At 50.7% G+C, this 126742-nt stretch overlaps 5 protein-coding genes and 3 non-coding genes across 15 annotated transcripts; 2 read left to right on the forward strand and 6 right to left on the reverse strand.

Annotated features, from left to right (window-relative positions):
- Window positions 1-6643: 6643 nt before the first annotated feature.
- LOC134366292 (U6 spliceosomal RNA) lies at window positions 6644-6749 on the reverse strand. Its single transcript, XR_010022273.1, has one exon. It is a non-coding gene; the product is annotated as a U6 spliceosomal RNA (small nuclear RNA).
- Window positions 6750-18422: 11673 nt separating this feature from the next.
- CERCAM (cerebral endothelial cell adhesion molecule) lies at window positions 18423-28167 on the reverse strand. 3 transcript variants are annotated; one of them, XM_063082159.1, is made up of 13 exons: window positions 27947-28167; window positions 26421-26531; window positions 26139-26256; window positions 25449-25583; window positions 25135-25339; window positions 23513-23632; window positions 23120-23196; window positions 22922-23028; window positions 21945-22038; window positions 20187-20314; window positions 19804-20007; window positions 19184-19436; window positions 18423-18937 (listed from the first exon to the last, which is right to left on the reverse strand). In XM_063082159.1, the coding sequence occupies exons 1-12, from the start codon at window positions 28141-28143 to the stop codon at window positions 19184-19186; spliced, it is 1749 nt and encodes a 582-aa protein (XP_062938229.1). In that variant the 5' UTR covers window positions 28144-28167; the 3' UTR covers window positions 18423-18937. The 3 variants fall into 3 exon arrangements, with proteins under 3 accessions (XP_062938229.1, XP_062938228.1, XP_062938230.1); XM_063082158.1 differs by having other exon boundaries at window positions 21906-22038; window positions 27947-28166; XM_063082160.1 differs by lacking the exon at window positions 23513-23632 and having other exon boundaries at window positions 21906-22038.
- A 13203-nt stretch (window positions 28168-41370) lies between these two features.
- On the reverse strand, window positions 41371-41461 carry LOC134366274 (small nucleolar RNA SNORA12). Its single transcript, XR_010022265.1, has one exon. It is a non-coding gene; the product is annotated as a small nucleolar RNA SNORA12 (small nucleolar RNA).
- Window positions 41462-47714: 6253 nt separating this feature from the next.
- URM1 (ubiquitin related modifier 1) lies at window positions 47715-64462 on the reverse strand. Of its 2 annotated transcripts, XR_010022205.1 has the most exons (6): window positions 64392-64462; window positions 59490-59560; window positions 50705-50786; window positions 49104-49152; window positions 48646-48791; window positions 47715-47850 (listed from the first exon to the last, which is right to left on the reverse strand). XR_010022205.1 is itself a non-coding variant. In XM_063082308.1 (5 exons), exons 1-5 carry the CDS (start codon window positions 64424-64426, stop codon window positions 48723-48725), a joined length of 306 nt encoding a protein of 101 aa, XP_062938378.1. In that variant the 5' UTR covers window positions 64427-64462; the 3' UTR covers window positions 47715-48722. The 2 variants fall into 2 exon arrangements, 1 of the variants encoding a protein (XP_062938378.1); XM_063082308.1 differs by having other exon boundaries at window positions 47715-48791.
- Window positions 64463-71158: 6696 nt separating this feature from the next.
- Window positions 71159-85711, reverse strand: SLC27A4 (solute carrier family 27 member 4). Of its 4 annotated transcripts, XM_063082148.1 has the most exons (15): window positions 85640-85705; window positions 85417-85504; window positions 84143-84245; window positions 83876-84042; window positions 81894-82288; window positions 79918-80076; window positions 78231-78300; window positions 78036-78127; window positions 77051-77160; window positions 76567-76776; window positions 76262-76388; window positions 75519-75656; window positions 75142-75306; window positions 74909-75055; window positions 71159-72168 (listed from the first exon to the last, which is right to left on the reverse strand). In XM_063082148.1, exons 4-15 carry the CDS (start codon window positions 84034-84036, stop codon window positions 72011-72013), a joined length of 1932 nt encoding a protein of 643 aa, XP_062938218.1. In that variant the 5' UTR covers window positions 84037-84042; window positions 84143-84245; window positions 85417-85504; window positions 85640-85705; the 3' UTR covers window positions 71159-72010. The 4 variants fall into 4 exon arrangements, with proteins under 4 accessions (XP_062938218.1, XP_062938216.1, XP_062938217.1 ...); XM_063082146.1 differs by lacking the exon at window positions 84143-84245 and having other exon boundaries at window positions 85640-85711; XM_063082147.1 differs by lacking the exon at window positions 85640-85705 and having other exon boundaries at window positions 85399-85617.
- Window positions 85712-86035: 324 nt separating this feature from the next.
- On the forward strand, window positions 86036-86126 carry TRNAR-UCU (transfer RNA arginine (anticodon UCU)). Its single transcript is given in 2 exon segments — window positions 86036-86072; window positions 86091-86126. It is a non-coding gene; the product is annotated as a tRNA-Arg (tRNA).
- A 4316-nt stretch (window positions 86127-90442) lies between these two features.
- COQ4 (coenzyme Q4) lies at window positions 90443-98600 on the reverse strand. 2 transcript variants are annotated; one of them, XM_063082337.1, is made up of 7 exons: window positions 98285-98600; window positions 98067-98198; window positions 96675-96771; window positions 96049-96151; window positions 92131-92260; window positions 91519-91612; window positions 90443-91015 (listed from the first exon to the last, which is right to left on the reverse strand). In XM_063082337.1, exons 1-7 carry the CDS (start codon window positions 98352-98354, stop codon window positions 90844-90846), a joined length of 798 nt encoding a protein of 265 aa, XP_062938407.1. In that variant the 5' UTR covers window positions 98355-98600; the 3' UTR covers window positions 90443-90843. The 2 variants fall into 2 exon arrangements, with proteins under 2 accessions (XP_062938407.1, XP_062938408.1); XM_063082338.1 differs by lacking the exons at window positions 90443-91015; window positions 91519-91612; window positions 92131-92260; window positions 96675-96771 and having other exon boundaries at window positions 96051-96151.
- Window positions 98601-98768: 168 nt separating this feature from the next.
- TRUB2 (TruB pseudouridine synthase family member 2) lies at window positions 98769-112362 on the forward strand. The gene is made up of 8 exons (XM_063082102.1): window positions 98769-98908; window positions 99287-99418; window positions 101338-101412; window positions 104762-104823; window positions 106541-106622; window positions 108230-108302; window positions 109284-109420; window positions 110229-112362. Exons 1-8 carry the CDS (start codon window positions 98800-98802, stop codon window positions 110552-110554), a joined length of 996 nt encoding a protein of 331 aa, XP_062938172.1. The 5' UTR covers window positions 98769-98799; the 3' UTR covers window positions 110555-112362.
- The last annotated feature ends 14380 nt before the right edge of the window (window positions 112363-126742 follow it).

Raw genomic sequence — 126742 nt, forward strand, 5'->3', positions numbered from 1 at the left:
AGCAACACAAAATGGACTAATACACCTGGGTAGCCCCCGAAGGCCTTGCCCCCTCCCCTTGCTTCACTGGCAGGAAGGGACAAGTTACCCAAACAGCATCCCAGCTTCCAATCCTCCTGGGAACCATCAGTCTAAAAGGGCTTTAGCCCCTTGGAGATGATCATGGAGCAATCAGAGATGGTGGTCAGGGGAGCCCAGACTGGGCCCTGCTCCCCTAGTCATCTGGAGTAAATATCCCCTGTCAGTGGTTCTTAAACCAGAATCACAAGGATTGACTGTTAAAACATAGATTACTGGGCCTGATTCCCAAAGTTTCTGGTTTCATATGTCTGAGATGGGACTAGAGAATTTGCAGTTCTCACAAATTCCCAAGTGATGCTGGTGCTACTGCCCAGGGACCACACTTGGAGGACCACTGAAGTATTCACCAGATGATTACCAGCCTGCAGACCATCCCAAATTCTGACTCCTCTGATTTCTGCATCCCCTACCTCCCCAGTCCCCATGGAGAACTGAGGGAAATGTCTGTTCTGGCCAGAATGGAGCTCATGATTACACAGAAGCATCTAGGAATATGGCCATTTCAGAAACTAAAGGCAACCTGAGAAATTCCCTTCCTGAACACACGAACTCACCCCAAACCAGAAAAAGTATTCTTCCTCTGCCCTTGTCTCTGAAGAGCGTCCACTTCAGGAGGGTTTAGGACCTCCAACCCCTGCAACAGAGGGAACCTTCCAGGCCAAGTTCAAATACTACTTCCATGAGGCCTCTGTGGCTGCCCTTTCACAGGATGAATTTATGGGTCCCTTCTGAATATGGGCCCCAGTATCACTTCTGTGAGCACTCTGTGTGTGGAAATCCATCACTACTTCATACTGGGTGCTCTCTTGGGGCAAGGATCACAACTTCATATCCTGCAGAACCTAGCACAAAATAGATGCTTCGTGAGTTTCACTTTAAAAATGCAGTGAGGGAGTTGACTGGTTAGCTCAGTTGCTTAGAGCGTGGTGCGGATAACACCAAGGTCCAGGGTTTGATCCCTGTACTGGCCAGCTGCCAAAAAAAAAAAAAAAAGTGAGGGATAAAACAAACTTTAAAGACTTTTCTTTTTTTTTTTTTACACTGGCCAGTTCAGGGATCCAAACCCTTGAACTTGGTTGTTATAACACCATGCTCTAACCAACTGAGCTAACCAGCCAGCCCAAAGCCTTCTTTTATTTGATATAACGATATTAGAAGTTTGGGAGCAACCTAAATATCCAATTAGGGGAATATCCAGTAGGGGAATGACCAATTAACACAGTGCATTCATACCATCTATGCATCAGTTCAGAAAAATAGATACATCTCTAAGTAATAATATAAGATCTCCAAGATGTATATATATATTACGATCCCATGTATGTTAATATATATATATATTAGATATATATGTATAAAGGCATAGAGAAAAATCTAGAAAGTTTCACACCAAACTAATAACAATAGTTTATCTCCAAGAGGGAAGTGGAATTCACAACAAGCCAGGAGGACTTTATCTGTACGTTTTTCATTAAAAAAAAAAAAATTAAAAAATTTTAAAGCAAAGCAAGCAATACAAAAGTGTAAAGAGTCAAGCTGGATAGACCCAGGTGCATTCATCAAAGATTGGAACTGCTAGCAGGCTCTCAGTCTTACTCAGGACTGGTCACTCAAGGGGACCAGGAGACATAACTTGGGTGCCACTTTCTGTTGTGGCCCACAGACTGCAGAGAGAAGCTGAGGCCTGCTGGGATTCTATTGCCTTTCCTATTGCTGGTTCTCAACTCCTGGGAGACCCAAGCCTACTTCCCAACTATTACCCTGAGTTGCCCATGTTGGTTTCTTTTACTTGCAACGGATAGAAGAGTCAACTAAGAAAGGAGTTCTTTCCAAATGGCCCTTCAAAAAGGTTAGGCAGAGGGCCGGCCCGTGGCTCACTCGGTAGAGTGCGGTGCTGATAGCGCCAAGGCCCCGGGTTCGGATCCCATATACGGATGGCCGGTTCGCTCACTGGCTGAGCGTGGTGCTGACAACACCAAGTCAAGGGTTAAGATCCCCTTACCGGTCATCTTTAAAAAAAAAAAAAAAAAAAAAAAAAAAAGGTTAGGCAGGGGCCGAGCCCGTGGCGCACTCGGGAGAGTGCAGCGCTGGGAGCGCGGCGACGCTCCCGCTGCGGGTTCGGATCCTATATAGGAATGGCCGGTGAACTCCCTGGCTGAGTACCGGTCACAAAAAAGACAGAAAAAAAAAAAAAAAAGGTTAGGCAGTTTAGTCAACTAGCAGTTTCTGAGGATGCTGAAATCACTTGGTGTTTACACAAAAGCAGAGATTTTGCCAAACTTTCAAGCAACATATGTCTTATGCTAGACAAACTATCCCCTAACACAGAGAAACAGAAAGTCTCCCAATTCTCTGTAAGAGGTTAGTGTTATGCTAATACTGAAACCTGACATAAGGGAGCATGGAAAAATGAAAATCATAGACCAATTTCAACTGTGAGCTTTGCGTAAAAATCCTAAATGAAGACAAGTAAATTAAATATGATAGTATGTTGTCAACTTAACAGACAGAAAGAGGCTCTCTAAAAGAAAATTATATTTATTTGGGAATGGGCATTGCTATGGGAAAATGTGTGCCATAGTAAATTGTACATATTCAGGGAAGTAAAGGAAGACAAAGATTTTTAAAGAAAAAACGAGGAAGATTACATCACTGTTTTGAGATCATTATCCTTGGCTACAAGGATCAATAATAAGGGTTATGCCAGCCTGAGGTTGGACAGGCAGTTGCTGGGCGGATATCCTAGCAGAAGTATTTTGTGTAAGGTTGCAGTGGCCTTTGTGCAAGGTTGTGGTTTTTACAGAATCTTTTGTGATAGTTCTTGTTATCAGGCATACGTGCTTGAGAACTAGCCCCTTCATGACCTTCTCTGGCTTAATTTAGGGTTTTTGTTTATTTGTTTGTTTGTTTGGTGGCTGGCCAGTAAGGGGATCCAACCCTTGATCTTGGTGTTATTGTCAGGGTTTATTTATTTATTTACTTTTTTTTTTTTAACATAAGTGACTCCATTTTGATTCAGACACCTTTCAAGATATTAAAATTATTTTATATATTCTAACCAAATTAAAAGATTTTGTTTTTCTTTGTTGGTTAGGAAGGCAATAAATTGAGGGAGAACAAAACATATGATCATCTCGGGGCCAGCCCGTGGCTCACTCGGGAAAGTGCGGTGCTGATAACACCAAGGCCACAGGTTCGGATCCCTATATAGGGATGGCCGGTTAGCTCACTCGGGAGAGTGTGGTGCTGACAACACCAAGTCAAGGGTTAAGATCCCCTTATTGGTCATCTTTTAAACAAACAAACAAACAAACAAACAAACATATGATCATCTCTATAGATTTGATAAAACTCAGCATCTTTTTCTATAAAAACGTTTCATAAACTATGTTAGCACCACTAATTTTAGAGTGCTTGAGATATTTAGTCAATACAATAGGACAATACAAAGAAATAAAGCATTTAAATATAGGAAATGGGAGGGAAAATAATTATTTCTAGATGATATGATCTTCTTTCCAGAAATTACAAGAGAAATCAATTGAGAAACTATTGCATCAAATAACAGAGTTAAGAAAAATGGCAATATACATAATAAATGTAAAAAGGCAAAATCCTAGTAATGGCCAATCTATAAATGTAATTAAATGTATGTCGTACTTCACAGAATCCTCTGATCAGATCGTCACCATATTTGGTTTGTTTGTTTGGTTTTTTGGCAGCTGGCTGGCACAGGGATCCAAACCCTTGTCCTTGGTGTTATAACATCATCCTCTAACCAACTGAGCTAACTTGCCATTCCTGATTGTCACCATATTTGGAGGGTGTTTTTGGAATGGTGAGAATTAAAACTGACTATGTTGGGACTTAGGGGCTACCTCTCAGATAGTCAGTCAGGAGAGGCAGGCCTTGGCTAGAAGAGAGAACAATTGTTGGCTTAAAATACAAGCTCCAAATTGTAAATCACAAGGACTAGTGCTCCAACACAATTTCTAATTGATAAAACAAGAGTGAATGTTCTGATATGGAAGGAAAGAAAGACAGACAGAAAGGAAGGAAGGAAGGAAGGAAAGAAAGAGAAAGAAAGAAAAAGAAAGAAAGAGAGAAAGAAATGAATGGGAAAAGAATATCTTGGTTAATAAAGTGGGCTTGGGAACAAATTGTCTAATTACTTTAAATAAAAGCAGAATGAACTCCATGCTGACTAAATATTAAATTATGAAAATAAAACACACATACATAAATACTTAGGAGAAAATATAATTAGATAATTGGATAGGTGGGGGCAGAAATCTTTCTGTGCATAATGTTGAAAACAAACCACAAAGGAAAAGATTGAGAGATTCAATTACATTAATTTTAAACTTCTGCATATAAAAAAATATCATAAACAAAATAAAAGGTAAAAGTCAAATTATGAAAAATATTTTCAGGGCCGGCCCGTGGCTCACTTGGGAGAGCGTGGTGCTGACAACACCAAGCCAAGGGTTAAGATCCCCTTACTGGTCATCTTTTTAAAAAAAAAAAAAAAAAAAAAGAGGGGCCGACCCCGTGGCGCACTCGGGAGAGTGCGGCGCTGGGAGCCCAGCAGTGCTCCCGCCGCGGGTTCGGATCCTATATAAGGATGGCCGGTGTGCTGAGCGAGGTACGCCGGTCACAAAAAAAAAAAAAAAGACAAAAAAAAGAAAAGAAAAATATTTTCAATGTATGTAAAAAAGTGTCACTATCCTTCATATATACAAAGAATTCTTACAAATGAAAAAAGAAAAAAACAGCCCCAAATGAAAATGAGCCAAATACATCAACAGGTAAATCACAAAAAAAGAAATACAGACAATACACAATATCACTAGAAATCAAAGAAGTGCCAAGGAAATCCATGCTAATCAATCATTTTTGGCCTATGACATTGGCCATTTTTTTTTTAAAGGGCAGTCCTGTTCCCACCACCAAGGATATTGGGAAAAAAGCAGTTTCGGACATTGCTGGTGGATTTAAAAACTAATGAAACCCTTTGACAAGACATTATTTATCAAAAGCCTTAATTAAACATGAACATCCTCTTTAACCCACCCAGAAATTTCATATCTAGGGATATATTTTAAGGTAATTATCAAGGAGGGGTACAAAGATTTAGACCTTAAGGAGAAACTCCCTTTAAGTCCTTGTTTTTTTTTTTTTTTTAAAGATGACTGGTAAGGGGATCTTAACCCTTGACGTGGTGTTGGCAGCACCAGGCTCACCCACTGAGCCAACCGGCCATCCCTATACAGGATCCGAACCCAGGGCCTTGGTGTTATCAGCACCACACTCTCCCAAGTGAGCCACGGGCCGGCCCTAAGTCCTTGTTTTCCTCAATGTGATTTTCCTCGGACTAACCCAGGTGGGTGGGAGACTCAGGGAATGGGGGAAAGGCATCCTCTCAGGTTTGCCCAGGCGAAAAGATCGTTCTACGTGGTCCAGACCTGTGAACCAGGAAACTTTGTAGGGTTTGGAGCAACAGCTGATTAGTAACAGGCAATATGCATTTGCACAGTGCACATCCTGTGCATATTATTTCTCTTGGAATCACTGCAAGAAGGAGAGGTTTGATGCAATTAAGAATAGAGGGTAAAATAAAATAAAAACTTAAAAAACGGGAAAAAAGTAGAGGATAGCTGGAGTGGGGCAGAGGGAACCCATGGATCCTAAATCCCTATCTAATCCTGAGGCCTAATTAAAATGACTAATATGGGGCAGGCCCCTGGCTCACTCGGGAGAGTGTGATGCTGATAACACCAAGGCCATGGGTTCGGATCCCATATAGGGATGGCCGGTTGGCTCACTGGGTGAGCGTGGTGCTGACAACACCAAGTCAAGGGTTGAGATCCCCTTACCGGTCATCTTTTAACAAATAAAAAAAAATAAAACGACTAATATTTGTGAAAAGATGAAAAACCCTAGCTGCCTGATAAATTATGTTACATACATTCAAAGGAATACTCCACGATCATTAAATTAGACATGGAAAGATCTCCGAAACATATCACTGAGTTTAAAAATAAAAAAGGCAAGGTGCTAAACTGTAAGTAGACCGTATGCCATTACCATATGAAAATAACCTGTGTGTGTGTGTGTGTGTGTGTTTTAATTTAATTAAATTATTATTATTATTATTTTAACTTTTATTTTGTCGATATACATTGTGGCTGATTATTGTTGCCCATCACCAAAACCTCCCCCCCCTCCCCCCCACCAATGTCCCCTCTGTTTGCTTGTGGTATCAACTTCAAGTAATTGTGGTTGTTATATCTTCTTCCCCCCCCCCGTTTCTTTTTTTGTGTGTATGTGTGTGTGTGTGTGAATTTATATAGTGTGTGTGTGTGTGTGTGTGTGTGAATTTATATATTAATTTTTAGCTCCCACCAATAAGTGAGAACATGTGGTATTTCTCTTTCTGTGCCTGACTTGTTTCACTTAATATAATTCTCTCAAGGTCCATCCATGTTGTTGCAAATGGCAGTATTTCATTCGTTTTTATAGCTGAGTAGTATTCCATTGTGTAGATGTACCCCATTTTCCGAAAAATATGGAACGCGTCACGAATTTGCGTGTCATCCTTGCGCGGGGGCCATGCTGATCTTCTCTGTATCGTTCCGATTTTAGTATATGTGCTGCGAAGCGAGCACAACCTGTGTGTGTTAATACATGCACGTAAAAAATCTGGGGAATTTACATTGAACTGTTAGAACTATATCTGGAAAGTAGGATTAGGGGAGATTTTCACATGTGAAATGTAAATTTCTGGAATGTTTAAATATTGTTTTGAAAAGGTATATATTTCTAGTCAGAAAAAAAAAAAAAAAAATCCACAGATTAAAAACCTGTTGGAGGGGCCGGCCCGTGGCTCACTTGGGAGAGTGTGATGCTGATAACACCAAGGCCACGGGTTCGGATCCCATATACGGATGGCCGGTTCGCTCACTGGGTGAGCCTGGTGCTGACAACACCAAGTCAAGGGTTAAGATCCCCTTACCGGTCATCTTTAAAAACAAAACAAAACAAAACCCGTTGGAGAAGGGGCGGCGGCGGGCAGCCGGGGGACGCAGGCAGCCGGGGGACGCAGGCACCCGGGGACGCAGGCACCCGGCGCGCCCTCCCGGCCGCCGAGACGCGCGGGAAAGAGGAAGGTTGGCTCAGCCGAAGCGGCGGCGAAGGAAGGGCCCACGAGGAGATCGGAGAAGCTGTCGACTAAACCCGCTCCTGCAAAAGTGGAAACGGAGCCAAAACAGGATAAACTTTCAGACAGAAAAGTGCAAACGAACGGGAAAAGGGGGACAAAGGGAAAACAGGCCGATGTGACTAACCAAGAAACGAAAGATTTACCTGCAGAAAACGGAAAAACTGAAAACGAGGAGTCCAGCCTCGGATGAAATGAGAAAGAAGCCAGCTCTGATGAATGTCATATACCGTGTCTTATCATCGGTCCCTGCCGCCGTTCTTGGACAATCCAGAGGGATATTTTTATTAACTACTTTGTAAATGCAAGTTTTTTAGTAGTTCTAGAAAAAAAAAATTTTTTTTTAAAGATGACCAGTAAGGGGATCTTAACCCTTGGCTTGGTGTTGTCAGCACCACGCTCTCCCAAGTGAGCCACGGGCCGGCCCTCTGGAAATATTTTTAAGAAGGAGGGAATCTCACCTCATCCCATTTTTTAAGTGTAAATACTTTTTTTAAGAGGTGAAATCATTTGCTGTTTTTTTTTTGTTGTTGTTGTTGTTTTGTTTTGGTACAAGAAAATATTGGAATATTGAATTATGGGAAGCTTTGACTGTCTTGAGTGTCAGCTTGATATTCCAAAGGTGGAGGGGCGGTTTTATGTTCTATAATACAAAGCATACTAAATGGCAATTTGGAGTCACAGTCATGCATTTCATGTGTCTTGAACATCTAAAATTGCTTCTGGGGCTGGCTGGTTTGCTCAGCTGGTTACAGCACAGCCTTCTAACACCAAGCTCACAGGTTCGGATCCTTATTGTAGCTGGCCACCAGAAAGATAAAATAAAATTACTTCTACTGTGTTGTTAGTAGAGTTGTTTCCTAGAGAAAGCCACTACTTGATCATTGCTCTCCCAGAATTCTGTGCACTCTGTAAGATCTTTGGTCCTGGTAGTATAGTTTTCCTAATATTTTTAAGTGCTGTGAATGATTAAAATGTGAATATGTAGTGTATATGATATTAAATTGTAAATTGGTGGGACTTATGTAACAGCTTAACAACATTTGAAGATACTGGTACTTGATAGCCTCTTAAGAAAATTTGCCTCTAGGGGCTGGCCTGTGGCTCACTCGGGAGAGTGTGGTGCTGATAACACCAAGGCCATGGGTTCGGATCCTATATAGGGATGGCCGGTTAGCTCACTGGCTGAGCGTGGTGCTGACAGCACCAAGTCAAAGGTTGAGATCCCCTTACCGGTCATCTTTAAAAAAATAAAGTAAAAACTAAAATAAAATAAAAGAAAGAAAATTTGCCTCTGAATTTGAAGCTGCAAAGTCACCAGAATAACTGTTTAAAAAAGAATCACGATACATGGCTTTTCAAAGTTTCCATCCATACATAAAGAATCATGTGTAATCCCCATATCCACCAGCTGCCAAAAAAGAGTTGTACAAATCGAAATATCTGTGTACTGATCCTCAGTACAACTAATAAGATCTCAATTTTGAAAAAAAGCTTTTTGTTGAAAAAGATAATTCCTGATATGTTGGTTGAAAAATAGTTTAGTGCAGTGTAAAGTAACCCTGTTTATGTGTTTGGGCATGGGGGTTGGGGAGAGATGTAGGTATAAACACAGAGAGAAAAGACTGTAAATTTTGGTTGGAGAGTCTGTGGGTGTTATATCACCTTATGTATTCTTTTTGGTACTTTTGAAAAAGTTTGTGAACTGTATCTTCGAAAGAGGGGATGTAATATGTACTAGTTTGCTAGGGCTGACACAACAAAGTGCCACAAACTGAGTGATTTAAACAACGGAAATTTATTGTCTCACAGTCCTGGAGGCTGGAGGTCCACGATCAAGGTGCCAGCAGAGCCGTGCTCCCTTTGAGGTGCTAGGGAAGGATCTGTTCCAGGCCTCTGTCCTAGCTTCTGCTAGTTCCTGGGCAGCATAATTCCAATCTATATACGGCATTCTCCTCGTGTCCAAATTTCTCCTTTTTGGAAGGGCATCAGATATATTTGATTAGGAACCTACCCTAGTTCCGTATGACCTCATCTTAACTAATTACATCTACAACGACCCTATTTCCAAATAAATTCACATTCTGAGGTACTAGTGGTTAGTTAGGACATTGACATATGAATTTTGGGGGGACGCAATTCAACCTACAACAAATGCATATGTTCAGTTTAAAGATGTATAATAAAATAAATACTAGCAGAGCCACTGCGCCGCTTAAGAAAGAAGAGATTAAAAATTATTTCAGGGCTGGTCAGTTAGCTCACTTGGTTAGAGCATGATACTGATAACACCAAGGCTAAGGGTTCGAATCTCCATATTTGCCAGGTGCCAAAAATAAATAAATAAATGATTTCAGACCAGAAGATACTATCTGAAAATGTTAACACTGGTGATTTTATTTTCCTGGTTCTGTTTTTCTAAATTTCCACAATGAATGTGGGCTTCTCTTGTTAATTAGAAATAACCACAGGTGGAGGAGCAGCTCTCAACTCCAGCACTGGGCCCCAACCCTGCACAATTCCATGGAGGGGTGGGGGATGCCCCCGAGTCCTCCTGGTTCAGGCTCTAGCCTCTCCATTTGCCCAAGGGCCTGATTACCGGTTGTTTCCATCCAGGAACACTTCCTCCAGGGCCCTGACGCAACTGCAGCCGCTACAGCACTGCCCCGGGGAGGAGGAATCCGTGCTCCAAAGTGGGTCTGACTTTTTCTTTCAGGTGATTTGAGAGCTTTCAAGTCTTCAGTGGAGGAGCTCAGAGAGAAATTCTCCCTGGCTCCATCAACGCTTGGTCATCTTGGATTCTCTGAACTGCCCCTCCCATTGGTCCTGGGCCTCTGAGGTTGGACGGACATTGGGCTCAGCTAAGAGTCCTGCTTCTACAGCTGCCCCAACCAGTGGTTCTCAAAGTGTGGTCCCCAGACCAACAGCATCAGTATCACCAGAGAACTTGTTAGAAATACAAATTCTCTGACTCCACCCCAGACTTAGTGAGCCAAAAACTCTGGGGATGGGACCTGGCAATCTGTGTTTTAACAAGTTCTCCAAGGGATTCAAATGCATGATCAAGTTTGAGAACCACTTTCCAGACCATCAGGGAGCTATCTTGGAGGGAAAATCTAGTCATGCCCTTTCATTTTTACAGAGGGGAAAACAGGTTCGGGGAGGAGAAAGACATAATTAAGTGACAGATGTGAAAGTGGAAATTAGACCATCTGTCTCCAGAGCCCCCACTCATTCTTCTGACTCAGGCAGACCTCTCATGTCCATCCCAATTCACTCTGTCATTGTCTGAAATGTCACCGTGGTGCTGGTGACCACTGACAGAGATTCCCTCTGTGCCAGGCATCGTGCTCACCGGCACTAGCTCGATGAATCTTCACACCATCTTGTAAGGTTGGCATGAGCGCTCACCCATTTTACAGAACAGAAAACTGAGGCTAGAAAAAGGTCAGGTGACTTGCCCAAGGTCACAGAGCAAGGAAGGACAGAGACAGAACTCAAACCAGCTTCCTCTGACCCCAGGGTCCTTGCCATAGCTAGGAAGACCACACCAACATTTGCAGAGACTGCCCCTGTCCAGGGAGGGCTACTTTTCCAGCATCTACAATTCAGCTGAGGAACCAGAGGGAGATAAAACATTCCTGGAGCAGGCCAAAGCAGTTGGCAAACAGCCAATGCCCAGAAGCTGCTGCCATTATGTCAGAAAGCCCCTGCTCTCTTGATTTGCATAAAGTTGTACTGACCTTGGGGGTGTCAGAGCAGATAGAAGCAGTCAGCGAGGACGAGGACACAGGTACAGCAGGCTCCTGCTCACAGCCCCATTCTCACTTTCCCACTTTCTCCTTCTCATTCTCTGCCTCCCCCCAGCAGTGTGTGCACCTCAGGATAAGGCTTCTCAACTTTTTTCAGAGCAGGGCACACAGAGAAAACCAAAATATGTGTACAGCATCTGGGTAGTCTGGAGGAGATTGGGGGGCACTTGGGAGACTTGAAAATTTCACAGTACATTCTTCATAAGATGTATTAGAATTAGAAACTAGAATATAAAGTATTAGAGAAGACATTAACGTTCAATCTTGTATAAAACTCCAAAGAAAACATTTTCAAATTCTTAAATGTGAGACATGAGCTTGCTTCTGTGAAAACTTTTTATATCCGGTTTCATGTTTGAAATGGCTACACACAATTCCTAATGATAACTTTTTAGCAGGGAGAAAAAGTCTTCGTAATGGTAGTCCTTTCAAATTCTTGATGGTCACTAATAAATAGTGAGAAACTTTGTTCACATCAGCAGGTGATACAAAATTTAAACCATTTTTAACCATTCAAAATTTTCCAACAGTTGAAATTATATTTAAAGACTCAAACAACTCTTCCCTTTATTCACTGACAAATGGAATATTGAAATGCCCGTGAATTTGCAAATGGCTTTTGAATCCAATGGCAACTTTTCCTTGTCAAATATTTCAGAATAAGGCTAAAGCGCTAACTTGAGAAACATTCACCTATCATTAAAGCCTAAAGCCGTCGCAGGTGCCTGTAAGAGGACAGGTCAGCTGCAAGCTGACAGTCTGAACTTCATGAATATGGACCTGGGGAGCCACCTGCAACCATGCACACCAGCCTCCTCCTCTCTGGACCAGCTGCACCTGGGGCACATGGGACCAGAACTCCTCCAGCAAGAGGTCCATGGGTCTGCAGCTGGTGGCTTAATGTCCAGGGTGTAGAACACAACCTTGGCCATACCAGCCAGTCAGAACATGCTCGCTGTCCACAGGAACCATGGACATGACACCGGCCCTGCCCAGTTGCTCAGAGGAGGGTGGTGATCAACATTTATTGGCTAAATTGCCATGGAGTCCATGGAACACAGCCACAGAGGAAGCTGTCCCCAGCCTGGCTCTGAGGATGTCTCATTATCTGAGAATAATCACCCCTTGTCAATGATTGTCAACAATTGGTTCAGAAATGGGCATGTAGACTCAATTTGGGCTAACATGGGGAGGTTTGCTGGGGTTCTGGAAAGCTTCTAGAAGTGACTCCTCTTCTTTCCACTGGATGTGTTTCTGGGCTGAGACATAACATCAGTAATAGCAGCAGCCGTCTTTGTCATCAGCCTGAGGATGAAGCCAATAAATGCATGGGCCCAGAAAACTCCCAAGGAAGCAGAGATTAAGTCAGCCCTGAAGCCCACTTCGTCCTTGGACTCTTAGTTATGTCAGCCAATACATGTTCTTATTGTTTAAGCCAGTTTGAGTTTTGCTGTTGGTTCCCTGAAGCAGAAAGCATCCTCATTCATGTCTCTGGGGACAATCACAAGACCACATGATAAAATAATAATAACTGTGCATTACCAGTGTGCTGCAAAGCAGTATCATCCCCATTTACAGATAGGGTAATGAAGATCCATAGAGGCCAAGTAACATGCCCAAGGTCACAGAGCTCCCATGGGGTGTCAGGAATGCAACCCTCATGGGCTCCTCCAGAGTCCATGTTCTTTATCCTGCCACATGTCAGTGAGGGAGGATGCAAAAGAACTTTATTTTTTATTAAAAGATGACCGGTAAGGGGATCTTAACCCTTGACTTGGTGTTGTCAGCACCACACTCACCCTGTGAGCAAACCGGCCAACCTTATGTGGGATCTGAACCCGTGGCCTTGGTGTTAACAGCACTACACTCTCCCAACTTAGCCACAGGCTGGCCCTGCAAAGGAACTTTAAAAGCAGACAAAGGAACCCAGAAAACTCAGCAGCCTGGGGTCACTTAGCAAAGGGGCAGACAGCTCATACACCTCAGCAGATGGGGAGCCCAGAAGCACTTACAATACTGTAGTGGATTGAATTATGTCCCCCCAAAACTCCCTGAAGCTTGAATTATGTCCCCCAAGTTTTTATGTATTAGAAACTAAGCCCCTGCTGTGTTTGCTAAGAGGGTGGGAAATCCTATTATGGTAATTGAAAGGTGGAGCCTTGAAGAGGTGATTGGATTGTAGGACCGTGCAGTAGTGAATGGATTAAAATAGTGGTCAGGCACCGATTCTTTACAAACTATTCCAAAAGATTGAAACAGATGCAAATCTCCCAAACTCATTCTATGAAGCAAACATCATCCTGATACCAAAACCAGGTAAAGATATAACCAAAAAAGAAAACTACAGGCCGATATCCTTGATGAATATAGATGCAAAAATCCTCACTAAAATACTAGCAAACAGAATACAGCAACACATACGTAAAATTATTCAACACGATCAAGTGGGATTCATCCCAGGGATGCAAGGTTGGTTCAACATACGCAAATCAATAAATGTGATACACCATATTAATAAAATCAAACACAAGGACCATATGATCATCTCTATAGATGCTGAAAAAGCACTTGATAAAATTCAACACTCATTCATGACAAAGACCCTCTATAAGTTAGGTATAGATGGAAAGTATCTCAACATAATTAAAGCCATATATGATAAACCCACTGCCAATATCATCCTGAATGGGGAAAAGCTGAAAGCTTTTCCTTTAAGGACAGGAACTAGACAAGGATGCCCACTTTCACCACTCCTATTCAACATAGTGCTGGAAGTGCTAGCCAGAGCAATCAGAGAAGAGAAGGAAATAAAGGGCATCCAGATTGGAAAAGATAAAGTCGAACTGTCCCTGTTTGCAGATGACATGATCCTATATATCCAACAGCCTAAAGCCTCTACAAAAAAACTCTTGGAGGTGATAAATGATTTCAGCACAGTAGCAGGATACAAAATCAACACACAAAAATCAGTAGCATTTCTATTCTCCAATGCAGAAAGAGAAATCAAGAAAGCCTGCCCATTTACAACAGCCACCAAAAAAATAAAATACTTAGGAATTGAGTTAACCAAGAATGTTAAAAATCTCTATAATGAGAACTACAAACCACTGCTGAGAGAAATTAGAGAGGATATAAGAAGATGGAAAGATATCCCATGCTCTTGGATTGGAAGAATCAACATAGTGAAAATGTCCATACTACCCAAAGTGATATACAAATTCAATGCAATCCCCATCAAAATTCCAACGACATTTTTCTCAGAAATGGAAAGACCTATCCAGACATTTATATGGAATAACAAAAGACCATGCATAGCCAAAGCAATGCTGAGCAAAAAAAAATAAAGCTGGAGGCATAACACTACCTGACTTTAAACTATACTACAAAGCTATAATAACCAAAACAGTATGGTACTGGCACAAAAACAGACACACTGATCAATAGAATAGAATAGAGAATCCAGAAATCAACACACACACCTACAGCCATCTGATCTTAGACAAAGGCACCAAGCCTATACACTGGGGAAGAGACTGCCTCTTTAGCAAATGGTGCTGGGAGAACTGGATATCAATATGCAGGAGAATGAAACTAGACCCATACCTTTCACCATACACTAAAGTCAACTCAAAATGGATTAAAGAATTAAATATACACCCTGAAACAATAAAACTTCTTAAAGAAAACATAGGAGAAACACTTCAGGAAATAGGACTGGACACAGACTTCATGAATACGACCCCAAAAGCACGGGCAACCAATGGAAAAATAAACAAATGGGATTATATCAAACTAAAGAGCTTCTGCACAGCAAAAGAAACAATTAACAGAGTTAAAAGACAACCAACAGAGTGGGAGAAAATATTTGCAAAATATACATTTGACAAAGGATTAATATCCAGAATATACAAGGAACTCAAACAACTTTACAAGAAAAAAAACAAACAACCCAATTAAAAAATGGGCAAAAGAGCTAAGTAGGCATTTCTCTAAGGAAGATATACAAATGGCCAACAGACATATGAAAAAATGCTCAACATCACTCAGCATCCGGGAAATGCAAATCAAAAGTACACTGAGATGCCGTCTCACCCCAGTTAGGATGGCTAAAATCCAAAAGACTCTGAACGATAAATGCTGGTGAGGTTGCGGAGAAAAAGGAACTCTCATACATTGTTGGTGGGACTGCAAAATGGTGCAGCATCTATGCAAAATGGTATGGAGGTTCCTCAAACAATTGCAGATAGATCTACCATATGACCCAGCTATCCCACTGCTGGGAATATACCCAGAGGAATGGAAATCATCAAGTCGAAGGTATACCTGTTCCCCAATGGTCATTGCAGCACTCTCTACAATAGCCAAGAGCGGGAACCAGCCCAAATGTCCATCATCGGATGAGTGGATACGGAAAATGTGGTATATCTACACAATGGAATACTACTCAGCTATAAAAACAAATGAAATACTGCCATTTGCAACAACATGGATGGACCTTGAGAGAATTATATTAAGTGAAACAAGTCAGGCACAGAAAGAGAAATACCACATGTTCTCACTTATTGGTGGGAGCTAAAAATAAATAAATAAATTCACACACACACACACACACACACACACACACACACACACGCACACACACCAAAAAAAAACCCCGGGGGGGGGGGAAGAAGACATAACAACTACAGTTCCTTGAAGTTGATACGACAAGCAAACAGAAAGGACATTGTTGGGTGGGAGGGAGGAGATGGAGGAGGGAGGGAGGTTTCGGTAATGGGTCACAATAATCAACCACATTGTATATAGACAAAATAAAATTTAAAAAAAAAAATTAAAAAAAAAAAGTGTGAGCATCCCATAACATTGTGTACAGGAAAACATTATTTTCACTAAAAATTGTTAAATAATGTAATTTGTTTCTAAGTGTTTCATATGTCATGTTAGTATCTATAGTTGCCTAATCAATGCTATTTGATGAGTACATTTATTATTCTTTTTATTGATTGTAAGCAGCAATTCATATCATTTAGTCATTTTTGCAAAATGTGCTTCTAGGATAAGAATATGGACGATTACATAATTTTTTTCTTTTAATTTTTGTGTTGTGTAAATTTTTGATGCTGTAATTCCAAATGTATTTTAAAATCTTAGCCTTACATTTTTAAATAAACTATGCTGAGTATCAAACCATAAAAAAAAGTAAATAAATAAATTAATTAACCATTGTTTAAGTAAAATAAATAAATAAATAAAATAGTGGTCAGGGGCGTGGTTCTGAGGACTTTAAAAGAAAAGGAGAGTCTGTCTGTCTTGCTCTCTCTCTCTAAGGCCTCACCTATGACATACTGAATCAGAACCTGGAGGGGAAGAGGGCAGGAATCTGCATTTTAACAGGCTCCCCCCAGTAACCAGTGGTGAAAGGTGCCATCTGGGGCCAAAACTTCTAGACAGGGGATTCCAAGCTTCTGTCTCCAGCCCAGACTGGTCTCCTGAATTCCAGAATTGTGTATGCCACTACTATTTGACATCCCCACCTGTATCTCAAATATAAGCACCTGAGCTTTTGACCTGCCCCCCCCAAACCAGCCCCACCCACATTCTTCCCCGTTGCAGTTAATGACGGTTCCATTCTTCCAGTAATTCCAGCCAAAAACGTTAACATCAATTCCACTCCTTCTCTTGAAATTCCCTTGGCTCTACCTTCTCAGCACCCCCACTGCTACTACTGTGGTCTGAGGCCTGAATTATTACAATGGGTTCCTAACTGGTCTCTGTTTCCACCCTGGACCCACCTACAGCTTATTCTCAGTACAGTAGCCAAGGTGATCACATAAAACTAAGTTAGATCATGCCACTTCTCTGTCCCCAACTCTCTAGTGACTCTGCCTCAGAGTTAAGGCCAAAATGGCCTCCAAGGTCCTCTGCTCTGGCCCTGACTTTGGCTCTATCATCTCCAGACATGGCTCCTCCTTGTTCACTCTGCTCCAGCCACACTGGCCTCCTTGCTGCCTTTCGAACCTGCCAGTCCCACTCTTGCCTCAGGACCTCTGCATATGCTGCTGCCTCGGCCTGGAATGCTCTTCCTTTAGATATCCCCATGGCTTGCCCCTTACCTCCTTCAAGTCTTTGTTCAGATGTTAACTTCTCAGATCTCACATAACATCTCCCGACTCCTTCTTTTTCTTTATCACCATTAACACCCTCTAAAAGTTCCTTACTTGTTTTTGTCAGTTTTATTCACTGCTGTATCCCCAGAGCCCAATCCTGGCCCATAAGAGGTGCTCAATAAATGTTAACTGGATGAATAAAGGGGACACCTGAAGCCTGGAGAGAATTCGCTCAAGATCATAGCCATCCAGAATTAATTGCTTTGACTCTTAGAACAAATAAAGCACCAAGCCCACAGCTCCTGCCCAAAGTCCGTCTCACAGCCATACCAGGTCCTGGGCCTCACCCCCAGGACAGGGCTAAGGGAAAGCCCAACCTCAGGGGTGCCTGTCAGACTCTGCCAGGACTGGGGTGCTCATATAATCAAGTCAAGGGGCTGCAATGGAAGGGGAGAGGAAGGGGCTCCTCTGAAAACGGCAGTCGGGAGGTGCCACAGCCTAGGCACCCCTCCCACCCCTCCACTGCCTGAGGGCAGGCATCAGAGAAAGCTGCTGGGCCCCAAAGCCTGACCCCAGTGGGTAGGGGAGGGAAGGAGGGCCCACAGTTCTCAAGCAGAAGAGTGGAAGAACACAGAGCTTCTTCAGGTCGCACAGCTGCACAGCAGGGAGGTTCCAGATGCCCCATGCTCCTGGTTGTTGGCTCTAAACCAGCAGGGGGTGCCTGGCCCACAAGGTCCAGGCGCTGCCACCAGGTGCCCTCTGGTGGCCAGGCTGGTTAGAGCCAGAGGGCAACCGTGGATCTCCCCCAACCCCTTCCAGGGGAGGGGACACTGCTGGGCCTCCTCCCCTAAGCCAGGGTTCCAGCAGCATGAGTGAAAATCCAAAGGGATGGGGACATCAGCAGCCGTGGGTCTGGCTAGGGCACACCCTGACCAGCAAGGTGAACCAGTGGTGACATCAGTGAGCACAACACCCAGCCCATGAAATACCCCCCTACCCACCCCCAATCACCAAGGAGTAACCAGGCCTAGGGAGGGGGTGGCACCTGCCCAAGGTCACCCGAAAACAGGCGATGCCAGGTTGGCCTGACTCCTCCTCCTGCTGCCCTGCCCTCTGTCCCTCCAGCTGCTCATCCGTAGACTGGGAAGACTTCCCTCCCAGGCCAGCTGAGATGCAAAGAGGCCAGCCAGGAGTTAAAAAGTATAAAGTGCAAATATCAGCTGGCTTTTATTGAAGGCCTACTGTGTGCTGGGCATCACGTCTGCAAGGGTCCACTCCCAGTTCCCTGCACTTCCCACTGGCCAGGGAAAAGGGTGCTGGTGAGACACAAACATCGACCTGGGGAGGGGGCTGAGGTGGAGGTAGAAGGTGGCAGAGGGACCCAAGCGGCTGAGTCTTCAGGGAGGGCAGGGCTCCCTGGGTCTGTCTGCTGCGCTTGAAACTGAAGGCTGGGGAGCCACCTCCTTCCTTGCACCCCAGGCCCTGAGTCAGGCAGGGGCATGTGAGTCCTGCCCTTTTGTTATGTGACCTTCGAAGAATGAGACCCATCTCTGAGTGGTTTCTCCTGACATAAGACAGGTCCAGAGGACAGAGCGGCCATGCCTAAGGTGGTAGTCAGGTCTCCACTGGATCTATGGCTCTGGCCAGCAGTCTCCTCCTCTGCTCCCCAGGCAGTGGTGGCCTGTTTCTGGGTGCCCCTTTGGAGCCACCACCTGGACCTGGTAGGACAAGAGGGGAGGAAGAGAGAAACAGAAAGAACTAGAGTCAGAGAGAATCAGAGAGAGACAGACACTGACAGATATAAACAGACCAGAGATAGGCAGAGAGAGAAACAGCTAGAGAGAGACACAGAGATAGCCACAGACAGACAGAGGAGAGTCAAGATAGCTGAGAAGGAGAAAAGAGAGACCCAGACACAGTCATGCCATAGAAGGGGAGAGAAAGCCCAGGCGCATGGGCCTCACCTAGAGCTCGTCCCGGGGGTGGGGGCGGAGGCTGTGCCCACTGCTGCCAGCCAGGTCCACGCGGGGGCCGCGCAGGGTCTTTTGAGAGCCACTCCAGCTGATGAGGCGGCCGCTATCGTCGTCCCAGGGGGAGGATGTCTCCGTGTCACTGAGCCATTCAGCATCCCCTGCATAGTGGGTGGGGGCAGCGAGCAGGGGCCGGGCCGAGAAGGCCCGCAAGTCCCGTGGCCAGAAGTGTGCCTTGTACTGCTCGCTGTGAGGTGGGAGGACAGCTCAGGGGGGCTGAGGTGGGCCCCTCCTCCCAAACTGCATGCCAGCCCAAGCCGGCCACCTCACCTGCCAGAAGCACCCCCCTGCCCTCCCCATCTAGTCTTCACAAGTCCTGTAGCCCTGAGAGGTGGGATTTCTACTATCCACATTTTCCAGATGGGGGAAACTGAGGCTCAGAACAGGGAAGTTATTTGATTAAAAACCATACTGGCAGTCCAGAATTCACACCTAGGTTGGTCTGACTCCAGCGCTAGGCAGGGCTATTCCTTGGTGACCTGGAACTCAGCCTCCCCGGCTGCCCACTGACCCTGCCCTACCACGCCGCTGCCCTGCCCCCGACTGAGCCTCACTTGGGGTGCCGGTCAAACATGATGGGCAGGAACTCATCCACGGGCAGCATGCGGTGCAGGGGCTGGGAGGCCAGCAGCTTGCGGGCACCCGCCTGGCTCAGGGTGTATGCCAGCGTCCAGTAGGAGTACCCAGCCACCACCAGGCCTGGCAGCCCCTCCACAGCAACCTCCTCCTCGGGGTTCACCTGCTTCCGGCCGAGGTAGCTGCAGGTGACACCATGGGTCCCAGGTGTAGGTCCTAGAGTATCATGGGACCCTCTCCCAACCCCCTCCTTCAGGGCCAGGCTCTGGTGGGGAGGGCTGGCCATGACCCAAAGCAGAAAGAGACAGACTCCAAGGCCGCCTGCCCCCCTCCCTTGCCCATAGAGATGCAGGCTGCCTACATCAGGTCCCATGGAAGTTTCTCTGCCTCCACCTCCTCCATCAGCTGCTCTAGACGCCCCTTGAAGTTGCTCTCAAAGCGCACGTCGTCCTCAAACACCACGACCTTGGCCAGGCCCCTGGCAACCACCTGTGGTACATGGTGGGGTGGGAGGTGGCTCTTCAGATTTGAGCTATCCCCTTCCCACCTGGCTAAAGCAGAAAGACTCCTCCTGGCTTCAGTTATATTCCAAATGCTCAGCCCTGGCCATGTCATGCAGCTGCTCCAAAGCCTGCTGGGGCTCCCTCTGCCTGGGACTAAAATCCCAACCTCACTCTGGTATTCAAAGCCCCTAGGTCCCCAGTCTAGCTCTCCAAATAGAATCTTGATGGTAGTCATGACCCACGCTACATTCACTGAGTGCTACTATATCTCAGGGGCCCCAGGGAGACAGGAGACATGATGATCTCCCTGTTGTGGAAAGGAGATGGACACACAGCCAAGAAGTGGCAGGACCAGATTGCAACCTGCATCTGCTGGACTCCAGGGCCCAGTTCCTCACTTTGGCCTCCTGAGATTTCCTAGAGGAAACTGGGCTGGGTAGGGGTAGGGGAAGAACCCAGCCCCCAACATCCCAAAGAAAAAATACTTTTTGCAACTTTTGGAAATGTAAAAAAGGGCTGGCGTGGTAGCTCAGTTGGTTAGAGGGTGGTGCTGATAACACCAAGTTCCAGGGTTCGACCCTGTACCAGCCAACTGCAAAAAACAAACAAAACCTGTGAAATCAGCTCAGTAAATGGTGAACTATGTCATCCTTCAATTTGTTCAGAGGGCCGAACCCGTGGCTCACTCGGGAGAGTGCGGCGCTGGGAGCGCCGAGGCCGCAGGTTCGGATCCTATGCAGGGATGGCTGGTGCGCTCACTGGCTGAGCGCGGTGTGGGCGACACCAAGCCAAGGGTTACGATCCCCTTACGGGTCACAAAAAACAAAAACAAACAAACAAAAAAACCCAATTTGTTCAGAGATGGTAAAAATAAGTGCAAATATAAATACAAGTTCACACACACATGCACATATATTTTGGCTGCAGTAGAAAATAAAAATGAGGAGTGTCCTGGGGGGTGCCCCCAGAGAGCCCCCTTCCTCTCTCAGCTACTCTCCATGAGTATGCCCCCAGCCCTGGGGGCCGAGGCTTCCTGGCCAAGTGCTGAGCAAGCCCTGGCCTTCCTTCTCAGTGGTCCTAAACACACCTTCCTGCCTCAGGGCCTTTGCCCCACCGTCTTCCTCTGCCAAGAAGGCTCTTCTCTCCGCTCTTCAATGGCAAGGCCCACACTGACGTCCTGCACCAGGCCAGGAGGTGGGGCCAGTCCACCCTCTCAGAACAGCCTTGTAAGCTTGGTTCTTTCTAATTTCTGTGCCCCGCTCTGGTCCCTGAGCCCCAGGAGGATCCCCCTATTGCAGGAAGGAAACAGACATGCATTTTTCTTGTTCCCCTCTGTGTTCTCAGAGCAGAACATGTCCTAGCACATAGCAGGTGTTCAACAGAGGCTGTGCAATGGATAAAGGTACCCCTCAGTGGTGCCCAGTACAGTGTTGAACACAGAGGAGGTTCAAAGCTGCTGGCTGGATCTTCATGAATGTTCATTCATTCACTCACTTACTCATTCACTCCAGTGCTGGGCAGAGAGCCATGGAGAAGACAAACCAGCTCCTGCTCTCCCAGAGGGTGCACATCCTCACCTCCTCCCAGATGGAGTAGTGGCTGAGGAAGCAGCCCACCTCGCCCTTGGTCAGCGTGCGGCCCGAGTAGGGGTCCTGGTAGCCAGGGAGCAGGTCCACGCCAAGGCTCCTGATGACACTAGTGTTGAGCATTCTAAAGGACACAAGTGAAATGGGGTTAGGGGTGCCAGCCAGAGACCCCCTGCAGAGGGGCCTGGCTTGTGCATGTTGGGGACAGCCACCCTGGGGTCTGGTTTGAAGGTTTGTAATGCTTTTGTGTGGCTGAAGCTGTCAGTGACTGGACCTGGGGAACCATAGCCACCTCAGGAAGCCAGTTATGACAGCACAGGGGTGACCCTTGGGGGAAGGGGGGTGTGGCGACTGCCTGAGCGGGAAGCACTCTAGCATGAATGCGGGGAACATAGTAGATATTTCTTGGGCAGAGGCCCAAGCAAAGGGTGGACAGCCTGCAGTCAGAAAAGTTGGGGGCTTGAGGCAAACAGCAGCAGCATATAGGGCTGTGTGACCCCTGGTGGCCAGAAGAGCCTGGCCTCTGGACTCCCCTGGGGAACATGCTGACCTGCCCCACCCCCACCCATCAGGGACCTAAGTCCAGGATGGAGGATAATAAGACTGAAGATACCCAATCCTTTGGAATACTTACTATTGGGCCCTAGCTAAATCTTTACTGAACCCTTACAAAACCCTAAGAACAAGGCACAATTATTTGCCATTTATACAGTAGGGCTGAGAGATAGGGATAACTAGCCAGAGGTCACACAGCTGGTTAGTGGCAGTGCTGGAACCCAGGCCCTGGAGCTTAAACACTGCACACTCCTCCCTCTGGCAGATGAGGTGGTGAGGGAAGACGTCTTGTCCTGTGCTTGTCTGACCTGGAACTCCCTGAGACTCAGGCCCTATTTGGATACCTCCTGGAACAGGAAACTCATTCAACTGCTTTTCCCACTCCCAGGCAGCTCAGAGATGGACCACGTTGCCCCCCAAATTCCCAGGAACCCCTCCCCAGGAAGCCTCACCGGCCATCCACAGCATCCACCACACGTCCAGAGATCTCCATCTCCCAGAGCGAGCTGAGCATGCGCTCACGGCGGTCAGGCCTGCGGGCCAGGCTGATAACAAAGACCTGGAGGAGGCAGCAGCGTGGGTGCAGGGGGAGTGGGTGGGGAGAGCCCATGCACCTCCTGACCCCAATCCCGCAGGCTGGGGAGACTTACCTCATTAAATCCCATCTTGCTGGGCTTCTTCGGGGGCCGAGACACGTGAGCTGAGGCCTGCATGGGGGGCCCATCCACTGCAAAGGGAAATACCCCCCATCATGAGTCTCTACTGCCTCCTATTAGCAGGGACCCTGGAGTCCTAGCCCTCTGCCTCATTCCTGCCTGGCAGGGAGGGCCTTCTGAGATCACCGAATCTACCTGCCCCCAGTAGAGATGGGGAGACTAAGGCCCAATGGGGAAAGGAACTTGCTCAGAGTCATGGAACGAGGCAAAAGCAAGGCTAGAACCCCAAGCCCGACGTTCACTGAAGTCTGGGGCCTAGGAAAAGAGGCACCAAGGGGAGGCAGAGAGCCACAGCAGCAGGTGGCCAGAACAGGCTCCAGTCCTCACCCAGCGCTTCCAAAATCAGGTGGATGAAGTTGACCCTCTCGTTCTCCAGTCCCTGGTGAGATTTCACAGGCACGTTCATGTACCCATAACGGTGCTCATTGCACACGTGGACTGAGACCCCTACAGAGAGAGACTGAGTGAGTGCTGGAGTTGGGGGGTAGGGCTCTCAGAACCCAGCCCAGAAGTCCTAGGCCCAGTACTCCCAGTGACCCAATGTGTGAGTCTTCTCTGAGACTCAGTTACCCCACCTGTGGGACTGGAGACAGAAAGGGCCTGGCTCATGCAATATCTAAGGGGTCTTTCTACTGAGATGGCTTATTCATTCCACAAACCTGTCTAGGGTACCTGCTGGGCACTGAGGATACGGTGGTGAGCAAGACAGAGTCCATGCCCTTGAGGGATCAAAGTGAGAAAGGAGCAGGCAAACTCCCACCTGACTACAGTCACATAATTCCAGCAAGCCCTGCTTCTCCATCCTCTAAATCCTCCCACCTCTCCCCATACCTGCTCCCCTGCCCTGATCCAAGCACCATCACCTTTTGCCCAGATCCCTACACTGCACCCCACACCCTCTGGTGCTCCCCTCCATGTGTCTTCTATCTGGCAACAATAGTGATCTTTTTTCACCCCTTCACTATTTGTCACCTTTATTATAATTATCCTCAGGGCAGGTGCAAAGCCCATGCCCAGCTAACCCCATGCCCAGTATGGGACCAAGCCTCAGTCCACTTCTCGAATTACATTCTCCACTGCCTTCTCAAGAACGTTACTCCAACATTAGTGTCTCTGTCTCATGCTCATCTTCAACTCTTTCTCAGGACTGGATTTATCCCATCCACACCCAAAGGCTTTCTAGTGACTTTCATCTTAAAAATAACTACCAAAACCAGAGTGATCTTTTCATTGTGCAAATCTGATCCCATGACCCTCTATGGCTGACCAACACTCTCAGGTTAAAGACCAGATGCTCACCTGCCAGGTCCACATAGGCTGGCCCCTGCCTACCTTTCCTGCCTCAGCTTGGTCTGTGCCCCCTCGCTCATGGTGCTCCAGTTATCTACCTTCTTATGTTCCCTCCTACCACAGGGCCTTTGCATCTGCTGGTCCCTCAGCCTGAAAGAATCTGTTCTGCTCGGTTTGCCTTGTTAATGCCTGCCCATACTTTAGATCTCAGCGCCAAAGTTTGCTTGCTCCAGGAAGCCTTCCTTGACCAGGTCAACTCTAGTCTAAGCTCCCAGAGCACCTATAACCAAGAAGTTCTTCTTCCTGTCACAGTTGTGATTGGACATTGATTTGTGTGGTCCTTTGATCGACCGATCTGGGGGCTCCAGAAGGGCAGGAACTGTCTGAGTTTACTCACCACTGTCTCCCTAGTGCCTGGCACATAGCAGATGCTCCATAAATATTTGCCTAGTGAAGGAATACATGAAAATGCCATGATGGGGACAGCCAAAAGAAGGGCATCTAACCCACTGGGTTCAAGAAAGGCTATGATCCAAAGGACAAACAGGAGTTAACAGGATGAAATAAGGAGCAAGAAAGGGCATGCTAAACAGCATGGGAACAGCATGTGCAAAGGCCCAGAGGCCTCTAAGGAATGCTCAAAGAGGGCTGGTCCTCACCAGCAGCCTGACAGGCATAAGCGAAGACGATGATGTCGTCGAAGGGCCAAGTGTAGTTGGGATGAGGGGGGTAGAAGGCGAGCTGGGATGCCCCCTCAGCCCCCAGCGATACCAGGAAGGTAGAGTGGACCATGGGGACTCGGAAGCAGCCTCGGTGCTGGCGATTCTTGGTGGGGAAGTACTCGGCTGTGCGGCGGTAGTAGCCCTGGGGAAGGGAGATGCCCTGGGCTGTGAGAGGGCTCCCCCTGACACGCCCCACAGACTCTGAGGCCTTCAGGCTCTCTGGTCTGCAAGTCTCTCCTCCGTGGCCTTACCTGGGGGGTGATCCCACACCAGAAGTTGGAGTAGTAGGTCTGGGAGTCCAGCATTGGGGCCACCACTGGCAGCCTCTGCTCCATCAGAAGCCGCAGTGTCTGGTTGTTGGTCAGAATGTTGTCTGTGTCTGCAAACTTTGGGGAGGGGGATGTCATAGGCCTCAGCCCTATCTGGACTGCAGTCCCCCAAGGAATTCACTGTCTGGGATCCTTCCAGATTGCCAGAGACCCAGAGTGACTCCTAGGATCCAATGGGAGTTCCCTTAGAGAGGTCTAACCAAAAATCCCAGTAGATCTGTTTCTGGACCAAGGATCTAATCTGGGGCACTGGCTCAAGGACTGGGTCCAGAGATTATGATTACATCTGAGTTGCTGATCTAATAACCTTATCTGAGATCTGGCTTAGGGAATGGATCTAAAGACCGACTCTGAGCTGTAGTCCAGGGATCCAGGCTTTAGCCCAGGAATCTCGGATCAATATATATCCTGGGATCTTTCTCAGGGATCCAAGTTTAGTACCTAGCCTGAGCTCAAACATAGGGATCCAAGCTCAACATTTGGTCTGGGCTCTGGCCCAGGTAGCCAGCTGAAGGATCCAGCCCACAGGTGGCTCAGTCACACCAAGATTTCTGTCAGGGACAAATACCACCACCTTTCAGAAGCCCAATCCTAGGCGCCAGGCTTCCTTACCAGGATGTAGTCAGCCCCCCAGCCCCTGGCAAAGGTCAGGGCTTCCTGCTTCAACTCCATCAGAAACTGGTGCCTTTCTTTGGTCCAGTGCTTGGGACCCTCTTCGTCTGGGTAGGGCCTGAGGGGGTAAAAAGATAAAATGTTCCCATGCCGTAGGTGCCTCTCCCTCTCTGCAGGGCAGGGAACAGAGGCCTGGCCTGGTGTGGCACTGGGCTGTCCCTTTTACTCTCTGGGTTGAACTGTTCTCCATCTTCCCCAGCACCCATCCCCTCAGATCGCCACCTGGGCTCCCCCTCAGGTCTCCAGACCACAGCTGCATAGTCATCGCCCACAGCTGCCAGCCACTCCTGCAGTATCTCTGTGGTGTTGTCTATGTTGTGGTCCGTGGCACACCTGGGGACACAGGAGGAAAAAGGGTGAGAGGGTACAGGCACAGAAGGACTGAATACAAGGCAGCCTTGACCCCAAAGCAACAACACCTTCAAGACCATCCTCCCCTGGGAGTGGTGGTGGGTAGGTGTGCTACAGCAGAGCACACAGGGAGGCAGGACAGCCCCTCCCTGCTGTGTGGCTTCAGGCAAGTCCCATCCCTCCCTGGGCTTCACTTCCTCCCTCTGTAATTTTAAGCTGTCCTGCCTCCATCATGAGTCAAGATAAGACGACCACTGCATTTTGAAAGGTGAAAAGTCCCTCAACCTTAAGGATCACACCTGACACATCCCTGGTTTCCTTCCTTCCTTGCTGAGTGATCACAGGCCAGCCCTTACACCCTCTGAATCAGGACTAGTCAGAAGAGCTGCTGCTTTCCTACACCCACAAGTTGTAATAAGGACCAAAGCACGCTGTGGGCATCTCTGAGAAGTGCTGATGGGCCCCAACTCTTGCCTCACAGCACAGCCTTCCCTCTCCTGGGGAAGGGACTCCCATACTGGAGGTGGGGGGCTCAGCCAAGAACCCAGGTTTTAGGTGATGCTGCCCCTTTAAGCCAATTCCCCAGCCACCGAAGACTGTGAAGACTAACTACGTGTCAAGTCTCATAGGGGTGGGAACTAACTAACTCCCAAACTGTGGTAATTGTGGGCAGCCTCCCCAGGCCATGGCTCCACCCCCAACCCAACTTTGGTGTGTTGTGGGGGGTGGTTTGTCATTTTTTGCAGTTTAACCCCAGCTTCAGCTTGGGACTCCTCTCTGTTCTGGCTTCGATAGACGGGGGTGTTGTGGCCTCTGATTCCAGTGCCACAGAGACACGGGGTGCGGGAGGGGGGTTCCAGGGAGGAAGCGCTGCACTTGGCTGACAGGACCCAGCCCCTCTCCCCGAGAGAGGCTGGCACCAGCCCATTGGGAGAGGGAGCCAGTCCGACTCCCTGCACAGCATGGAGCTGAGGGCTGACAGCACCCCCACCTGCTCCCCAGGGACTTCCAGCCTGGCGATCCCTGCCACGCCGGGCCCCAGAGGACTCCCGAGGTTCTGTCTGCCCCACTCCAAGTCAAACCAACCACAGGTCCCGCAGGGGTTGAATTTGGGCTCTGAGAGCTGAGGTAAAAAGGACTGCCCCAACTTATACCCAGGGGAGGCCCCAAGAGGTGGAGTACGTAGTCAGAAGGAGAATAGGTGTCCCTGGGTAGACCTAGGGCCTCAGAGGCCTGTCCTTGCCCGCCAGGGGGATAGAGGTCCCGTCCTCGGGCAGGGGTCTGTGGAGGGCCCGTCTGGGAGGAGAGAGACCTGTCTGGTGGTGTTTGGGGGCGGAGCGGCCTGCGAGGGTCGGGGGTAGGTGTCCAGTGGGTGCCAACGCCCGGGTCTCTCTCACCAGAGGGCCAGTCTGGCCCGGGGGTAGTCCAGCCGCTCCAGCGCGCCCAGGTAGTGGGGCAGTGAGTGCTCGGCATTGCGGGCCAGGATGGCTAGGACCACGGCGGGCAGCGGCGGCTCCGCGACGTCCGCAGCCTCGAGCCGCGGCCCCAGCAGGAGCAGCAGCCGGAGCAGCGGGGCGGCGGGGGCAGCGCGCATGGCGGGCGCTCGGGCGGCGGCGGCGGCCCCCGGGGCTCCCCGCCCGGCCGAGGGGAGTGGGCGGAGCGGCCGGCCGGGGCGGGGCCTGGGGCCCGGGAGGGGCTGGGGTGGACCCGGAGGGGGCCGGGGGGAGCGTACCCCCCAAACGGGGGGCCCCCACTCCCCACCCCTGAGCGTGGATTCTCATGTTTCCTCTCCTCGGCCTGGGGCACCAGCGGGTCAGGCCTGGAGACCTGCCCCCGATGCGACCCAGGAGCAGCCCCTCCCGGCTGCCCCCCAGGGGTGAAGGGGGGAGGTGGGGAGGGTCTGGGGTGACGGCATCGAAGCCGGCCGGCGTCTGAAAACGCTCGACTCCTCGAATCCCTGAGCTGAACACCCCGAATCCGGACTCCCCTGAATCCGGATTCCTAGGCCATCCACCCCTCGGACCTTAGCCGCAGACCCCACGGGGAGGGACTGACTCGGCCGCGGCCTTTCCGGGGCTCCCCGGCTCCCGCCCCCTGGTCCGCCCCCGAGCGCCCTCTGGCGGTTGCAGACAGGAGCTTCGCAGACCGGCAAGGCGACGCGGGGACAGGAGAGGGAAACCCAGCCAGGGGCGGGAGCGGGATCCCCCTGACCTGGGCGCGCCATCCCGCGGCAGTCCGTGCCTGGCGTCCCCCGCGCGTCAAGGTCCTCGCCTCGGTCGCCAGCACCAGCACCGCTCCGGTCCTTTGAAAAAGCAAAGCCCACTCACACTGAGTGTAGAACTACATCTTTGACGGTGCCAGGGCCCCGCTCCAAAGCAGGGGATAAGCCTCCCCTGGGGCAGAGACGGGCGTCCTAGGACCCTGCTGGGGTGGGAGAGGGACGAAAAGGGGAGGAGCCTGGAGGCACCAGAAGTGGGTTCTAGCTGGCTATCTGCCACCGACCTCAGGTCCCTTTCCCTGAGCCTCAGGTCCTCACCAGGATAACACCACCTATCTGGGAGGGTCCACAAGGCTTCCTTGAGAGAATGAAAGCACTTGAGGCTTTTCTCTGAGTGGAGCCTGACACGCAGGAAGAGCTCCAGGGGTTGGAAGATGGGACTGGAGACGAGAGAGGCTCCCCCTCATTCATCCTCCCACCACCAAGAAGGTCTGCTTTCCTATGAACACCTTTGGGTCTCTCTTCAGCCTCTTCCCAGGGTTAGGGACCGGGACTAGGCCTGTGCACACTACCTCCACTGGGAGGGGAGGGGCAGGGTCCCAGCAAGGAATGGACTTACCTAGAGACAGGGCAGCATGTGGGGGCATTGAACTCTCCAGTCCCGAGCTCCAGCCCGGTTCCAAAGCCTCCACCAGTCTCCAGTCATAGCTTCCAGCCGGGGCCATTTCCAGGCCAGTGGCGCTGGTATGAGAAGGGCCCAACGTCCCCTGGAAGAATCTTGGAGAGATACAAGAGTCCGCTCCTTGCATGGTAGCCTCTGGCAACGAGAATGGGTATTCTCTTTCTAAAGCAAAGCAGTGTCCTCTACCTCGCCTATCCGAGGGTCATTCTAGAGCCTCTGCCTGTCCTATTGGTCATGGAGGTGCTATGGTCTGAATGTTTGTGATCTCTGAAATTGATATGTTGAAACCGAATCACTAATGCCATGCTATTAAGCGATGGGACCTTTGGAAGGTGATCAGGTCATGAGGGCTCCACGCTCAAGAATGGAATTAGCAGTCTTATAAAAGAGGCCTGAGGGAGTGTTCACCCCTTCTGCCACATGAGAACATGGCTAAGAAGCACCATCTATGAGGAAAGGGCTCTCGCCAGATGCTGAATCTACCAGCACATTGATCTTGGACTTCCCAGTCTCTAGAACTGTGAGCAATCAATTTCTGTTGTTTATAAATTACCCAGTCTAAAGCATTTTGTTATGGCAGCAGGAATGGACTATGGCCAGGGGCTTCAGATCCTTCCTTTCCTCCTCCTGCCCCCAATGCATTGGCCCCTCCCATCTCCTCCTCCCTACCTCCCCAGTCCACCTCATGGTCCAGCCTGTCACTCACTCCCCTGCCCCAGGGTTTGCCCATCAGCCCTGTCTGGAAAAACCCTACAGCCATCTTGCTTTGGGGTGGGTTGGGACTACTGCAAACCTATGATCCCCACCCTCAGCTGGGCTCCCATCCTGCCCAACAGTCCAGTTTCCCCGCACTTCCTGTCCCTTCTCCTCAGTGTCATTTCAAATGCCCCCAGTCTCCTCAAGCTCCCACTCCATTCCCCCTCTCTGCCAGCAAGGATCTCCCTGCTGCTTTTTGGAGAAAATAGAAGCTATCACCTGAGAATTCTCATTTCCACCCTACAAACCTTCCCGCCCCCCCACCCCCAGCCAGCCTCTGTTCTTCCTGCCTGTTACAAAGGAAGTGGCACCACCTCCTCACAACAGACCCACCCCTGGCCTCCAGGCCCCATACTGTGCCCGTGTCCCTTTGTCTGTCCTGTATTCCTAAACTCCCTTTTTTTTTTTTTTTTTTTTTGTCTTTTTGTGACCGGTAAGGGGATCACAACCCTTGGTGTGGTGTTGTCAGCACCACGCTCAGCCAGTGAGCTAACCGGCCATCCCTATATGGGATCCGAACCCGGGGCCTTGGTGTTATCAGCACCGCACTCTCCCGAGTGAGCCACGGGCTGGCCCCCCTAACCTCCCTTTCTAATGAATCCTTCCTTCCACATTCCAAAGGAATTGAATCTCCCCCAACATAAAATAAGAAAAACCCCAGGCACCTGCATGGCCTTCAGCTGCGCCCCTAACTCTCTCCCTCCGAACCTCTTGAACAGAGAATCTGTACATTGCTCCCTCGCACTTCCAAACTTCCTTCCCTTCACTGCCTGACACATGTCAGGGCTGCTCCAGACAAGCTGTTCCCGCGAGACCAGCGTCCTCCAGTCACTCCCCCTCTGGTGGACACTTCCTCCTCATCCCTCATTCAAGAGGGCTCAGCCTTCCTTCAGAGGCCACTCTCTCTTTCTGGAAACATGACATGTATCTCTCTCTTTTTTTTTTTTAAAGATAACCGGTAAAGGGATCTTAACCCTTGGCTTGGTGTTGTCAGCACCATGCTCAGCCCATGAGCGAACCGGCCATCCCTATATAGGGATCCAAACCCATGGCCTTGGTGTTATCAGCACCACATTCTCCCGAGTGAGCCACGGGCCAGCCCTATGACATGTATCTCAACTGTCCACCTGGACTCAAACTCCACCTGTCCAAAACAGAACCCCAATCTTTCCCCCAAACCTGCTCCCTCCCATTCTAGGGAAAGTCACCTCTGCCCACCCAGTCCCTCAAGATGGAGAACTGGGGATTGCGATCGCTCTGTCTCCATCACCAACTCCCTCACCTCATCCTGGCCAGGCTGCCTCATCCACGGCTTCTGCACATGACCACCTCTTTCTTCTGCACTGCCGCTTGCCTGGCTCAGGGCATCAGCATCATTCACCTGGGCCAGTGCACTGCCAGGTGCCCTCCTCCCCAGGCTATCTCCTTGGAAACCATTTGCACTCAGCAGCCCTTTCTGAAACACCTGATGTAATACCTTCAGGGGCTGCCCATTGCCCTCAGCATAGATTCAAACTTGTCAGGGGCAACGAGTTCCTGCACGGCCTGCCTGCAGCACTTCCAACACCTCTGATCTCCACCCCTGCCCCCCAATCTTCTGCTCCAGGCAAATTGGACAATTTAAAGTTTCCAGAACACTTCATGCTTTTGGACCTTCCCACATCCTTTTTTCCTTTTTTCCCTTGGTCCCTCTGCCTGCACTAGTCTTTCCCTTCCTGGACAACTCTTTGTTGCAGACCCTGCCGTCTCAGCTTAAACTTCCTTTCTCTGGAAAGCCTTCCTTGATGTCATGTCTGGGGGACATACCCCTACATGGCATCCCATATGATCTTGTTCATTCAGCAAGTATCTATTGAGCACATACTGTATGCAGGTAGAACAAGCAAACTGATAAATGAATTGGTAATTTCAAGGAATGGTAAATGCTATGAACAAACTAAAACAAGTGAACAAGAACTGAGAGTAGCACCATTCAGACAGAGAGGTCAGGGAAGACATTTCAGAGCCTAAGGAGGAGGAAGTCAAGGAAGGATCTGAGGAAAGAGTGTTCAGATGGAGGGGACAGGTAGGGCAAAGGTCCTGAGGTGGGAACAAGCAAGGGAGCAAGTGTGGTTGTAGCAAAGTAAGTGTGGGGGGGTTGGTAAGAGGTGAGGTCAGATAGGAGGGCATGGCCAGCTCAGCCAGGGCTTTGAAGCCATGGCACAGTTTTGGATTTTCTTAAAAAGTGCAATAGATAGAAAGACATTGAGGGGGTATATCAGAGGAGTGATGTGATTTGTCTTAAAAAGATTGCTCTGGCTGCAGCTCAGAAGGTGGATATGGTGGCAAGGATGCAGGCCAGGAGACCCCAGGACTGGGAGAGATGATTCTGGTGGGCAGAGTGGAGATGTGTGGCAGCAGAGCCCACACACCTTGTGGGATCAGATGTGGGAGGCAGAGCGAGGAATCAGGATGACTTTTGCAAGTAGCTTGGATGGGTGGGTCAGGTACTGAATGGGGAAGACTCAAGAAGGAGCAGGTGGAATATGAAAATCGGGACCTTTTTATTTATTTTTTTAAAGATGACCAGTAAGGGGATCTTAACTTGACTTGGTGTTGTCAGCACCATGCTCACCCAGTGAGCTAACCGACCATCCGTATATGGGATCTGAACCCGTCGCCTTGGTGTTATCAGCACCACATTCTCCTAAGTGAGCCATGGGCCGGCCGCTGAAAATTGGGACCTTATTTTGAGCTGCCTTTTAGACCTCCAGGTGAGAGATCACGTTCCTCCACGTTCACCATTCAATCCCCAGCCCTAGAGCAGGGCTTGAGGGCAGAGGGTGGGCTCTCAATAGAAATATGATGGGGTCACTGACTGAGGTGGGCTGATCATAAACCTGTGGCCCCACTACATTCATTTTTTGCCCCCAAATGTAATAATAAAACATACTTTGCAAAGGTAATATTGGCCAAATTCATAGAAATTCTAAAGCTGTGGTACTCAAAGCATGGTCCCCGCAACACCAACATCAGTCTCACTTGGAAATTGTTAGAAATGCAAATTCTTAGGCCTTTCCCCATACCTATTGAATCAGAAACTCCAGGAGTGGAAGTCAAGCAATCTATTTTAAAGAGACTTCCAGGTAACTGTGATGCAGGCTAAAGTTTGAAACTGCTGTTCTTTGGGGCCTAAGGCCTCATTATCTGGGTCATGTAGGGTACACACCTGGAAAAAATGATTGTTGGGCTCATCTGGCTGGGTAGGATCCAGACCAGAGGGACCAACACCCAGTTGGGCTCAGGATTCTTCTCCCAGAGCATCCTCACGCCCTTCATCCATTGTAATTCTGCCTAGAGCCAGGTGGTGGCGCAAGCACCTTAGGCGTCACTCTGGCTTCTTGCAATAGAGACCCTTCAAAAACTGTCCCCTCCCCAGTGCCTTCCTGCTGGGAGCCTCAGCTCCAAAGCCTGCCCACTGGCAAAGGCTTTGCAGCATGGCCTTCACCAGGGAGAGGAGCACTGAGGCTGGCACACTCAAATTGGGGGCCAGCCCCATACTCCTGGAAGTTAGGGAGATGGGCTAGAGGAGCTCCCTTAGAGAGAAATTAGGGGTATCGGGCCTCTAGAACTTGGGGGTCAGTAGCCCAGGCAGGCATCTCTGGTCCAGTGGAATATGGCCACATCCCCATTAACCCTCTGCAGCCAGTGGGCAGGGGCAGCCTAGAGGTGCCCCAGGGCCCACACAAGGACCCAGGTTGGGAGTGCTCATGGCCTGGCAGCCAAGCAGGCTGTGAAGGGGGACCCAAAGCAGGGAGGATGCTTGGATGGAGCTCTTACCAGCTGCCAGCTTCATATCTCCTGAGTTGGGGGCTCTCTGGGCCCCTGTCCTGCTTTGTGGCCAACAGAGCCCAGGATCCTGGCCAGAGGATGGTCCCTCGCACCGCTGCTGGTTCTGGGTGCTGCTCGGCAGATGGGAGTCCAAGAGCCCAGCTTGGGCATCCTCCCGAACTCCGGTTCCAAGCCTGCTTCCAAGAGGACCCAGGGCTGACCACAGGCTTGCCCCATATGCTCCCCTGCCCTTCATCTTTCCTATTTGAAGGAAGACCGAGACTCCCAAGTCCCAGCTGGAGGCACCCCTGCCTATTCTGCTTAGGCTTAGCATACCCTTGCCTCTGTTCTAGGAATCTGCCCCCCTCATCTCCAGGAGTCTACCCAACACCCACACAGTCCGAAGTACGACCCTCTCCCTCTTGGCCATGCCATCGTCCCCCAGGACCCCAGATATGGAGCTGTCCTCCTCCGAGGCTATGCCTCCGTTCTTAGGAGCCTGGGACCAGGCCAGCTGTTTTCCCCGGACAGCCAGCTGTTTTGCCCATTAGGAAGCAGCCCTGGCTCCTCTGCTAAAATCGTTGCTGTGGCTGCAGCGTGGCAGCCCCGCTGGGCCAGGGCCTGGGAGCTGTTAACTCCTCTGGGCCCAGGCAGCCCCTTCCCCCTCCCAGCCCCATCCTTTCTGCTTTCCCCTGACCCACAGGAGTAGCCTGTCTCAAGACTTTTAGAGACCCCAAGAAGACCAAATATTTCTATCCCCACCCCCCTTGACAACTGCTAACTGGCCTCCCTAGACAGAGCCTTGTCCTCAGGTGAACCCAGGTGATAGGGAAGTTTCAAAGGGATAAATGTTATCCCCATTCATAATAATAATAATAATAATAATAATAATATCTATCATTAACTGTTTTTACTCTGTGCCAGGCATTGTGCTAAGTGCTTTAAGTATATTATCTAACTTAATTTTCACAACAACCCTGTGAAATAGGGAATATTTTTATTTTACAGAAGAGGAAACCAGGATACCAAAGCGTAGTGAATCTAAATCACTTGCCCAAGCTCATGCAGAGTTGATGTTTGAAACCAGATCTGCCTTCCTCACTCTGGCCAGCCCTGGTGGCTCCTGAATTGCTCTTGGTGTTGCTATTTAGCTTACCCTGAGCTCCTTGCCCCAGGCTTTCTTTCTCAGGTCTGGGCCTCAGTAGCCACATCTGTGAAATGGGGAAATGGATGGATGGAGTTAACCGCCAGCTCCTGGATGCTGAGTCTGGAGCTGTGCCTGGCTCTACACTCAATACCTTCCAAGAATTTATTAGCAGATAACTCCTCCTGGTGGCTGTGGTCAGCCTGGGCCAGAATCCCAGCTTTCCTGACTCCCGGCTGCCTGGCTTTGGGCAAGTGAGTTTACATCTTACAGTATCAGTCTCTAAAGCTGGAGAATGGGAATAAGAATGTGCCTACTGCGTCCTTGATTTTGTTGTGGAACGGATGAGATAACGCAGGTAACGTGGTTAGCCCAGGGCCCAATGCAGAGGAAATGGGTGGGAAATGTTACCACTTACTATTAGGACTATTAGCCACAGTCTGGAAAGATCCGAGTGGCCCATCCACCACTGTGCACCTCCATGCTCAGCACAGAGCTGGTACATAGGAGGCTCTGCCGTGACTTGAAAATGAATGACCCCTGTCCAGTTGTCCCACGTGGGGAAAGCAGGCTGGAAGAGGGCCACAGCTTGCCCAAGATAACATGGCTACCTGGGTAGAGCTGGGATTCAGCCTATCTGTGGGTCTCTCAGGACCCATGCTCTAACTTCTGGACCCCTGTGGTCTTCTCTCCTGAGGCCGGAATCTGTTCTGGGAAGGGGGCAAGGGAATAGGGACAATCCCAGGGCTAAGGCAGCCCAGAGGTGACTTGGCTGTGACTGGGTGGGATCTTAGGGTCTGAGAACGACCCCTCAGGATGCAGTGACCCGTGCTCTCCCCCTTTGTCCCCTCCCCCCTGCCCACCATGGGTCAGTTCCCTGGTCCCAGCCTAGACATCTGGAACTGGGGCAGACAAAGGGCTGCGAGAAGGGACAATAACCTTCTGTCCATTTTCAGATGCTGGGCTGGGCCTGGCCAGGGCTGGGGGCCGGAGCCCCGGCGAGGCGGTGCCAGGCCCCCCGCGGGCAGCGGACAATGTTGGCAGTGATGGAGAGGAGGCATTTCAAAGCGTTTTGTTCCTGCTGACCCCCTCCCCCCAACATCTCACCCCAGCTTGGGGTGAGGCCCTAGCCCCACCCCCAGCCACCCAGGCCCCTGCTCCAGGCGGCTTGGGGACCAGCCACATTCTTGACCTCAGGGGAAAAGTTTAGACTCTTTGCGCCCTGGGCAACAATAACAGTGTCACAGAACTGATTTAGGAGCAGCACTTACCATCACAAAGCAGCAGACAAAGAGCAAGGGCTGAGAACGCGCCGGCTTCTGCGCCTCCTCCTCCAACCGCTGCTCACTTCCCTTCTGGGCTCTGCTGGGGCAGGACTGGGTGCCAGCCCTGGGCACACCGGGGGAGGATTTGAGGTGGGCAGGGGTCACGAAGAGACAGGGGGATCCAAGTGGTAATCTGGAGGCTTGAGAGCTACTTCCTGCTCCACCACCAATTTGCTATATGACCCTGAGCAAGTCCTTCCCCACTCTGGGTCTCAGTTTCCCTATCTGTAATAAGGAGGCTAAACTACAAAGTCAAAAGCAAGAGGCTCTGATCTTGTAGGCAGAAGGGTTTCAGTAATGGTGGTGATGGTGGTGGTGGTGGTGGTGATTGTGATGGTGAGAAGTCTTTACTACTCAGTGCTTAGCACTTCGTAGGTTCCAGGCAGTTTGCTTACTAAGCCCTTTCTAGCCTTCATCCCCTTTTATTATTTAAACCTCATCAACCTCACAAAACAGATGTACAATTAACCGCATTTCACAGTTGATAATCTGAGGCTCAAACAAGTTGAGTCATTTGTCCAGGGCCACACAGCTTGGAGGTTGTGGAGCCAAGACTCAAGGCAAGGCCGGTTTACTCCTGATTATACACCAGTGGGAAGGAGAGACGAGCAACGTGGCAGCTGGACACTGGTGAGTTCTGGCTGGGAGGGCCTCCCCTCCCAGCCAGAGCCTATAAATAAAGAAATATCTGATTACCCCCAGGGGGGATTCTACCCTTTGGAGCAGGTGCTTTCAAAAACTAGATTGATTCTTATCTGAGGTTGGCCTAGGTGAACACCCGGGATGCAGGGGACAAGATGCAATGACCTCCAGTATTAGAGGCAACAGAGAAGAATATTTAAGGGCTTGGGGCTCTGGAGACAGGCTATGGGTTTGAATCCCAGCTCTGACTTTTCCTGGCAGCATGTCCATGGAAAGTTACTTCAACTCTCTGTGTCTTGGTTTTCCGATCTGTAAAACTGAACCCACCTTCTAGGAGTGTAGTGACTATTCAGAGAGGTGCATGTAAGGCCTCGGAATAGAGCCTGACTCAGTGACTGCCTGTTTCTGCTCAGCAAGGTCTTCCCAGCCAGGTCCCTCATGCCAGGACACCCGAAGGTGGGCACCACTGGGGACACTGTGGCATTCAGTCCGTTGACCTTGCTTTCCAGGAAGTGGATGGGCTTTGATTACCCCATGAGGGACTATGGTTATACAACAAGAGCAAAGGGGTCCCTGTTCTGTAGGATCTGTAAGGAAGGCAAAGGCCAACCACGGCTTCCAGGGATAGTCAGAGGAGAATGTGGCTTCTCTGAGGCCCAGGCAGGACTTGTTCCTGCTACCAGCCTTGGCCCTGGGCATGGTGCCTGGAGAGAGGAGGAAGGGAGGCAGGCCTCGAGGTGCTGTCCAGAGTCTGCCACCTTCCCACCCCTGGCCTCTTAAGTCCAGAGGGACCAAACTGTATGTGGAGAGGGAAGGACAGTGGTGGCCGAGGACAAACAGTCCTGCCCTCAGTGTTGGAAAGGGGCTGGTGGGTTTGAATACCAGCTGTGTCACCCAAGATAAGTTGTTACCCCTCTCTGAGCTCATTCCAAAAGTCTTTTAGAATCCGAAGTGTTAAAAAAAAAAAAAAAAAATCCCACAGGAGACTGCGGTTCCACCAGTTAGTCAAAAAGTAGGCTTGGAGTCCAGGAGTCCTACACCCCAGACTCCAGCGCCCCACCACCTCATTCCCAAACTTCGCCTCCAGCCTCTCTAACCATCCTTTCAGCTCTCCTCACCAAAGCACCCATGACACACCAGCCACAGACAGGGCGAGAAACAGAAAACAACACAGAATCTTGGGGATTCAGGGAGCCCCGACAAGGACAGCCTCCCCCTCCCTCACTGCCTGGCTGTGGGGCCAGAGGGGCACTCACCCGGGCACAGCTTCCTGGGGTCCCCCTCAGCCCAGAAGGTGGGTGGCACTGCTGGGTGTCTCTGCCACAAGGTGACTCCCACCCAGCTCCTGCTGCCGGGAAGGGCTGGTCAGGCGGGCTCTCAAGGTGCTGACCGCCCTTCCCAGGCAGATTTTCCTGGCATCTGCTGGGCAGGAAGGGCACTGGCTAGGGCTCGGTGGAGGGGCAGGGAAAGATTTAAGTGAAAGTGTCTCCTAGAGGGCTTGTCCCCAAACCCAACCCCACTCTCCTTCTGGACGCTATGAGCGAAAGGTCTAGGAAGCCAGGGACCCTCAGGAGTGGGGAGAGAGCTGATGGGGAGGCTGAGATGAGCCCAGGCCCCTGCCCCATCCCCCACCCCCACCCGACAGGCCAGCATGGCCCACACTGAGGTGTTTGCTTTTCCTGTCTCTACACTGACTCCATTCAGAGCGGCTGATCCCCACCCCCAGCCAGCGGCCAGCGAGCCAGGGCACCAGGGAGCGCGATCACCACCCGCCCTGCCTCCCTCCTTCACACCCCCCCCTTCCTGCCATCTTCACCGTGGGGGACACGTCAGCCACGAGGGCTTCCTAGTTTCATGGGGGGCTGGGGCAGAGGGGGCCCACCCCAGAAGAGAAGAGAGAAAGAGGGAAACCAAGAGGGGAAGAGGGAGGTGGAAAAGAGGCAAATGAAGTCGGGAAAGAGAAGAGGGACACAGAAGGGACCAGTAGGGAGGAGAACAGGGCACCCAGTGGAGAAGGCCCCAGGCAGAGATGAGGCGGGAGGGCAGAATGGGGCGCACTGCAGAGCAGGACTGGTGCTGGGCAGGAGGGCCTTTACAGATGGTCCAGGGCCTCGCTGCTGCCTTTGTGCTGGTCAGGGCTTGAGGTGGTCCCCGAGGCTGGGAGCTCCTGATGCCCACCTGAAAACCAATCTCCTCCTACTCCTGGGACAGGGGCCCAGGCTGGGCTGTGACCTGGTCTGGGGCCAGGGGAAGGAGGAGGGTGAAAAGTTTCCTCAAGTCAGAAGGCCATGGGGGAGGCATCTCAGGGGGTCCTGCTCTTTGCTCTCTCTGACTGTCACGTTGGTACATAAAGGGGGTATAAAGGTCAGATGTGGCCTTTCAGGCCCGTGGGAAAAACTCTGCCTATTTCCCTAATCCATATTTATTGGTGTGAGACTCTGGGTTAGGAGGAAGCCCCCCCACCCCCACCCCCAACCCCGGCCAAGCCAGGTTAGCACTAAGAACAGGCTCCATGTCACCCAAATCCTACTCTTTGTCTCCAGATTGGCTCCAGAGTCCTCCCCCTTCCCTCCTCTCCTTCCCTCCCCCCCACCCAACCCCTCTTGGGGTTGCCAAGCAACCGTGGAAGGGTAGCTGAGATATTTTCTTTATTACAAGCAAAGGCAAGACAGCATCATGGCCCCAGGAGGGGCGCAGGGTGGGGGCTGGGGGCGAGGGCGTCCTTACTCTGGTGCGACGGTGCTGCCTCCCTGCTCTGGACATGGGCAGTGTGGAGACAGGGCCTTGGAGCCCAAGAGAAGGTAGAAAATGTAATGGAGTGGTGGTCGTGGTGAAGGCCATGAGTGGGGTGCGCAGACATTGGTCCAGTCTAGACAATGCTCAAAGCAGAGGTGGTGCCAAGAGACCCAGGCGCAAGTCTCTCACCTGTCACTCACTAGCCATGCCACCTGTACCAGGTCACCTCCCTTCTCCGGTCTAAGTTTTCTCCTTGATAAAATGGGAATAATAACACTTATTATCTCATTTAATCCTCACACAAATGCCATGAGATATTTATTTTTCCCTTTATACTGGTTAGAAAACTGAGGCTCAGAGACATAAAGTCATGTGCCCGGCAGGTAACTGGCAGAGGTAGGATTCCTGGGCCCCAGTTTTTTTTAATAACAGCTTTATTGAGATGTCATTCACATACCATACAATTTGCCCACTTAAAGTGTACAATTCATTGGTTTTTAGTATGTTCAAAGAGTTGTGCAACCACCAACATAATCAATTTTACAACATTTTCATCACCCTAAAAAGAAATCCCATGCTCATTAGCTATTACTCCCCATTTCCCCCTCAATTTCCCCTCCCCCTAGCCCTAGGCCACCACTAATCTGCTTTTTGTTTCTTTCTTTTTGTTTTTTAAAAGATGACTGGTAAAGGGATCTTAACCCTTGACTTGGTATTGTCAGCACCACGCTCACCCAGTGAGCTAACCGGCCATTCCTATATGGGATCCAAACCCGTGGCCTTGGTGTTATCAGCACCACACTCTCCCGAGTGAGCCCCGGGGCCGGCCTGGAGGTGGCTACTTTAGACTGTACGCCCTCCCTGTCCTGCCTTCACCCACGTCATGGAGAGGAACATTTTTTGTAAACTGAAACATCCTATGCAGGATGGAGGGGTTTTTACGATCCCCTCTGAGTGGGAACAGGTGGCCTGGGTTTGGCATCTTCTGAGATTAGACTGTGTCAGGTTGTTGATTCATTTTCAAATGTGGGCCACTAGCCCAGTCACCACATTAGAGCACCGACACGCTTAGAAAATTCTTTTTGTAAAAATGGGGCCATAGGAGCCCAGAGCAGGCAAGGACCTGGCCTGGGCAAGGGCGACATTGTGTAGTGATTGTTGGGCTCTTTCCTCTGTCCCAGGCTGCCTGGCCAGATCACGGTGAAACCTGGATTGATAGCAACACTTGGGGACGGGATTCCAGGGTTGGACATACCTGGCACAGAGGTGGAGCATGACCAGCCTGTTGCCACAGCTGTTCCCTGGACACCTGTCTGCCATGCTCTGGGTCCTGGGACTGACTTCAAATCACAGAATTGAGGCCCTAGCATGGTAGAAGCCTCTTCTAGCCCCCTTCAATGAGTCCTGCCCACAGCAATGCCTCCAGTTCCACACCCAGAACCTCAGTTGATTCATTAAATTCATGTACCCACTCTTACTTCTTTCCATTCTTTCTTTCTACTCCTGCCACATGTGGGAGCCAATTTCTGAGGCAGGAAAGGCTTGAGGGAGATTTCTTTGTCATCGAGCATTTGCCAGCTCCTGTATAATTTTATAATATGTGGCAGAGTTACACACTGTCAATTCTTTATTCATTTCATCTTTCACTCAATTGCACTGTCAATTCTTTATTCATTTCATCTTTCACTCAATTGTCCCAAAGTATGTTTTTTCATCCATCTGTCTTTCTATCCATCCATTCATTTAATTATTACTTCAATAAAACATTCTTTCATTCATCATTCATTCTAAAATGTTTACTGAGCATGTCCTTTGTGATGGGCATAGGGTTTGGTCAAATCCTTGGCAAAATATCAGTCCTGGTGGGAAGGAAGGGCACACTTAACTGGTAGTGTGGACAACTTTGCCATCTTCGTCCCAAGAGTTTTTTTTTTTTTTGTAAAGGACAAGGACAAGGGAGAGAGCAAATGTTAGGAACAGTTGAGTGCATGCAGGAGCCCAAACACGGACGTGTGTGTGTGTGTGTGTGTGTGTGTGTGTGTGTGTGTGTGTGTGTGTGTGTGTGTGTGTGTGTGTGTGTGTGTGTGTGTGTGTGTGTGTGTGTGTGTGTGTGTGTGTGTGTGTGTGTGTGTACCTCAATTACTGCAAGCAAATGCAGAGTGTGTTTGGATCCTCTCAATAGCACGACAACCTGTGGGGAGGCAGGACAGGCACAGGGATAGGTATAATGACCTCATTTCACAGAGATGCTAACTAAGGTTCAGCCTACTGGAATTCAGTTGCCCTGGAAGCCCAAGGCACTGCTGCCTCTTCCAGAAGTTTTCCCTTATTCTCCCTGTTGGAATGAATCTCTGCCTTCTGTAATCCTGGAGCACTTGGCCACTATTTCAGTAAAGTATTTTCCTGCGGCTCTGCTCCTTTCTTTGTGGGTCTGTCCACTTATCCACTGGGTGGGTACTTCTGGAGGCGCTACATCACTGTACATCTTTCTCCTCCCCTAGCCTCCAGTATGTACATAGGAACTTGCATACACCAGGAACTCACTAAGTGCTGCTCCTTGCAGGTCACCCGGACCTTCAAGAACACAGTTCCAGACCTTGCTCTGCCATCACCAGCTTTCACCTGCAAACCACAGTAGCCAATTGGTCTCCCGTCATCCAACTTTTCCCTATCCTCCCTGCCCCCATTCTCCATACTTTGGCCCCAGCCAAACTTTAAAAATGTAAATCTGAACTTGTCAGACTTTTCAGAATCCCTACAGTGTTTAGGATAAAGTCACAAATCCTCCTGATGTCCCACAGGGCTCGGCAGGGTGACCTTAGCTTTATTTGGAACTTCCGCTTTCTCTCTGTGATCCAGCCACACCGATTCTTTCCTTCTCAGAACTTTCCAAGTATTTTTTTGCTTGCTAGCTTTAGAGCACACTGTTCCCACCGCCTGGGACAGCGCCCACCTTCACCTCCTCAGAGCACCTCTCCACCCCGCTCCCCCTCCCACCCCGTGATCAGCCACTGTTGCACACTGTGTCTCCTTTGGGGACATGTGTCCTCTGCTGAGGACATGTGTCCTAGCACACAGTAGGCATTCCCTAAATATCTGTTCAGTGACTAGAGGCAGGAGCCTTCTTGGCTCCTCCCTCCCCACCCCCGCTGCCTCTCTGAGGGTGAGGGTGAGGGTACCTAACCATTCTCTGCCCAGAACTGATGGGCTTTAAATAGCTCTGACATACCCCGGCGGCGGAAACGCCCTCCTCCTAGAATGTAGCTAGGACCCAGCCAGGGAGTCCTCCGCTCTTGCAGAGACTACTTTTGCCTGTCTTAGTTGTGTCGTGCCAGGCTGGGGTGGGGCTGGGACCGGATTATAATTTATAAGGAGACACGGCTTGTCCCACCCTTATGAGTGTGCATTTACATCCATCTGTCCCCTATGTATCTGCTAAGTAAAGGCTGGGAAACCATAGTGTGCAGTGGGTTTGAAAGCCGTGGGTTCGAACTCTGGCGTCACTTGCCAGCTGGGGAAAAGGGACTTAACTGCCACCAATCTCAATTTCTTCATCTGTAAAATGGGACTGATAATAGTACCTACTTCCTAGGATTGCTGTCAACAGGCTTCTATCTTTAAATGCTTAGGACTTAAGATGTCTACTCATGGTTGTTATCATCATCAAATGGAGCATTCCTAGGAGTTGGGATCTTGTTAACAGGGCTGGCACTCTCTTTCAAACCCAGGCTTCAAGTATTACTCCCCAGAAGCCACATTTTTTCAGCGTTTGTGAGAAACTCCAAGAAGTCTACGTGGTTCATTTCTAAATCATGGGGCATGCCCGCAACCACCCACAGACAATTAATGATTGGTTGGGGGATGGCACTGTTTTAGACCCTGGAGGCACAAAGATCAGTAGCACCCATTTCCTGTCCTAGTGAGGAGAATCAGACAAATCGATAGTCACAATTCTCCTGGGCATGTGGCAAGGCTACCCACAGATAGGGAGGACAGGACAGCATTTCGGGACAGGGCAGCAGGTGCAAGGGCAGAGGCAGGGGTGCTTGGAGTGCTTGGGGAACCTTGGGGTGGATGGAAGGCAGCATGTACAGGAAGAATGGCCACACATTCCCCCCTCTAGGGTGTGATATTCATTGGGAAAATAGGCTGAACTCTGGGGGTGCAAAACTGGGTATGTATTCCTGCAGTAGACTGAGAGAACTTTCTCTGTGCCAGACCTGGCTGGGAGTGGGGGAGTGCATCAGACGTTGGACAGAGCTCCTGGAGGGGTGGGCTGTCCAGTGGGAGACAATAGCAAGACAGCATTAATAGATTCCACACCCCTCATACACCCACCTGCTCCCCCAACCCTCCACCCCTGCTGCTAGAGCCTAGGTATTCACGAGCCTGCAGGAGCCTGGGAATCAAGCTCTTGTCCTTGGTAGGGGGAGGAGGCAGTTTCCAGATCCTTAGGGGGGCTGTGGTCTCTGAAGGTGGCATCCTAAGCCTGGGATTGGGGCTGCAACCCCTCCTCACTTATCCTTCAGCATACCCTTCTAAGGGGGTGACCCTCTGACCTCCAGAGTGTTCTCCCTCACCCTCCAGCTAGACGTCCCTGGGCAGCAGCTTAAGGAAGGAGGTCTCCAGAGGCCTTAGGTTTAGATGCAGCTGAGAGGCAAGGTTTGGGCCTTAAGTGACTCTGGGGTCCCCTGGGCACTTTTGGGGGAGCTCAGCCAAGACCAGGGGCCTGAGTCAGGTCCACGGGAGGGCAGGGCAGAGATGATGGTGTCTGGTCCAAGAGGAGGGAGGAGGCATTGGGCAAAGGGATCAGGCCGAGGGAGCAGGCGGGGCATCGGGAGTAGAGGGCGCCGAATGGGGGTGGACGGGCGAGGGGTCCGGCCGGTGCAGAGCGGGGGCGGCCCCCAGGGAGGGGCACGCTATGTCTTTAAGAGCTGCCTGAGCGCAGGTTGCAGCTGCCTGGCCAGCCCGAGAGACAGCGGAGATTCATTACCCGCCGACACAATGACCATTGATGGCCCCGTGGCGTTATTCAAATCCAGTACCAATTGCAGCCGAGCCCCTTTCTCCGCGCCAGGCCCGTATTGTTGGAGCGGCCCACTAAAAGCCCGCCCCGGCCCCGAGCCGCCAGAGGCGCCCGCTCGGGTTCAGCCCTGCGCCTCGCCAGCCCGCCGGCTCCCAGTCCGGCTCCCCGGGCGCTGCAGGTGACCCGGCGGCGCATTCCAACGCTCCCCGCCGCCCGGGCCACCGCCGCCACCGCTACCGCCGGCGCCCTGGCCGCGACTCAGCCACAGGGAAGCGGAGAGCGCCCGAGCCGGTGCGTGCGCGGGGCTGGGCGGGGGCGGGGGACCCACGAGTCCAGCAGCCCGGACCCCGGGCTCGGAAACGCGACCCGGCCTCGGGACCCTGCTCTCCGGATTCCCGGCGAGCCCAGGCTGGGGGCGGGGAGTGGGGAATCGGGGTTCCCCGGGCCCGACAGAGAAGATTCCCCCGACCTGGGGCGTCGCAGAGACCCCGGGCCGCGATCGAAGGAAACACACCAGGGGCAATGGGGATCCCCGCGCAGGGTCGGGTCCGCGTGCCACCTCGTCCACCTTACCGCGGGATGGGCCGCGCCTGCAGAGCATCTGCGAGGTGGTCCGAAGCGCAGCTCGGGAGATCTCCGGGTCCGGCGCGTTTAAAGGGCGAAGCGGAACCCCGCAGACCGGGGCCCTGAACTCAGGGGCTTCGCCACTGATTGTCCAAACGCAATTCTTGTACGAGTCTGCGGCCAACCGAGAATTGTGGCTGGACATCTGTGGCTGAGCTCCGGGCGCAACAGGGGCGGGGGCCTCAGGGACGGAGCTCGGCGTGGGCGAGACCCCTCGGGGCGGCGGCTGTCCGGCCCCAGCGCGAGGATCGCGGCCCCGGCCCGGGGCGCACAGGAGGGACGCCGGTCCCTGCCGCCAGCGCCGCCATCCGCATCCTCGTCCTCCTTCCTTCTCTTCCTCCTCTGAGGGTGACCGGTCCCGGCTGCGGGGTCCTCCAGTCGATCGCGTCGTTATTCCCCTTTTCAAATTTCCGCCGGAACGAAGCTAGGAAGCAGGGGCAGGGCCCGAATGTGGTCCGGGGAGCCCGCCCTCGGCCCGAGCCGCAGGAAGTCGGGGATCAAAGACGATGCCGGCGGAATGCGCTCGCTAACTCGTTTCGATTTTGTCCTAACCTGTCCCCCCGCCAGTACTCCCCAAACAAACGAACAAAAATCCTAAACCAACCCCTTAATCCCAAACAAACTAACCCTTCCCGCAAGCCCCTGCGGACGGACGGATGGACTGAGCCTCCTCTAGCCGCTGCCGGAGTCGGAAAATCGTCGGGAATGGTGCGCTTCAGCCGGGCAACAGCCTAGGCTTTGGAAATGCAACTTGGACAAACGAATCCTTTTCATTAAAGAAAAATCTTCGGAGATAGTGGGGTTTATTTATTTATTTCCTCAAAAGCGTGAGTCAGGTGTTGCTTGGGAAGAAGGCGGTTGGGACTGTGGGGGCTGAGCCCAGGTCACCTGTCCCTGACCCCTTTAGGGCTCGGCTAAAAATGACCCAAAATAGTCTGGAGCTCTTTGGCCCCGGGGGCAATTTCAACCATTGTGCTCGCATCCCCGCTGTGCAGAGAACTCGGGTTTTTCCAGCCCGACGTCCTGCCCTACTCCTTAGCATTAATTGGGGTGTGGTGGGAGAAGGGATATCCAACATCTATCAACCTCCAGCCCTTGCAGACAGGAAAAGGAATCCTAGCACCCAATTTCCAGGACATGGAATCCTGGGTGGGACCATGGGCCACTGCTGCAGCTCAGGGGCTGGAAGCAGCAAGGGACCTCCAGGTTACAAGAATTATAGCCCCCCAAAGAGGCTGTAGGGGGCCATTTCAAGTCCCTTGCTCTGTTCCCTGACATGGGAGCCCCCTGACCTCAGCACCTAAGAAGGGTTGGTCATACAGCCTCCCTGGACAGCACTTGGATCCCAACACTGGCCTTAATTTGCACCCGTAACCCCAACAAGGCCCCTCTCACTCTCACACATGACTAGAAGGCCTCCACCTGCCGCAGTGCTGGAGAGAAACCCACCAGCCAGGGGGTCATCTGTCTTCTAAGAGAATGATGTGCATTCCCCCCCAGCCCCACCACCGCTATGACAACCATTTGGCATTTTCATCTCCACAGGGTGAGAAATTCCACTTTAAATTATTGACATTTAGGGCCGGCCCGTGGCTCACTCGGGAGAGTGCGGTGCTGATAACACCAAGGCCCGGGTTCGGATCCCATATACGGATGGCTGGTTCGCTCACTGGCTGAGCATGGTGCTGACAACACCAAGCCAAGGGTTAAGATCCCCTTACCGGTCATCTTTAAAAAAAAAAAAAAAAAAAAAAATTATTGACATTTAATGGAAAGAAAGCAACTTTTTGGGCGGGCTGATGTTAGCACCCTAATTCTTTTTTGAGGTCTCCCCCCAGCAAACAGAGCTCTTTTCTCCAGGACATGGGAAGGAAAGGGGGGATTGGCAGTCTTTTCTATGCCATCCCCATTCTGGGTTCTGGAGCTGCTGGCTGCAGCTGGTGGCACAAAGCCTGGCCTCAGAGAGATGGGTGGTGTCCTGAGACCCAGACTTGTCAGCAGAGACTGGCTCTGCTACCCTCTCCTCCAGATGGCCCCATCAAACCACACCCTTTCACATATTCTGAGTTTTAATCACCACTCCCTTTTAGGTGATGGGCAGCACCGAGAGCCCTAGGCTGAGGATGGAGAGGTTGTACCAGAGACCATGGCTGGGGGGTATGGGGTGCCACCCGTCTGTAAGGATGAAGCTCCAAGCAAGGCTAGTAAACAACTTAATCTTTTATTTGCCCAAGGCCAGCTGTTGTAGGCACCGAGGCCCCAAGACTTCCAGAAGGGATGGAGAGAGAAGGGGCAAACCACTCTGCCTACCAGGTGCTGCCTGCCCCCAACTTGCTTCCTGCAGGAGGTGGAAAGGGAGATAAAATCTACAACTGTGCCACCAAATATCTCTTCAGTTTTCAGATATTATAAATATTTAGTTGTGTAAAGGAGGAAACTGAGGCACACTGAACCCTCCTGGACTCTTATTTGTTAGTCTAAGGTTTAGCCTACTCCTTCCCCCACTCTATCCCCAGCAGAATGAGTTGTAAGCAGCTTGGGGAGGGTCTCAGGAGCCCATCTGGTGGCCTGGGTGGGGGGAGGCCAGCCAGGGTCAAGGGCTGTGGGGAGCAGGAGGAGGGGTGTGGCTGGAAGAGCAGCTGCTGTCAGGGGGGGGAGGGGGTCAGCCCTGAATAGGGGACCCCAGCTGGGGTTCCATAATGATATCAGTGGGGGACAGGCAGAGCTCTCTGCTATCCAGATGGGGAAACTGAGGCGGAGACTCATCCAATCTTTGAGAAGGGAGGGGTCTCCCATCAGCTATTCATGTCCATTTATCTTCCCCATGAAGACACTGTGGCCCAAGAGCTAGAGAGCTTTGTCAGCGGTCACTCAGTGTTTAGACTGAGACACAGGAGTGGAAGGCAGCTGGGTCACCTGGCCGCAGGGCCCCCCTCCACTTGTGACAAATCAAAGGGGCACCCTCCCCCACCTCAGCTGCTGGGAGATGGAGTGCTGGGCTCAGGCGCCTGCCTGCTTCCCATGCTCACGTGCCTGAGAAAGGCTCATTTTTAGCACCTGGCCTCTTTTCCCTGCCTGGAGGGAGCTTGGGAGATAGAGCAGGGAAGAAAGCAGCCAAGGGGCATAGGGAGACCTGGAAGCAGGACCCAAGGGGACATCTGATTGTTCCGTTCTCCTCCCCCAAAGGGTGTCCAGGCACAGAGAGGGCCCTTAGCCACCATGCAGCGTGGAGATGAAGAGGATGTTGTCCTGGTCCTGAAGCTGGTAGTCCAGCTCACCCTGGTGCAGGAGAGAGAGGAGGGAGCAGGAACCCATCAGGGGCACTTTCCCAGTTTCTCCCCAGGTGTTGGGAGATGAAGTTGGGGGGGCTGGCTGCTCTGGGAGGGGAAGACAGACTCTAGCAGAAAAATAGGCACCCTATACATCAACTTGCAAATCTCCAGGATGGAGGAGAGTTCACTGCTTCCCCCAGCTGCCCATTCCTTCCTCACTTGGGGTGGGAGACTTGAGTAGCCCCAGGTTGGGGGTTAGAGTGGGATGAGAAGCAGCAAGGGCAGGGGTTGGTAGAGGGATGTCCCCCAAGGTACTGACCAGCAGTTCCCAGTCGGCATCGTTAATCAGCACCAGAATTCCTGGCCGCCTGTGGGAAAGATGGTGGTGAGCAGCAGGGAGTGAAAGGCAGGAGGCAGGAGGCAGCAAGGGTAGAGAGGCTTGGAGGCTTTGGGCTGCAGGAGAGTGTGGAGGGGAGCCTTTCCTCCTGAGGTTCTGGATAAAGAAATCCCAGGAAGTGGAGGCCACAGTTTGAGTGTAAAGGAAACCAGGTCAGATAGTCATGGTCTTTGGGGCCAGATGGAACATGGGTGCAAATGCCAGCCAGCACAACCACCCAGACTTTGGACCAGTCACTTTGTCTCTCTGAGCATCAGTTTCCTCATCTAAAAACGGGATAAGTTATATCCCCTGTCCCACAAAGTCTGCATGAGGACAAAATGAGATATCAAGTGCTTGCCTGCCAAACTCTGTCACGGTAACCACTAGTAAGAGCATACTTTTCCAGGGGTCTGATCTTACTCTTCTAGGCCCTGGAAATAAAGGACTCCAAGCTTCTAGGTCTTCCGCATGCCCATCCTGGAGAGTCACTATCTTGGCTCTTCTGAATCAGGGATGGTTGCCAGTGGCACTGAGCACCTGAATGCTCAGAGCAGTCCTGCCTGGTGGAAGGCAGGGTAGGTCAGGCAGCTTAGCCTGGACAGGCAGCTTAGCCTGGCTCCTGTTGGCAGTGGCCCAAGGAGCACTGCTGTCCTTGGGGGTTGGATCAGCCCTAGCCCCCAGGGCCTGCTGATGACCTATGCTTCAAGGCAGATGAACATCCCTCACAACTGCACTGCCCACCTCTTTCACACGGAGGTGGGCAGTGCAGTTGTGAGGGATGTTCATCTGCCAGCCTTGTTTGAGAAGTAAAGTGACTTCTTGGCACACAGAACCTGGTCCTTTGCTAGGAGGCTGATCGGGGCTGGGCCTAGACTTGTACAGGGTGTCCCTAGTAGGAGTGTGTGTATGTGTGCACACAGTCAATGATTCCCTGGAATCCCAGACTTGTGCCATCCTATATGGTATCAACTAGCCACATGTGGCTATTTAAATTACAGTAAAATAAAATAGAATATTTAGTTCCTCAGTCACACTAGCCACATTTCAAGGGCTCAAAAGCCTCATGTGGCTAGCAGCTACTGTATTGGACAGCCCAGATAAGGAACATTTCCATCACTACAGAAAGTTCTATGGGACAGCACTGTCCCAGACAGTTGAGGGATGAAAGGGACATTGGGCAGCATCTTTTTATCAGTATTTTCTGTATGGAGAGAGTAACTGAGGTCCAGAGAAGCGAAGTAACTTGACTAAGGTTCCACAGCAAGTCTGAGGCAAGCAGAAGGTGGAATCCAAGTTTTTTGAGAAATTCACCAGGCTCCTCTCATCTGGGATTTTGAAAAATGCCCAACATTATAGTGTGGTAACAAGAAAACTGAAAACAGACCTCAGACAGAGCTGGACAGAAGCTCTTTCCTCAGAGGAGTCAGGAGAGGACAAAGGGGACAAGAAGGACTCATAGAAGGCTGAGACTGAACTGAAGGACAAGGGCTCAAACGTCCTTCCCACTCCACCCTCTTCAGGGAAGGGAGGATATAACTCACACGCTGTCTCCATGGATGAACAACTCTGGCCGCTCTTTTAGCAAATTCTTCTTGATCCAGACAAGGAGGTTCCGGATGTCCCCTGGAGAGGCACAGAACAAACTACTGTCAAATCTAAATAATCACTGGCTCCCAGAGCCTTGCCTGGCCCAGACGGAAGTAAACATGGGGCTCAGAGGGTCTCTTTTAGACCAGGCTGTGATGGCCCATGAACTTGTGGATTCCCAAGGTGAGGAAGTGGGTAGGAGAGGCCAGTCACCTGCCAGAGGTCTTCAGAGAAAGTGGCACCTGGCACTGCTGACGGCTTGAAGAAGAGGCAATGGCATTTACATACAGTAGGGGAACTCAAGGCAGACAGTGGGAAGAACTGTCATATCCAAAAGGTTGGGGGACAGACCCCCAGCCATGAGTCCTGAAAGCTGCTCTGAAATTGCCATGGCGAGGCTCCTGAGAGGGCCCTGAAGAGGCCCCTCCACCTTTATCTCTCCAGCTGGTCCCAGATGGGGAGGATTGGGCTTTGCTCTTGGTGGGGTCTGCATATATTTCCCTTTGTGCGGGGAGAAAAACAATCACTGAGCTGATAACATCAGTTAATTTCCTCTGGCAGAGGAGAGAAGGAGCCTTCACCAGCTAGGGATGCTGATAAATTGCTGCTCCACTACTCCGCCCTTCCAGAGCCTTCTGGGCCAGGGGTGGCTACCCTGGAGAGGCAAGAAGTTCAGGGTCAAAAGGGCCTCTCTTGCTCAGATGAACACTGAGATGTGCCTCCTTGTGGTTCTGAGGAAACTACCAGTCTCTGTATATCATGTAGAGGCTCAGGGCCACTTGTCCCTAGGGTCACCTCTCCTTTCCTAGGGGCAGGGGTGCCAGGCTACAGCACACTGGAATCCGGCTCTAAGAACTCCTTGAGGCCTATGGCTCTCAACTGTCCACTCCTCAAATAGACCATTCTCCTGAGACAGCAGGAGTTCCTTCTCTTTCCCTGAGATGACTTGAGGATGATGGTCTTAGGGAGACAACTAGTCTCTGGGAAGCTAGCAGAGGGGTTGGGATTAACCATGCCCTGTCCTGAGTTGGTGTCTCAGAGGGGTCTGTTCTCTTGGACCCATGCCCAAAACAAAGCTCAGAGGCGAAGCTGGAGAAGGGCCCAGGCTGTCCTGCCTGGAGTCCGGGGGCCTGGAGTATAGGCAAGGGAAAGGCTGCTTGTACACGAGGAGGCATATCTGTGCCTCCAGGCTGGGCCCTAGAGTGTGGCGCACACATGGCCCTCACCTGGGCAGGGTTTTAAGGCTCTCTCACTGGCCTGCATCCCATTCTCCTGGGAGGCAAGAAGGCTGTACACTATTGGGCCTGCATCCTAGATGGACTGGTCCACTTTGCTCTGTGCTAAAGTGCCTGGATTGTATGCCAGTAGAGCACAGGGCCATGGGCAAAGTGTCTATGGACTGAGACTGCTGCCTTTCCATTTCAATTCTTCCTTTTAAACAAAGCAGATCTTAGTCTTCATGGTCCCTTGGGCAGCCAGGGGTGGTGAGAGTAGTGCCTCCAACTAGCTGCAGTCCGTTTGAACTCCTGGCTGGGCTCCTCCCTGAGGCCTAGGTTTCAGAGATTTCCTCTTGGCTCCGAATCCCCTTGGCCTCCATCTTGGCACTGTCTGATGGGCCGCCAACACATACATCTTGTGGCCGCTCGATAGAGCGCCGGGGTCTGACACATCCATCAGCCAGCCTTGGCGGGCGGGGCTGTGTCTGCGTGTGTGGAGGCAGCCAGGGGAACTGGGCAGGGCCTGGTCTGAAGACCACAGCTGCACCTCCATAGCCCTGGATGGCCTGTACAGAACCAGGACTCAATTAGGGAACAGCCCTGGTTCCCTCCAAAACGGAGGGCACTTCTGCTCCACTCTGGATAGGCTTGGGGGCGGAGGGAGGACTAGTGGTCATGTTGGGGTCATCCAAGTGATGGCACTATCATGGAGTCCCAGAGGGGTGGGCTGGGGGATGAGTCTGCTGCCTGGTGCTGGCTCATTTATCATGGTGCTCCTATTTGCTGAGGTCACTCCCTCCCTCCTCTGCCCGCCCCCCACCCAGGCCTAACCACATTTTTGATAGCCTGTTACCATGGTGAGGCTACTGCATCACCACCCGTATTGTTCCCCCATGCCTGGATTTGGGGGTGGGGAGAGATGGAACTCATGGCTCCCTTCGCAGGCTGCAAGGGCCACTTGGCCTGGCCTGAAACACACCCCCAGGGACATCTTGCTAGGCTTGCTGAGGCCCAGACAATATGCAAATAGCCTTAAAGCCAGATGGTCGGCTTCCAAAGGCGCCCAGGGGAGGAGGAAGGGTTAAGCAGAGTCAGGGGCTGGTGGCTTGGGGATGGCTGTGGGATAGATGGGGGCTGGGGAATCTCACTCTCATCTTCCCACTCTGTATCCTCCCACCTTTTCACTCCCACTGAGGGTGGTGTCCCTCCAGTGATCCCATGTGATTATTCACAACACAAATATTTACTGAGCAACTACTATGTGCCAGGTGCTAGGGAGATGGTGGTAAGGAAGATGGACATAAAGCCTACCCTGATGGAGCTAAGAGGCCAGCAGGGGAGACAGACAGCACTTATTTAATTAGTTGTGATAAATGCTATCTCCTTTGTCTGGGATCAGAAAAAGCCTTTCTGAGGATGTTAACACTGAAGCTCAGGCCTGAAGGATGGGTGCGGTCCGGTGGGGTGGGGTGGGGTGGGGTGGGGTGGGGTGGGGTGGGGTGGGGAGCATTCTGGGCAGCAGGAAGAGCATATGGGAAGACTTGAGGTAGGATGGAAGTGGCAGGTTCAAGGAAGCAGAACAGAGAAGGCAAGAAGCTCAGCAGGAGATGGGGCCAGAGCAATAGCTGGGGCCAGATCAGGCAGACCTTGCGCAGGCCTTGAGAAGGGACCTGCTCTGGAAAAGCCTCTCCCTCCTCGTGAACCCCAGTGGGATTTTGCAAGTGTGTGCTCTCCAAGCACTGAGCCCACACCGCCCATGTTTCTCTGCCTTGACCCACGAATCAAGATCCAGCTCAAGTGTATGGCATTACCATACTAGAGTGGGGCCTGAAGGCCTGGTACCATCATGCTCAGAACCCTGAGACGTTTGCTGAACACGTGGAGGGAGGCAGGGAGGAGGAACAGGTTAAGAATACAGACAATGGAGTCAGACAGCTCTGGTTTTGAGTTTGACTCCATTGCTTCCTAGTTATATGACCCTGGGTAAGGAATTCTCTGAGCCTCAGCTTCCTCCTTCTGTAAAATGGGGATGGTAAAAATGTCTCTCATGGGGGCTGGCCCGTGGCTCACTTGGGAGAGTGTGGTGCTGATAACACCAAGGACATGGGTTCGGATCCCTATATAGGGATAGCCGGTTAGCTCACTTGAGAGAGCGTGGTGCTGACAACACCAAATCAAGGGTTAAGATCCCCTTACCGGTCATCTTTAAAAAAAAAAAAAAAAAATGTCTCTCATAGGGTTGTTCTAGAGATCAAATAAGATGATCCATATCAAGCTCTTGGCACTGTGCCTGGCACGTCAATGCTGTAATTACTCTAGGCTCCAGAGGAAGAACTGTACCCTTCATACTCTGATGCCCTGGACTTCCACACGCTCTGCCCAGTGGCCTGGCATCCCATCTTTGGAGGGTGAGAGACAGCCAACCATTAATCAGACAGTGCTGGGACTGGCTGGAGTTTTCTGTGGGATCTGGTACCTTCTCATGAGAAGTGGGAATGGGAATGGGGGTACTGAGAGAGTAGGGAAGGGGTCCCAGACACTGGCTTTCCTTCCATATTAGATGTTCAGACCCACAAGACATCAGGGGTTGACCAATGTTCTGAGGCTGTGGGTGCCAGAGGCCAGACTTCCATGGGCACACAGCATTGGAGGAAAGACATGGGCACATTAATACAGGGTTTCCAGTGCAGGAAACCTTGGGACCTGCCTGCCCATCTGGGGAAGAGCAAGTGATAGGAGCTGCTGCTCGGTGGTGGAGCGGTTAGTGTTCTGTTTCTGGAGCCAGGAGACCCTGGTTGTGTGCTAGATGGCATTAGGTAGGAAGTCACTTCACCTCTCTAAATCTCAGTGTCATCCTCTGACAAACGGGGATAATAATCCACACTCCAAAGAGGTGCTGCAAGGATTAAGGCATAATGCTAGCAGCAGGCCCAGCATAGTGCCAAACACACAGGACATGCTCAACAGACAGGTGCACTGAGCATACAGCCCACAGTGATTTCGGATTCCTTATCCCCTGGGCTGCCAGAACCCTCTCCTGAAGGCTGCCAAAGGGACACCATGGCATACCCATCTTAGAGAGCACCTGCAAAAGCTCTCACCAGAATCCCTCACCCCAGTGGACTTGTCCTTGTCTGGGGGACACTGACTGCCTACTGTGGCAGGGCCCTAAGGGGGTCAACCACAGTCTCTCAGGGTTGAAAGGGAACAATCCCAAAGTCCTGTCTTATTGAATCTCGGGTATAACAAACCCTCGTCCAGCCTCTCTTTGAACACCTCCAGGGACCCATGGAGCAGCTCTGACTTTCTCCCAAGCAGAAATCTGTCTTTCTGTCACTTCCACACTGGACCTGCTTGGTCAAGGCCAACAAATGTGTCCCCTATTCCCCATGACGGCCCTTCAGATTTGGGAGAGACTGATCCTCTAAGTCTTCTTTTCCATAGGTTAAACTGCCCCTGTCCCTACCAAGTGCATCAGGCTCCAAGACAGGGCTCTTCTGAGAGCCCACCCCAGGACTGGGTTGAAAATGGAGAAGAAAGAGCTGGCATGGGGGGAGTAAAGGAGAAGAGGGGGTGGAGGGAACATCAGAGGGTCCATTTACAAGTGAATGGGGGTAAGAATGGAGCAGTTTGTGGGCTAAACTGGCCTCAAAAGGAGGTTTACAGATGTGCGAGGGGACGCTCCTCATTGTTTAATTAAGCAGAAAGTGGATCTTTTCAAAAGCAATTTTGCACAGGGACTGGGAGGGGTGGGGGAAGAGGAAGGAGGTGGGGAGGGGATCAGCAAACAGGCCCTGAGAGCAGAGAAAGGAACAGCTGGCCCTGGAGAGGCTGTGAAATGCATGCTAAGCAGTTTAAAGCGCACAGGAGCTCCTTGCAGCTCTTGCCCTCCCTCACCAGCCACCCTTTAATAGAGTGGAGCAGGCAGAGGGGGCACTGGGGCAGGGCAGAGGAAGAGGGGCAGGGAAAGGTGACGCAGACATGTCTCTTCCTGGGGCCGGGGCTGGAAGCCTGGACTTGAAGGGATCCTTGAGTCATAAAAGCCAGCTCCCAGCAGCCACAATGCCAATCAAGGAGATGGTTTGTTTCATGGAGATGGCTGTTAAGACGTCCTCCCCTACACATACAGTTTCCTACTGGATCAACACACCTGCTTCACAGAATTGTTTATACAGTACTTAGATCTTGAAGAAACTTTTCCAAACTGTAGATGTCAAATAAATAATCAATTCAATAATGTATAAAGTTAGCCCAACCTCCCATTTTACAGAGAGGGAAAAAAGAGGCTGGCAGAAATAACTGATTCGCAATTGCATACTGCCAAGGGCTCCTCTCTTGCAGTCTCACCCCCTTTGGCCTTATCCATCCTCTTCTCCCAACTTGGCTGGGTTGGAAGCTCTCCCCTGGCCCAAGACCCACGGGTCCTTTTGCTTGTGAGACTTGTCACAGTCCATATCTTATGGCTGCTATTATTTCTGCTGGAGTCTCCGAGACATGCTCAGCCAACTGGCAGCCTCTGGGCTGGGAAGGCTGCCAGATGACAGATCTGGGCACAGGATTGTGGGGGAAAGTAAGACTCTCCTAGGAAGCACAAGGCCCCTGCCCTCCCAATTGAGCTCACGTGTGCCAGGGTAAGGCCTGGCAGCTGCCGACCAGCTCTGTGGCTGCTGTGTGACCTATACCTCTGGGCATGGCAGGGCATACATGGGAACCAGGAGTAGAGACCCGCAGCCAAGGGCCCAAATACTGAGCAAAGGGGCCACTTTGACTTCCCTCCCCTGCTTCCCTTTCTTTCATCCCAGAGAAGGGATAGGTCCCTACCTGCCTGCCCCCTAAGCAGTGGTTGGAGGGTCAGGGATCAAAAATCTGAGTCCAGACTCCCTACTTGGGTAACTCTCTTTCTCCCCTCTGAGCTTTGGTTTCCTTTGATAATATCTATCAGGGTCATTACAAAAACTGAAATAAGTAGCTGTTGAAGGCATGAATGAATGAATGAATGAAAGTATAAAAATGGGAAAATACACAATGGGTGTAAGATGTTAGAGTGATTCAGGGAGCCTCTTGGGATAAATGGCGATGGGTTAGTGGCAAGGTGCCAGGGCTTTGGAGACCCTGAAATCTGTTTCTGAATCCCGGTTCTGCCATTTAAATAACTGTATGACTTGGAGTGAGACCCCTGACATCTCTGAGTTTTGGCTTCTACCTTTTAAAGTGGAAATAATAATGGCAGCTACTTCCTAGGAATTTGTGACAATGATTTACACAACCAAGTGGGGCTCTACCTACTGTTTCCAACTCAGCCGGTGCCCCTTACAATACTGGCCATCCTTTAGTTCCTTGACTACCCCATGGCCTTTTACCCCTTGGGGTCTTAACAGGTGCTGTCCCCTTTGCTTGAAACAGGCCCCCATGCATCTCTGCTCTCCTTCCACAATTTATTAGGCTGGCTTCTTTTCATCCTCAGGCCTTAGCCTCAAGGTAACCTCCTTAAAGAGGCCTTCCCTGACAATCTAGTTCCATTCAGAGTGCCCTTTTGTTTTCTTCATGCCAATTACTGTAATTTATAATTATACACTTATATATTTACTTGTTTATTGCCTGGCTCCACTTCCATTACACTGTTAACTCTATTAGGGCAAGAACCACATCTGTTTTGCTCACCACTGAGTACCCAGCAACTAGCACAGTGACTGACACAAAGGAGACACTCAAAAAATATTTGCCAGCTACACAAAAGAATAAGGTACTTACTGCTGTACATTGTGCTGAGTATTCAGTCAATAAATGAATGAAATGGGGCTGGAATTATGAAATGTGTGGTCTTCATGCCAGTCTAACTCAAGGGGAAATAAATCATAACTTGTGATATTTTTATAAGCATTCAGGCAAGGACTTTGAGATTGAATTTTTGAGTGGCTTCTGAGAGCCCCTTGCTCCCTACCAAGGCTGCCAAGGCTGCATGGCCATCTGTCAAACTAAGAAACAGTCACCTTTATTACCCCTGGGTCTTCCCTCACCAGGAACATTCAATGCCACAATCCTGACATTTAACCCCAGCCACATATCCATCCGCAGCTCAAGGTGGGCAGTACCCTGCTCCGCAGTAAGTGTCCCCCAGCCTCTAAGTGTGACAGACAGATCTCCTCTGTGCTATTGCTTTCTGGCCCAAGGGAGGATCAGAGATGGCTGCCAGTGAATTTGGGCAATAATAATTGTTCGATTCTTGGCAGATGTGTGTCCAGTTCCAGAAGAAACTTGTTCAACCTCACTTGACCATTTTCTACTGCCTCCCTCCAGGAACCTCATTCCCTGCCTCTTCTTAAGATTGGTGCCCTCTTTTCCCAAGAAGCATCTCAGGCACAGGCAGAGACTGGGCTCCTGTTCCTGTGCATTCTGCTCTTATTAGAATCCACTGCTAGGGCTGAAAAAGACCTCGACAGCTGCCATATGTAGCCCCCTGCCTCTAGGCTCTACTGAGTTACCCAGCCAGACTTCTGCGGGCTAACTCTTTATTTTATTTTATTATTTTTTTTGGCGGCTGGCAAGTATGGGGATCCAAACCCTTGACCTTGGTGTTATAACACCACACTCTAACCAACTAAGATAACCGGCCAACCCCAATTTTATTTTATTTTATTTTATTAGATTAACTCTTTAAAACCTCCCAATCTGAAGGCAGGGACTGGCTCTTGTTCATGGCCATCTCCTCAATGACTGGTATATGGTCTGCCACACAGGAGGTGCTCAGTATATATTTGTTCAAGAAAGATGAACAAGTATTTCAACGAACAAATAAAAATCCGCTATCTCCCTTAGTCAACCTCTCTCCTCCAACCTTTTTGGCTGGACACTTTTCTTCTAATCTAAATCCTCTTACCATAGGACCGACCTGTGGTTCACTTGGGAGAGTGTGGTGCTGATGACACCAAGGCCACAGGTTCAGATCCCTGTATAGGGATGGGCAGTTAGGTCACTTGGGAGAGCGTGGTGCTGACAACACCACGTCAAGGGTTAAGATCCCTTTACCGGTCATCTTTAAAAATAAATAAATAAATAAAATTCCTCTTACCACAATGTGAGCCCATCTGCATTACTACATTCCTAATGAAGTTTACCACCTTCAAGAGAACATCTCTCTGCTGTCATATTATAATAACAGAGACACATGGCATAACTTGCTTATTCCTTTTAACAACTGTGAGAGATAGGAATCACCCCACTTCATAGATGAGAACACTAAAGCTCAGAAAGGTGGTCACTGTCCTAAGGTTCTAAGGGTATTCAAACTCAAGTCTGCCTGATACAGAACCCCTATGTAAGGATTAAGCTATCCCACCTCCCTCCTCTGAAGCCGGCTGACCCAGGAAGGATGGGGGGAGAATACTCTGGTGATCTTCTCTTCCTCCCTCCCCACTGGCCAGGAAAATTCTACCTATCCCCACTTGAACGGAGCTTGAGTGATCCCCACTGACCAACTCCTGCCCAATGGCCCCAGAGAGGGGCTCACAAAGCCAATACTCACAGGGCTCCTCCTGTCCAGGCAAGGTGACTTGATGTTTCTTTACACCGTCAAACAGGAGCTCTGCACCACCTCTGCAAAGGAGGACCAGAGAAAAGGACAGTCAGGTGAGCTCCTGCAAATAGGAGGAGGTAGCTGGAACTGAAAACTGAGGATGGGTCTGACAGTAGAAGCCCAAGAGTTGAAGAGACCAAGGTGTGGGAACATCTTGGGTACCAGTGTGTTGGGTACCAGTAATCAGGTCTCAAATGTGACTTCCTGATGTGGTAAAGTAGGATGTATGTAAATATTTTTACTAATAATCAAGTATCTAAATTTGCAGACTCCTGTTTTTTTTTTTTTTTTTTTTTTTGTCTTTTTCGTGACCAGCACTCAGCCAGTGAGCGCACTGGTCATTCCTATATGGGATCCGAACCCGCGGCGGGAGAGTCGCCGCGCTCCCAGCGCAGCACTCTACCAAGTGCGCCACGGGCTCGGCCCGCAGACTCCTGTTTTTATTCCTCTGCTCTCTAGAGGGCAGCTTAACACACGGGTATGGAACACAGGCTTTGGAGCTGTCAGCCCCATGGTGGAGACCAAGCTCCACCTCTCCCTGACGGAGAGAAACCTTAGGTACGTGACTCAATCTTCTCATACCTCAGTCTTTTCATCTGCAAAAATGTTGAGAAGCCACTGTGAGGCAGTCTAGAGACCCTGTGCATCTAGAGGCTTCCTCTGGCCAGGTGAGGGTTTGAAAATGCTCCTGGCTGTGCCACCTGCTGGTGCCTGGTGGGCAAACCATAGTGCTGGAGGCTGGGAGGGTCCTCTAGGCTTGGTACTGACTAAGAGCAACTGCTTACATCACCTCGCCATTTATAAGATGCTCCTCACCTCATTTTATCCTCAGGACATCCCAGGGAAGGAGGGAGGGAGGCAGACATCATGAACTCCATTAGACGGAGAAGCAGACTGAGGCCTAGAGAGGTTAAGTGACTTGTCCAAGTTCAGACAGGCAGTGGCTGAACTAGGATTTGAATCTAACTCATTCTTGCTCAGCCCCAGCAGCCTTAGCAAAAAATACCCCAAGATTCCCCAAAGGTCAGAAAGCCCCTTGAGGGCAGAGTTTGGTTCATTCTGTGTCCCAGCTCCTAGCCAAGGTAAGGCTGGGACAGTAGAGATGCTCGGAGCCAAGTCCAGAAGCCAGGGCTTCTGATGTGGACACCAGGGCTCTTTCAGTGCTCCACACTGCTGCTTCTGCTGGGTCTCCTGATTCCCATGTCAGACTTCATGTGGGTCTTAACTGAAAAGGCCATAACAGGCTTTTGATGGATGTAATGCCTCCCACTCCACCACCTTTCCCGATTTCAAGGAACAGAGATGTCCCGAGACAGCCCACTGGGAGGCAAAGGCAAGGCAAGCATTGTCATGGAGGAAACATGGGGCGACTGTCATCCAAACAAGATCATGCTTTGTTGATGCAGAAGTGTGGAGGGGGAGAGGAGGCCCATCTGTGGCCGCGCGCAGGGCTATTTCAGCTGCAAACCCTCACAGAGTCTCCATTTATCCGCTTCTAAGAGCCCTGTTTTCTCCTGGGTGGGGGTTGGCACACGCAGCAGCTGGGATGGGGGAGGGAAACAGGCAAAAGGCTTAGGAGTTGGGGGTCAGAGAAGCGGGGTGGCAACTGAAGACACTGGGACTCAGGCAAACAACCAAGAGTGGCCAAACCTGGTGGTGCCAGGCTCAGAGGCCGAGGCTGTTTTTCCCTTTACAAATGGATGAAGGGAGAATCAGCCTGGCTCAGAGTGACCCATCACTGCTGGGTTCACTGGCCCCCAAGGGAGGGGTTGGCAATTCTACTGTCAGCACATCTGGAGTGGGAGAAGGTGCATGCTCAGCCTCTGGAGTGATTCAGGAAGGCAGACAAGAGGTCTTTTCTGGTCCCAGAAAGACCCAAGGCCAGACCCTCCCATGTCTCACAGGATTTGCTATTCAAACTCAACTAAGAAACCTCCATTTTCCTTCCACCCCCCAGTTCTTGGTGGATGTGTTTGTGATACCAGTGATAGATACAGACATTTCCAAAACTGCTTTCACTTTTTCATCTTCATCTTTTCCTTATATACACACACACAAGGGCCAGCCCGTGGCTCACTCGGTAGAGTGTGGTGCTGATAACACCAAGGCCGCGGGTTCGCATCCCATATAGGGATGGCTGGTTAGCTCACTGGCTGAGCGTGGTGCTGACAACACCAAGTCAAGGGTTAAGATCCCCTTACCGGTCATCTTTAAAAAAAAAAAAAAAAAATACACACACACACATATATTTGTTGTTGTTCTTTGTTTCTCCTCCACCTGCTGGAATGCAAACTCTGCTTAAAACAGAGCCTGACACATGGAAGGTAGTCAACAAATACTTGCCAAATGAATGAAAATGCCCAATTCTCCCATTTCTTCTCTGACTTCAGTAGCATTCTCTCTCTTTGCCAATACCTCCCCAGCTGGGGAAGGTGAAAAGGGGTGGGATGGAGAGAATCTCACATCTGGGCCCTTAAAGCCTGGACTGCAGGGACCCAAAACACATCTGTACTATATACTTTGAATCCTGTGTGACCTGAGAAAATGCTCTGCTAAGGACAGTTCGAGGTAAGACAAAGGATAAAAGCATTAGTGACAAGAGGGAGAAAGGTGTGAGAGGCCTTTGAGAGGGTCTACGGAAGAGCTGGTGGGGCCAAGACTACATCTGCTCAGGGGGAAGAGGCAAAGTCCTAACCCAGACTCTCCCAGTATCAAGGTGGGGATGGGGCCACTCAGGGACAAAAGGGAGAAAATGATGGGCATGGCAGCTCCTTTGCAAAAAGGGTGAAGAATGGGCCGAGCCCGTGGCGCACTCGGGAGAGTGCGGCGCTGGGAGCGCTGCGATGCTCCCACCGCGGGTTCGGATCCTATATAGGAATGGCTGGTGCGCTCACTGGCTGAGTGCCGGTCACGAAAAAGACAAAAAAAAAAAAAAAAAAAGGGTGAAGAGTGAAGCATGTCTGCCGAGAGATGTAGAAATAAAAGAAAGATCAGGGTAAAAGCATGTATCGTAACAAAGACAGAGAGAAAAGAGACGTGCATGTATCTTAGGCATTCTTGTGTCCCAAGAAACCGCAATTCTCATGGGACACTGTGGTGTGGGTGGAGGTGGTAGGATATGGGTAGGTGGGTGGTGGAATGTTGTCCTGCCTTGCTGTGGCTCACTTTTGCTGCTGGGGGTAAGAGAGACTGTGGTTAGAGATGGTCAGTCCAGAAAAATGGCAATTATGCTGGTCTGTAAGATCTGGAGGGCAAGGGCCATATCTTCGTCATATGACTTCCCACTATTGCCAGCACAGAACCTGGCAGACAGAAACCATGTCTGATGAACAAATACCATGTCCGACTCAGTGAGAATGAAAGACAAACTGGCTATAGATAAATCTCAGTACTGGTAGTCTTCTCCCTTTCCAGCTCTGCTGAGGCCTGTCAAAGCAGCAGGAATCCTCCTAGAGTCCTCAGGCTTTGGAGGGTGTGAGTGGGTATAGCTGGGCCAAGGATCAGCGAGGCAAACTAGTCAAGAGGCCAGACCAATACAGTTCTAATTGGACCCCAGCAGCCAGACAATATCATCAATTAAAATGTCTTTAACATTCATGAGAGTACTCCCTTCTAAGGGACAGAAACGCTGAACACTGTAGGGCACGGATAGTGTTCTATTTATCTTTGTATCCTCAGTATCTGGCTCACTGCCTGGCACATGGTAGGCACTCAGTAAATGACTGGTGAATGAACTACCCAGTGAAGGGAAAACATGAAAGAAACTGGGGGCAGCCAATCGGAGGAAAGGCATTCGGGCAGAGTTTTTACATTCTCATCCCAGACTTTTCCTTTCCTTTCACATAGACCTTGGCTTGTCTCTCTCTCTCTCTCTCTCTCTCTCTCTCTCTCTCTCTCTCTCTCTCTCTCTCTCCTCTCTCTCTCTCTCTCTCTCTCCTCTCTCTCTCTCTCTCCTCTCTCTCTCTCTCTCTCCCCTCCCTCTCTCTCTCTCTCTCTCACACACACACACACACACACAGCCCTAATCCCAGCTTTTCCATGAGATTCTGGAAATTAGAACACCCATCTTTTAGGTCCTCAATTTCTTTGCTTTTTCTATAAGCTTGGCAGTTTATTTCTGCTTTGAAACCATATGACAAACCTTCTGTAGGCTGGACAAGATAGTGGCTTGAGAAGACCTCCTCCTTGCTCTGTGTTTCGTCCCTTATTGGTGTGTGTCCCAATTCTTCCACTTTTCGTCTTGTGCACACCATACTGTCAGTGTTAGTATCCCCCACTGTAGTACCTTAACCCCGTATCTCCACACGATTCAAGATCGGCAGAAGGCACCCAGCCAGCTTACTGACTGTTCTAACAGTCTTCTGACCCCCACGTCTTCAGAAGAGAAAGAAAGGAATACCGTCCTGACCACACATCCTACAAGAAATAAGACCCAAGAACCAAGTAAGAGGAAATTGGGCCCCGAAGGAAGAAATCGAGGGTGAAGTGCGGTCCTTCTAGGTTCTAGGAACTCAGATATCGAAAAGATGGGCCTGGCCCTTAAAGTGATCGATAAAGAATATATGGAGACCGCCTGCTAACCGTCACGCCTTTTGAGTCCTACAAGGCAGAGGGCACCGAGGAGTACCTAGAGTGCACCTCCCCGCCCGTATGCGCTTCTATTCCCGGACATACGGCCTCGTCGCCAAGGGAGACCGAACCTCTCAGACTCTTCGAGGAGGGCGGCGCAGGTCACGGAGGGCGCCGGGAACCACGGCGATTCGGCCGTGTGAGGCTCCAAGAGAGAGGAAGGGGAGTTCCGGGCCCGACAACTTCACTTCATCCCCACGGCGCCATAGCTCTGAGACTCACCCGAACTCCACCTCCACTGACAAGGGCGCTGCCATGTTGAGGAAGCCGAGCTCGCAGGAAACTCCCCTCAACTTCCGGCGCGCCAGCCCATTTCCGGTCGCTGACCGGTGCTGCGACCGGAAGAGGCGTCGTCCAAATAATCATCCTCCTCAGCTATTGGAGGAAGGCACGGAGGGGGGAAGGTCCCGGCTGCTGACGGACCACTTGTGAATTGATCTCCTTCCGCCTGTAACAGACAGGGCTCAGACACCGCGGGTGGGAAGCGTCTTCCTCATCCCGGAGTACAACTAAGCGGAGAGCGCTCAGCGTCTTTGAGAGGGGACTGTGAGCGACATCACTGTTTATCTTGCATTAGTTACAAATCTCTTTAGTCAGCACACCAATTTGGTTAGTCCACCCTCTCGTCTGACTTGAATTATAAGTGACTCCAAATCTTTATTTCCGACCCAGAAATCTCTCCTGAGTTATCGACTCTCTCTCCAACCTCCTCTTTCGATGTCGATTTGGATGTCACTCATTCAACAGCTATCTATCGCACCTCTGCGTGCCAGGCATTTTGGTCGGTGCTATAGATGCAGTGGTGAAGGGGATTCCTGTCTTTAGGGCACTCACAGTCCAGTGGGGAGAATAACTGTAATCAAATAAACATACAAATCATACTAGTAAATGTAAACCTCAAATTGAAAGAAATGATCTGAAGTTATAGGAACTTCAGAAGGAAAACTGACTAGACTGGACTTGCTGAGTTCTAAAACCTGAGTAGAGTTAATTAGGTGGGTGTGAGGGGAGAGAAACCTCTGGGAGCATTCCAGTGAGGAGAACAGAAGGTGCAAAGGCTCTGGGTAAGAACATGCTGGAGCATCAAGGAAGGAAGGTGGAAGTTGGGGAGCTGGGAGCCTGGTAAAAGATATGGCTAGAACCGTGGGTAGGGGCAAAACCATGCCTTGTAAGCCAGTGAGGATTTAAGTCTCTAGGAGTCTCTTAAGTAGGTGGTTATTAAAGGGTTTTGAGAGGGGGGCTGCATTGTTAGAACTGTGCTTTAAAATATCTTTTCTGGTTGCAGTGTGGAAAATGGTTTGGAGGGCAACAGGAAGGAGGCAGGGAGACCACTAGAGCCTGTTGCGGAAGCCCAGAGCAGAAATGAAGTGAAGTGGTTGTTCCATTGATATCTAAATAGCAACACTTCCAAAAGTGAACTCAATGGGCCGGCCCGTGGCTCACTCGGGAGAGTGCAGTGCTGATAACACCAAGGCCACAGGTTCGGATCCTTAAAAAGAAAAAAAGAAAAAAAACCCAAAAGTGAACTCGATGAAAAGATGTAATGGTTAAGAGCAAGTAGTTCAACTGTGAGTTTATATCCAGGTCCTGCGACTTCTTAGCTATGTCACTGGGCAAGTTCCTTTGTGCCTGTTTCCTCATCTGTAAAATGGGCATAATAACAGCCTGACCTCATTGTAGTGAGGACTCAATGAGTTCTTGCACAGTGCCTCTTTCCCTAAACAGTCTCTCTGTGTTATCCATCTCAGGGATACCACTACCACCCACTGAAACACCAAAGCAAGAAATCTCAGACATTGTTCTTAATTCTCTTCCTGCACACCCAGACAGTCACCATATTTGGATTAGTCTTCCTTCTAACCTGATTTTGCAACCCCAGATTCTTCCATCCACCCCCCACCTTCCCAGCTCATTAACTCTCACCTGCCCCTGCTTTGTCTCTGGCCTTGAGTTCATTGTACAATTTAACTCTGTGGACAGCCCTAAACCCTTTCAATGTGCCAGGCACTGTTTCCAGGGCAATGGTAAAGTAAGGACAAATGAGACAGAGCCCTAGTCCTCAAAAAGTGCAAAAGAGGGCTGGCAGGTTAGCTCACTTGATTAGAGTGAGATCAAGATCAAGAGTTCAGATTCCCTTATAGGCCAGCCAAAAAAAAGAAAAATGCAAAAGAATCCTGTGGTAAATGGAAAGGCCCCACATTCACCATGCTGTGTGGGTAGGTCATTTCCCCTCTCTGGGACAGAGTTTCCCCAATCTGTAAAGAGAATTTGGGATCAAATGATCTCTTAAGCTCCCTTCAGCAAAAATATTCTAAGATTCTTTCCCACTGGGATTGTTAGTTCCTCCATGGCAGAAACCTTTCCTGATTCATCTTTGGTTTTTTTTTTTTTTATTGCAGCTGGCCCGTATGGGGATCTGGTGTTACGCCACACTCTACCCAAACTGAGCTAACCAGTGAGCCCCTCCTGATTCATCTTTGATCCTTAGCATGTAGTGAGGACCTTTGTACATTGTAGGGGTTTGGTGCTTGCTTGCTGAATGAGTGAATAAATGAACAAGTGATATCACTCCCCTGCTCAAAATCATTTAATGGCTTCCCTTTGCCAACAGGAGAAGGCCTGACCTAGAAGACATTCAGGGCCCTTTACTGCTTCTAATCCCAACCCACCTCTATGAGCTGAATATCCCGGGAACTGCCACCTCCCAGAGCTGAAACTGATTGCTTGGGAGCATTTGAAGTGTTCCATCCATTTGACAAACATTCATTGAGCACCTGTTACATGCCAGGTCCAGTGCTGGTGCTGGGAACTCAATGGTGAACAAAACCAATGGGTCCCTGCCCTCCTAGGGCTGATGTATCAGGAGAAGACAGAGATGGACACACAGTGCAATCGGCATTATGGGAGTGGTAGGGGGAGGGGACAGGGGGCCTGTGGGAACCAGAGGAGGCCCCTAACCCAGCCCTGGGATTAGGGAGGAGTTCCCAGAGAAAGTCACATTGAAGCCCAAGTCCAAAGGAATGTAAGAGGAGGTGGTGGGGAGGAAGAGGGCACATGCAAGGCCAGAGGCATTCCCTGCTCCTGCAATCTCAACAGGCAGGTGGTCCATCACCTTTTCCTGGCATAGCCCCAGAGACTAGGAGCTCCTTCTGGGTAAGTCTGCCCATTCTGTGGATGCCCAGCTCTCACTTTTATAAAGTCCTGCTTCCTGACCCCAGCCTACCCCACTCAACCCCTCAGTCAGTAAAAATATAGTGTAACATATTGTATTCATTCAGAGAGTATTTATTGAACGTCCATTTTGCACCTGCCAGGTGCTTTACTTGCGTTACCTAATTGATTCCTCACAGGGATTATTAATTATCCCCCTTCTTCAGACGAAAAAACTGAGACTCAGAATGGGTGTGTGGCTTGCCCAAGGGCCCCTAAGTGTCAGGTCTCAACCCCAGGTTTTTGTGCCTTCAGGTTTCCTGCCCCTATTCACTGACCCTCACTCCTCCCTTGGACTAGTCTCATCCAAGTGCCTTCCCCTTGGATCTACACAGAACAGGGGCTTGGGCCCCATCCCGTCTCCTCCAGTAGGCTGGCCAGCCCGGGCATAGGCCTCCATCCTCTCTGAAGCTCATAGGGAGACAATGGCAGGGTCGGTGGGGAGGCAGGGCGCTGGTGCCCCCCTGCCTGCTGCCCTTTGTCTTCCTGCCTGCTCCCCTCACTTGCCCCGGGAGGCTGGGAGGCACCTCTTGCAGGCTTCCTCCTCCCATTCTTGTGCTAATTGGGTGTCAAGCTGAGATCAGTGAGAAAGAAATCCGCCCTGGCTTGGGTTAAACTGCTGCCGAAGATGAGGGCTGAGCCCAGAATATCATTAGGCCAAGAGGAAGCAGTGCCCCCTCCTCTGGAGGAGGGACTGGCCACGCATTCAGGTCCCTTTGAAAGTCACACATTTCTCCCCTCCCCTGCCGCCGCAGTCTCAATGGGCCCCTCAGAGGTATTTAACCTTCTTCGCAGGAATTGAAAGTGATATACCACGCCCTGGCCCGGGCAGCCACATGCCTGTCCCAAGGGCAGCTGGACCTCCAGGGATGCTTGAGGCTGGCCCCTTCCAGCCTCCCTGGTTGGAGTGGGCAGATTGCAGATGGGAATGCTGAGGCTCGAGGAAGAGGACTTTCCTTCCAGCTGTGCCACTCACAGGCTCTGCAGTCTTTGGAGACCACAGATAAAAATTATGGGGATATGGGCCGAGCCCGTGGCGCACTTGGTAGAGTGCGGTGCTGGGAGCGCTGTGACGCTCCCGCCGCGGGTTCGGATCCTATATAGAACTGGCCGGTGCACTCACTGGCTGAGTGCCGGTCATGAAAAGGACAAAAAAAAAAAAAAATTATGGGGATAAAATGGGGATAAAAAATATATCTGCTTTGAATTAGGAGGATTTAATGAGATCATGCACATACAGTGCTTTGCACACGGCCTGGCACAGAGGAAATGCCAATACATGGTGGCCATTAGCAAGAGTCTAAGGAAGCAGGTTTGACCTGATACTAGGACCTCCATGGGGAGCTCCCAGTCTCTGGAGGTGTGCATGTACAGGTGCCCTCAAAGGGTTCTCTCACATCTTGCCTCAACTCTAACCCTTCCCCCAACCCTGCAGCCTCACTGCCCTTCTTCACTGCCCCAGTTACTCTGCACCTCCAGGCCTTTATGTTTGGCTGCTCCCTCTGAACACTCTCCTCGAAAGACCTCCCTGACCATGACATGCCCCCACCTCCAGGCACTGGATTAGGTCAGCTAAGCACACAGCCTTTGCTTCTAGACTCACTAGCCCCCTCTCCCACCCTGCAGATGGTGGGATCCCTGAGGGCAGATCTAGGGCCAGGGTCTCTATCTTGCCCACCTTGGCAGCTCGGCCTTCCCTGCAGAGTAGGCCTTTTAGAATCAGTTGGTTAGAGTGCGGTGTTGTAACACCAAGGTCAAGGGTTTGGATATGGCAAAAAAAAAAAATTGCTTTGCTTAAAAGATGTATTTACATGGTGCTCTATAAACTGTGAAACACTACATAAATGTCAGGAAATGCCTTATAAACAGTAGCTATTGTTAATTAACTTCACAAGCATGTATTGAGCACCTACTGTGTGTATGGAGATGACTCACATGGCCATAGTTTGGGGGTGACCTGATGCAGACCTGAGAGCTGCAAGGACCATGGGCCCACCACTCCCTCTCCATCATGGAGGGGCTGTGGGATCCAATGTGGAAGTGGGGAACAGCCTAGTCTGGGGTCTTAACATCTGAATATATCTTTTTTTTTTTTTTTAAAGATGACCGGTAAGGGGATCTTAACCCTTAACTTGGTGTTGTCAGCACCACGCTCTCCCAAGTGGGCCAACCGGCCATCCCTATATAGGGATTCAAACCAGTGGCCCTGGTGTTATCAGCACCACACTCTCCCAAGTGAGCCATGGGCCGGCCCCTCTCCTTTTTAAAAAATTCCTAGACATTAAGCAGATACCAGCACCAGGCTAAGAGGTTTTCATGCATCATCCCACTGCATTTTCACAACTACCCCAAGGTAGGGATTCCCTGACTTCCATTTACAGGAGAGGAAACGGGCTTTCCCTGGCAAATGGCAGAGCTGGGATCTGGATGCAGGCCTGTCTGCCTCCAGAGTTGGAGCTCTTAACCACCAGTTCATACAGCCTTTTGGTGACTGTGTTCAACGTGGAGAAAGGAATGGTCCTTCTCTGGGGGCTCCTTCTTCCCACTGTAGAGAACTTACTACTGTGGGTTAAAGATACAAAGCCGCACTGTCAACCAAGTCCAGGCCCTTGGAAGTACGACCAAAGGCCTGCCATGGGGTCCTCTGAGTTGGGTACATGCTTGGGGGTGAGGTGGGACTCAGAGCCCCTCCTTCCCCCTTCCCTGGGCTGTCTAAGGGCCAGGACTGGATTCTCCAAGCCCTGCATGCCCTCTGCTGACCACATGCAGTCACAGCAGACATGCCCACCACCCCCAGACTCCCCTCAGCATCACTCTACAAGGGCCCCCACTCTAGCTCTGCCCCCCACTTTCCCCCAAGGGAGGAACTAGACTCCTCTGTTTTTCAAAGGTCACTCCCCCAGAAGGCACTCCAGATTTCTCAGCCTGGCCACCTCCACCTGAACAGCGTGGCTCCACAGGCATGCATGGAATGGAAGCTCTTCTGCTTCCTGCTGCCTTGTGCACAGGAGGCAGGGTAGTGCAGCGGAGAGAACTCTGGTTTGGGTTAGCTTTCCAGCCCCTACTTGCTGTGTCTTTGGCCAAGTGACTCAGAATCTCCAAGTTCTGGCTCTTTCTTTGAAAAGCCCATTTATAAAACCCTCCTCACAGACTTGTGGTGAGGATGCAACAGTGGAGAGAAAACCCCGTGGTGTGCACTGCCCCCTACCCTAGGCTGTGTTGGAGCCCCTTCCCGTTGGGCTGTGAGTTCCCAGCCTAGGTGTGACTCCAGCCATGGTGCCTAGGAAACAGCTGGCTCGTCAGCTGCACTGATGACCACAGCTGTTAGGACTGTTCCAGGAAGCTTTCCTAGACTCCACCTGGGCTGGTTAGGCAGCCTTGCTCTGGCTCTTACAGCCCCCCCCCCCCCCCCCCCCCGATCTTTCCAGCCCCTAAATGATTGGGGAAATGCACCACATGCAGAGGGAGCAGCACCACCAAGAGTCTGGAGTCAGGATCCTGCCCTAGGTTAGGGTTTCCCCTTAAAGACTCAGCATCCTCTTCCTACTAATGGCTACCTTTAGCTTCTGAATCCTGTTAAGTGATTATTCCCATTTCACAGGTGAGGAGACTGAGTCACTTGCCCAAGTCCACAAGCTTATAAGTGAAGAGCTGGTTTGGACGTTAAGGCTCACACTGTTAAACACCTTACCAGATTCAGGTAGGAACTGCCCCCATCTGAACCAGCACATTGAAGGCAGGGGCTGGGGCACTTTACACGCCTTATCCCTAAGCCCGAATGAGTGAATGGATGAGATGTGAATGGGCCAGAGGGGCAGGAGGGTTGGTGAGGGTGGGGGCAGGAAGAGGGCTCTGGGATTAGGGTGGGCTCAGGTGGCATGCACATAGGCTAGGAGGAGTAAAGGCAGTTTATTGGCCCCTGGATGTCCCCTCCCTTATCCCTCCTCCTCTCATAGCCAAGCCAGGACTGAGATGGAGGTGACACAGACAAACCCACAAAAAGAGAATGGCCCTGCCTGAGGGACAGCCAGATAGCCACCCAGGAAGAGGAGGATGGGAGAGAGGGGCAAGACAAGGGGGGCTTCCTGATCTCCTGCTGCAAGTGGAGCATCAGGGGCCCTGTTGGGTCTTACTCCTCCTTTCCTGGAGGTGTGGGCAGGTCTGAATGACACTTGGGTAGTTCTGGGACCAACATCATCTTCAGCCATCTGATCCATGGCCACTATTACCCTTGCGCGCTCTGTTGGCTTCCTGAGTCTGGGGACTTCTGCCCTGGTCCCATTTACAAGCTCCCTGCGTTCTGAGGAGAACTTGGTAATCTCTCCACCTCCCCTTGCCCTGATCCAAGACATCACTCTGAGGGTGCCCTGTCGGTCTCAGGCTGGGGCCCAGAAGCCCTGCCTGGCCCGGAAGACATGACTTGGACATGAGGCTTTCACAGAAAGCCTCTGAGGGGGTGGGGGAGGTGGCAGTGAGTCACTTGGCAGTTTTGGAGGGAGGGGTCAGCACCTTGGCATGTAGGTGCCAGGACCTGCTTGCTTTGGTCTTGCATCACCCAGGACCCCTCTGGGGTGGAAACTGGGGCTCTGGATCCAGCATCCGCTGGCCCTCAGAGGGACATGGAGGGCAAATCACAGCTTCTCCTCGCCTGCCTGGATGCGGGTGTAGGCCTCTTGGTCCAGTGGGATGTAGCAGCCCTTCCGGGCGTCCAGGTAGAACAGTGGGTCTTTCACGACAGCCGGGTCAAAGCCCTCCTTCCTCAGTTCTGTCTTCTGGAACTTGTAGGTCCCTGGGAGAGCAGGGAAGAGACTCAGATAGGGCAGGGCAGGTGCCTAAGCTCCCAGGAACCTGAGCACCAGTATGGAGAGTGGGGAAGAGAGGAGGGCAAGAGAGAAAAGAGGAAAAAATGTGGGAGGAGCGGGCATGGCCCTTTACAGTTTACAAAGATCGCTCCATTTATTACATCATGTACTGCTTCTCAGAGTAGCCATGACAAAGTTGGGGGGACTGGGATGGCTGTATTACCCACTCCCATTTTGCAGATGAGGAAACAGACCTGAAGAAGGGAAGCTATTTGCCCAGCATTACACACTGTGTGACAGCAGAGTAGGGACCAGAACTTGTGTCTTCTGACTGTGATAGCTCCCTTTATTTGAGAAGCTACCAGGTACAGGTGTGCTCTCACTTAATGTGCACATCAACCCCATGGGGCAGCTGTTCAGCTGTATTGTCTGGATTCTAAGATGCACATGTTTTCAGATTTTAACATCTCTGAAATAGTTTAATTAGCAGGGTTTTTTTTTTTTTCTTAATAGTATGTAAAGCAAATTATGCATCTTTCTTTTTTTTTTTTTTAAAAAAAAAAGATGACCGGTAAGGGGATCTCAACCCTTGGCTTGGTGTTGTCAGCACCACGCTCAGCCAGTGAGCAAACCGGCCATCCCTATATAGGATCTGAACCCGTGGCCTTGGTGTTATCAGCACCGCACTCTACCGAGTGAGCCATGGGCCGGCCTAAATTATGCATCTTTCAATCAATGGTTTTAGCCCCACTGTACAGAAGAGAAGACTGATACTCAGAGAGGCACATCTGCGAGCCAGTGTCACACGGCTAATAAGTGGTAGAGCTGGGCTTCAAACCTGGGTGTGACACACTGCCAACAAATGGCTACAGATGCCCCTCTACCTGCATGCACATGCCTCTGCACTGTGGCCTTGCCGCTTCTCCCGGCAAGAGCCAGAGTCTTTCTCAACCCCCATTTGAATCTGGACTGGCCTGATGACTTGCTTTGACCAAGAGAATACGGCAGAAGCAGTGCTGCATGTGTTCTAAATGAGTCTAGGCCTCAAGGGACCTTGCAGCTTCCAACCCTGCCCTCTTGAGGGTACCTTGAGACTAGTGGCCTCCTGGAGCACAGGTGAACCATCTCAGGTGAGGTCCCTACACCAGTGCAGTGCAATAGGGTAGTCTAGTCATTGACTGTATGTGGCTATTTAAATTTAAATGAATTAAAGTTAAACAAAATGTAAATTTCACACTAGCCACATTTAAGTGCTCAATATGGAGGGGTAGTAGTTAACTGTGTTGCACAGCAGAGATATCAAACATTCCCATCATCACAGGAAGTCCTGTTCGCCGGTGCTGCAGAAACAACCAGTGAGGGCCAGATGTGTGAGTGGCGCCATCTTAGACCCTCGGGCCCCAGTGGAGTCACAAAGTGATGGCAGCTCTTTGAGGGACCCCAGGCAAGGCCGAAAGAAGAACCACTCAGCTGAACTTACCCCGAAATTTCTGACCCACAGAACTGTGAGCAAATAGATGAGCAAATGTGAGGCATTTGGGCAAGTAAGTTTGGGATGGTTTGTTCTGCAGCAAAGCCCATCTGAAACCCAAGGTCTGACAGCCTCCTGTCTCTCCTGGACTGATGCTCAGGGAGCTCGCAGTCTTGGTCACGGGCCTGGAACCAGTGTCCCTGTCCTGTGACCCTCCCCCCTGCCTCAGGTGCTCCCCGAGGTCCAGGTGCCCACTGCGTGGTAGGGGCCACACTGGCCAGGGAAGGCCTGCCATCAAGGCAGGGACTGACATGATGACCACGTGGAGGTGTCTAGGCAGGTGGCCCAAGGGTAAACAGCCAGGGAGGGTGAGCAACAGGGAGAACGTGGAAGGGGCAGCAAGGGCTGAGGGAAGCAGGGGTGGGACTGGGTACAAGCCTCAGTGCTTCCTCCCACCAGAGAACTCTTGGGAGCCATCAGTGGACCGACCAACAGATAGAAGGATGGCACTGCCTGACCATGTGACCATGGGCCCACAGCTCACCTCTCACCTGGACAATGGTGACAGTCCCTCACTTGTCTCCCTGCTTCCCTGGTCTGCCTCCAGTCCTCTCCCATTCTCTACACAGCAGCCAGAGATCTTTGCAGAATATGGATCTGACCAGGTTACTACCCTGCTCAAACACGTCTGTGGCTCCCTACGGCCCCCAGGAGACTCCACACTCCCACCCCAGCCCACAAGGCCCTGGGCTTCTGGCCCCCACTGGCCTCTCTCTTTCACTTCACACCACTGCCTGCCCCTCTAACTTGACTCCAGCTTTGGGGGCCTCCAGCACCCAAGCTCCTTCCTGCTTTAGGGACTTGCTGAAACATCAGCTCCTCAGGCGAGCCTTCCAGTCATCCCGAATGCCCCTTCATTTGCTCTCTGTCCACCCTATCAGTAGCCATTCTTTAGTTTTAGAATTCCTTGTCCTGAAGCTACCTCCCCTATTGCTCTAAAAGCTCCAGGACAGTAAAGGTCCTGTTGGAATTTGCTAGCTATTATCTCTAAAGCCTAGCACAGTGCCTGGTGCTCAGTAAATATCTGCTCCCTCTGAAGGCTAAATCTGCTCGCCTCTACATGGGCAGGTCAGTTCACCAACTACCCGGCAAGGCTGTGGGTGAAGGTCCCCTGACAGCCAGCTGGGTCTCTCCAGAAGGAATCGGGAAGTGGCCCAGGCCTAGAACCTCAAAGTGGGAGCCAGGGAGGAACATACCTGTTTTGTGCAGCTTGGGCAGGAAGCGCAGGAAGATGGGGCGGGCATACAGGGGCAGCTCCTTCTCCAAGACCTGCGCAAAGTGCCCCAGGTCCCAGCTGCGAGTGGGGCTGGCCACAGCAGCCATTCCAGCCCGGCCCTCGGTTCCTGGGGGTGGCAGGGTACATGGTGAAGGCAGGCGGTGCCCTCTGGTGGTGCTTCCCCACACACTCCTCCCACCTCCCCACGTGTACCTGGCACCTCGACGCCATATACTGCCACATCAGCCATGTCCAGCAGACGGCTGAGGGTACCCTCCACCTCAGTGGTAGACACATTCTCGCCCTTCCAGCGGAATGTGTCCCCTGTGCGGTCTCGGAAGTACAGGTAGCCCAGCTCGTCCATCACCAGCACATCGCCTAGGGAGGGGTTGTATGAGGCAGTGATTGGGCCGGCCAGGCTCTCAGCCCAGCAGCTTGGGCCAGGCAGTCCTTGCTGGAGCCCAACAATCTGTTCTACCATAAGGGCTGGGACTGGAGGAGTCCTGGGCAGGTGTTCTCTAAAGGTGGTGAAGGACCCCTCAGCCCTCCCCACCCCCTCCAGAAGGGGCTGTGAAGGGCTGGGGACCCACCAGTGAGGTAGGCCTGGTCCCCCTTCTTGAAGACGTCCTTGGCAATCTTCTTGTTGTTGGCGCCATGGTTGAGGTAGCCGTCAAATCGACGCAGGGGGTCTTGCTGGATGATGCGGCCTACCAGCTGGCCTGGCTCACCTGGGCAACGGGGAAGGCAGTTGGATTTGCCCAAGGTGGCCTCTTCCTCCTGCCCCCTGCCCGCCCCAGTGCACCCTGCATCTTGGTCTACTTGGTTCATACTGCTTGCCACAGAAATGCCCACCAGCCTGGGAGCTCATCTTGGCAGGTCTGATGCACTCAGGCATTTGGTGGCATCTGCTAGCTGAATGGATGAGATAAACACATAGTAAACAGGGGTCAGGCTCCACATGGACAGACTAACAAAGCTGGTGCCACTAAGCCCCTGCTCCATGCCCAGCTCTGCCCAAAGAACTTTACGTTCTTCATCATGCATAATCAAGCGGATGAAGTGTGTGCTGCCATCAGATAAGGGGACTCAGGCACAGAGTGAAGGGGCTGAGCCAGAATCAATCCTAGGTGGCCTGGACTCGGGGTCCCCTCTAATCAACACAAAAATGAATGAATGAATGGATCCACAAAGAAATTAGCAACTTGTAACCCTAAAAGCAGTGCTGACAGATGGCCACTGGTCAGAATAGGGCTCCCATCCACCCACATCTGTCCTCCCTCCTTCCTGGGCTAACCCCTCCCATTCAGGCCCTAAATTCCAGCCCAGGGCAGACCTGGCTGGCAGGGAATGCAGACACCATCAGGCCCCCGGATCAGCTCCATGGTGTCCTCATTGACACGAACCAGCCGGATGGGATACACGAAGGACAGGATACGGCTGTTGAAGCCACAGGCCCCCACCTGCAAAGGCCAAGATTTAGGCTGGGTCTCTCCCACTGTGGGCCAAATACTGGACAATGGAGGCAAGGAGGACTCGAGCACTCAGTCTCATGTTAGAACTCTGCCTTCCCCTCTGCCGCCCAGTGCCTTCCATGATTCATCCCCGCAGTGGCTTCACCCGTCCCCCTGTGTGTTGCACCTGGCTGTCGAAGTTGCCCAGGCTGCAGTTGCACTCAGTGGCCCCGTAGAACTCGGCCACCTGGGGTATGTGGAAGCGGCTGGAAAAGTTGGTCCAGATGGATTGCCGGAGGCCGTTGCCCAGTGCCATGCGCACCTGGTGCTGCTTTTCTGCCTCCCGGGACGGCTGGTTCAGGAGGTAGCGGCACAGCTCGCCAATGTACTGCACAATCTGGGGGTGGATTTGGTGTGATTCCAGGCTCCTGAGGTTGCTCTCACTTTACCACCTCCTGATCTGTCAAAGCCCTTCCCTCCTCAGGGCCTGGCTGTATGGTCCTTTCCCTTTCTGGGCCTCAGTCTCCCCATCTGAACAATGGGAATGTTACCTTAAATGAACCCTTCTGAATGACTGGCCACCTCTGCTGTAAGGCAGATGCTCCAAATCACGGTTGGTGGGAAGGTGACAAGGGGACAGGGACAACTCATTCCCTTCCTGTCTTACTCACTGTGCAGTTGTACTTGATACAGTCATCCCAGAACCGGGAGGCTGAGAACTTCTTCCGTATCACCACCGTCATGCCATGGAGCAGGCACTGTCCGATTCCCACGATGTTTCCTGAAGGCAGAGGGATGGGCCCTGGAGGTCAGGGAGATGGAGACCCTCCACCTCTTGCCAAGACCACCTCCTGCAGGTCCTTCCTGGGTCTCATTCCTGTCCTGTCCCACCTACACTAACTGATCATCTCTCTCCCCTATGCACACATCTTCCATGGCTCCCCAGTGCCTGTGGGATCGAATGCACACTCCTCAGACTGCCCTGGAAGAGTCTGGGGCAGCTCCAAGCCTGTAATGCTGCCATTCAGCCAGGCAGGACTGAGCTACCCTGGCTGGCTTCTGCATCTCACATCTACCTGCCTTGGCTGACCTCCTCCAGGAAGCCTTCCTGGGCCCCCATCACTGGGCTCTTCCCTCGTGCCGCACTCCTGCTCCCTGCCCCTCCACCACACTCACTGCTACACCAGACTCTGAGCACCCTGAGGCCAGAAACTATATGAGGGTACTTCAAAAAGCTCATGGAAAGATTCGTATTATCTTTCAATTCCATTTTTCCACAAACTTTTTTTTTTTTTGTCTTTTTCGTGACCAGCACTCAGCCAGTGAGTGCACCGGCCATTCCCATATAGGATCCGAACCCGCCGTGGGAGCGTCGCTGCGCTCCCAGCGCTGCACTCTCCCGAATGCGCCACGGGCTCGGCCCTTCCACAAACTTTTTGAAGTACCCTCATATTTATGGAAGCTCTATCTTCCCTTAAGCCCCCACAACCAAGCAGCAATGCTGTGCCATCTGTGGGACACAATGAAATATCAGACCAGCCCAGAAACTTGCTGGGCCACTGCTCATGTGTTTCCACAGCAGTGCACTGCCTGACTGAAGGGTGGGGCTCCCGTGGCCCTGGGGGTGCTGGAGGCTGAGGGGTGGACGAAGGTTACCTGCTGAGTGGTAGAGGGGGAGGCAGTCATACACAATGTCGTTGGGCCTCATGCGGAACCCATAGTACACCAGGGCAGCCATGCGGTAATACCTGGTGGGCACAGGGCACAAGGCTCAGCGGGCCCCTGGAAAGGCAGGAGGAGGTTCCCAGTCCCTGCCTTGCCCACCCCCACTCTGGGGCACCTGGCCCTTACCTGCTATGCACCACGATGGCAGCTTTGGGCAGCCCTGTGGTGCCTGACGTGTAGATGTAGAAGAGCTTATCTGAAAAAAACAGACACACGAGTGGCTGTGAGAGGGCAGCACAGGGTGGGCATGGGTCAGATAGACGGGTGCCTGCACATGTGCATCCTTCACACCTGTGTCCGTCACACTTGCTCCAGGAGGCCTACTCTGATGACCTCAGATACTGCCCTGCTCTAACGCCTGTGTCTGCTCCCTCGACAAACATTTCCAGGGCCCTTGCTGTGTTCCAGGCCCTGGGGAGAGAGATATCAATGACTAAGAAGGGAACAGACCTAGCCCTCCTGGAAGTCCCAGCTGAGTGGACCGGTCAGAGGAGGACGCAGGCAATTTCACTGCTGAGCACCAAATGCCAGGGGGAGGGTGGGAGACACAGCACCTCCTGAAGCTGGGCAGCAAGACTTGGCCCAGGCTTGCAGGAGGGGAGGCAGTGCCAGGTGGGCTTCCAGAAGGAGGTGGTGCCTGCCCCAAGATTTAGGGCACAGGGAGCATTAGCTTCAGGAAGTGGGGTATGGAGGTAGCTTCTGCACTGCTGACCATTTATTTATCCCAACCTGTAGCCCTGAATAGGGACTGCCACATTACAGATTCTACACAAGGCTCACTCAGCCCTACGAAGCTGAAGATTCCTGGACATCAGAAACTCCATGGGATGGATGGCTCTGCATGTTTAAAGCAATCATTTCATGCTCTCTGGATGCCAGCTGTATGCCAGCCCTAGGCACCATAAGGGCACCAGGGTGAACCAGCCAGAGTCCCTGCCCTCCAGTAGTTTACAAAAGCACCAGGAGACCAGATATGCACATGAGAGAAGTTAACGATGATGATGATGATAACGACCAGTTACTGAGTCCTTCCTGCCACACCCTAGCTTCAGGACTCGACTCACTGTATTACTTTTCAACCCTTAAAGCCACCCCATAAAGTAGGTTCTGTTACTTTCCCCAATTTTATAGCTGTGGGAACCAAGGCTCAGAGGGCCGGTCAGGTGTCCAAGGTCACACAAGGGAAGCAGTAGAGCCAGGATGTGAACTCAGATCTGGACCAACAGCCCAAGCTCTGAGCCCCCAAGCAATGCAGCAGCCATGTGGTTTCACAAGGAGGGGAGTGAGAGAAGCCCAAGGACCGGGAAGGCTGGCGTGTAGAAGGAGAGAGCTGAGGCGCAGAGAGGCTGCCTGGAGTAGCAGGCAGGGAAGAACCACACCTGGAGACCCAGCAGAGTCCTGCACTGCACAGGTGCCTGATGCATATCCAAAGGGTCTTGCCCCTCACCCAACTCCCCTCTCCAACCCCAGCCAAAATTCTGGTGGAGCAGATTCCTGGAGCCCACACGATCCTGCACATGTTAGGCGTCAACAAAGGCTTGTTCAACGAATCAAAGAATTGGATTTTGAGAACTCCTGTGTGCTCAGTTCTGTGCCTGGCACGTTCACACACATCAGCTCATTGCACTGTCACAGTAACCCCCAAGTGACCTAGGGTTACTGTCCCCGTTTTCCAGATAGAAAAAGAGAGATGATGTGACTGACTTGTTCCAGGCACATGGCAAATTTGCAGAAGAACCCAGGCCCTCTGTCCAAGGCCAGGGCTCTGTCCTCAGCCCATCTTCAAACCCCTCTGTGGGGGTGGGGGACTCACCTGTGAAGCCCTTGTCAGGGTGACTGGGCAAGTGCTTGGGGGCATCTTTCAGCAGAGGGTCCAGGTGCTCTGTGCCAGAGGGCATGGCGCTGGGCTCCCAGGAGCCAGAGCAGAAGAGGCTGAGTGAGGTGTCCAGGCTGGCACGGATCTCACAGACAGCTACGGGGGAGACAAGGCAGGTCAGAAGGCAGGTCAGGGCTGAGCCCGTGGCGCACTCGGTAGCGTGCTGCGCTAGCAGCGCGGCGTCACTCCCGCCGCCGCGGGTTCGGATCCTATATAAGGATGACCGGTGCACTCACTGGCTGAGCGCCGGTCACGGAAAAAAAAAAAAAAAAAAAAAAAAGAAGGCAGGTCAGCAGGCAGGCCAGGAAGCCCCCCATGTTCCCTGGACTCTGCTTGTGCCAAGGCTGGGCATGCTGTCAGCAGAGACTGGCTGGTGGAGGGAGAGAGACAGGTGAAGCACCTGGGGGGCCGGCCCGTGGCTCACTCGGGAGAGTGTGGTGCTGACAACACCAAGGCCGTGGGTTCGGATCCCATATGGGGATGGCCCGTTAGCTCATTGGGTGAGCGTGGTGCTGACAACACCAAATCAAGGGTTAAGATCCCCTTACCAGTCATCTTTTTAAAAAAAAAAAAAAAAAAAAAAGCACCTGGGACTTCACTGCTGATAGGAGCAACAGTTCCCATCAACTGCTGGCTAACTACATAGCAGCTCTACCTGCATTCTCCTGCTCTCATGCCCTAGGAAGTAGGTACCAGTGACAGCCCATTTTACAGATGAGGAAATTGAGGTTCTGCGAATGGGAGGAACTTGCTCACAGCTGCAATATGCTAGAACTGGGATTCAGTGTTAGCCCTATCTCCCCAAGGTCTGAGCTCATACCCACTGTACTACCCTCCTCTGTGCGGGGCCAGTTAGAAGGGAGGCAAGGTCAGAGGCCCTCCATCCCCTTTGGAGAGTGGAAACCTTCTCTCAGGCTCCCCTGTGTACAACACAGACATCCAGACACTCACCTGCCCTGGGCGTGGGGCAGTCCTGGCCCACTCGGCCCCACTTCCTCTGGCTTCCTTTTGATTCGTCCAACCCTCCCCGCTCCCTGCTGCATCCTCCCACCTCCCCTTTCAGTGTCTTTTTTTTTTTTTTCTTTTTTTGTCCTTTTTGTGACCAGTAAGGGGATCGCAACCCTTGGCTTGGTGTCATCCGCACTGTGCTCAGCCAGTGAGCGCACCGGCCATCCTTATGTAGGATCCGAACCTGCACGGCGGGAGCGGGAGCGCCGCTGCGCTCCCAGCGCTGCACGCTCCCAAGTGTGCCACGCGGTCGGCCCCCCTTTCAGCTTCTTAATAACTTTCCTGTCCATTATCCAACAACCACAGCAGTGTGGGGAGGAAGAACAGGGACACTGTGGGCAAATCCCAGTTTTCCCACTTACCAACTCTGTGACCTTGGGTGAGCTCCTCACACCCTTTGAACCCCCCAGGCTCAGCATCCATACAGCTGAGATGACAATCCCTACCTCACCTGGTCTTTGTGAAGGTTAGAGCTGCTCTGGAAGCACCAAGCCCAGCACTGTCAGTGCCCAGTGTAGCAGCAAATAAAACGCAAGCTCTTCGAGGACAGTGGGGAATGAGTCCTTGTTCCCATTATAGAGATGAGGAAAATGAGGCCGAATTAGTCACAAGGATGGTTACCAGTATACCTGAGGAGATGCCCAGCATCAGCCACTTTGCTAGTGCTTCAGGTGAAGTATCATTTAGAATACAGTAGGAGGTAGGTACTACGGATGAGGAAACTAAGGCTCAGAGAACTGGGGCCCTTATTCAGGATCTCCAGCTTACCGGCCATCTGACTCCAGGGCTCATGCCCTTAACCACCGACCCACACAGCTTCCCCCAGGGTTGGAAGGGAGTTGTGGTTGTGGTCTGTGCAAGGTCCAATGGGACTAGTGCCTGTACCCCACACGCTTGGGGCTCACCTGGGGCCATCTCGCTGCCAAAGATAAGGGCCTGTGCCCGAGAGGTGGTGAGGCAATGGCACAGGGCATCCCGCCGGAGGTTGGTGTTGATGAGTGCCGCCTCCACACCCAGCTTGGCCATGCCCAGCCACAGGCCCACGAACTCGTTGCGGTTCTCCATGAAGACGGCAGCCACATCGCCTGAGGCCAGGCCCCGGGCCTGCAGGAAGTTGGCCACGCTGTTCGAGTAGTCATCCAGCTGGCGGAAGGTCCAATGGGTGTCTGTGCCCTCGAAGATCAGGGCTGTCTTGTCGGGGTGGCGCTGTACCGTAGAGGCAAACAAAATGGGCACTGTCCGCTTTTCCTGCAGGTACCGTCGTACCTTCGACTTCACCTTCAGGAGCACCAGGCCGCCGCTGTATGGGAGCAAACAAGGAAGCTGTGACTGCGGCACTGGGAGGGTGGCGTCCTGATCCCCATACCCCGGGTGCTGCCCGACTGGCTGAAGCCTCATGAGCCAGAACTCTTAGCACACCGATTTCCCAGCTCCTCCTGAGTGCTTGGCACTATGACATCTTGGCACTATCTCACTGATGCCTCACAGTAACACTAAGAGACTGTGGGATTATTCCCTCCTGTTATGGAGGAGGAAGCCGAGGCTTTCCAGGTGTCACAGCTTGCCCAGGGCTTCCCTGGTGGAATGTGGCTGAGCTGTGAACACCAGGCCTCTCTGACTCCAGAATTCATCTTCTACTATGCTCTAAGCCTGCTGCTCTGGCAGAGCCTTCCAGGGCTCCAGAGCCCCAGTCAAAGTTCAAACTCCTTATCTGGAGACTCCCACAGCCTGTATGTACCTCCCCCACCACCATCACCACAGCAAATAAAAGATGAGTCTGCTAATGAGTCTAGCCCTTCTCCCTGTGAGCCCAGCGGGGCTCTGTCTTGTTCATCACCTTGTCTACAGAGTAGACATCCAGAAAGTGTTTGTGGAATCACTTGGCAATCCCCTTTCCTGCCCCAGCCTGCCACCTTCTGACCCCTTGAACTCTGTAAGCTCTCCAGTCTCAATACCTTTGCTGGTGCTGCGTGCTGGTGGGACTCCCCTCCTCCCACCACCTTCAAGGGACCTCTCAAGTACAACTGCTTTTCCTCCAGAGGTCTCTCCATTCCCCAAGCCCCAGGTGTGAGGCCATCTCTCCTAGTTCCCTGCTCCTGTAGCTCTCTGCTGCCGCCACCCTTCCTGCAACGCCACTCGATACTTTCTTTTGTCATCAACCCTGACTGGCAAATGCTGAGCTGCCTGTGCTTGGTGTAGGTCACTGTGCTGGACGCCAGGACAGCAGTGAGCAAGACTCTCAGGGTCTCTGCCCACACGACAGCACCAGTTTAGGGATTTACTGTGTGCCCTTATCATCTTCCTGACCAGTCAGAGCTTGGTAGACTGGCTCTGCCCTTTTGCTCTCTGTGGCCCAGAGCTCACCAAGCACAGGCACAGAACAGATAGGAGCAGGAATTTCTGGTATAGGGTGTCCCTATGGAGCATACCTGGCTTTCTCTGGGGAGTCAGTTCTCCCAGGCATCTGACGTGGGGCCCTCTTCTAGAACTCAGTGCCCCTTGTGATGTCTTAGACTCATGCCAACCTGAGGACAAGGCCTTTCCCACTGGGTTCCTCTTCACCCTCTCATAAACTACAGATTGTCCTCAGTCCCTTGCAGATGTCTCCTCAGCACACCTACTGTTCGATGTATGTCCCAGGCTCCCAAACCTGCCCCAGGCCAAGGAGCCTCAAGTTAGAGAAATTCCCTGGGGGAAGACTTTGACCTTTGAAATACCAGGAAGGTACCAGGTACTACTGCCAGGGGAAGGGTATGAAACAGAAGCTGCTTTTTGGGGGTCCAGGTACCCTGTGCTAGTAGAAACCATGGGTCTGGTTTGAGGAGATTTAGATTAGGAGCCCAGCATGGTGTGAGAGACCCCAGGAAGGGCTGGACCAGGTACTCACAAGACATCGCGCCTGATGGTCTTGATGAAGACCCGGATGAAGCGCCAGCCGCCAGAGCCCAAATAGAGGAGCAGCAAGGAGAACCCCACCTGGGTCCAGGGCAGTTTCAGCACCAGCTTGGAGAAGAGCAGCACCCCCACCACAGAGGCCCCAAGTAGCATCGTGGCCTGCGGGCACAGAGTGGTCAGTGGACTTAAACAGTCATGCTCCCTGGCCCTCTCACTCCTGGCTCAGGCAGTCAGCCCACTGTGATCCCAAAGGGTCAACCTGTGGCGAGGCTTTGCCATACTGAGTGGTGTGGCCGACGACAGGGTCCCTTTCCAGGCTTGGATCTGTGGCTGGCTGGAAGACCCAGGCTAGAGACGCAGGACTAAAGATAAGGAGTTCCAGGCATGAGAAGCAGGAGGTTGGTTCTAGCTTTGTCATTCCATCTCTACCCACCACTCTCCAAGTGACGTTGGATAAGTCCCTCTCCCATTTCAGGCCTTAGTCTCCCCCTCTGTGCAACAGGTACAGTGAGACTTGTTTTCAGAGTCCTTTCCAGCCAAAACAGGGCAGTCTACTCCCCTGACATCCAGGGTCCCTACCCAAGATGGCCTAGTGGTGACTACTGACATAAGTGCCTCTGGCTTGACTCCCCAACCAGAGATCCAGGTAGATTCTGTGAATGACCAGGTCAAGTCACAGCAGCCAAAGGGGCAGCTTCCTGGGAAGGGAGCCCTGCTCAGTCCTCTGCCCACAGGCTCAGGCAGAGTCATGCCTCTGCTGGTCGATAGAGGGAGACGGAGCAAATGGGTTAGAGCTGAAGGTGCCTGAGAGGTGACCGCTTAGGGGGTAAAGGTGATTGAGGGAGAACAGCGCCTTGAAGGCACCCCTCCACCCACATACCCGTATATACACACAACAAGCCACTCAGATGAATCTTTCGTGACTGGGGCTTAGGGAGATGGGAACGGCTGACTGTGCCGCAGGGGCTGGGCTGAGATTAGGACTCCTCGGTTCTATTCCTGGCTCCTTGCGGACATACTCAAGGGGACAGCTGGTGGGACTCGAGCTTTCTTTGGGTTTTCTAATTATTGGGAGGAGCTGAAGGTCATGGCTTTGAAGTAGTCTCAGAGCCTGCAAGCCAAGATGAGGACATGGTCTGGACCACGGGGAGCCCTTACAGATCACCTCTCTCTCCTCCTCACGAAAACCAAGAGCTGGGGCCAGGAGGACTGAACCAGCGCCCCCAACCTCAATACCATGGTCTTCCAGGTCCTCAGACCTCTGGTCTCCTAGAGCCCGCCAGAGCAGAGGGTAGGGGCCCGTCCAGGAAGGCTGGGGGATGGGGCGGGGAGAGGAGGGGCTACCCAGTTCCCTCTGGCCCCCGTCCCGGGTTCTGCGTACCGCCCTCGCCCTTGGACAGCCAGGAACAGAGCTTCCGGCAGGGAGACGGAGCGGCAGGGCGCGCCCCCCACCCCAGCCGGCAATGCTATCTTCCTCACACTTGACTCGGCACGTTGCCCCGCCCGGGGACCCACCGAGCAGCCTGTGCTCACCCGGCGTCGGTCCCGCCGCGCGACGCCCCGTCCAGATTCGGCCCGGTTGCGACAGCGGAGTGGGGAGCGCGGCGGGCATCAGCCGTCCCTGGACGCGCAGAGCCGGGTCTCAGCAGCGCTTGGCCGGCTCGGAGCCTTGCACGGCCCGGTCGCCCGGCCAGCCCCGCCCGCCGCCCGGCTCCGCCCGCCCACCGCGCTCCTCCCTGCCTCCCGCAACCCAAACCTGCTGCGCCGGCCCCAGCACGGCCTCCAGCGCCTCCCCGGGTGCCGGCGAGCCACAGAGCCGGCCGCGCAGCGCAGCCCCCCGCACCCGACACCACCCAGCCACAGCCCGCCCTGCGCGCGCGACGGTCTCGGGCGCCGCCGCCGTGCAGCACGCTGGGAGTTGTAGTCCGTGTCGCGCGGCCCCGGAGGAGACTGGTGGGCTCTGCTTGGGCCCTCCCTTCCCCCGGGCGTCCGGACGTGGGGGAGAGCACCCCCATCTGCACCGTCGGCCGAGAATCCGGAGCTCGCGCTTAGGCCGGGAAGAGTTTAACAAAGGCCCAGCGCCACGCCTAGAAGAGCGCTAAAAGGGCGGTTTCAGGCAGCGAGGTGAGCTGGGGGGCAGGTCCCATTAGCCGGCTCTGTGGCGCAATGGATAGCGCATTGGACTTCTAGCCGAGCCTGGTGTGGTCATTCAAAGGTTGTGGGTTCGAGTCCCACCAGAGTCGAGTTTTGACAGCTCCCTCCCTCACTTCCCATTGGGATATTTTACGGCCTCCAGTACCTTTCGAAGGTTCAGAACGAAGAACCGCAGCTCCTGCAAACCTGAAGCTGTTGCATCCAGCAGGCTTGACATCTCTGCACCCCACCCTGCTTCTCTACAGCAATAAACTTAAACTTGGCGTCTGAGTTACTACGTAGAAATCTTTCTCATCCATGGTATCTTGTAAGCAGCCCAGCACATCTGTTGGTACAAAGGGCACGGATTTGGAGGCCCTTAGTTAACTTCCTCCTCTGATCACTCTGAACCCTGCTGTAAACCAGTCAACCTATAAACCTATGGCCTTATTTGTCATGCCACCTGGCGAGCCAGAGGCAATCGGCCAGATTCCCAGCCCCTTGGGGGCTCTGGGCCTCTGAAAGCTTGGTTCCTTGATAACCAAACTTGTTGGGCATCCACAGTTGCCACTGCTCCTTAAATAGATCTCTTAATCCCTTAGTCCAGTAGAAATCTTTAAAAGTGGGGAAGGGCAGTTTTCAGGGTCTATTTATAGGTTTTAAAGATGAAATTTTATTCAGATCCCCGAACCAGCCAGCCACCAAAAAATAATAAAAATTAAAAAAAAAGATGAAATTTTAGCTTGATAAGGATTTGGACCTATATCTTCTGGAGTATGGAGTGCCTCCTTTTGCGAAACCTGGGAAAATTCAATTAACACCTCCTCCATGGGTATCACATTCAGGGGGCAGTATGTGCAGTGGTTATGGGCATGGGCATTGGCATTCAACAGACTTGGGTTCAACTTCTTGTTGACAGTGCAAAGTCTCAGTTTCTTATATATAAAAATCGGGACATACTCATAGTGCTTACCTCATAGGGTTGGTATGGAGATTCATAGGGAGCATTTGAAGTACTGCTTGACATATTTATTATTGTAGCTTATAGGCTCATTGAGCACAAAGCACAAACAAGATCAGAATCTAGACACGAAGATTATGTCTGATTGTGTCCACAGGGCTAATAGAAGCTCAATAAATGTTTGTTGAATGAATGAAAGGGAGAGTGAATTGCAGGATCTGACTTCATCCACACCAGGATCCATAGGTATAAGCATGATTATTTCCACATCGACTGCTGAAGTTGTATGCAAAATGGGCCAGGTGAGAGTTTGGGGGAGGGTGCTGGTGACCAGCCACCTGCTCTCTTCCACCCAGGCTTGTTACACTGGTGAGCCAAGGCAGTAACCCACCAGACACTGGGCCAGGCCTGGGAGAGAAGCAAAAGGACATAGAGGGAACAAAACACTGCCTTCAACTTGCTTACTGTCTGGCTGGACAGAGAGGGCGGAAGGAGATGAGACTAGAATAGGTTGTCCCTCACCAAGTGCTCATGTACTTCTGGCGTAACACTCACTGCACAGAATTGTGATTATTTATTTAACCATTTTAGCTTTCTAGTCAGAAACAGCTGGGGTGCACTCTCAGGACCGCTGTAAGACTTTGAGCAAGTCACCTCTCCCCATGGATCCTCGGTGTCCTCACCTGCTGAATGGCAATACAGTCATCAACAGCACCTGACTTCTGGGACTGAGCAAGGATTCAGGCAGGTGATGCACATCAAGCTATCAGCTCAGGGCTGGCACAAGAAAGGCCCTCAGCTGGCATAACTGCTCAACTCCAGGAGGGCAGGGATGGAACTGTCTTGATCATTGCTGAACCTCCAGCATCTGCCTTCAGCAAAGGCTCAGAAGATATCAGTGAAATGATTGAAGACTAGTAGGCTTGTGCATTACATTAGGATACATAGGGAGGGGAGGGCCATATGGTGATAAAAGTGATTGCAAAGGGCTTTGTCTGCCAAACTGAGGAGTTTATCCCAGGGCAACCATCAAGGGGGTTCTCATCAGGAGAACCATCAAGGGTTTCTAAGAAGGGCAGAAGCTGAGTACTATTGTTTGTGGGACAGGCCTAGCTTAGGCTGATTTCACAGTGGGATCCCTGCCACTGACCTGTCCCCCATCTCCACTGCATTAGGAAATGAGTGTCAGTGCTGAAATCTCCAGACTTACTAGAAGCTGGCATTTGGACACACATGAAAAGAGTTCAGGCACCCCAGGGCAGTAAAGTGGTTTGGCCACTGGCACACAGTAGGTGTCTACCCTGTAGATATGCCAGTTCCAGTTGGCATTAGAACCTCTGAGCTCTAGAAGCCCTCCCACTCTGAGTGTGTGCATCACCTCCCTCAATCCTTGCTCAGTCCCAGAAGGCAGGAGCCATGATGACTGTATTGCCACATATAATACATGGCTTGACACTGTACGTGGTGATTTCAGAGGCCTTGATGGGCCTTCCCGGCAAATAACACCTTCCATTTCCTAAGTGCTTATGGTGTACTAATAAAGCACTAACTATGCATCATTTTACTAAGCCTCATAACGGCCCTGCTCTGAAGTAGGTATACTATGTCCCCATTTTACAGATGAGAAAACAGGCTGAAAGGGGTGATGTGACTACTGCAAGTGCACAGAGCTGGTCAGTGGCAGGGCCAGGTCTGTCTGCCTTCAGAGCCCGGGCCCTCAAACACTGTTCTGAGGTCAGCTATATACGGTTTTTATCAAGCAAAGGGAAAGGGGGCTTTCTCTTGGCTATTAGGAGAGAACTCAAGACCTGGCTGTCCCACACCGGGATCCACCACAGCTCAGCTGTGATCCTAGGAGACTCGTTGAACAAAAGACCTGGGGTCTTCATCATAAGGTGAGGCTACCATTGGGGACCGAATGAAATCTCACACGTAGGGTGTTCAGCACAGGCTTTGGTATCCATTTCTTCAACAATGAAATACCAAACCCCTATTATGTGCCAAGCACTGTTCACAACAGGAAAGGAAAAGGGCAAGGGTCCCTGCCCTCCTGGGGCAGACACGGAACTCATAAGTAAATGAAATAACATCATTTCAGAGTTGGTAGGTAAGGGCTCAAAAGAAAATAAGGTGGGACGGGCTAGTTAGCTCAACTGGAGTGCAGCCTTATAACCCTAAGGTTACAGGTTGAGATCCCCATACTGGCCAGCTGGAAAAAAAAAAAAAGGAAGGTGATAGCATGGAGTGAGGGGTGAGGGACTGCTTCAGATGGTGTGGTCAGGGAAGGCCTCTTGAAGGAAGTGACATTGGAGCAGAGATGTGAATGACAAGGAGCTGACCATGTAATGACCTGGGGACAGAATGCTATTGCCAAACGCAGGAAGCCTGGTATATTCAGAAGGCAGGATGGATGGATGGTTAGTTCGGTTGGTCAGAGTGTGGCTTTCTGGGCAGGTCTTTGGACAACCCCCGGTTCCAGCCCCAGCTGTTTCTATTGCCTCATTAGTAAAACACAAGCAAGAGTACCACCTCTCTCCTTGGGTGGTGGCCTTGAGGTGTCAATGCAATAATGCATCTCATGTGCTTGGCATTGCCTGGCACATAGTATGGTTGTAAATGAACTGTAGCCATTATTATAGACAGGGAAATTGAGGCATAGGAAAACCAACCAGGAGGACTGCAGCCCATGTTCTAGTTACTCTAGGCAATTCCTTGCTTACCTCTGGCTTCAATTAACTTATCCACACGAGGAGTTGGCCCTGAAAAACTTAAAGGCTCTGCCATCTTGGGAGTTTTTCTGGTTCTAAATCCCAAGACAAAGGGCCAGCCCGTGGCTCACTTGGGAGAGTATAGTGCTGATAACACCAAGGTCACGGGTTCAGATCCCTATATAGGGATGGCCGGTTAGCTCACTTGGGAGAGCGTGGTGCTGACAACACCAAGTCAAGGGTTAAAATCCCCTTACCGATCATCTTCTTAATAAATAAATAAATCCCAAGACAGGGCCATCCATTCTTCCAATGATACTTTTCATCCTGCCTGTCCCCACTCCTTGGCGCTGACCCAAGCAAAATGCCTGTTTGCCACTCCAAAATGAACTGCAGTCTTGCACCTTTTCACACAGTAAGGACAAAACAGCTCTTGCTTCTCAGGCCCTTTCTCAGAAGCCCGTCATCACCTCGGTAACCCTAGGAGGTGGGTGCTGTTATTATTCCCCTTTCATTGATGGTAAAACTAGGGCTGAGAAAGGGGAAGGGACTTACCTTATGTACACTGCTAGAAAATGGTGGAGGAGCTGGGAATTTGAATCCCAGTCTGCCCAACTTCAGGCCAGAGGAGAAGGGATAGGCAGCTGCAGCTCAGGCTGGGTGGGGAATTTCTGCCCTCAGCGCTGGAAGATCCAAAGCTGCCGGAGTCATGGGTAGCATTGGGCCAAGGAGGACAAGCAGATACTTGACCTGATGGGAACTTTTATTCAGACAGCAGGCTTGTCTCCCCCTCCATGTCCCTCTTCTCAGGTCTTTGGAATTGGGTGCAGCCCTCATTCCTGTGAGGACACCCGATCTGTCCCCCAGAAAACCCTGACTGGTAGGGGGAATCCAGAACAGGGGTTGCAGACCTGAGACTTCCCAGCACAAGCCCAGACCACTGATCCCTTGTTCACATGTTGTTGTCTTTGGGCAGCTCCATCCTGGGCTGGGTCTCAAGGCCACTTGGCAGTGGTTATGACAAATTATGATAACAATGTCCCGGGGTCAATGTTCAAAGAAAAGGAACAAAGATAGCAGTGCAGCAACCCTCTGGTCTCGGGAGAAGCAGAGGGTGGGGGAGGGAGGCCTAGCCCTCTTGGCTCAGCAGCACAAGGCCTAGGCCAGGCCCTGGACATGAACAGGGGGCACCGTGATGCCCAGCTCCTCCCGCAGAGCCCTCAGGGGCTGCTCCCAGCGCCGCTCGTAGTACAGGTTGAGGACACATGGGGCTTGGCGCCCATTCTGAACTGCCCATGGGATCAGCTCGGAAACCAGCAGGTGCAGGCTCCTGTGGGCAGCAGAGGAAAAGAAAACACAGGTCCCCAAGGGCCAGGCACTCTATGGGCTCAGCAGTTGCAATATGTTTTCTCAGTTAATCCTCACACAGACCTAAGAAGGAGGTAGTTATTATCCCCACTGTTCAGATGAGAAAACAGAAGCTCAGTGAGGTAAAATTTCATGCTCAAAGCCATTTCTCTTGAACGTGCCAAAGCCCAGATGTAAACCAAGGGCTACCTAACTCTAGAAACTAATGCTAACTTACTTTCCCACTGACTGCAATCATTCTGAACCAGCACAGAGGGTCCCTAGGGTCCTGTGAACCATCCAGGCTTTATTCATTGCCCTAGAGACACCTGCCACAGGCCACTGTCACCTTTCTGCTCCATTCTTTCTATGCTTGCTTCCTGGAGAACCATCTGGGGCTACTCAGGGGCCTGCTTGCCCTTCCTGTTTCCTGGAGCCCTAACTCCTCTGAGATCTCCCCTGATCCCCTACCACTTGAAAACTTACTGAACACTGAGTCGGATCGGTCCAAATAGTGCACCCAGGATGCACATGGGCAGGCCCGTCTGGACAGCCTCAAACCATTTCACCACGATCTCCCCTGAGGGGATGAGAAATGGAGTGGGAGGTGAACAAGTGCCAGAGGGAAAGGCCAGTAGTGCTCACCGTAGGGCACAGAAAGCCATCTGGTCCTCTCTAATCTCTACCAGGGGTCAGCTGGGCCCTGGGACACTCAGATTGAGGTGGAGGAGAGGGTCCAGGAGCGAGCAGAGGAAATAAGAGCTGGAAAGAAAGCTTGGGGGAAGAATACAGAGGATCCCAAGAGCCAGTCTGACAAGTCCAGGATGGTTCCGACAGGCCTTAGGGAGTTGCTGAAGGATTCAGAGCAGGGAGGCACCTAAAGGCCAGAATGAGGCAGGGAGCCCTGGTGTTTGGACACTGCTACATCAGTGTAAAAGCCATAAAGGGGCAGTGGGGATGGAGAAGAGGGGAGGTGTGGTAGAGATGCTCTCAGGGTGTTCAGGTACAGCAGAAAATGAGGCATCGAGCCAACTGACGGGTGGCTGGCATGCCCGACCCATCCCCTACTCTGGAGGCATCTCACTTGGTGGCACTCACCCAGGATGTTGGTGGGCATCCCCAGCAGGGTGTGGAGCATGTCGTGTACCTCCCGGTACCGCTGGATCACGTACGCTAGCTCCTCATCGTCCACAAAGCGGGTGGGCACTCGGGTGTCTGGAGAGACCCTCTGACAACCATGAGCCTCCCCTAGACCCCTTCCCAACAGTTCCCAGGGCCCAACTTGCCAGCTTCTCTTTGATTCTGTTAACCACTCCCAAACCCATACCTCACCAGAAAACCCTGGGGACTTTGTTTCTGTTCACGTCTGCCAACAGGAGAGGCCCAAGCAGGGAATACATGGGATTGGCAGCTGCCCTTGGTTTACCCCAACTCACACATGTATGTAGCCTGTTGGAACCTATGACGAAGAAGAAGCCCCTAGTGGGGAGGGGGAATGGGGAGGTGTTTAATAGGTACAGAGTTTCAGTTTTGCAAGGTGAAAACGTTCTGCAGATTGGTTGCACAACAATGTGAATGTGATTAACACTATTAAACTGTACACTTAAAATGGTTAAGATGGTAAATTGCATGTTATATACTTTTTTTTTTGGCAGCTGTCATGCAGGGATCCAAACCCACAACCTTGCTGTTCTAACACTGTGTTCCTACCAACTGAGCCAACCGGCCAGCCCTCCCCCACCCTTCTTTAACAATTAAAAATAAATAAATAAATAATAAAAAAAGAGGGCTGGCCTTTAATCAGCTCTTGAATGCATGAGTAAAAGGCCTGCCCTGGGTACTTTTCTTTTTTTATTTTTATTTATTTATTATTATTATTTCTTTTAGAAATGACCGGTAAGGGGATCTTAACCCTTGACTTGGTGTTGTCAGCACCACGCTCAGCCAGTGAGTGAACCGGCCATCCCTATGTAGGATCCGAACCCGTGGCCTTGGTGTTATCAGCACCGCACTCTCCCGAGTGAGCCACGGGCCGGCCCTGCCCTGAGTACTTCTCTGACCCCAGGCAGGGTGTCCACTAACCTCCTTCGACCTACCTACCCACTGCCTCTCTGAGTCTTTAGCAGCACACATACAGAGTGGGAAGAGGCTGGTGTTCCCATTCCAAAAGCATGGCCTTAGTCTGTCCAGAGGCCCAGGGATTTAATGTCTTCATTGCTTTGGGGATGTTGGCTTGGGGCCACAGTGGGTCTGCCTCTGTGGCCTCACTGGGTCTCAGAATTTAATTTCCTGGGTAGTTCTACTTGCTGTGGAAAGCTGAAGTTGATCAAAGCCATAGCAGCTACTTTTTTTGGAGTACCTACTAGGTGCCAGCATGGTACAATGTCCTTGCATGTATTATTGTACTTCTTTCTTTTTGGCTGGCTGCTATAGGGATCAGAACCCTTGACCTTGATATTACAATACCGAGCTCTAACAAACTGAGCTAACCGGCCAGCCCTTATTATATTTTATCCAAAAAACAATCTTTTTTTTTTTTCTCACATCAATCTAGGAGGTAGATACCATTATTAGACTTAAATATAGATAAGAACAGCAAGGCTCAGAAAGGTACAGTAACTTGCCAAAGATCCACAGCTACTAAAGTGGCTGAGTCATGATTTGAAACAAAGTCTGCAGGATCCCAAAGCCAGTAGCCTTAACATCCATTATCAATAAGTTGTATAGTACCCTGAAATATAAACTTTGTTTTGTTTTGTTTTTGTGGTTGGCTGACACGTGGAAACATAAATATTAGTTCCCCTTACTTCAGATGAGGATTCTGAGGCTCAGAGAGGTTGCAGGATTTGTCCAGGGTGATAAAGCTGGGAAGAGAGGCAGGATTCTAACTCAGGCTCCTCTTAATTCCAGAGCCCATGCCTGTAATCTTCATGCCACATGATGACCACTTCCTTACCAATGCCAGCCTCAGGGAGGCTGGCCTCACCTTGACTCTTTATCTCTGGTGGGACAAAGGTACTCCTTTACACTCTGTGGACTGCTAATTTCCTTGTTCTAGAAGTGTCACAATCTCCAGGGCTGTTACCACAACTAGGATTGTGGCTGGGCAAAGTGCTCAGGGTGGCCCTGGCAGTCCCATCCCTTTACCCCCTCCCCTCCACAGCAACATGACTAAAGGCTCTGGGGAAATTCAGAAGGCTGTTCCTCCCTGGGTGGCACTTGGGGCAGGTCCCTTGGCAGGCTTCCCATTGATGAAATAACTTGAATCCTAGTGAAATCTGAGGGAAATGGTATAAAACAGGGCAGATGATTGCCCTGACAAGGCAACAGTGTCAGGAGAGTGTAAGGAACAGATCGTAGTCTCAGGGACAATAACCTTCTACAGCAGTGGTTTTCAACTTCCCACCAGGGGACATTTGCAATATCTGGAGACATTTGTGGGATTGTTGGGGGGTGCTACTGGCATCTAGTGGGTAGAGGCCAGGGATGCTGCTAAATATCCTACAATGCACAGGACAGTCCCCCAAAACAAAGATTTATCCAGCCCTAAACATCAATAGTGCAAAGGCTAAGAAACTCTATTCTAGAGCAATCTTAGGTCAGTCCTTTACCTCCTCCAGCCTAGCTGGCTCCTGCAGCAGGGGTGGATAGTCACCTGGCAGAGGTGCTATGATGGACTGTGTATGTGTTGGAAGGAGCAGGTTTGGGGCAGGGACAGGAAAGGTGGGCCAGCTGGATCCTAAGGTCCTTTTATAAACCAGGTCATGTTGTCATCCTGCTCAAAACCTTCTGATGGCTTCCTATTATTCCTATTACAAAATAGACTCCTCAGCGCTGGCCAGTTAGCTCTGTTGATTAGAGTCCAGCCTTATAATACCAAGGTTATGGGTTGAGTCCCCAAACCCACCAGCCACTAGAAAAAAAAAAAAAGACTCGTCCAGGTGGTCTGCAGAGCCTGGCCCTGGCTGACCTCCCAGCCCACTTGCTACGTGGCCCCACTCACTCCTTGTGGCCACACTGGTTGATTTTCCTTTTCTTGAACACACAGAGCTTTTGCACCTACTATTCCCTCTGTCTGGAATGCTCTTCCCCAGCACTCGACAGGGCTGCCGCCTCCTCATCCTGCAAGTCTCCTCGGAGGGGCCACTCCAACCACCCTATCAGATGCGGTTGTGCCCTCTCCCCACCAAAGCTGTCCTCTATCCCACTAACTTGTTTTCTTCATAGGACCCATCTGCTAGGACATAAGCTCCATAAAGGCAGGCTTTTTACTGGTTTTGTGCACTGTGTCCCAGTCGCTGAGAACAGTGCCTGGTACATTCTAAGTACTCAGTAAATATTTTACTTGAACTTTTATATGAAAAAATTTTTTTACTACTTCTCCAACTAGAGTATAAACTCAGTGAGGGCAGGAACCTTGGCTGGCTAGTTCACCATTATATCCGCAGCACATGGGACAGTGGAGGACACATGGCAGATGCTGAATAAATGAATGAGTTCTTCACTGTTGGAAACACACCTTCCCCACCCCACCACTAGCCCTGTCCCCCTGCTTGGGGCTGGAGAGTGCCACGCTAGTCATACCCTAGGAAAAGCAAATGTCCCTAGAATAGGGGACACAGTGCAGCAGTTAAAGCATGATCTGGAGTTGAATGTTGACTTCATTAATACTGGCTGTATGAAATTGGCAAGCTGCATAACTGCTCTGAGCCTCCATTTCCTCATCTATTAAAAGAGGATAATAAGAGAACATACTTGACAGGGTTTGTGACAGGATTCAGCAAGATCACGTATGAGCCTGGCACCTGGCATGCAGTAAGAGGTTAATAAACACTGGCCAGTATTATAATTTGGAGCAATGTTCCCACCCCATGTGCCTGTCTGATAAAAAATGACAAAGCCTTGGCATGAGACTGAAAAGTACTCCTGTCCATGGCAGCAGCTCAGGGTGTCACTCCTGTACCATTCCTCTGCCCTTCCTAGTGACTGGCAGATGCACAGAAGCTGGAAACTCACATTCACATCCAGGAAACGGAGATACTCGCGGCCAAGGGAGCCTTCAGGCAGACTCTGGAGCTTGCCCAGGTCAAGGGTGGACAGAGAGATTCTGGGACGCTCCCTGAAAGGCAGAAGGCAGTACTTTGGTATTGGGAGGGTACCAACAAAGGCAGGTAAAAGGCCGACTACTGCAAGCTTGAGGGAAGGGGTGCACAGAGCAGCACTGTGGCCACAAGCCTTAATGGAGCACCTACTAAAGGCCAGGCCAGTGTGAGGGACTGAAGAGACTACTACAAACCAAGGACATGATTCCTGCCTGCAGGATGTGATCAGGGTACTCACAAAAAGTACTGCAGGAGAAGGATACAGCTAGCACATATTATGGGAGCTTAATGAAGGCACAGAGCTCTTTGGCTGGAACTGGGAGGAGACCACCACATTGCATAACCCAGAGGTCATCATAGTGCATACACATATATGTGAATGACACCCCTACAGTTGGGTGGTGCCCAGCCTGTGAAACTATCCATTGCCAGGGTAACAAGAAGAGCTCCCAAGAGGAACAGGACTGATACACTGTAACTCTAGAGAGGTCAGGATCCCTAGAGAATTCCCCCAATCCCCCACGCAGAGCTGGCACGTACTGTAGGATCTGGGCACCCTCTGGATCCCTCCTCATCTGGTCCCTGAGGATCTTCAGGGTACGGTGTCCTGTGGTCTCCCCTAGAACTGCAACCATGTCTGAAAGGACAGAAAGGAGCACAAATGGGGGATGTGAGCTTAGGTAACTTACCTGACCTGGTCTGAGCCTTAGCTTCCTACACAATAAGGACTCATGTTGTTCAATGCTTACCAAATCACCTGGTACACAGCAAGGGCTGAATATATCTACAGTTATCATTCCTAATTTTTTTTTTTTTTTTAAAGATGACCGGTAAGGGGATTTTAACCCTTGACTTGGTGTTGTCAGCACCACGCTCTCCCAAGTGAGCTAACCGGCCATCCCTATATAGGGATCCAAACCTGTGGCCTTGGGGTTATCAGCACCACACTCTCCCAAGTGAGCCACGGGCCGGCCCATCATTCCTAATGTTTTTAATCTACTGGGGTGGGATAGCTATGGTTAGCACAGAGCTCCAAAGAATTTATAAATCACTTCCCCATCCATTGTCACAACAAAATACCATGTCTCCATTGACTGGTACAAGCATTGGTATCAGAGAGTGCCAGGTTTGAGCCAGACACAATCACAGTCTAGGTGACCTTGGGCAAATTGCTTCACATTTATAAACCTCAATGTCCTAATTTGTGAAGGGCAGATAACACCCTTTTTATAGGGTTAATGTGAGCAATCAAGAAAATTATGCAAAGAAAACAGCACACTGAGCAGCCAAAATAAGTGTTCCATGAGCAGTTAGCGTTATTTTATTTGATTTTATTTTTGGCGGCTGGCCCGTACAAGGATCCGTGTTTTTATTAGTAGGAGTAATAGTACTTCCCAGAACTTAAAAATCCAGTGAGAGATGAGAAAGGCATTGTAGAATCCTAGGTTCTAGTCATACATCCAGCAAACATTTACTGAGCATTTACTATGTGCTAGGCACTATCCAAAATGAAGCAGATACAGTGAAACAGGGCAGTCATGGTCCTTGACCTCATAAGGTTACTTTCTAATGGAATGTTATAATTTGATGGGTGCTTATAAATCATCGATTTAGTCCAGACGTTCTCAATATGGCTAGATGACAGAATCTCCAGGGAAGTAGTTGACAAAGGCAGACGTTCAGATTCCACGCCCTTTTCTCCCTCCCTCCTCCTGCCCTGCTGATTCGGATTCGGCGAGTTGAGGTGGGACCCAGGCATCTGCATTTCTAGAAACGTTCCGGTGATTGTGAGGTGCTGCCAGGTTTGGGTACCCGGACCTAGTCTATTCTCCGGTTACCCCACAGGAAACGGAGGCCTTGGCAGAGCTCGTGACCTGCCCAGGTTTCCAAGGCAAGGGCCCCCACGGGAGCGCCGAGTGCAGGTGGCCCTACCGTGGCGATAGGGGTTGTAGAGCGCCATGCCTGCAGAGCCGGCGGCCAGCAGCGCCTTCTGCAGCGGGGAGGTGGGGATATGGTCCGGGTACAGCAGGCCAGCGCCATGGCTCCGGGGCCGGAGGGACACATCTGCGGGGCAAGAAAAAGGCCGAGGTCAGAGGAGCCGCGCGCCCCAGTCCCCTTCCCGCCTGCGCCAGGGACCCGGTGCCACTTGCCTGCAGCAGGCCCGGGGCGACCAGGCAGCCGACGGAGGGGGCGCAGGACCCGGCGCAGCAGCGTCGCCATGGCAGCGAGCGTCCGCGGGAGGATGGCTGGGCAAGGCGACGCCCCAAATTTCTCTGGCGACGGAGCAGCGCCGGAGTCAAGTAACACGGCTCCGACTGCGCTGTCTACGGACTTTTGAGAGGAAACATCGTCCCACGGACAGGAAGAGGTCCTATCGCCAAGCGCGAGAAGGAAACCCACGCGACCAGTACGAGGCCCTCCTCATTTCACCTCATCCCCGGAACCGGTCTCCCAAGGAAACGTATCCCCGCCCTCTTTGAGGCTTAACACCGGACCCTCCTTTCTTCTCTGCTTCACGTTTCCCCCGAGGACAATTAGGTGCAAACCTCTTCCGGCTGCGGAAAGCGGAGGCGCCCGTTGTAAGGACCGCATTTGGGGGCGGAGCCGCAGGGCACTTCCGTCTAGAAACCAGGATTTCCGGAAGTCAGGGCCACAGGCTTCTGGCATGGGGTCTGCCGGCTTGGCGCGGCTGCATGGACTCTTCGCAGCCTATAAGCCCCCAGGGCTAAAGTGGATGCACCTGCGGGATACCGTGGAGCTGCAGCTTCTGAAGGGTGAGTGCTGCGAAACAGACCCACGATCCCGCTCCCGTTCTCCTGGGAGTCCATCTCCGTTACTGATAGTTCTTTCAGAATAACGTTGTGTCTTAGTCGCCTGGGCAGAACGCTTTCGTAATCATCTGTTCTATACACTTCGTAACTCCTCACTTTCCCTTATTTTCAGGTGGGGAAACTGACTCAGTATCGTCTGTTGTCACACGCTTAATAACTAGTAGAGTCAGGATGTGAATCCAACTCTCTTTGTTTCCTATTTCTATTCTGTTTTCTACACAGTGGGCTTCTTGTCTGTCTTCTACATCGTACATCCCCGCCTCGTGTCCCCCAGGTGTTCCGACAGAATTGACAAGATATTCTTTACCTGTATGTGTTCAGGTCTCAATGCTTGGAGGCGTCCTGCCCCTGAACAGCGTGTTCGCTTCTTGCTCAGTCCCACGGAAGGCAGCGAAGAGAAGGCGCTGACCCTCGTAGCCACCAGTGTGCCCACCCTCACCAACCATCCTCTGGGTAAGCCAAATTTGAGCAGGATCCAGGGTGTCACTTCGCAGGAAATCCCTGAGTAGAATCAGCGTCCCAGTTCTCAGATTCCTGTCCCAGACCCCTGAATGACCATAGATGGAATGAAGTGTTAGACCAGGGATTGGCAACTTTCCTGGAAAGGGCCAGATACAGAATATTTTAGGCTTTGCAGGCCATGTGGTTTCTATTGCAATTGCTGAACTCTGCCATTGTAGTGCAAAACAGCTATAGACAGTACCTAAAGGAATGAGCCTGGCTGTGTTCCAATAAAACTTTATTTAGTAACACTGACTTTGTTTTTCTTTTTTGGCAGCCAGCTAGTATGGGGATCTGATTTCTTGACCTTGGTGTTATCAGCACCTTGATCCAACCAAGGGAGTTAACTGGCCAGCCCGGGAACACTGACATTTAAGTTTCATGTAATTTCTATGTATCATGAAGTATTATTCTCTTGATTTATTTGAACCATTGAAAAATGGAAAAACCATTCTTCACTCATGACCCATAAAAAAAAAAAAAAAAAAAAACAGGCTTGCGGATTTGGCCTGTGGATTATAGTTTGTTGACCCTTTTACTATTTTGTGAGTCCAGGTGGGAACTGAAACCCTCAGGTAGAAGTCCTAAGGAGGGGGTTTTGGGTTTCTGGGAAAGAGTGAGTTTTTATTCAATAAAGCTGCCCAACAATGGAACTGGTTCTGGTAAATTGCCCCCCATCACTAGGTATGATTAAGACGTGTCAACCAAGGGGTTTGACCAGAAACCTCTACTCCCCCTTCTACAGGTGTTATTCAGTGACTCCACAGTATAACAACAATACCAAGAAATGTATTGACACTTGCTCTATACTAGGCGTTGAATCTTCACCACAATCCTATGAGATAGGTCCTACTCCCATTTCACAAATGAGGAAACTGAGGCTCAATGTTGACATTAACTAACATAGCCTAGATTCAGTAGTCTCTTAACTGGTACTCTTCTCCTAGATCCTCTTGATCTAGAGAAGTGTAAACACTTTGGTGAGAGTGGTGCTGGTAACACTGAGGTCATGGGTTCAGATCCCCATGCTGGCCAGCTGCCAAAAAAACCCCAAAACCAAAAAAAAAAAAAAAGAAAAGAAAAGAAAAGAAAGGAAATGCTTTGCGCTTAGTATCATATTAAACTTTCCCCAAACTATGATGTCATTGAATTTTCACCACAATGCTATGAGATAGGTCCTATTTCCAGTTCACAAATGAGGAAACTGAGGCTCAATGTTGACATTAATTAATGTAGCCTAGATTCAGTAGGCTCTTAACGTGTACTCTTTCCCCTAAATTCTCTTGATCTATACAAGTGTGAACACTTTGGTTAGAGCATGGTGCTGGTAACACCAAGGTCAAGGGTTCAAGTTCTCTTACTGATCAGCCGCCAAAAAAAAAAAAAAAAAAGTGTAAATATTTGTGGCTCACTCCTTATTCGTTCTTTCAATAGTCAGAGGTTATTTCTTGAGCAGCTAGTGAGTTCTGAACTCTGAAGGTAAAACTCAAGAGAGATCTAGTTCCTGCCTTAGGGAGCTAACAGCCTCCATTTTCTCACTGGGATAGTGGCCAGGATTCTCCTTCAGCAGGAGCTGGGCAGGGAACCCCACAAACTTGATCCCCAGTGTTATGCCCAGTCCTCTTGAAGTCTCTCACTGGGAGATCAGTGACAGGCAGAGGAAGAAGCATTTTGGGCTGCTCTTTCTCTGGGCCTCGGGGAACTGAAGAAATGGTTCAGGGCCCCAGATTCCATGGTGGGGAAGAGAGTCTAAACTGATGCTAGTTGGGGCTCACTGTGGCTCAATTCTAGGAATGAGGTCATCATGCAGCCCAAAGCCATCCTAGAGGCTAGATTAGCTGAAGAAATGAACCTTGTTTGTTTCTTTCCAGTACGTGGACCAGCATTCACCAGCCTAAAGGTTGGTGTGGGACACCGGCTGGATGCCCACGCTTCTGGGGTGCTTGGTAGGTGATGTGGTGAGCCTGGGGGGTACAACGATATGTGCCTGAGTAAGAATCAGGGAGTTCCCAGGTGCCTGGCCCACTTCTTATCTGACAGCCACTTCCTGCCACTGCCTTCCTGCCCTGAGTCCTGCCCAAGTCTCTGATTAGCTGGGGAGATGATTGGTGGAAGGGAGGGTGTCACAGGATAATAATCACAATTGCCCACCTTTATCAAATGATTCCTGCATGTGACGTGGCTGGAGGCCCTTTGTGCACATTTATTCAGCACAACAACTTTATTAGGTAGATACCATTTGATTTTAAGGATGAAGAAAGTAAGGCTTCAGGAGTTTAGGTGACTTGTCCTGGGTCACATGGCTAGTGAATGCCCCTGGTCCAGAGAAGGAAAGCCATTATTGTGTCATGGGGCAGCTAGGCACATGACTCTGGCTTTACTGACCAGGGTCTGGATGTTGCTGGAGCTAGACACACAAAGCCCTGAGTCATGAGCCATCTGTGTCCGCAGAGTCAGGTGGTGGCTACATCCTCCAGCCTCAAAAGTCACAATCCCCTTGTCTTGCTTCCTGGGGCTCAGGCAGGCAGATATGATCTCATACCCCCCTCCCTGTTCTCCCTCTCTCAGAGTGAATGGAGGGTCAGTCTCTCCTTTAGCCAGAGGGAGGAACAGAAGGGAAGAAAGGCAGGAAGTGGCCACAGTGGCCACCATTTATTGGGTCCTTCCTTTGTGCTGACTGCCTCCTGTGTACTGCCTCCCTTAATATGCACAACCCCCACAGGGATCAGACAGTATTTTCAACCCCATTTTACTGAAGAAGGGCTTGAGGCCCAAAGATGTTATGGGTTATACTCAGAGCCATCCCAGATTTGAGTGTAGGTCTGTCTGATTGGGCCAATAATGTCTTCCTTTTGGGAGTATCAGAATACCCTGGGAAGGGGAGGGGAGAGAGGGAGGGGTGAAAAAGGGAAATTGGTAAAGGGATACGAAAATCAACTACATTGTATGTTGATAAATTAAAATTAAGAAAAAGAAAAGAAAAAAAAAGAATCCCACAGGGAGTTTGCTAAGAATCCTCAGCCCCCTCTCCACCATGAGCAGATGTAGTACATATGAGCGAGGCCCAGAAATCTGCATTTAAAAAAATTTTTTTGTTGAATCAGAATTCATTATACATATTTTTGAGGTTCAACATTGAGGGCCGAGCCCGTGGCGCACTCGGTAGCGTGCTGTGCTGGCAGCGCGGCGACGCTCCCGCCGCGGGTTCGGATCCTATATAGGAATGGCCAGTGCACTCACTGGCTGAGTGCCGGTCACGAAAAAGACAAAAAAAAAAAAAAAAAAAAAAAAAAAAAAAAAAAAAACAAAAAACAAACATTGAGCTATGTTGATTAAATCAATATTACTAGCATATATGTTGTTACAAATCGTAATTATTCCTTATGCCACTTTTCCAATCTCTCCCCATCCCCCTTCCCTCCATGCTCTCTGTCTAATTATCCTAGATTTCTTCTCTCCTGAAAGAATAATAGTTACTCTGATGACTTGTTGCCTAGGTGACCTATCCAATGCTGAGAGGTATGATCAGGTCTCCCAATATTATCATAGAGCAGATGCTTCTTCTGTCACTCTGAAATGGGCTTTGTGGAGAGAGATATCCTCTTCTTTTCTTTATCTCTGCTGGTGACTCTCCTTGTGTCAATGCACTCCAGTGGCTGGTGGACCATCTGCATGGTGGTTGTGTCTATCCGCTTTCGCAGCAGCCATGGTTATTGTGGTGGCTGAAGTGGGCCACCCACATGGAGGTGATGTTTTTGGCATGCTCCTTGGTGCTAGTGGGGAGTGTCTGGTCCCTGCTCCATGCCTCAGGTCCCTGGGCAGGCCCTGAGGCACTGGCATGGTGTGCCTGGTTGTGGGCAGGGGTTCTGTCCCTGGCTCCATGCTTCATGTCCCCTGGTGGGCCCCAAGGTGCTGATGCTGTGCCTGGGCCGGAACTAACTTTTTGTCCTTTGGTTACTTCTAACATGGGGGAACTTCCTGTGGGAACCAGTACTTGAGCTCTATGGTTGAGCTAAATTGCTGCTTTGCTGCTGATTCCCCTGGGAAGGCTTTTTGTGCAGCTCAGGGTTTAATGATTGACCTTATAGGTACTTCCGGCTCTCCAGAGATTCGGTACACCTGGGTTGTGTAGAAACTCTGATCTGGGCCTGAATTTTTTCATCAAACTGCACGCCATGCAATTCTGCATTCCTGACCAGTCTCCTCTGAGTGGTCCTGTGCTGATTGGGGGGCAGATTGGCTGTCCTTGCTGTGTCCCTGTGTTCTGGTGGGCACATCTCCCCCACTGCCCATGCTCCAAACACTTCCCATGGGACAGGCCGTGCTCCGGTCCCTTGTGATGACTCACCAGCCTCTGAGTGGCTCCTCTTTTTCATCTGTTCTGGTTTCTCTTTCCTGTGTGGGTCCATGTGAACCTTATTAGTGGTCTTGCTGTCCTGGGGGCCACCAAAGTCCTCTTCTCCCCTGCAGCCTCCAAGTAACTCCATCTGAAGGGCACAGCTGCGGCTTCTGCCGGCTCTTGCTTCCTGTGCTCAGCAGTTCCAGCATTAAAGTGGCCGCAGCCTGAAACACTCAGAGCAGTTTTTTCTTTCTCTCATCGTGGTTTCTCCCGCCTTCATGAACTCTGTAGGTCTCTCCTCCTCTTCCCCTGAGCTCCAGCGGCCCCAGCCTTGGCTAATGTTACATTTTTATAGTTGTAAATTGGTTGATTTGTGGGAGAGAGTGACACTGGGGACTGTCTATTCTGCCATCTTGACTGGAACTCGAAATCTGCGTTTTGACATATACCCAGAAGAACTTGCTGGCTCCCCTTAGAAGTTCTCCTTGCCAAATACACAAATAAACTGGGGGTGGGGCGGAGGGAAGAAGACACAACAATTACAATTCCTTGAAGTTGATACACAAGTGGACAGATATGAGGTTGTTGGGAGGGAGGGGGGAGAGGGAGGAGGGAGGAGGGAGAGGGAGGGGCGAGAGGGAGGAGGGAGGGGCGAGAGGGAGGGGGAGGGGGAGAGGGAGGGGAGAGGGAGGAGGGAGGGAGGTTTCAGTAAGGGGCCACAATATTCAACCACATTGTATATTGACAAAATAAAATTAAATTAAAAAAATTCACAAGATATTTTATATAGTTTAATAAAATAATTCTTAATTTCAAAATTTAAAAAAAAAAAGTTTTCCTTGCCCCCTTGCTGGCTTCATCAGCATCCGAGGAGGGAGTATTCTGATGATGGGGGTGGGGTTCCCAAGGGAACGGGTAGGGGTGCCAGGTGTGACATGATGCTGGCTGTCTTTCAGTGCTCGGCGTGGGACATGGACGCAGCCTCCTCACCAACATGTATGATGCTCATCTCACCAAGGTACAGGGGTCTCGGGACAGCCTGCTTATCTTTTGGTCTTTTCCTGGGAGTCACCAGCAGAATTCTGAAGCTTAGAGGATTCCATGGAGAACACCTAGGCCATCAGCAAGCATTTTTTTATAGTCATGTACTAGGGGAGACTTTAGTAATTACGATAATAATAACTGGCATTGTACTGGTGGGTTAGCATACTTGATTAGAATGCAGTGCTGGTAACACCAAGGTCAAGGGCCATACTGGCCAGCCACCTAAACAAAAAATGAAAAATAAAACTACTATCATTATTGCATGCCAACTACTCTGTGCTGAGCGCTGTATGTGGATTCCCTCATGGAAGCCTCACAGCTTCCCCGTAAAGTGGAATTTTTTGTTACCCCATTCCACAAATGCAAAAAGTGAGGCTCAGAGAAGGGACATTACTTGCTCAGAGCCACGCCGTTTTTAGGGCTTTAAGAGCTGGGATTAGAACCTGGATCTGGGGGCCGGCCCGTGGCTCACTCGGGAGAGTGCGGTGCTGATAACACCAAGGCCCCGGGTTCGGATCCCATATATGGATGGCCGGTTCGCTCACTGGCTGAGCGTGGTGCTGACAACACCAAGTCAAGGGTTAAGATCCCCTTACCGGTCATCTTTGGAAAAAAAAAAAAGAACCTGGATCTGTCTGACACCAGAGTTTGATCATGATACTATTTCATTTTGTCCCCAAGACTGAGAAGTGGGCATCACCATCCAGCCCTCAGGGAGCTGCCATCCAGGTGGGGCTGTGGAATCTGGTACCACAGCGGGTGTGCACGAGCGCCACATTAGGGGGGACCACGTTGTTAATGGTTAAGAGCACAAATTCAGGAGCCAGATGGCTTCAGTTCCAAACCCAGCCTCTACCACTCTGCCAGCTGTGTTCTTGGGTGGATTACTTAAAATCTGTGTGCCTCAGTTTCCTCATCTCTAAAATGGAAATGATGATAGTATTTCCTCTATAGGGTTACTCTGAAGATTAAGTTAATGACGACATGTAAAGTGCTTAGTACAGTCCCTGGCATATAGTAAATGCTCATGTAATGTCACCGTTGTTACCACCTGCATCATCATCATCGTCATCACTCTTATTTGTGGCAGAGGCAGTAAGCCACACAGATTTAGATTAAGGGGAGTTCCTGTGAGTGGAGAGGAGGAAGGGCTTGTTCTGGGCCTTGAAACCTTAGCCACATATAGAGGGATGGAGCCACAACGGGGCATACTAGGAGGTGCTTGCGGTGATAAATTGCCAGGTTAGCTGGAGTGGAGAGACATGGAGACATATAGTGGTCTCAGGATGGCCTTTTACAAGTTGCTGATGCTCATTGTCATGGGAACCCAGCCAGCAATCTGCAAGGAAGCCCACTGATTGGGAGCCAGGCACCATGTCTCACTGAATCTAGGCAATAGCACTATGAGATTGGCCCTGTCACCATCCTGAGGTCACAGAGAACTGGGGTACAAAGAGAGCAGGAGAGCTGCCCAGAGCCACACAGAACCAGAGCCCCTCCCTGGGGGTGGGGGGCAGCAGAGTTGCAGGGTAGGGGCTGAGCTGTGAGCTGCCTAAGGGGAGACCTGAGGGACCCCACCACCAGCCTGTCTAGCACCTCTGGGGCATGAGCTTCTGGGCCAGGTCTCCCTCCTCAGCACTGCGGCTTAGAGTGGGGACATGGACCGGATCTTCCCCTTTCTGTCCTTAAAGGATTACACAGTGCGTGGCCTCCTGGGCAAAGCCACGGACGACTTCTGTGAGGACGGGCGGCTGGTGGAGAAGACCACATATGGTGAGAGCCCTGGCAGCCGGGTGGAGGTGGAGGCAGCTGCTGCCATCTGCCTTCACGTTTGCTTTCTCTGGACTCCTCACCCTCACCTGGGCCCCGCTTGTCCTTCTCAGTTGCTTGTGACACAGCAAGCTCAAGCTGGGGCTTTGAACATACCGTCTGTTTTCCAGGAACACCCTTGCTCACCTCCTCAGCTGTCTCAAATGCCACCTCCCCAGAGAAGCCTCTTCTACCCTTGGACTGGATAGACTCTCAGAATAGTAGCCAACTAATAATTCATGATTATTTAGTATGTCTCCCCACCAGACTGTCACCTTTGAGAGCAGGGACTCACTCCTGTGGTCACACACATGGCATAGGGCCTGGGATGTGGGAGGTGCCTGTTAGATGCTGATGGATGTATGGGTGGGGGTGGATGGCTCACTGTCCCCACGTTCCAAGCCATTCTATGAGATCTGTTGCATTTGCTCATTTGACAGATGTTTCATGAGCACCAACCATGTGCTAGGCCTGGGAGCCATGTGGTGAATGAGATGGGGTCCCCAGTCTCATGCCCTTTGTCTAGTACATACACCCCACATCATCTGTAGAGGATAGAAAACATGAGACAAAGCAACACTGTGTATTTGTGCATGTAGGTATGTGTCAGCATCCACAACAATATCTAGGGAAAATTGCCAAGTTGATACTTCTGGGAGGGAGGAAGCCCAGAATTTGAGGGGTTGGGGAGGGGTGTTTGTTGCTGCTGATCTAAATTTTTACAAGAAGATTGATGTATCAATTATGCAACTAAAAGATAAGGTAAAAATCAACGAAAATTACATTCTTCGAAAGAGACCCAGGTGCAGAGTGGCAGGAGCCAGGAGGAAGTGACGCGATCCAGGAGGGGCTTCCTGGAGGAGGCAGCACTTGGGCTGGGCTGCCAGTGAGGGGTGAGGAGACAGTGGCAGATACATTCCAGCTGAGACAATAGCCTGAGTGGAGCCAGACAAGAGGGGCCAGAGGCTTCGGCTTTCCAGGCTGGCCAGCATTCGATCCTCACATATGCTCACAGAGCTCTGTCTCTTGGAACCGGAAGTTGACACACGCCCCAGCTGGGCCCCTGGACCAGGACCTCCTGGCAGAGTTTGTGAGAGTCCCCTGGCTTTGCTGCTGCCATCACTCCATGGGAGCAGCAGGCAGAGCCACTCCCGCTTCTTGTAGCTGTTTCTGTATTTAGGCTGATGGCACCCTCACTCCCAGGGCCCCTGGCCCGGAAATCCCCAAAATGGGGCTTAAGAGATCTGGCTTAGAATATTGAGCAAGTCAAATCTTTGGGCCTCCATTTCCAGAAGAAAATGTTCTTAACTGGGAGTGTGAATGGCTTCAGGGGCTCTGAGCAGATGTTAAGTTCATGTGTATCTTTTCTGAGAAGAGAGTTCAGAGCTTTCATAAAGAATTTTTTCAAAGGACACTGAACACTTCCATCCCATGGGAACCCCCCAAATGGGCGCTGTGACACTCCTCCAGGTTCCAAGGATGGGATTGGTTTGGGGGAAAGGAGTTTGCTAGTTTGCTGTCACCCATCCTCAGGGTGTACCTGTGCATTGATGACCCCCTGCCTTTTCCAGACCATGTGACCAGAGAGAAGCTGGACCGGATCCTGGCCATGATCCAAGGCTCGCATCAGAAGGCCTTGGTGATGTAAGTGGGGCCCTTGAGGAGGTTCTGGGGGCAGTAAGGAGAAGTGCCCATGGGGCTCGCGTGGGCTCTGCCCACCCCGGGACAGATTCCACAGATCCTGTTTTCGGAACCCAAATCCAGAGGGAACTACTCATTCCTTCCATGATATGCCGAAATGTTTTTGTGTGCCAAGTCTGCAGGCAGCTACTTAGGAAACCTAGGAGAACAAGAGGTCCCAGCTGTCCATTGAGGGAGTATATGATTTAATGGAAGGGAAACCAGGGATCCCCATCATCATAGCACAGAGCGGGAGCGGGTGGTAAGATTACCTAGTAGCTAAGAGGTTGGGCTCTGGAGCAAGCCTACCTGGGACTCCTGATTCTGCCAGGCACCAGTGGTGAGGCCTTGAGTCAGTGCTTTGAGCCTTTTCTTGTCTATAAACTGGGGACAAGAAGTGCCCTGGCCTATGGACATCTGCTGAGGACTCAAGGGCATCAGGCAGGTACCTGAGCACAGTGACTTCGAGAAACTGGGTGACACTAGCAAAACCACCATATGAGGTGAGGAGGCTGCTAGGATCAGAGGAACTGCCCTAAGGAGCATCATTTAACGGATGAAGAGAGGACGATGTGGTTGGCAGGGAGAGGAAGAGACTGGGAGACACCCTGGGCCATGGGGGTGTTGGGACAGGGAAGAGGAACCTGTGTAGAAGGAAGATGTTGAGTTCTCTTTGGGTTGGGTTGAGAGTGAGGTTCCTGTGGGCTGGCCAGGCAGAGACCGTGGAGCACAGGCTACAGCAGAGGTTCAGGAGTGGTGAAGAATGTGCAGAGGCTGCATGGGGTGATTGGAGGGGATGGAGAAAGAGGCTCCTGCAAAGGTGGCTGGAGGAGCAGGGAATGGCAGGGAACACGGAATGCAAATCAGTGGGGCAGTGGGAGGGGGAGGCAGCCCAGCTTCCCACCCCTCCCCATCCACGTAACTGTAGCCCCTCTTTGTCCCCAGGTACTCCAACGTCGACCTGAAGACCCAGGAGGCCTATGAGATGGCCGTGAGAGGCTTGATCCGCCCCATGAACAAGTCCCCGATGCTGATAACTGGCATCCGATGCCTCCATTTTGCGCCTCCAGAATTCCTTTTAGGTAAGTTTCCCCAGGAAGTTGGAGTGGTGAGACGGGGGCTCTTGGTCTGGGGAGGCACAGTGAAATGCTCTTGCAAAGGCTGCTCTTCTCTGGCTCAGCCGAGGCTGGCATATGCCAGCCCTGACCTCTGCTGGCCAACGCATCAGGGGCCAGCTTCCTTCCCAGCCCTGGCCCAACTTGGCTGATCATAGAGCAAACAGAACAAAAGCTCTCCTGCCTCCTGCAGAGTGACTCTTTGAAGCCAGACCTTAACAAGCAAGGTTCTTTTTAGCTGATTGTTTCCAGAGCTCTCTGGGTGTTTCAAGTTATCATGGGCAGATCAGACACCACCGTCATCTCCCCAGTCCCACCCAACTCAGCCCCCATTATCTTTATTCCTTTTGTCTGCTCCACACCCCCCACTGCTTTTTCTCTGTTGATGATACCAACAAGGACTCCTTTTGTTGAGCACTGACCAAGACTCTCCCAAAGCTAAGCACCTTATATAAATGATCTCTTTACCCCATTTTACAGATGAGCAAACCAAGTCTTAGAGTAGCACGTCTCAAACTCTAACCTGCCCACAGATCACCAGTGGGACTTCTTAAAACGCACATGCTGACTCAGCAGGTCTAGGTAGGGCCTGAGATCCCAAATATCTAACACACTTTTGGGTGGCATCCACAGGGCTGGCCCTCAGAGTAGCAGAGCCTAGAGAGCTAAGGTTATTACACAGTCAGGAGGTGTCCAAGGGACATGGATCCAGATCAGGCAGACACCAGTGGCTATGCTCCTGACCACTGTGTCTGGCATTGTGTATCACTGGCAGAAGTGCAGTGCATGCACGAGACGCAGAAGCAGCTGCGAAAGCTGGTGCACGAGATTGGCCTGGAGCTAAAGACCACAGCTGTCTGTTCCCAAGTGCGGCGCACTCGCGATGGCTTCTTCACACTGGACGATGCCCTCCTGAGGACTCAGTGGGACTTACACAGCATTCAGGATGCCATCCGGGCTGCAGCCCCTCGGGTGGCAGCAGAGCTGGAGAAAAACTTGAGTCCAGGGCTGGACACCCAGCAGATCCCCAGTGCAGGCCGGCCCTGGGACTCCCAGGGCCCAAGCTCTGCTCTGGGGCTGGAGGGCTGCACGGGGCATTGAAAGGCCAGGCAGCTGGTGAGAGAGCATGTGGATAAAGGTAAGAACCACTTATGAGCTAGGACTGATGGCTGCGTACAAAGTGAGAGTAGGAAGCTTTCCTACATGTGACACAAAACTGAGAAGCTGTGACAGAAAAGATCGATGGACTTGACCCAACCAAAAAGGGACAACCTGTAAGGAGGAAAAGACAATAAAGGAATGATGGACCAGTAAAAATACTTGTCCTATCTTTAACTAAGAACTAATATCCTTAGGACATGAAAAGCTCCTAGAAAGCAGTAAATGAAAGATGAAGATGACATCCAGTATGGATGATGGGGTGAGAAAATGGGCAGTCTGTACTGTTGGTAGGAATGTGAAACTGCACCCTTTAGGAGTCATTGGTAGTATGCATAGAAATTGAAAATATCCCTGCCCTATGACCAGCAGTTGCACTTTTGGTAATCTCGCTTGCAGCATGCTTACAGATGGTTATAAGTGTTACAGGGAGTTGTTTTTGGTTTTTGTTTTTTTATGCCAATGTTATTTCCTTAGGCTTTGGACACCTTGGCCCCACATGGTTTTTTTTGTTTGTGTGTTTCTTGGTTGTCTTTTTACAGCTATCCATTTGGGTATTTCCCCCTTGGAACACTTGAGCTAGAAGGAGATAGTTGGCCTCTTGTTAGGCTCTAGTGTGCCCCTGAGGGGAAGGAGTGAAATACCTCTTGTTCACACTTGTCACCCCTGAAAAGGAGGCCCCAGCCACTATGGCTCCTTCACCTGCTCACAGAATCACCTACCTCCAGGACAGCGCACAGATCTGAGCTGTATTGAGCAGGTCTGGCTCTGTAGGTTTCTGGCTGTGAGTCCTCAAAAGCTCAGCTTCCTCATCCATAAAATGGGAATGATGATTTCATCCATCTTGTAGGGTTGTTGTGGGACAGATGAAATCATGTGTCAGGTGTCGATCATGGCAGCTGGCACATCAGATATGCTCTGTCTGTGAGCTGCCTGTTCGTTGTGGCTGCTTGTCCTAAGCAACGACTTAAAAGCCAGGGCTGTCATAGGTAGAGAATTAGGTCCCCTCTCCATCGCCTCTTGTTTATCTGGCATAAAAATCAGCTTGGGGTGGAGGGTGGAGTGGACAGTTAACTCAGCTGGTTAGAGCATGGTGCTGATAACACTAGAGTCTGGGGTTCGATTCCTGTACTGGCCAGGCTCCCTGCCCCCACCAAAATCATTTGGGAACCTGACACACACTATTTCAAAGTCAGTATCAGCAGTCATAAATCATGTTGATAGTTTATACACTTCATATGATGTGATGAAATTGGCCCTTTACATCTGTTATCTTTTTCCCAATAACTCATAACCCCAGTCTTATCTTGAGAAAAACATCTCGTACAAAATACCTGATCAGTACTCAAAATATCAAGGTCATCAAAAGCAAGGAAAGTCTGAAAAATTGCCACATCCAAGTGGAACCTAAAGAGATGTAACGACTATATGTAATGTGGTCTGGATTGGATCTTGGAACAGAAAAAGGACATTAGGATAAGACTAAGGAAATCTAAATAAACTATTGAATTTGCTTAATAATGTATAGATATTGGTTCATTAACGTAACAAATGTATCATCCTATGTAAGATGTTAATATTGTAATATGGGAAACTAGATGCTGAGTATATGGAATTCTCTCTACTGTATCCTCTCAATTTTTCTGTATATAACTGTTCTAAAAAAGAAAAATTGGAAAAAAATAAAGATCACCTGGAGAGATCTTTGAAAATCTGGATTCTAGCCCCAACCCTTGGATTCTGACTTGGTAGGTCTGGAGTAGGGCCCAGAAATCTGCATTTTAGCAAGTTTCCTAAGTGAATATGATAACAGGGCTTTAAGAAACAGAGCCCACAGAGGTCATACAGGGGCTGTCTTTCCCACCTGGTGTTCAGGAATAACACTGATGGCTGTCTGAGAGGCCATGTAAGAAGTACCCAGCCACCATGGGTGGTGTGGCATGGTGTGTGTTTACCCGGGATGCCCTAAGAAAGTACCACAAACGGAGTGATTGAAACCATAGAAATGCATTGAATCGCAGTTCTGGAGGCTAGAAGTCTGAGGTTCAGGTGTTGGCAGGGTGGTTCCTTCTAAAAGCTGTGAGGCAGAATCTGTTCCAGGCCTCTCCCCTAGCTTCTGGTGGTTCGCTGGCGGTCTTTGGCGCTCCCTGGCTTATAGAAGTAAGCTTCACCCCATCTCTACCTTCATCTTCACATGGTATTCTCCCTGTGTTTGTGTCTTTCTCCAAATTTCCCATTTTTATAAGGATACCAGTCAAATTAAGGGCCCACTCCTCTCTAGTGTAACCTCAACTAATTACATTCGTGGCCACCCTATTTCCACAGAACATCACCAAGGGTTCGGTGTTACAAAACAAAACAAAACCTAAAGGCAGAATTCTGTCTTCCTCAGGGACCACTGTCTTTTTTCTCTTAAGGCCCTCAGTTGATTGGTTGAGCCATGCCCAAGTTATAGAGGATAATCTACTTTACTGAAAGTCTACTGATTTAAATGTTAATCTCACTTAAATAATACCTTCACAGCAATATATAGACTGGTGTTTGACCAAGGATATGGGTACTGTGGCCTAGTCAATTTAACACACAAAATTGTTCACCACAGGATGTATCTTTTTCATTTAGGAACATGATGTGTTCTCCCTGTGTCAGGTGCCTGTGGGATTGAACACCTGGGTTTCCTCACCTGTCATATGGAAGTGATGGCAATAGTGCCTGTCCCACATAGATGACAGGACGAGCCCAAGGCCACAAGGCAAATGCTTACAGAGAGCTTGTCATGTACCAGGCCCTGGGCTAACAGTGGTTAAGTACGTGATCTCATTTAATTCTCAAATGGGGCTAGGGTTTAGGCATTGTGGTTATCCCTGTTTTATAGATGAGGAGACTGAGGTATGATGAGGGCAAATGGCATGCCCAAGGACACTCAGTGCTATGGTCCCAATGTTTGTGTCCTCTCCCCAATTCATATGTTGAAATCCTAACCCTCTAGGTGATGGTATTAGGAAGTGGGAACTGATCAGGTCATGAGGGTAGAGACCTTATGAATGGGATTAGTGCCCTTTCCACCGTGTGAGGACATAGTGAAAAGAAGTGGGTCCTAACCCACACTGAATCTGCTTGTGCCTTGATCTTGGACTCCTTCCCCTAGAACTGTGAGAAATAAGTGATGTTTATAAGGTACCCAGTTTATGGTCTTTTCTTATAGCAGCCCAAATGGACTATGATACCCAGCAAAAGAGTTCAGAGCCAGGGATCAAATCTATGCTGTCCCGCCCCATAGTCAGCACTCCTGACCTACATACCATCCTGCCTCTGCTGGAGCTATTGCTGCTTCCCTGGTGGTTGTTACTAATATTAGTATTGATAATATAGTCATGTTCCCTCCAAAAAAAAAAAAAAATGTTTTCTGTTAATGAGTGTGTGTGTAACCGTCCAGAGATATCTCTATGCTTATATGTTTGTAGATTGTAAATTCCATGAGGGTGGGTGTCAGGCTAGGGCCCACAGACCCTTCAGACCTGTTGTGCAGATTGGGTGACAAACCCCTCACATGCAGGTCCACAAGCTAGGTAATAGGAAAAAGATCCTGGGAGCCAAGGGTAAAAATTGATAGGCTTTATTCAGATGCAAGCTCAGGTAGCTAGCAGCAGCTGCCCTAGTGGCCTCTCAGGGTGTCCTGAGGGCACTATGGATCAGAGCTGTGGGGTTTTTTTGTTTTTTTGTTTTTAATTGACCGGTAAGGGGATCACAACCCTCAGCATGGTGTGGTCTGCACCACACTCAGCCAGTGAGCGCACCGGCCATCCCTATATAGGATCTGAACCTGCGGCCTTGGCACTACCAGTGCCGCACTCTCCCGGGTGAGCCAAGGGGTCTGCCCCGGCCCCCATGTGTTCTTTATACTTTGTGAGTCAGATAACCAAAGAATACCTGGGTGCACATGTGCATATTTACATTAAACAGGCTAGGTCATGCTCAGCAAGATTCTGAACATTTGAGGGATCCTGACCATTTTCCTATATTTTCCCTACAGTGGGATCTTTTAAATCCCCAGACCCAGTCCGAGGCACATAGTAGGTGCTTAGTAAATATTTAAGAAATGAATACCTGTATATAAGTGTTCAGTATATATGTGTTGAATGAATGAATAACCCAAATGGTTAATTTTTTTTTTTTTTTGCGGCTAGCTGGCACAGGGATCGAACCCTGGACCTTGGTGTTAACAGCACCATCATCTAACCAATTGAGCTAACCGGCTCGCCCGAAATGTTAATTTTTTAACAAAGTGGATTGTAATGTATGCAGCACGTTGCAACTTGCTTCTTTCATTTAACTGAGCGTGGCCATTTCTCTACACCTGTTCGTCAGACATGGGCACTTCTCCAGACTCAGTGGCAGTGGCCAAGAAACTGGGCTCACTCTGAGGAAGGGCCTAGCTCTGCGTTCATTCCCATTGAACAAACTGTTGCAGCGGGGATGAGATGAACTTTCCAAAGGCCTGGGCTCCAGCCAGTTTATTTAACATTCACGCAACACATATTTATTTAGCACCTACCATGTGTTGTTGTAGGCACCAGAATACACGAGTGTTAGCCCAAACATGAAGCAGGGGAGAGGGAGGGTGGTAGTGTCAAATGGGTCTGCCTGGGGCCGACCCCGTGGCGCACTCGGGAGAGTGCGGAGCTGGGAGCGCAGTAGCGCTCCCGCTGCGGGTTCGGATCCTATATAGGGATGGCTGAGCGCGGTGTGGCCAGTCACAAAAAGACATTAAAAAAAAAAAAAAAAAAAAAAGGGTCTGCCTGAAAAAGTGTTATTTGAATAAAGACCTGAAGGAGATGAGGGAGCAAGGCAGGAAATGCGGTTGGGAGGGTATCTGACTTATCATGGGGAAATAATGTCCCAGGTGGAACAGCATTGTCTGCTGATTGTCTTGATTACTTGGGAATGAGGATCACCTGGAGAGCTTTTACATCTGACAGGCAAGTGTCCTGTATTCCAGAATGTGGGGCCTTGGACATTTGCATTGGGCCTGGGGAGCCAGCTTGAAATGCATGCACCTGTGTGCTGGGCACCTTCTCTCAGCCCTGTGATTCAGAATCCACCAACCCTGCTAACCTCAGGTTCACCATCCATGCGTTTGATTTAATGTCACAGGGTTAAGAGCTAGTGTGAGTGGTCCAATTTTAGTATATGTGCTGATGAAAAGTACTCAATTCTATTTTTCCATGAATGTTTATTTTGGGGGGGAGGGCTGGTATAGGAATAGAACCTTTGACCTTGGTGTTATAACACCAGGCTCTAACCAACTGAACTAATTGGCCAGCCCTACCACAAATTTTTTGTAGTACCCTAATATGTTTCTGAATATAGAAAATTTAGAATAAAATCAGCAGTACTTACATCAGTGAAATCCAGTCCAATGGGGAGGAAACCTGGGTGGGATTGGAAGGTGTTTGCAAATCTCAATTAGTTGGAAAAATTAGGTAACTGGAAACCGGGGTAGGTGGGCTGTCATACCACCCCATTTGGAGTCCTTATGTAACAGCCTGAACAGAAATGACTCCATTTTGTTAAGCCTTTGAATTTAAAAACTTGTTCTGTCCTGTAACCCAAACCACTTAGCCTACAGCTAATTGCCAAAACACAATGACTTGCACTCACATTGCAGACAAATAAATAGAAGGAAAATTATTAACTCAGATGGCCATTCTTTACTAGCTTACTAACCTCATTTTACTTGAGAATAACAGGAACTGAGCCCATGGAGAACGAAGTATGACTCTGGTCAACTCCCACCTGGGAAGCTCCTTGATGATTATCTGAAACACTGGAGCATGTCTGCACATCCCAACATGGTCACCATGAATCAGCTTTCCACCCCAGATCCCTATAAAGCCCTTTGGCAAACCTGGAAGAGGCAGAGATGATCTTTGAGACATGAGTCCATCATGTCTCCAGGCTGCCGGCTTCCTGACTAAAGGCTACCTTTCCTTACACCAACACTTATCTCTCCATTATTGGCTATTGACCAGCAAGCAAATGGAACTTTGGGGTTTTGGTAACACTTATTGGCACAGAGATTATCAAGGAGATTATCAAATGTGGCTTGTCGCGACCTCAGGAGGGGGGAACCCTGAGTCCTGGCCAAAATATTCATCAACCTGTAGCTTCAGTCTGCTGGGAAAAGCACTCTAAATCACTTGGGATGGCAAAATGTTTTCCTCTGCAGATGCCTTTAACCCTTAAAAGGCTAGGACTTAATGATTTTTTTAAATGTACCAAATGTGTAAACAGCATGAGATTTGTTAATTGAGCTTTCGAATTTATGTTAAGCTATTGAGTTTATTTCAAGATACAATTTTTTTTTTTTTTTAATAAAGATGACTGGTAAGGGGATCTTAACCCTTGACTTGGTATTGTCAGTACCACGCTCTCCCAAGTGAGCCAACCGGCCATCCCTATATAGGGATCCGAACCCGTGGCCCTGGTGCCATCAGCACCACACTTCCAAGTGAGCCATGGGCCGGCCCCCAAGATAGAGACAATTTTTAAAAGCAGAGAAACTGCTTTTAACAGTCCTTTTTGTATACAAAACCCACTTTCAAGAACACCAGCAACCTTGTTGACAAACCCACAGCCTCCACATTTGCCAGTGGCCTGAGTGAGGGGGCCCCTGGAGGAGAGGTGCGGCCTGGGCTGCACGTCTGGGCTTAAAGAGCGTGGGTGTGAACCCCGACTTGCCCTGTTTACTGAGGGGGAGCTTTGACCTCTGTGAGGCTGGTCACGTCTGTAAAATGGGTATTAAAACAACACCCACTTGGTCATTCCCTGCTTCATCCCTCCCACATGCATTAGTCGTGTACTCCCATGGGCCAGCCTCTGCACTGCAGGCTGGGGACTTGGTTTCATGGAGCTTGTGTCCGTAGGAGGAGCAGTCAAGAAATAACGGAGTGACGAGTGCTTGGAAGGAAATCAAGCCAGGTGAGTGAAGGAAGCAGAGCTTTAGACCAGGTGTTAGATTAAGGCCATTCATAACTAAAGCCAAAACGTTTCATTATTTTAGTTATACTAAGTTTCCATTTGTATTGTCAGGGCTAGGACTCAGAGCCTTCAAATCTGTTGTACAGAGGGGGTCACAGACCCCTCCCATGCCAGGATGGGTCACCAGACCCTTCACATGTAGGTCCACACTAGGTAATTGGGAAAGATCCTGGGAGACATTGGCACATGACACGAGCTTAGTCCTCAGCTTCCTCAGCAACAGCAGCAGCTTACAGCAGATCTGGCGGCGGCAGCGGTGGCTGCCTTCTCAGGGCATCCTGGGGGCACTGGCAGCTACAGCTTGCAGCAACAGCCTCCAGCAGTAGTAGCTGCCTCCCCGTGGCAAGAATGAGGGGCTTTACCATTTTCCTTCACTTTCCTTACACCAGGCAACCAGGAGGGCCTCTTAGAGGCAGTGACATATAAAGATGGGACCTGGATGCCAGAAGGAGCAGCCCATGTAGGTGTCTGTGGGCAGAGCTTTCTACACAGAGGAACACAGATATCAAGCCCTGAGGTAGTGTGGCCTGCCCAGGGTGGGCAAAGTGGGATTGAGAAAGGGTGGGGTGGACAAGCCCTTAAGGCTATGAGAACCCCGGAGGGAACCCCTTGGGCCCTGAGCTGAGTGGACCCAGGTGGCTTGGGGCCTGAAGCTTAAACAATTTGGGGGCCCTCTAGGAGAAAGAATGAAGCTTGAACATAGCTTCATGGTAGACCTGCCTCTGCCCTGTATGTGGTATCAGGTTTTTCAGAAAGAGAGGCAGAACGTGCTTTTTCCCCAAAGTATCAATCTCTATTCTTTTTTTGTTGTTTTTTTTACACTGTTTTCAGTTACGTACAGTCAGGTTCACTGTTTCTCGTGTGCAGTTGTAGACAAGTGCATGTAGTTACCACAATCAGGACACAGAACAGGTCTGTCACCCCCAAAAGTCCCTTATGCTGTCACCCCTGGCCTCAGTGTCACGAATCTGAGATCTACCCCTGTTGGACACATCAGCGGTGTGGCCCTTTTTTGCTGTGTGGCAGTCTATTGCATAGATGTGCTGCACTTTCTTTGCTCGCTCACCAGCTGCAGGGCTCCTCCACAGTCTTTAGTGACTATGAACAATGCTGTAGAGCTCTTTCTTTCTTTGATATGTATTATTGCCTCCTACTTCACGGGGGAAATAGAAGCAATTGAAAGAGGGCTTACTGTAATTAAAAAAGAAAGAAAGAAAGAGGGCTTGGACAAGCTCTCTCTACCACATCCCCACCTCCCCACATCCAGGTCTATAAAATCCGTCTTTCCTCCTGTAGTAAAGGATCAACTTTCAAGGTTGCTAACCCTTATCTCCTCAACTCAAGTTCATCATCCTGGCACGTCTCTGGCTTCATCAGTTTCCTACTTTTTACTTGATCACTCTCATCAGCATACAAACATGCATTATATCCCCTATCTTAAAAACAAACAAACAAAATAGTTTGTCATTCCTGAAAAAGTTAAACATATGCTGACAACATCAAGGTCAAGGGTTTGGATCCCTTTACCAGCCAGTGACCAAAAAAAAAAAAAAAAAAGTTAAACAGAATTACCACATGACCCACCAGTCCACTTCTGGGTATACACCAAAAAGAATTGAAAGCAGGGACTCAAACAGATAAAAGTGTACTTCAAAAAGTTCATGGAGGGCCAAGCCCATGGCACACTCGGGAGAGTGCGGCGCTGGGAGCGCGGCGACGCTCCCACCGCAGGTTCAGATCCTACGTAGGAATTGCCGGTGCACTCACTGGCTGAGTGCCGGTCACGAAAAAGACAAAAAAAAAAAAAGTTCATGGAAACAGCCGGCCCATGGCTCACTCGGGAGAGTGTGGGGCTAATAACACCAAGGCCACGGGTTCGGATCCCTATATAGGGATGGCCGGTTAGCTCACTGGGTGAGCATGGTGCTGACAACACCAAGTCAAGGGTTAAGATCCCCTTACTGGTCATCTTTAAAAAAAAAAAAAAAAATAGAATTAAAAGATAATACAAATTTTTCCATGAACTTTTTGAAGCACCCTCATATGTGTACATCCATCCTCATAGCACCATTATTCACAGTAGCAGTAGGTGGGCATAACCCAAGTGTCCATCGACAAATGAATGGATAAACCAAATATGGAATATACATGCTGTGGAATATTAATCAACCTTAAAGAGGAAATTCTGATACATGCTACCCAGGTGAAACTTGAAGACATTATGCTAAGTGAAATAAGGGACAAATACTGCATGATCCCACTTCTATGAGTCCCTAGAGGAGTTAAACAAATAGAGACAGAAAGTAGAACGGTGGTTCCCAGGGGCTGGGGGAGGGGAATGGAGAGTTGGTGATTCATGGGGACAGAGTTTCAGCTGGGGAAGATGAAGAAGTTCTGGAGTGGATAGTAGTGATGGTGCATGAACTTAATGCCACTGAACTGTACACTCAGAAATGGCTAAATTCATAAATTTTGTGTTGTATATATTACCACACACACACGAACAGAAAAAAGTATAAACTCTCCCTTGACCTCTCATCTCTCTCCGGTTCCTGCATTCCTCTGCCTCCTTTAGAGCAAATCCATTGGAAAGGTTGTCTCTGGTTGCTGTCCCCAAGTCCTCTCTCCCCATAGTCCCTGAACCCACCCTAATCAGACTGTCACTCTCCCTCACTGCTGAAAATGTTCTTGTCAAGGTCAAGTGACCTCCTCATTAAATCCAGCAGCCCCTTCTCAGCAGCATCTGACACAGTTGGTCACCTTCTCCCAAAACACGGTTTTCAGGAGGCCTCTGCTGTGTCTCCTCCTCCTCCCTGGTTCCTCCTCAGTCTCCTTTGCTGGGTTCCCCTCCTCTCCCCAGCTCTCCTTCTTGGCACCTTCAAGCTCCAGCCCTGGCCCTCTTCTCTGCCCACACCCACTCCCTTGGTGACATCAGCTCCATATGGCCACAGTTTTCAATACCACCTGTACACTGCACCAATGGTGCCCACAATAGTACCTCTAGCCCAACTTCTGCTGTCAATTCCATTCCCAACTATCCGTCGCTTTGACATTTCCACTTAGATGCTGAGTTGGCACCTCAAACTTAATTCATCTAAAGTCGATCTCATCCTCTTCTGAAACCTGCTCTTCCCACAACTTCCTCATTCCAATACATCACAACTCCACCCTTCTAGTTGCTCAAGCCAAAATCCAGGCAGGGTCCCCTTTCCTCACACCCCATATTTAATCCTTCAGGTTCTCCCTTCAAAATACTGCTGAGTCCAGAATCCAACCACTTCTCACCATTCACCTGCTTCCATGCTTGCGCAGCCCCACTCAGTGGGTAGAAGGGTCTTGTAAAAATGCAATCTGATCTTGTCACTTTTCTGCTCAAAGCCCTTTCCATCTCACTTAGAATAGAAGCCCAAGTCCTTACAATGGCTTTAGTAGCCCTCACAATCTGTCACCCCCATTTCCTCTCTAATTTCATCTCCTCTCTCCTCTCCTCCTTAATGGTCCTGATGAGTCCACACTGGCTTCTTCAGCAAACACACCTGCCTCAGAACCATCGCCACCTGCTGTTGTCCCTCCTGGAGCACTCTTCCCCCAGGTAGCCATCTTCCCCCCTTTGTAGGCTTTGGACCTGAATTCATTCAATATAATTTAGGGGAGGTGGGGAGGCCCAAATTTTGTAAGCTTCAGCTCCTACCCCTCTTTCCTGATTTATTTGTGTCTCTAGCACTTACCACCATCTGAACAAAGATTTCTTTCTTTATTTGCTTTATTGTCCATCTCCTTCCCTTAGAATGTCAGCTCCCAGTTTGTCTGTTTAGCTCACTATTGCGTCCCTAGAGTTTAGAGCAGTGCCTGAAGAAATACGTGTTGGTGGATGAATGAATGTGAATGTCTATGTAGCTACAGTTTTCCAGGTAAGTTTCCCTTCATACTCTCCCTGGCCCGCTCCGCCTTTCCCTTCTCCTGAGTGTCCCCTCTCTTACTCCTTCCCAGAGCTCCTCTCCACCCACTGCCTCAGATCCCACTCAACAGTACTTCCAGGGCCTGGAGTGTTGGCTTCTTAAGGTCCCACTTTAAACTTTAAGGACCTTGCCTTGCACAGGGCCAGGAGTATGCTTAGAACACACAAAGCATCATCATCATAATGAGCTGACATTTACCCACATCTGTGCAATCATTAGGTCAGTTTTCATACAGGAGATCACTTGTGAAGTGGGCACAGCATGTATTATTTTAACTATTTTATAGATAAAACTGAGGCCTGGTGAGGTGAAGCCACCAGCCAGCCCCCTGGGTCTCTTTATACCTGCCATGGCCTGCTGAGCTTTCTCTGCTTGGCCTCAGATTTAAAAACAAACAGAAGGGCCGGCCCCGTGGCTCACTCGGGAGAGTGCGGCGCTGAGAGCGCCAAGCCGCGGGTTCGGATCCTATATAGGGATGGCCAGTGCGCTCACTGGCTGAACGTGGTGCGGACCACACCATGCCAAGGGTTGCTGAGGGTTGCAATCTCCTTACCGGTCAAAAAAAAAAAAAAGAAAAGAAAAACAGAAAACCACATTTTCCACCGTATCACCATCTTGATCTCCTCTACAGTATCCTGTCAGTCTCTGGCTAACCCCATCTATTGAGCGCCTTGGCAGGAGGCTCAGGACTTATCTCTGAGATGGGCTGGATAACAGGAGGAACCATTAGTCACACCAAAGGAGTTCCTATATAGGTGACTGGCTCAGGATGCTGCTGTGGGTGGTGGCAGTTGACTAAGAGAGACAAGCATCACAGGTGGGCGGCTGGGGTGTGATGGGTGGGGTGGGGGGGTCTGTCCTGGGGCCTTGTGACCCCCTTGGGGTCTGCAAAGCAGGCTGCAGTCAAAGCAACCTGCCCAGCACTCCTATCCATGTGGTCCCCACCTCCAACCCCTACATGTACTTCCTGAGCTCCTAATAAATCAGAAGCAAAGAGAACCCTAGGATGGCAAAACAGGTCTAGCTCCTCCCTGGCAAACCAGCTGAGCAGGTTGGCTGATATCAATGTGGAGTGTGGAGGGTGGAGGAGCAAGTTGATTCCAGGGAACTAATGGAGCCAACCAATGCCAAGAGCGGTGTGATGGCTCTGAGCAGAATCCAGATAAAATAACACTAAAGTGTGATCTAGAGCTGGCCACAGCTGGCTTCTAGGTGGCTTTGGAGACATTTGGAGATGGGCTAGTTCTGAGGCAGGATTTGATAGGACATCATTACTAGTCTTAGAAGCAATTTCGTTAGCCATCAAGGAACTTTCAGCAAAGAGGCAAAATATCAAGAACACTTAGGGAGCTTGGTAAAAAAATACATTTCTGGGTCTACAAAATCAGAATCCCTAGAGGCTGGAGACCCAAAGCTTGGTTTTTAAAAGCCTTCTCAGATAATCCTGATACTTAGGGGTTTGGAAATTATTATCTGGTCTTTAAAGAGCATGTCTCTGGAACCCCTTTAACCTCTGAGTCTGCTACTTAGCTGTGTTTTTGCTGAAAAGTAACTTAACCTCTCTGAGCTTCATTTGCCTCAATTAGAAAATGGGGATAACTCCACTTACCTCTTACGGCTGCCACTAGGAATACATATGATAGGCAGGCAGGCAGATAGGCTCAGGACTTGGTACAAGAGGATGTGCTCCAAGTGCTGGCTGCTACAATTATTATTCCAGCCAGGATACTTTGGGATTCTGGGATGAAGAGCAGAGGCTGAGGGATTAAAGGTCAGGAGGGGCTCAGAGTTTGTGATGCTTGGAATGAGAGGCTCATTGGGAAGAGAGCAAAGCTTCCTGCTCAGAGGAATCAGGACAGAGAGGCCAGGGCCCAGTGAGAGGCAGAGGCTGTTCACCTCTGGCCACTTGCCTGGCTGCTAGGTCAGGGCCTTGAGCACGTACAATTTACAAGAAGCACAGCAGAGATTTGTGGTTAAGGCCTTGGGCTTAAGGGCTCAGAGAGTTCTGGGTTCAAGCTCTGACTCCTCTTAGTAAGGCATGACCTTGGGTGAGAGACTCACTGTGGTCACTCAGCCAGGCTCTACAGCTAGACAGCTCAGCTACTGGTAGGACCTGGGACCTTGAGCAAGTGCTGCACTGCTCTGAGCCTCAGTTTGCTCATCAGGAAATGGGGATACTCCACTCTGTAGCTAAATGGAGTCAACGAGATATTGCAGGAGAAGTGCTTGGCTCCTTGTCTGTCTCACAGAGTTGTGTAAATAATTGTTATTGCGGACATCAACCCTTTCTCTGGTGAAACCTTCAGCTTGTAACTGGTTTGGGTATGGGATTATCACCTTTCCCCTCATTCTCAGTCCCTGACCACCTGCTGCAGAACCTGGAGCTTTCCTCACAATGCCTGCAGGGCATCAGGGTTGGGAGCCCCACCAGTCCCCTTCCCCCGCCACAGAGGGGCACTGGACCCCTGGCCTGGGCTTCCTCCCTTCCTTCTCTCTCCAGTCCCCTTCTTCTAGGCAAAGCTGCAGTGGGGTGATATTTGGTGACTCTGCCTCTGTGAGTTTGGGCTGCCCAGAAATGACCCTTTTCAGTCCTTAGGGACTGGAGTGAGGGCTGTCTTGCCTTAGTGTTTTGAACTCCATAGGTGCTGGATGATAAATATATTTGAGTAGGGTCTACACTGGATACAAGCAAACAATGAATCTGTACACACTGCCTTAGAATTGACCTCTGCTGCCTGCCTTCCAGCATGGTCAGGGCACGCCCTGAGAAATCCACATCTCACAACTAGTTGGCTCCTTCTTGCCCCTGGTCGCTTCGGACCCCTGGGAGGGGTGCTACCAGAGAGAACCCCTCTTCTATGTGGGGCACTCTGAGGCTCTAGCCTGCAGCAAGAAAGCCCTCTCAGGGGTTGTTTCCTGAGGCCGTCCGGCACGTCCTTGAGCAGACACTGCCCCCCTGAGGCCTATGCCCGCCATGACACATGGGAGAGCCTACCTGGCACAAGAGAAAAGACCCAAAGGATTGCTTTCCTTCCAAGCTTCCTCCTTGGGTGCTCAAGATTGGCCCGAAATGCAGAGCCAGGTTACAATTATATTTGGGTGAGGCTCTCGCAGCAAGAATCCAAGTGAACATGGCAAGCAAATCACTTTCCCTAATCACTGTTCAACAGAACGAATCCCTTTGGGTCTTGGGCCCACTAAGTTTTCTCCCACATTCTTGTCTAGATGAGTCCTTTTACTGCACAGACATGGATGTCTTTTCCCCTGGGAAGTTTCCCCAGTGTCACAAATTGGTTAGGTGTCGCTCAGACGTGCTCCTGTAACCCCATGGCAGCCTTTTGTTTTTGGTGGCTGGCTGGTATGGGGATCCAAATCCTTGACCTTGGTGTTATCAGTACCATGCTCTAACCGAATGAGCTAACTGGTCAACCCCATGACAGTCTTTTATCATGGCATTTTGTCATGGTTCCTGTGGGGAAAAATAGGATAATTTAGTCAGGTTCCCTTGACATTCCTTGTAAACAAGTTGTGTGGGTGGAGATAGTGTGCATGTATACCCATGTATCTTTCTAGTTTATTGCTATTGTGTGTTCTGCAGTTTGTGAAGCAGAAGCTGGCGGGCAGAGCTCGTGTCTAAAAATAGAGCATGTTTACTCTGCTGGCAGCTGCTCTGTTTTTCCTTGGACTTTGCCAGTAGCAGTTGAGTTTCTGAGTTTCTCTTTGTACTGTTTAGCTGTTAGATGTATGTATGCTGAATAAAGACTTCTCTTTCTTCAACCAAGGCTCCAAGGACCTTTTTGCCAGTTAACTATCTCGTAGACCTATGTGTGAAGGGTTTGTGAAGGGGCTCGAGGGGTCTGTGAGCTCCAGACCCTAGCCCTAGTTCTATAGCTCCTTAGGTCCCTGATTTCCTGCTGCCAGGCAGGTGTTGCAGAGCCCCAGAGACCATGGCTCCCCAGCACCTCACACTGAGAGACTTTTTGTGTGGACGGAAGCAAGACAAACCAGCTCTCCACATGGAGAAAATGGGGTGAGGTGGTGGACCTCAAGGAAGGGATCACTGCTCCTGGGGCTCCCACCCACTCCGAGCCTGGCCTCATACCTCTCTTCCTCTATCGCCATAAACGATGTGGGCCAGGAAGTTGAGAGGGGAGCGAGTAAAGCACTCACTGCCTCAGGTGGGGTGACTGCTCTGCAGGGTCTAAGAAGCTCATCGCAGTCCTGGTTCCAGCTCCTGTTAGGCCCCTCTCATCCATACCTAAGGGAACAGGACCATTATTTAGACAAATACTGAACACATGTGAGATGCAGGTGGGAAGGGTGTTACTGGACATGAATCTGACAGTGTCTTGTTCTCGTAGGGCACCCAGCATGGTAAGAGAGTCTGGTATAAGGCCTCATGGGGTGGTCTCCAGGTTAGGAGCCTGGGACAGACCAAGCTCTGGTCCTGGCTCAGCCACTGGTTCAGCCACTGGTTCACTGCGTGACTTTGACAGGTTGCTTTCCCTTTTGGAACCCGTTTCCTCATCTGCAAAACAGGGACAGCAGTGGAATCTGTCTCATCAAGCGGTTGTGAAAACCTGCTGACATTGGTCATGGAAGAATTTGTATTATGTTTTAATTCCATTTTTCCATGACCTTTTTGAAGTACCCTTGCATAAGACCCAGAAATGAGAATGCCTCCTGCCTGGGGCCAGCGTCGCAGGGCTTTCATGATGAATCTAGAAGGGTGGACAGATGCAGACAAGCATCTGAAGTTTGGAACGGGATCAGAGCATGGGCATGGGTCGCTGGGGGGACAGATTGCTGTCTAGCGCAACCCTAGGTGCCAGGTCCTGTGCAGTTGCTCATAAATACTCAAAGAACCCTTTGGAGGTGGGTCATCATGGCCGAGACAGCTAGTCCCCATCAAACATCCATGTGCTCATCCCCATTTCCCAGTCTCCCTCATGGCCAGTTTGGGCCATGTGACGAATTCTGGACAATGGGCTGTGAGGGGAAGGGATGTCTACCAATTCTTGGGTGAGTCAGTTCAGAGTGGATGTGTCTTCATCCCTCTCTTCCCCTGCCATGGTCTCTGGTGCCACATGTTCCAGTGATGTAGCTACAAAACGGAAGAGGGCAACCTGAC

The sequence above is a fragment of the Cynocephalus volans genome, chromosome 17, assembly GCF_027409185.1.
Source record: "Cynocephalus volans isolate mCynVol1 chromosome 17, mCynVol1.pri, whole genome shotgun sequence".
Taxonomy (NCBI): domain Eukaryota; kingdom Metazoa; phylum Chordata; class Mammalia; order Dermoptera; family Cynocephalidae; genus Cynocephalus; species Cynocephalus volans.

Excerpts from the sequence above, each read along its gene's own strand:
- CERCAM (XM_063082158.1), bottom strand. The coding sequence starts at position 28,143 with ATGCGCGCTGCCCCCGCCGCCCCGCTGCTCCGGCTGCTGCTCCTGCTG. Across the intron at positions 25,340-25,448 it reads GGTGTGGGATCACCCCCCAG|GGCTACTACCGCCGCACAGC; the intron begins GTAAGGCCACGG and ends TCCCTTCCCCAG. Across the intron at positions 20,008-20,186 it reads AAACTTCCATGGGACCTGAT|CTACCTCGGCCGGAAGCAGG; the intron begins GTAGGCAGCCTG and ends TGTCACCTGCAG.
- URM1 (XM_063082308.1), bottom strand. The coding sequence starts at position 64,426 with ATGGCAGCGCCCTTGTCAGTGGAGGTGGAGTTCGG. Across the intron at positions 50,787-59,489 it reads GCCTGGACAGGAGGAGCCCT|GGGACATCCGGAACCTCCTT; the intron begins GTGAGTATTGGC and ends GTGCCTCTCCAG. Across the intron at positions 49,153-50,704 it reads TTCATCCATGGAGACAGCGT|GCGGCCAGGAATTCTGGTGC; the intron begins GTGAGTTATATC and ends TCTTTCCCACAG.
- SLC27A4 (XM_063082146.1), bottom strand. The coding sequence starts at position 84,036 with ATGCTACTTGGGGCCTCTGTGGTGGGGGTGCTGCTCTTCTCCAAGCTG. Across the intron at positions 75,657-76,261 it reads CTGCATTCCCTGCCAGCCAG|GTGAGCCAGGCCAGCTGGTA; the intron begins GTCTGCCCTGGG and ends CCCGTTGCCCAG. Across the intron at positions 75,056-75,141 it reads ATATGGCGTCGAGGTGCCAG|GAACCGAGGGCCGGGCTGGA; the intron begins GTACACGTGGGG and ends TGCCACCCCCAG.
- COQ4 (XM_063082337.1), bottom strand. The coding sequence starts at position 98,354 with ATGGCGACGCTGCTGCGCCGGGTCCTGCGCCCCCTCCGTCGGCTGCCT. Across the intron at positions 92,261-96,048 it reads TCCGTTTCCTGGATGTGAAT|AGGGTCTCTCCAGACACCCG; the intron begins GTGAGTTTCCAG and ends CATGGTTGTCAG. Across the intron at positions 91,613-92,130 it reads GATGCCCACCAACATCCTGG|GGGAGATCGTGGTGAAATGG; the intron begins GTGAGTGCCACC and ends TCATCCCCTCAG.
- TRUB2 (XM_063082102.1), top strand. The coding sequence starts at position 98,800 with ATGGGGTCTGCCGGCTTGGCGCGGCTGCATGGACTCTTCGCAGCCTAT. Across the intron at positions 108,303-109,283 it reads CATCAGAAGGCCTTGGTGAT|GTACTCCAACGTCGACCTGA; the intron begins GTAAGTGGGGCC and ends CTTTGTCCCCAG. Across the intron at positions 109,421-110,228 it reads GCCTCCAGAATTCCTTTTAG|AAGTGCAGTGCATGCACGAG; the intron begins GTAAGTTTCCCC and ends TATCACTGGCAG.